The 125,438-nt window shown below is 47.0% G+C and overlaps 3 protein-coding genes across 4 annotated transcripts; 2 read left to right on the forward strand and 1 right to left on the reverse strand.

The window, feature by feature from the left end:
• Positions 1-17,734: 17,734 nt before the first annotated feature.
• LOC119386523 (mitochondrial chaperone BCS1) lies at positions 17,735-108,236 on the reverse strand. The gene is made up of 9 exons (XM_037653788.2): positions 108,099-108,236; positions 103,538-103,662; positions 96,849-97,060; positions 96,374-96,513; positions 92,315-92,509; positions 82,139-82,202; positions 72,195-72,364; positions 70,408-70,525; positions 17,735-18,020 (listed from the first exon to the last, which is right to left on the reverse strand). The coding sequence occupies exons 2-9, from the start codon at positions 103,646-103,648 to the stop codon at positions 17,759-17,761; spliced, it is 1,272 nt and encodes a 423-aa protein (XP_037509716.1). The 5' UTR covers positions 103,649-103,662; positions 108,099-108,236; the 3' UTR covers positions 17,735-17,758.
• Positions 51,493-52,959, forward strand: LOC119386524 (protein bric-a-brac 1). Its single transcript, XM_037653789.2, has one exon. The coding sequence runs from the start codon at positions 51,635-51,637 to the stop codon at positions 52,538-52,540; it is 906 nt and encodes a 301-aa protein (XP_037509717.1). The 5' UTR covers positions 51,493-51,634; the 3' UTR covers positions 52,541-52,959.
• A 392-nt stretch (positions 108,237-108,628) lies between the features above and the next one.
• On the forward strand, positions 108,629-118,585 carry LOC125757582 (uncharacterized). 2 transcript variants are annotated; one of them, XM_049413160.1, is made up of 3 exons: positions 108,629-108,694; positions 108,763-108,947; positions 117,665-118,585. In XM_049413160.1, the coding sequence occupies exons 1-3, from the start codon at positions 108,679-108,681 to the stop codon at positions 117,926-117,928; spliced, it is 465 nt and encodes a 154-aa protein (XP_049269117.1). In that variant the 5' UTR covers positions 108,629-108,678; the 3' UTR covers positions 117,929-118,585. The 2 variants fall into 2 exon arrangements, with proteins under 2 accessions (XP_049269117.1, XP_049269118.1); XM_049413161.1 differs by lacking the exon at positions 117,665-118,585 and adding an exon at positions 112,170-112,253.
• Positions 118,586-125,438: the final 6,853 nt, after the last annotated feature.

Below are 125,438 nucleotides of genomic sequence, written 5' to 3' on the forward strand. Positions count from 1 at the left end.
GAGCCGTGACCTTACTACCTTCATAACTCATGACGGACTCTTTCGCTTCAAAAGGGTTTGCTTCGGACTAGCATCGGCGCCCTCAGCATTTCAAAAGATGATGCATTTGATCCTAAAAGGGTGCAAATGCGTCTTATTTTACATTGACGACATCATCGTGTATGGACGCTCCCGCGAGGATCATCTGGGCAATTTGCGCGCTGTTTTGAAACGGCTCTCTGATGCGGGCCTCAGGTTGAACCACAAGTGTGTTTTTGACGTCGCAGAGCTGACTTTTCTTGGTCATGTTGTCAGCGCTAGAGGGTTATTCCCACTTATGTCATCCATTGAGGCGATAACCAAGGCACCCTCACCTAAAAACATCAACGAACTTCGTTCGATGCTGGGACTTGCAGGTTTCTACTCCAAGTTCATCCCCCATTTTTCTGACGTTGTGGAGCCAATGCGTGCCTTGCTTCGAGGAAATGCACCTTTCGTTTGGACTGCGGCAGCACAAGGCAGTTTGGAGCGACTGAAAGCTCTTCTAACATCTTGCGAGGTTCTTCATCTTTTCGATCCTCACTTACCGGTGTACGTCACGACTGATGCCTCAGGATATGGATTAGGTGCGGTACTTCAGCAAGATAACGGAACCTCACTGCAAACTGTCGCGTTCGCCTCGCGTACCCTGCAGCCACATGAACGGCAGTACTCAGTTGGCGAACGCGAGGCTCTTGCCTGCGTCTGGGCTTGCGAACATTGGCACGTTTACCTGTGGGGGAGACCTTTCATCTTACGGACTGACCATGCGGCATTGGTTACGCTTCTTTCAACGAAAGGTACCGGTCACCGTCCATTAAGGATTGCGCGCTGGTCCTCACGGTTGCTGTGCTACAACTACACCGTGGAATACAGAAAGGGTAGCGAAAACGTCGTGGCTGACGCTCTTTCCCGGCTGCCCGTACAGAGTTTACTCCGCGATGCACCCGAAGAAGAATTCATATGCTTCCTGTCTCCAGTCGTTACCATGCAAGAGCTTCAAGAAGTCAGTGCCAACGACCCCGCTCTCTCTCAAGCCAAGCACTTCACGATTACTTCTTGGCCTGACAAAAAATCCTTGTCGAAAGAGCTGCTGGCTTACTTTCATGTGCGAGCTGAACTCTCAGTTGTAAATGATATCTTGTGCCGGGGTGAAAGGATTGTCGTGCCAGCGTCTATGACACGCCGTTTTATGGATCTGGCCCATGAGTCACATCCAGGCATTAGTCGCACCAAAGCTCGCCTGAGAGAGTCCTATTGGTGGCCGTGCATGGACAGTCACATTGAAGAGCTTGTGCGCACATGTGTGATTTGCCAGTCCTGTGACAAGTCTGCACGTACCTCTGCAGCGCCAATGCAACCCGTTCCTCTTCCTGACAAAGCTTGGGAAAAAGTTGCAATCGACATCGTAGGACCTTTCACGCAAGCTTCAGCCGACTGCCGTTTTGCCATTACAATCATTGACTATTACAGCAAGTGGCCTGAAGTGGCTTTCGTAAGAGACGCGACCACACCTACAGTGAAGAAATTCTTACTTGAACTTTTTGCACGCGAAGGATACCCACGTGGTCTCGTATCCGATCATGGGCCACAGTTTTCATCGGAAAATTTTGAAGAATTTCTCGCAGAACGTGGAATCAAGCATTACAACTCTTCTGTGTACCACCCGCAAGCTAACGGCTTGGTGGAACGATTCAACAGGGTATTGAAGACATACATACAACTGGCTCTGTTTGAACGGCGTGATATAAAAATAGCCATGCTTGATTACCTGCAAATATATCGATGTACGCCTCACGCGACAACTGGTGTTGCGCCCGCTGTACTTCTTCATGGACGCCAACCTCGAACAAGGCTCGACATAGTGGGCATGCCCGACAAATGCTTCAGCACGGACCCGTCAAGGGCGATTGAGCAGTTGCGAGAGCGCGTGAAAAACAAGCAAACCAGGTCGAAGAGCTATACAGATGAAAAACGCGGAGCCAAGGAACTAAACTTCGCCGTTGGTGATTACGTGCGGGTTAAATTATCTGCCATTCCTGGGAAGCTATCTTCACAGTTCTCCGCGCCCAAGAAGATCGTTGAAAAGCGTGGACCAGCCTCGTACTTGTTGGAAGATGGACGAGTGTGGAACGCGTCCAAGTTAGCTGCTGTTCACCCTGCAGCTGTCAGCAAAATGAGATCAGGCACATCTGCTGTTATGAACTGGTCACCGGCATCCACTCAATCGTCTGGTACAGTTATGGGTGATCTATCGCATCCTGGCACGTCAAGAGAGGATAATCATGAAAATGCGGACTCTCCTGAACCACTCGCAGCAGACAGTGCGCAAGTTTCACCCAATATGTCGGGATCTCAAGCGCGTATTAGAAGAAGCACTCGTAAGAAAAAGACACCGCAGAAGTTCAAGGACTATATTAGGTAGCAACTTTTTTTTTTTCGCAAAAGGGGATATGTCGTATAAGGCGTCACTGCCGACTACGGCGCCAGGAGATGGCACGTGCTCGGCGGCCGCCTCAGCGAAGACGACGAAGAGGAAATAAAGAATGAGGAACGAATGTTTCCTTTGATGTGCCTTAATTGATATGCACGACACAACAGTCATTCTTGCCACTGTGTCCCGGTGAGATAGTCGTCGATGTCGCGAGGCCGTTCACCTGGCTGCGGGCGCGGCGCGTTGACGGCGAATCCGCGTAGACCAATCTGTCGGTGCTGGCAGCAGCGGTACGTGTCGCCGCTCCCCCCCCCCCCCCCCCCCCCCCCAGCGGGCGGTTGTCAGAGGCGCGCCAAATGTCGGTCTTCCTCGGCATGTATCGCTGGCCGGCTGGAGGGCGATATGACGTCGGCAGTGGCGGCGGTGGCGCCTCGCGGCGGAACTGCTGGGTCGGCGCGGCGTCTAGACGTTAACGAGGAGGGGGGGGGGCGTTGCGTCGGGCTGCAGCAGCATAGCTCATTGCTTGCAGCTGGGGCTGCGCTGACTCAGGGACGCCCAGCGACTGCTGGATTTCCTGTCGGACGATGTCTGTGATCGAGGCATCTTGAGCCTGGCACGACGGGAACATTCGACGAAGTTCTTCGCGCACTGCGGCCATTATGGTCTCGCGCAGATCTTCGCAGCCGATAGCTTGAACCGCTGCGTTGTCTTGGATCAAGCGGCGGTTGTATTGCCGGGTGCGCATTTCCAACGTACTCTCGATTGTTGTGGCCTCGGAGACAAATTCCTGGACTGTCTTGCGTGGGTTCAGCATGAGCCCAGCGAAGAGCTCTTGCCTTACTCCTCGCATGAGGAAACGGCCCTTCTTCTCCTCGGCAATGTTAGGGTCGGTGCGGCGGAAGAGTCTGGTCATTTCTTCCGCGAAGACTGTCACTTTTTGTTCGGGAGCTGGACCCGTGTCTCCAGTAATGCGGCGGCCTTTTCCTTTCGCAGGACGCTTGTGAACGCTGCGAGGAAGCTGGTCCGGAAGATGTCCCACGTTGTCAGGGTAGACTCCCTGTTCTCGAACCACGTCCTGGCGCTGTCTTCCAAAGCGAAGTACACATAGCGTAACTTGTCGCTGATGTCCCAGTTGTTTAAGGCCGCAGTCCTCTTGTACGACTCGAGCCACGTCTCTGGGTCCTCACATGATGATCCCCGAGAGATCGGCGGCTCCCATGGCTGCTGCATCACGATCGCGGGCGGTGGCGCAGTGGCTGTCATCATTGCCGCAGTCGTGGTCCTGGCCTTGGTCTTCCGAGTCTTGTCGGGTAGATGCCCGTACTCTGCTGGTAGACCTTGTTGCCTACGGCTAGCTCGCTGGTCGTGGTTGGCGTCGATCGCGCTGTGGGCGGGGTTCACGGCTTGGCGGGGGCGTCTGGAACATGAACGAACAGCACCTCCACCAGATATTACGGGGTCGTGACGTCGACGAAGACAATAGCTGGCGTGGTCAAGATGAAACTCTTTATTTGGCCGAACTTGTGGCCGGGAAATGAAAACTCATACAGCAATAGACGCTGTACACTGATGGCGGCGAACTGGGCGTCGGCCGTCGAAAAACTGACAAGCCGTGAAGCGCGTCGGTATTTATGCATGTGCCGTCGAATATTCCAGCGTTACCGCTGGTTGCCGCGCAAACTCTAGAATAAGCTCGAGTGTTCGCGCCTTGCGCGCAATCTTAACAAAACGATCTACAATATACGGGAAGCTTCTGGAACTATGAGGCACGGTTTGCGCTGAGCGTTGCTGACAGTCTTTGTGGGCGAAAACCGAATACCGCAAAAGTGATAAGAAACGCACGTGGCACTATACAAATAACGGAACACCTTCTCTGCCCATCTACTCTCTTTCATAATCCTTAGCCTCTCTTCAAACCTCATTTTGCTGTGAGCTTCCCTCACCTCAAAACTTGTCCATCTCATAGCGCCCTTTACAGCCTCATCAGTCGTCTTCCCGTCAGCTTCCAACGCCAGGCGTCCCACAGTCCTTTGGTGCACATCCATTCCTGATTGCATCTCGGACCTCGTGTACACCACTGAGTTCTCCAATATAAGCCCCGGAACCATTACGCCTTTCCACAGACCTCGAGGCACCTCGCACCTCGTACCGTATTGCAGCATTCCTCCTTCCCTTTGCTGCCGAGGCTTTATCCCTGTAGCTCCATGTATATATCACCCTCATTTAACCATACTCCGATGTACTTGTATTCGCTTACCCACGCTATTTCTTAGTCCTGCACTGTCACCGGCTGATCATTGGTGTCAATGCCATCAATCCACATTTTGTTACGCTAAATTCTAGTCCAAGAGCTTCACCTTCACTTCCGAACATATCCGCCAGCCACTGTATATCATCTCGACTGTCTGCCAATAGGACAATATCGTCCGCATAAAATAAACCTGGAAGCTTCTGCTCAATCATCACGCCGCCCTGTTTGTATGACAGATTAAAACCAATGTTGCTACCTTCTAGCGCTTTTTCCATACTCACCGTGTACAACATGAATAACAGCGGGTACAAAGGACATCCCTGTCTCAGCCCCTTGCTAATCTCAACGTTCTCTTTGCTACATATTCCTTCCCATTCTATGCAAGCTGCATTTTCTCGGCATATCTTCCTTAAAGGCTGTATACAGTCGTCGCCTATGCCCATTCCTTGCAATATATCCCACAATATTTTCTGATTGACGTTGTCATACACCCCAGTTATGTCTAGAAAAGCCACATACAAGGACGTGTTTTCTATTTTAGATATTTCTATACACTGAGTAAGAACAAACAGATTATCGTCTAACCGCCTATTGACTCGAAATCCATTCTGAAGTTCTCCCAAAATATCATGTTCTGCCCACGTTTCTATTTTTATTTTTACTGCCTGCATCGCCAACCTGTATAGTAGCGATGTAATTAGCGGTTAGTGGTCTATACGAGCGAACTTTATCCTTGTCTCCATTGTCTTTATATATTAAGTTCATTCTACTTTTTCGCCAACTGTCCGGTATTTGCCTGTCCTTTAAGCATTTTTCTACGGCTTTCAGCAGTGTTTCTTCAGTGTTATGTCCTAGTTTGTTAATGAGGCTAACAAGAACCTCATCTAAACCCGGGGCAGTGAGCATTGGAATTTTTCCTTCGGCTTTTTTCCATTTCAAATTCTCAAGTACTAGCTCTTCCTCGGTTGCTCTCTCCGCCACACTTTTACTCACCGGGGAAATCTCCTGGACGCTCTTTTTAAACGAATCGGCGGTTACCTTTCGGATGTAACCTAGCGCTTCGTACCCTTGCAATTTATTTCCTCTTTCATCTACAATATGTTGCTGCACTGTGACAGGCTTGCTACCTAGCGCCTTTATGTGGCTCCATAATATGTTAGGCGCGGCCTTTTTTTCGTGCATCTCTATCACCCAGCGTTCACTTTCACGTTTAGTTTTTGCCTCGACCAATTTCTGTATAATGGATTTTTTTTCTAAATATATTTCCTATACTTTTTTATCATTTTTTGCCTTTGTATGCTCCCGTGATGCTTCACGACGCTTCTCGATCACTTCCCGGATTTCCTCGTTCCACCAACTTTTTGGCTTCCTCTTTCCTTTCCAGCAAATGGTTTTCTTCTCTTTCCCTATCTCTTTCGTCATTAGATGTCACAGCTCACCATACTACCAGTCCATTCCTGATATTTTGCCTACTTCTTCCTCGACTCTTGTGGCTATATTTGTCATTTGTTTGTCATTTAAATACCAGCTGCCAGATTTTGATTCTATGCTCTTACTTCTAGTTTTATATCCCATTTGTAATGTTATTCGTTTATGATCACTACCCAAGCTTTTAATCCCTCCCTCGTCTATTCATATTTCTCCCAGTTTGTGACAATAATCAGTACTTTATTGCTTGTTTCCGACTTCCCACGTGATTTTCCCATCACTTAGGCCCCATGTTAACTATCTCTGGACTACGTTGCTCGCAGAAATCTAGCAATAACTTCCCATTATTGTCTAAATATCCATCAAGGTCATGTATGTGGGCATCATGTCCCCTAGAAGGGTGATTTCGGTCCCATGACCAAATTCCTTAATATCTACGCTCACGCAGTCCGCTATCTCCTGATTCTTTTCTCTGCATTTATTCCCCGTCCACAAGTAGGCTACCCCTAGCCATGTTTTCTCTCCAACTACCGGTTCTGCCGAGGTGCCATCTCGTGGCCGCTACATTCCTCTCCGCCATCTCCGTTCGTTGCGTGGAGCGGCTTTTAAATATTGCGACGGCGTTAATTTCCAGTTATTTCAATGACAGTCGCTACTGATTTCCGCACGTCTACGAGCAATATAATAAAAAAGATGGTTGATCCCTCTGTCATAGGAATTGGTATAACACGAAAGTCAAACGTGTCGTCGCAGAAGTAGTTGATTGCTTTAATACATCGGTATATCAGAGCTTGTATAATGTCTGTTTGGCAGATGTAGCACCGCCTGATGTGGACGCACTCAAGTTCACCCCTAGTGGCACATCTTCGTACCGACCACTAACGCCCATGATCATGATTTAATCCTTGCGGTAGCTGAAGTTCTTAAAGGGACACTAAAGAGAAACAATGAATTGGTTTAGATTGATTAAGTGTGCTCGGAGAACTCTTGTGTAGCTTATTTCACCACCATATGTTTATTATTTGAGGAGAAAACCAAGTTCAAAGCTTCATTTTTAATTTTCCCGCCGAACTTTGTAATTCGTGATGTAAAAGATTTCAAAGAGCATTTAACGTATTTTGGCGCCACTGGCTCGACGAAATTTCCACAAACTCGTTATGTCAAGTTTTTGACCCCCGCAGAGGACAATGTACTTCGATTTAACTGATTCGGAACTACGTAGGCTCAAGCAGGCGCCGTCAAAATTACGTGACGTCACGGCAAATGGTGCGGGAATTCCAAGGTGGCCTCGCCACCTGTATTTTCTTTTTTCGCGTTTTCTCGCTTATTAAGCGTCTTCTCGCAGCAAGCGTGGTGTTTTTGGTATCGTGGAAGACAACTTTACTTATGCGAGAAAAATCGTTTTGCTCTTTAGTGCCCCTTTAACATATACGTGAACACCGCATATGGTGAATCCCACGCAAATATGGCATCAACAAGCACATAATAAACACTGATACTCCATATGCACTCCGCAAAAGCGTCGTGAAACGCGCAGAGAATCGCTACGCACGTCGCGTCTTCCCTCTAGCCTGGCAGTTAATTCTCACAGGGTGAGCGGGGAACGCGGTGCGACAGCCAGGCGAGCGTCGGAGATCTATTTTTCGATATGTATGGATGCTATCAGCGAGGCTTGGGCTAAAGCCACCACCTCGCCGTGTGTTAAACGAAATTACACTTCTATTGGAAGCGTTTTAGATGCGAAGCAGCTTTTGCTCGGGGCTGTGTCCGTCCCTTGGCGACCATCCGCTTTCTACCATTAGCATAGCCATCTGTAACACATTGAGCACGCGCTCGCCCCATGAAGTCTTCTTACTCTTGTTCTTCGACCGCCTTGATGATGACACGTGCAGAGCACATCAGGGGCCCGGGCTGCTGCATGCTGTCCTAGCTTGGCGTAACGCAGGCAAAACCATATGTGCTGGCACACGCAAGCGCGTTCGGGCCTGTGTAAGGGGCGGGTAAGAGGCTGTGGCCTCTCCCCCTTACACTCTCTCAGCAATAACGTGGTGGCATCGGGGAACGAGATTCTGCAGACGCGCGATGAACCCGCGTGGCGTGCTCCAACAAGAGTTCGGGACGAGTAACAGCAACAGCAACTACAGTGACTTCATGGTGTGCTCCACTTGCAAGGACGCGTTAACATCGGGCAAGGTGCCCGTAATGAACGGAACTTTAAGTCGACCCATGCGCTGCTTCGCATCCCCACATGGTTCCCATTAGTGGGAGCCTGGTGGCACACATGGTTCGAGCCTGGTGGCACACGTCACCGCCCCGTTATAAAGTGGACGCTGATAGCATCCATCCATCCATCCATCCATGCAAGAGCACTGCGAGAGGAAAGTGTGAAAGATAAAAGGCGCGTTCATGTAGCCTCCGTAATGTGTTTAGCGGTAGCTTTATTTGATGAAAAAAGAAAAGCTACCGCTAAACACATAACGGATGCTACATGAACAACAAAGAAAAAAAAGTTTAGAGGTAGCTCAGTGGGCTAAACGCCCGCCAGCCATCGTCGGGGTCCGAGAGGTCATGGGTTCGACTCCTGTCAACGGAACTTTTTGTTATATTATAGTTTTTTTTTGCTTTGCCATTTGATGGCGTTCATTTTGCTGACGTATTTCCGTGACGGAAATACGTCATGAAAATCTTGGTGGACCCCGGCATAAAACACTTTCGTGTTAAAATTCCGGCAGATACCACATATTGTGCAAATCGACTTCATGCGAAGCAGTCAGCTAGTAGCAGCCTATGGCAGATCTCTCGCTTTGAGCCAAGCGTTATGAGTTGGATCGACGTCTTTGCGTAAATTTAGTGGTTGTCCGTATATCGTGGGCTTGCCAGGCACGTCGACTATACTGGCGTGTAGAGGTTAGCTCGTATTCTTACGTAACATCCGCACCCACGTTAGAGAAGAGATGTCAGCTCAATCGCAACGAAGTGTATGCTACGGTCCGATGATGTGCATATTATGCGTAGCGTTCGTCGGTCTATTCGAGAAACGCTTGGCAAGAGCTTGCGCGGCAAATGTTTATTACAGTGTTATAAAAGCCGATGGCCAACACTGCAACGACAGGTGGCGTTGCCCCAACGTGACGCTTGTGTAGGGCCCAAAACCTTCGTAGATACATGGCGGTAAATCGGGCTAGTTGGTTGCTCATGATCGTAAAATAACAGCGCAAAAGACGACGGTCAGCGCTCGTTTGTCTCTGTGTGTTCGTCCGTCGTCTTTTGCTGTGTTATCCTAAATACGTGGATGATTGCTTCAGCGTAATCAAGAAAGATGCATTGAATGCGTTTACGGAACATCTGAATGGCATGCATGCAGCATCAAGTTTACCGTAGAGGAGGAGCAGCACGGCCAGCTTCCTTTCCTCGACGTCAAGCGCGAAGGAAAAAGCATGTCGTTCAGCGTCTACATAAGAAGCACCCACACGGGTCGTTATTTGCATTTGAATTCTGTGAATCCACAAAAGGTCTGTAGTCGCCTCGCACGTGAGTCGTGCGAAGAGATTTTGCGAAAAGCCGGAAGACTTCACTGCCGGCATACAGCTGGTGCATCGTTTCAAAAGTGACTACCCTTACCCGTTTTGGCACTCTGTGGAACGTCAGCTAGCACACTCTGCACGTCCTGACAGCTCGCGCCCTAAGAAACGTGCTTCTGTGTCGTATGTTCCTGGGATCACCTTGCGCGTGTTCTGCGCCCCCACGATGTTCAGGTAGCACACGTGCCAACAAACAAGTTGAGGCATTCCCTTCTGAAGGTGAAAGACAATCTGCCAAAGGAAAAATTTCCAGGCGTTGTCTACAGCGCCCCATGCGCAGACTGTAGTGGAACTTACGTCGGCGACATAGGCAATTTTCAGCAGACTCAAGCAGCCCATGTATGACGTAAGGAAGAAGAAGGTTCCATCGAACGCGCTGGCTGAACACGCAAAAGCAACTGGCCGCGAAATAGACTGGGATAAGGCAAAGATAGCGGAAAGAAAAAAGAACTGGACTTCACGGCATTATCTTGAACCTCTGACAATACAGACAATGGAGCACACAACTAATCGTAATGACGGCAACTTCCAACACGTGTACGCACGTTCATTTTTCATTGTGAACAAGGCCCCCGTGCGGGTGCCGAAACGTCTTGTTTTTATGTGAACATTCGTGATCGGTGTTTATTTTAATTGTCCTCTGGGCCTTTTCCTTAATAAGTTTGAAGAGCTGGTGTGGCTCTGTAGTAAAACACTTGACTACCATGTAGAATGCCTGGGTTCGATTCCGGCTTAAATTGTCGTTTTCATTCTTTCCTTCGATCGAGATTTTTCGCTCATCGACAACCCCGTCAACGGCGGCACTGATTTTCTGCGACACGAGCTCTTTAACGCTCGATTCTCGCTGTTCCTGGATTCACAAATAGTGTGAATCATCTGTGGCTCATACCCGTATATAGCACGGGCCGTATTATGCGGGTGTGTGCCACACGTGACTAGTGGAAAGAATTTCACTACGTACGCAGGCAATTCACGTTACTGATGTCATGACCTGTGAATTGTGTTCGTCATACACTCATGTCCTCCTATGTCAATTTTGGTACATACAGAATTAAGGAGACGACCACAGGAGCGTCGAGGTGTAGGCGGATAGATAGATAGATAGATAGATAGATAGATAGATAGATAGATAGATAGATAGATAGATAGATAGATAGATAGATAGATAGATAGATAGACAGACAGACAGACAGACAGACAGACAGACAGACAGACAGACAGACAGACAGACAGACAGATAAATAGATAGATAGATAGATAGATAGATAGATAGATAGATAGATAGATAGATAGATAGATAGATAGATAGATAGATAGATAGATAGATAGATAGATAGATAGATAGATAGATAGATAGATAGATAGATAGATAGATAGATAGATAGATAGATAGATAGATAGATAGATAGATAGATAGATAGATAGATAGATAGATAGATAGATAGAAACCGTCAAAGTGCCTTTGGTCCACTAAGAAATGCTTCAAATTTAATGATTGTTGGTGTTTTATGTCCCAAACCTGCGATATAATTATCAGAAACGCCGTATTGAAGGGCTCCGGAAATTTCGATGCAAAATGCAAACTAGTAGACGAGAGGGGGTGCTTTCAGGAGCGACGGGAACTGTACTATTAAGGCGAGAGCCTTAGATGCCTCGTCAAGCGCGGAAATTGACCGTCGGCGTCCCGCATCGGCAGCGTCAACACGAGTGATGCAAGAAATCAGCATGTTGGACACCGACAGGTGTAGCCTAATAGCCGGGTGCGGGCGGGGGACACTCTCCCCCACGTCTGTAACGGACATCAATAAAGCTTCTCTCTCTCTCTCTCATCACATGAAACCGTAGCTTTGGTCAAACGTGGGCCGATTACGGAGGCAGCGCACGACAAGGTGAGGTGCAGAAAGAGTGCAATGCCTCCGATCATGGAGGCAGTGCAAAACCACGGTAGGTGCAGAAAGCTTTCGGAGGGGAGCGGGGCAGGATCAATGCATCGACTGCGAAGAAAAATGAGATGGTATTCGCCTTTGAGTCGTCTTAGACAATTGCATAAGGAAGAACTCTGTGAGTTTTTTTTTTTTTTTTAGCTGTCCGTTTCCAAGTCTGTTTTGAGAGAGCTGGCAAGAGCGACCTGAGAGGGTTTTAACCCTCTCATCCCCAGAGAACGTGATTTTAGGAATTCAATGTTTGAATTGTTCAATTTTGACATATTGGGCTCCATTGCGTGTAGCTAATATGGAATTCCTCAGCCCTCTGGCCCGGTTCCGAACGGGCTAGACGGCTAAGGTTTCCGAAGACGGGGACCGACTTTGGTTCTGAACGATCAGAACAGACCCACGTGAGGGCAGAAGTGTTTCGGTACCCACGTGACCCGAGAAGAGATGTCGCCCTGCTGCAGGGCTATTCGGCTATGAAGGCGGTATTTATTCACTTGTTTAGAAAGGGCTGCGCAAGGAGACAAGGATGAAGAAACAGAGTAGACGCGACGGGCGTTTCGATTTATTCACTATAATCGATTTAGTTAATATAACACGAATTTGTGCTCGTTTGCAGCGGTAGAGAGACTTCTTTCTTTCGCGAGTCTTGTCTTGAGGCCGAACCGACGCTGTCTAAAGAACAGCCCATTTGAGAAGCTCCTGTTAAATGCAATTAACGCAGCAACCTTCTCAGCAAAACAGATCTTATGCGCAAAAGAAATGTATAATTTTTCTCAACTCACTAGTCTTCTCTAGTGATTCGAGTGAGTTGCTTGAACTATGCTATTTCTACCATAGCTCATTTCTTGTTACCAAGTATGTCGATTTCGGTTTCCAATGTTACTCTTGCATTGATATACTGCACGTTTTAGTGCGATTGATACCTGTGAATATGTCAGTATTACCAATTATGTACTTTGTGACCCCGTCCCCCCCCCCCCCCCCCCACACACACATCTGTAATGTCTTAATGGCGCTGAGGGTACTACGATAAATAAATAAGCAAACTGCAAGGTTCAATGCGCTGCAAGTTTACTTATAACATTATATATGCTGCAGTTAATAAGTGTCCTTGCGGAGCAAGCACATCCGAAATAAAAAAAAAAGTATTCGAGTAACTGTATTGCTATATCTGTATCCCGTAATACTTTTTTCGTTTAGAAGAGCGATGAATTGGGCTAGTTGGTGGTCGTTCATGGTTTCCTTGTTGTGCTGCAGATGACGAGACGAGGACGGTAGGTCGATACAGGGACACAGGACAGGTGGACACTGTCCTGTGACACCTGGTAGGTCGATACAGGGACACACGACACCTGTCCTGTGTCCCTGTATGGACCTACCGTCCTCGTCTCGTCATCTACAGGACACCTGTCCTGTGTCCCTGTATGGACCTACCGTCCTCGTCTCGTCATCTGCAGCGCAACAAGGAAACCATGAACTTTTTTCGTCTTTTTGCGAAAGTATCTCTGAGATATCCCGTTACGCCAAAGGCAAATGTATCTCAGTATCTGTATTTTAGGCTTCCAGTCCATGTATTTTATCTGTATTCTGGAATACTTTTCCGAGTATCTCTGCCCAGCCCTGCTTTGCCTCAGACCGAGTTTAATAGACCTGTACTATTTCTATACACTGCAATGCCATTGCGGCAGTATCAATGAAACCTCCCAGGTTAACAATGTGCGCGCACAAAGGAGGCTGTACATGTCCATGCCATGTCACATGACCACTGGGTGCCGTGACGGAAGTACGGAAAAATATATTATTATAACTGGGGTTAAACGTCCCAAATCCACGATATGATTATGAGGGACGCCGTAGTGGAGGGCTCCGAAAATTTAATCCACCTGGGGTTCTTTAACGTGCACCTAAATCTAAGTACACGGGCCTCAAACATTTTCGTCTACATCGAAAATGCAGCCGCCACGGCCGGGATTGGATCTCGCGACCTTCGGGTCAGCAGTCGAGCGCCATAGGCACTATACTACCGTGGCGGGGCGCCACGGAAAAAGAATGTGTCCTTATAAGGATTCTATGCAACGAGACTCCACGCAGACCTTTCAAGAACCTTGCCGTTTTTCTTCTCCTCGATCCTCCTCCTCCTTGCCCTGCTTTGGAGCTCTGTGATCGCTCTTCCGATGATAAGTTATAGATGTAAATTTATTATATTACATTTATTACTGCGATACCAAATAACATTTCGCATATAAAATAATAGCGAATGCAATGAATAAACCACAGAATAGTGAAATGTTAACTATATAAGCACCTAGTCTATCAAGTAGCTCCATATGCAAGAAGCAAAAGAATTTCAGTACTTTTCTCTCATAAAACTTCTCCAAATAGCTGGCCCCACAGAAAAAAAAAAGCGTTCTTTCGATTCAAAATATGTGGAAAATACGTGCATGCACAACGTATGTGGAACAATCTTAAGAAATTCACTAACTAAATACTAACCTTTTGCTAGTCACAAAACTCTTAGTAAGCGAAGGTAGTAAAATGCAGGCTGGTGAAATCCACTACCTAGTGATTAGTACTAATTCAAACTGTTTCTGAAAATATTGTTTTGACGTCTATGTAAGTGTAATGTCTGCATTCAGCGCCAGTCCCTCCCCTGTCGCCTGTTGAGTATGGGATGAGGTGGGGCCTTGGTTCGCCTTCACAGTCTTTGTGCCCCACGTATGTCACTCGGTGCGCCGACGGGTATCGGATAGGCATCCGTTCGAGCGGTGTGGCGTGACTCATGCCTCGAGCCCATTTGTTGCCAGCCGCTCCGGTGAGTGCCGGACACCAGACAATGTAATGGTCCATTTCGAGCCTTGATCCCGGCATGCATGCGAACGATCTTGACCGTTAGAACTCCCCTAGGTCGGCACACGTCTGGCTCCGAGAAGAAAGCGAAATGTTGACTCTTTTTAAAATTTTGCCTCACATTTGGCGGCACGTGGAGGCGCCGCTTGGAAGCACTTTTCGTGCAATAATGCTCTTTTAGAGCAGGATGATGCAGGAAAAGCGAATTTGCGCAGCATGGCGCACACGGCGCACCACTTCCGCCCCCGAGAGAGAGAGAGAAAACTTTTATTTGTGCAGGCCTCAAGGATCGTCCTCGTTGGGTGGAGCCCTTAGTTCAGGGCCCCATTGGCTCGCGCCACACCACGTGCCCGCTGGATCAGCCGACGCTGCTGCTGCGGCTCTGAGCTGGTCAGCACAGTCTCCCAGGAGGATTGTGAGGGTGAAGTAATAGGATGGCAGCCCGGTGGTTGTGGACATTCCCAGGTGCAGTGATACACCGTGGGCTTCGCTCCACAATAGGGGCAGTGTGAGGGATATTGTGTGGGGTGGAAGAGATCAAGGATGTAAAGGCAGGGGAATGAATTAGGCTGAAGCTTCCGCCAGGCAACAGCGTCCTCTCGGTTGACATTTGTGTGGTGGTGGGAAGTACATACGGCTTTGTCGGTAATGTTGTAGCGTTTCAGTGTAGTTTAGTGGTTCTGTTGGTGCATCGTCTGGGTTGGACAGCTCTTCCGATGGCGCCCGGTTTGTGAGCTCTCGAGCTACCGCATTAGCGCGTTCATTGCCATGGAGAGAGGCGTGTCCAGGTGTCCAGACGATACGCACCCTGTGTAACAAGGTGGGGTGTATATATTGATGTCAGGATACTATGTGTGTAGGGTGTGACCATTCCTTTCGCTATGTTCCGACAGGCAGTTTGTGAATAAGTAACCACGGTTATTGGTTCGTCCGGTGTTGGTATTTTGAAGCGTGTATGATAGCCAGAGCGATAGCAGCCTCCTCTGCCGTGCCGCTGTCCAGGGTTTTAAGCGCAGCCGATACCGTTACAGAATCGGTATTGTCCACTACGACCAGACACATGGCCCGTTTCTGTGGATATCGGGCCACATCAGTGTAAAGTGCTGGTGTGTTAGATGTGCCGTCACATACGACTCGCATTAGAGCTTGAACTCTTGCCTGTCTCCGGCCTTTATGTAGATCAGGGTGCATATTGCAGGGTACGGGGGCTACTTGAATTTTCCTCCTGATGTCAAGTGAAAGATGTTTGGGCTCATGTTGCGGTTTGTTTGGCACGCTGTATACCAACCTAGAGAGAATGAGACAACCCTGTCTTGTCCGCTGGAGACGTTCAATTTGGCTGTTACAATGTGATTCAATCAGTTCACGTATGGTGTTGTGAACCCCAAGTCGTAGAAGGAGCTGTGTAGACGCGTGATGGGGCAGTCCCAGAGCAGCCTTTAGTGCCGTGGTTCGAATCAGGAATGGTCTACTGTGAAGCAGCAGACACGAGTTTCGGGGCTACTTCCTAATGCTTAACATGAGTGAAATGCAAAGGCTGTTATTTATTTGACTTGCAAGAATACATAAATGTCACACACCGGCAGTGTTCTAACTAAATAGAGCAAGCAAATTTTGAAAAAGTAACCGAGAACTTAATATGAATGGTGCCAATTTATTTTGATAGGATCATGAGTTTCTTGTCACTGCTGTCTTAAATAATATGCAACATGAATTAGCGAACTTTTCATAACGTGTTAAATAAATACAGCGCCAATGCAAATCATATGCACTGATTCTCAAGACAGCGAACTGTTCACTGCATTTTCACCCAGCGTACGAGACACCTGTAGAGATGCTGTCACCAAACAGTCTTTTTTTTTTGCGCACTTCAGTCATTTGGCGAATGAAGCGACCAACATTTCACCAACGAGGCGATCGATAATTTTAAACCATTGCCGACACAATCGAGCGCGAACACGCATAGTAAAACTAATGAGCTACACTAAACACGCCATACGATAGAATGGCGTTATTTGTGTGTGTGTGTGTTTTTCGTCAACTGCGCCATAAAAAGTGCCACTTCAGATCATCATTAGGTGGCCCACGTAGTATTCAACTTAGAAACGTGTTAAACCAGCAGAAATAATATTCTTGGGTATCACCTGAGGGTACCACGACTTGGGTATGAGGCACGCTGTATCACCTGGAATGTATCACCGCCGCAATAATCACCTGGAGTTACTTGGCACCCCGCCTAATTTCAAGAACAACACCTGCTCTTCTCAGCATTTCGCATTCATCGAAATGTAGCCGCGGCGCCCAGGGTCGAACCTGCTCTCATAAATACTCGTACCATCTTATTGTTCTTTCGTAACTGAGTTAGTTGCGTCACCAAACACATACGCTTCAAAACGAGACGGATCGCTTAGTCTTCAATTCTAAGGCTAAGCGCTAGGCAGCACACAGCTATGCCTCTGTGGTTGCTAATGAACGTGCAAATCCCGCCTAATTCAGAGGTTCTGTTTACGTGCACGTTGGCGCAGCGCCTCCATCACCATTGCTACTGTATTATACTGTACAAGCAAACATTGCGGCAATCAGCCAGCATAGCGAACAATTTTTAACAGCGCAGCTGTTATGGCCGGCCGTAAAATGTCCATGGTCACTAGAAAACTATCATCAACGGGTATGTGCCACGGAAACTGGGCAAATCCCACTACTCACCACTGGTCCACAAAAGATGAAGAAGGCAACAGTTAGCCCTAGAGCTGGCTGCGAAGCCATAAAAAGAGGAAAAGGCAGAAAAACAGACCGAGAGAGAGAGAGAGAGAGCAAGAAGGAGAAAGAGAAAAATAGATATAGAGGAAATAAACACATAAATACACAGAAAGAAACAGACACGAAAGAGAGTTATAAAAAAGAGAGGGCAAGACAGAAAAAAAAGAGAGAAATAAAGAGACAAAGAAAGAGAGAGAGAAGCAGACAGAGAGAGAGAAGAAAAAAGACAGACAGAAAGAGCGACAAAGAGAAATAGAGAGAGAGAGAGAAATAGAAAGAAACAGACGCATAGAAATCAATAAGGAGAATCAAGGAAGGCTGCGCCTTCAGGCTTGGCACCCCTTGTGAGAAGCTCCCATCATTTTTTTTTTTGTTCCGCCCGCCAAAATAGCACTAACACATTTGCGCTTTTCTGCCGCAGAACGCTGTATTTTTTTCTTTTACTCCGCATAGATTGTCATTCGCACGTACGCATACAGTTACTGCTACAGTGGCACGCCCGTCGTCACAACTTGGCCATCTGGGCAACGTTTCGGATGGCTGACCGGGGGTCATCCTTGTGAAAGAGGAAGTATCCTTGCACCAGCGCCATGCTCAGGGGCGTCTCGCCAAACTCTTGCCGCACGGCCTGGACGAATGCGCCGGCGTCGGCCTCGCCTTCGTGCGGGTAGAAACGCCTGAAGAGCGCCGCCAGCTGGTGGTCGCTCGCGGGGCCCACGAACTCGCGCACGTCCACCCGTCCCGGACGGATAAGGGCGGGGTCCAGCCTGCAATAGATGAGAATGAATGAAGCGAACAATCATCGACCATTGTGTGATGCTCCATTATGCGACGTATGAGCGCTGCTGTTTAAATTTCGCGATATATGCGGCAAAGAACGCCTCCGCTGCGGCAGCATGAACTACACTTGGGCGTCAGCGCCGCTGAGCCTTAGCTGCTCGGCCAGCTCGTTGCAGCGGCAGAGGAAGCACTTCCATCGGTTGCGTTGCTCGAGCGTGAAGAAAACGTTCTGTATGGCGTGGCTGGCGCTGCCAATGTCGTCGGCGAGCGCATAGAGGCTCAACTATACAGCGTTTTTGCCGAGATTTTCTGGCGTTGCGCCTCGACGTCGTCACATGAACGCCGCCACAGAGGGAAGCCAACCACATGAGAACCACTGAGGCCAGCGTTGCACTATCTGACCAGCGGGAAAGAACCTAAACCTTCCAAAACAGTGTGCAATTTCCTTCAATTGACCAACAAGAAATAATCCTGATGTTGAGGCGTTTATTGGACAGTAGTCGGCGACGATATGCAATGGCGACAGTCAAGGCAAAAACACGGACTCAGGGCGCGAGCGCGAAGAGCCAAAGGGGACGACCCACTAGAAGGCTATAGAGAGTGCAACCCATTACTCATTAAACTCATTCTTCGAACAAGCTACCCTTTGGGCTGTGTGGATTGTATCCGGTATGAGCAATGCAGCCTTCGTTCTACAAGTACTCGCTATGCACAAAGGGTACAGGAGAACACAGCGGAACTTGGGCGAGCACAATGTATACCTAACAGCATGAAGACACCATGCACATAAGATTGGTTAATTGTAGTCCAGCGCCAAGCCAAGGTGACAAAAACAAAAAACATAAAAGGCTCATGCGTCAAGCACCACAGTAACGCGAAAATAAATCAATTCACACTGTTTTAAAACCGAATTTCCTTTCTTGCTGCAAGATAAGTACAATTTTTATTTTCCTTTTCAACGTACTTTTGACTTTCATGCACAGGTGGCGTCGCGCTTGCCATGACCGAAAGACGCTTGGCTAAAACCATAGAGTTTCCTAAAATTAACTAGAGGGGACTCTGGCGCTGCGATCGTTCAGCTACCATGGGAATGATGGGTAGTACACAAATTTGCCTAGTCTTCGTGCTTGCGGCTTCAAACGTACTTGTGGCTTCGTTTATTGCTGTGTTTTGGCGTTCGTTTCGGATAAAAGAATAGACCGTTGTGAACTTCGCGACCAGCTTTGATTTGGTGAGCCTAAAAAAGTTAAAGTGGTGAAGTGGAACTGCTGACTTTTGCTGAACTTCGTTTTGCGACAAAGCGGATGCAGCCGACGCGGAGCCAAACGGAGCCGAAAGAACGAAGTTTAGACAAATTTGTGTACTACCCATCATTCCCATGCTGGCTGAAACTTCATGCGTTGCAGCTCCCATAGATACTAGCGCCAGAGTTCCCTCTAGTAAGTATTGTAGGAAACTGTTGTGTCGGCGAGCGGTGACCGACGGCGAGGGCTCGACGACTGGCACGAGACGCGCCGCGCGCTGGCACGGCCCGCGACACGAGTGGGAGAAGTGAGAGTCCGGAGCCCGCGGAAGCCCAACAACGACTGAGCCGGCCAGCGGCCGTTTATTCGAAAACATGACACAACGGACACGCGTACACCCGTGATTGGCCATATGCCATCACGTGTGCCAATACAAGACGGCCTCTGCCGACAACACAGCACAAGAAGGCGCACTTAAGTGCGCGCGCCATTCGCAGATGGCGCCACTATACTACATCATCCCGCCCGTCGATGAAGCTAGCAATAACACAGGGTAACACTAAAGCCACACCCAGGATCCACACTATGGGTAACACTGAAGCTAGTCCCAGGATCCACACTAAGGGTAACACTGAAGCAAGTCCCAGGATCCACACTAAGGGTAACACTGAAGCAAGTCCCAGGATCCACAAGGGTAACACTGAAGCAAGTCCCTGGATCCACACGGGTAACACTGAAGCAAGTCCCAGGATCCACCTAATAATGCACGCACCACACGAGCGGCGGGGATGAGGTTAGTTGCGCACACCTATAAGTGGCACTAACACAAAACACAACATGTGAAACGAAAAGACAACAGAGCAAGACCGCTGCAACACTTCCACTGGAGCTTGGAAAGAGCCAATGATCCCGATGCAATGTTTGGAGAAGTTCCGCAAGTCGACGACAGCTTTGGGCAGGCTGTGCTGTTTGCTGAAATGACGCTGGAAGTCTTCTTCAGTCATCAAGGACACAAATGCTCCGGCATCCACCAGTAGTTGCAGGGTAACACCATCGACCACAACGTGGACGACTAAGTCTTTTCTAGACGAGGTGCTAACTCAGCACGTATGACGAAGGACGATCCGAAGATAACACTGACGAGGTTGAAGCTACGTTCAACTGTGTGGAAGCCTGCTGTTCTGGTACAACGTCGACAGCTCCCCTCGAAGAGACGCGCTGTACTGGAGCAGTCTTGCGGCACATCGACGCGAAATGTCCCCAAGCGTTGCACGTATAGCAACGTCGATTTCGGCTGGACAATTTCGAAAACTTGACTGGTGCCACCTGCTCCCGCAGCGATCGCCATCTTGGCTTGCCGGAACCTTAGTGACGTTGTGGCTCCGGAAGCGTTGACGTGACGTCACGGCCTACGTCACGGCCTCCCCGTCTGCCCCGGCCATGTTCTATTCTTCACAAGCCGCCATATTGGGCGCCTTGCCCTACGGCTTGAACAAACGCTTGGTTGGCCAACGACAGCGCTTCAAGCGTCCGACCTATTTCTTCCGCTTTTTCCAAGGTCAACTCTTCGTCGTATGCCAGCAGCTTCTCCCGCACCCGCAAGTTGGACGTACCGTGGATAATCTGGCCGCGGACGCGTTCCGCGTACATCAGCCCAAACTTGCGTCGTACGGCTTTCTCTTTCAGAACGGTCACGTACTCCAGGAAACTCTCACCAGGGAGTTGACGCCGACTTGTGAACTCGTGACGTTCAACCAGCGGATTCGTGGACGCGGCGAAAAGCCGGTCAAGCTGCTTGACGAGACTGTCAAACTTGGAAGCGGCCGGAGCCGAGGAATCGGGGGCAAACGCCGGCGCGGACGCCGCGTTGCTTGGAGTCGTGCGGGCTTCTTCTAGTTCTGCTGACGCAAAATATTTCTTCTGTCCTTCCCGTCCCAGCATGCTGACGAGCACGGACGCGCGACGCGCGTCGTTCCAGTCGATACCACCGGCCGCCTCAAGGTAGGCATGAAACATTTTCTTCCAGTCAGTCCACGGAACCGGGGGTGGCCCTGACAGCTCGAGGAACACAGGGAGGTGCCCGAAGAGAGCCATGCCGACAGGAGAGGTACAGCGAGGTGCAGCTGGCTGAGCAAGGGCGAAGGCCTAGGCGAAGGCTTGACAGGAGCCGCACATAAAGAGCGCTAGGCCTCGCGACGCCAGACGCGTCAGAGAAGCCAGAAAAAGGCGGGAGTCACGGAACACTCACGGGTTCTTTCTGCCGCGGTCGAAACCGAGGCGAAAAACATCCTCGTCGCCATGGTGGTGTGTCGGCGAGCGGTGACCGACGGCGAGGGCCCGACGACTGGCACGAGACGCGCCGCGCGCCGGCACGGCCCGCGACACAAGTGGGAGAAGTGAGAGTCCGGAGCCCGCGGAAGCCCAACAACGACTGAGCCGGCCAGCCAGGGTTGCCAATGGTGGCTACTTTTCGCCAAATTGGCGAATTTGAGAGGCCCGTGGCGACCTAAAATTATGAATGGCGACATGGCGAATTTTTGGCGATTTTCAGCTTAGGTCTCCACTGAGTTATGCATCCTAAGCTCAGTGCCTTCCCAACGAATGAGCGGCACTATTCTCTGTATTTTTCTGGGTTTTGAGGTGCACATTACGCGCCGTTCTGTATGTCCGTCCTGTAACTCGTGTGTATCTCCTCAATTCATCTAGATGCTTATAACTCAATTCATCTAGATTCATCTAAATGCTTCAGAGCTTCGCTAAAGTTTCGCTTCTGAAGGGGCTAGATGACGGGTTGGTCGTGTGTTCTGGCCATTTGTTCCGCCAAAGCTCCAACTATTCTGAATAGCTTGGCGGCCTATTCACCGCTGGAGTATCCCCTAATCGAGCTCGTATAGCGAAGATGGGCGGATACGCGGGTGTTCGTGCAATAAAAAATTATTTATTCAGGCATTTTCTACTGTTCTCGGTGAGCGTGTGCAATGAAAACAATTGCTCTATAATATTTTACGATGTCTACCTGATCAATTATAACGCACTGGATTGACGCAGGTAGATATAAGTGATTATATATGAAAGGGACAGTGGCGTCAGGTATCATATTAGTTCACACTGAAAGGTATAAGACTCACTAATGAACGATACCTGTAAGAAATCTGTCTTACTACTTTCAATAAACCTGTTAATCCTTTTTTTTTTCATATAAGGGGATGTAAAGCTGTCTACAAACAACGCCTTCGCGGTTTTCGCCTAAGGTTTACCACTCTTTTACCTTTGAAACGAGCGGACAGGGATGGAAGGATATCATGAGCGTTTTATCCTTTCATACTTGCGCCTCCGCGCACATCTTGCGGCTAGTCGGAGAACCAGGTGCACCAAGCACTCCCATGGTGAAGGGGCGATGCGCCTGGTATTGAGAAATGTCAAGATACTTTAAAGGCTTTGAATGGCACTGTGAAAATTCCTATTACTAGGATATGCCGCACACATCTAGAATGGCGACTTCTTTGGCGAAATTTCTAAAAAAATGGCGACTTTTGGCGACTTTCTGCTCGTTGTTTGGCGACATTTACTCGAAAGTCAGTGGCAACCCTGCGGCCAGCGGCCGTTTATTCGAAAACATGACACAACGGACACGCGTACACCCGTGATTGACCATATGCCATCACGTGTGCCAATACAAGACGGCCTCTGCCGACAACACAGCACAAGAAGGCGCACTTAAGTGCGCGCGCCATTCGCAGATGGCGCCACTATACTACAGAAACTAACCTATAAAGGCAAGGGAGAAAAGGATAACATTCGCTCGTATAGACCGCTAACAATTACATCGGTGCTATACAGGTTGGCGATGCAGGCAGTAAAATTAAAAATAGAAGCGTGGGTAGAACAAAATGATATTTTGGGAGAACTTCAGAATGGATTTCGAATCGACAGGCGGTTAGACGATAATCTGTTTGTTCTTACCCAGTGTATAGAAATATCTAAAATAGAAAACAGGCCCTTATACGTAGCTTATCTAGATATCACCGGGGCGTATGACAACGTTAATCAGGAAATTTTGTGGGATATATTGAAGGAAGTGGGCATAGGTGACGACTGTGTACAGCTTTTGAGGGAAATATACCGAGAAAATACAGTTTGTATAGAATGGGAAGGAATAAGTAGCAAGGACAGCGTTGAAATTAGCAAGGGGCTGAGACAGGGATGCCCTTTGTCCCCGCTGCTATTCATGTTGTACATGGCGAGGATGGAAAAAGCGCTAGAAGGTAACAACATTGGATTTAATTTGTCACACAAACAGGTCGGAGCGATGGTTGAGCAGAAGCTTCCAGGTCTATTTTATGCTGATGATATTGTCTTATTTGCGGACAGTCAAGACGATATACAGCGACTGGCAGATATATGCGGAAGGGAGTGTGAGGCTCTAGGACTAGGATTTAGTGCAACAAAATGTGGATTGATGGTATTCAATGATCACGGAGACCATACGGTCTTAATACAGGGCCAAAAAATACCGAGGGTAAGCGAGTACAAGTACCTCGGAGTATGGGTAAATGAGGGGGATAGATATATGGAGGTACAAGAGAAAGCATCGGTAGCAAAGGGAAAGAGGAATGCTGCAATAATGAAGCACAGAGCTTTATGGGGATACAATAGGTACGAGGTGCTTCGAGGGCTGTGGAAGGGTGTGATGGTTCCGGGGCTTACATTTGGGAACTCAGTGGTGTGCATGAAGTCAGACGTGCAATCAGGAATGGATGTAAATCAAAGGACGGTGGGCCGCCTCGCGTTGGGCGCTCACGGGAAGACGACAAATGAGGCGGTAAAGGGTGATATGGGATGGACAGGCTTTGAAGTGAGGGAAGCGCAGAGCAAAATGAGATTCGAAGAGAGGCTGAGGAAAATGAAGGAGAGTAGATGGGCAGAGAAGGTTTTCAGGTATTTGTATAGAAAAAGCGTTGACACGCAGTGGAGAAAAAGAACTAGGAGGCTCACCAGTAAATATACGGCTAGCAGTGCGGGCGATATGGCAACAAGGAGCATTAAGCGGAAGGTCAGAGAGGCGGAGAGGACTTATTGGATGACAGCTATGGAAAAGAAGCCGGCTCTGAGTAACTACCGAAAAGGAAAAAACGAAATAAGGAGGGAAAGGTTTTATGATAATTCAAGGGGAAGCGCTTTACTGTTTGAAGCAAGGTCGGGCTGCCTTAGAACGCGTAGATATAAAGCGAGATTCAGTAACGAAGAAGAACAATGTACATGCTGCGGGGGAACTAAGGAAACGATGGAACATGTACTGATTGAATGTGGCGATATTCACCCAGGTATACGTGTGGGCACGAGTCTACATGAAGCCTTGGGTTTTAGGGACAACAATGGAAAGCTGAACACGTCCGCGACAGAAATAAGTAAGAGACGGTTAGAGTATTGGTGGCAGAAAAGTAGAGATAAAGTACAAAAATTAATAATTGGGAAAAAAAAAGGTCATTCTGCTTAAGAGGCAGAGAGATGGACCGTGAATTTATATTTTTTGGTATAATAACATAGATTTAATCAATGTAGATAAGGCGTTAGGACAACATGAAACAAGGAAGTTTTTTTTTCTTCTTTCTCTTTTTTTTTTCGCCTTCGAGCCTGGTGGCAGACATGTCACCGCCCCGTTATAAAGGGGACGCTCATAGCATCCATCCATCCATCCAACTCTATGGCTAAAACCAACAACGCGTGTTGCGCTCCGGTAACGTTGAGCGTTTTAGCGGAACGGGGAACGGACCGCAGAATCGGTCAGCTAAAAGCGCCTATTAACGAGCAAGTCGAAGACATGCTTCGCTGCGATGTTATTCGACCCTTAAACAGCCCGTGGGCGTCTCCTGTCGTTCTCGTCGGAAAGAAGGACGGCTCTGTGCGGTTCTGTGTGGACTACTAACGACTCAATAAGATCACCCGTAAGGACGTTTATGCCCTACCTCGAGTAGACGACGCCATTGACAGCATGCAACGAGCAGAATTCTTTTCGTCGCTCGATTTGCGCTCCGGGTACTGGCAAGTCCCCATGGCTGATGACGCTTGACCGAAGACAGCCTTTGTCACGCCCGACGGCTTGTACGAATTCAACATCATGCTGTTTGGGCTGTGTAATGCGCCAGAGACCTTTGAGCGCATGATGGATACCGTTCTGGGCAACTTGAAATGGCACACGTGCCTGTGCTACCTCGACGACGTCGTCGTTTACGCCTCAGACTTCTCCACGCATCTTCAACGTCTGCGGCATGTTTTGACGCGTTTGAGCGACGCCGGGCTACAACTGAATCTAAAGAAGTGCCGATTGGCAGCACGGCAGCTGACAATACCTTGTGTCCTACGTTGTGTCCGAGGACGAAATTCTCCCTGTCCAGCCAAGCTTCGGGCCGTGTCAGAGTTCCCCAAACCTACGTCCATCAAAGAACTGCACAGTTTCGTAGGACTATAGTCCTACGAAACTGTGCCGAAAGTGAGCATATATGCTCACTTTCGGCGCTTCATACAAAACTTCGCGACTATCATATCGCCGCTGACGAAGCTCCTTGGCAGCAACGGGCCCCTCAATTCGTGGTCGTCAGGGTGCGACGACGCTTTCGCAAAGCTCCGTCGTTTGTTGACGTCTCCTCCCATACTACGCCACTACCCTACGGCCCCTACAGAGGTACACACGGACGCCAGCGGTGTTGGCCTCGGCGCTGTCCTTGTGCAGCGCAAACCCGGGTCCCCGGAATATGTCGCGGTATTCGCAATGCCCACGAACTATAGGTGGCGCGCCGTGCTTTTCAAGATGGCGCCAGGAGGAGGGTCCACCCGTTTGTTAGCATATGAGCAGATAGGACGTGCGGACGTATGGCCCGTGCCACTTTCACCGGATGAAGTCATGAGCTGCGCTGAAATGGATATGAGACTAAAATACTTTCCCAAACCATGGAAAATGCAAGGACTCGCCACCTAATTATTTGCTGCGGTGTGAAAGGTTATATTTCAGCTCCGTTACCATGCATAACGATGCTTCGCGAAATCCTGTGCGTGCTACATAAAACTGAACGATCTAGAATTGACGTATGAGCTGAACGGCACTCCGAGGTATAGTACGTACCGAGGTAACCGAGCCTGCCTGACGGATTTGCGGCAGTAGTAGGCCGCCAGCGAGTAGCGCCATCGCTGCTGCACGGGACCACACGTTTAACGTGGTGATGGTTTGCAAACATAATACGCCGTCGTCATTACTTGCGCAGTCGGGAACGCGGAGTTACGTCTTCAACGGAACACAAGCATTTAACATACCATTCAGTAGCGCTTGTGTCACAGCCATGCTGAGACTGTATGTGCAATTCACTTCACTCGCATGTTGCAGGCTCGATCAGCACGATCGAAACACGAATATCGAAAAGAATGCACACGTATCCTTTTCGCAACGTCGAAGAAGTTAGCCGAGAGGCGTGGATTGTGGCCGTGAATGCACGTTCCATCGCTCAAACCATTTCGCTTCGCTGGTCGAGCTCGAGCGTGTTGGTGGCATGCGGCGCTCCATAATATCCACAATAACTGTGATACATGCAATGCACAAGAGGAACTTTGGTTTTATTTTGATCTCGCTCAAGGATATTATACATTAAATACAATCAAAGTGACTTACGAGCGTGAAAGAACATTAACGCACGAGGGGACGTGAAGTGCAACTCGCTCCTCGTGAGTTAGCAGTTGTGGTTCATCGTCGCTGTCACTCTCGGTGCTTTCGCAGTCTTCTACGTCCAGTGAAAAATCCTCGTCGTCAAGATGGTTTCCTTCAACATCACTGCTGAAAGCAATCTGAAGAATTTCCTCCGCCGAACGACTTCGACCACTCCGCGTCACCACGTTTACAATTAGAGAGACATCTGGGCGCGAACATTTTGCTCTCAAACCGGTCAACAAGCAAATCGCTTGCAGTGTGCTGCCACCTATCAACAAACGTACAAAAACAAGCGGCACAGCGGTGGCTATGAAACCCAACACCACCAACACTACCAACACACTGGCGAAGGACGGCGTGGATGGAGAGCGTTCGCTCCACGAAAGGCGTCGAGCAGACGCGTCCTCGAATGATTGAAACGTCGCTCGCACGATTCGTAACAGCGCTTTGCTGACAAAGGATAGAGGTTCTATTTTAATGTGTCGCCAACTTGAGATCGCTCAGTTATACAAGAGCACATCGCGAGCCCGCGCGACCGCCCGCGTACAGAATTATGGGACTCATGCACTACAAGAAACACTGACCAATGCTATATGCAAGTAAAACAGGGTGAGCTTCAACTAAATATGTCAGACGATAACATTTAACCAACCTACGTGGCTAAGAAAGCCTCGCGAAGCTGATAGTATGTGTACGCTCTGGGCTAGCATTGAAAGCGCGAGTTGCCACGTATTTTCACGAAAACTTCGCGTCTCGCAAGAACGAATCAGATTTCTCGTGTCACGGAGGGCCCGGTTTCTTCACTGATGCCGGGAACATGCAAAGTCGTAGGGTTCCTTTCTTTCCAACGCGTTAACACTGAGGCTAGCACAGCCGAACAAGGGAGCGATTGCGTAGTGCTGCCATTTTGTCGTCTACTAACCCTCCTCGAGAGGACGCTCCTGAATTCCGCTTGGCGGCGCGACAGTCTATGGGCATTGTCTATGGGCATCCTTTGTCAGCAAAGCGCTGTTACGAATCGTGCGAGCGACGTTTCAATCATTCGAGGACGCGTCTGCTCGAGGGGTGCTACTGGTGCTGCTAGAGGACGGACGTGTTTTTCGTGGGCTCCGGAATGACAGCGTCAGATAAGTGTTTTTTTTTTTTTTTTGCATGATTCGAGCTTGTTTTTTTAGTTAATCCACTAGATTGCAGCTTAATAGAGCTTACAACTTTGTACTGTCGGTACAAAGTGGTGTGACAGTCGCCTCGGGTGTTTTTTTTTTTTTTTTTAATATTTGTTTGTTCGGCCACCACGTGGCTGAAAGGTGCACAGGTGCTTAGACGTGTAACGTACTTGCGGAGTTTTGTGATATCATTTGGCTTTAAGTGTATCTAATCCACCGTGTGAACGATCTATAGCCATGGTCAAAAAGACCGTAAAGTGTTCAGGATGCGGAATGGGGCGGAAAATAGAGGTTTGTGAGGATGAGACGACAGAGACAGCTGACGCCAAGTGTAAGCAATGCGAGTTAGAGGCGAAAATGGAAATAATGATGGCCGCCCAGAATGAGCTCATGGTGAGAATCTCCGAGCTGGAGAAAGCGGTAGCGACAGAGCGGGAAAAAACGATGGCTATGGCGGAAAGGCTTAAGTCAGCCGAGGAGGGATTAGCAAACGTAGCCATGCCAGCAAAGGTAGCAAGCGACAGCGGCAACAATGGGGCATCGACCCCGACAGTGGTAGGCGCGAAGGGGGAAACAGGTTTGGAAAAGACAGGTGCAAGGGTCACAGGACCCACTTTCCGCGAAGTAGTCTTGGGAACGGGAGGGGACAAAACAACAGCAGTAGCACGCGCTAGTAACCGGGGCAGTGGCCAGGTGCGGGAGAGTCCAGCAGAAAAGTCGGATCACGTGATAATCGCCGGGGACTCGAATTTAGCTACATGCGCAGAAGCAATCGAGGAAAGGGTGAGAGGCGACAAACGAGTTTTAATAGGGAAGTTCCCGGGACATAGGCTGGGATCAGTGATGAGACAAGCTAGCGCAGAACTCGCAACTAAGTCTAATGGACGTAACCTCGTGATAATCGCGGGAGGTCTAAACGACGTCTTGAGTAAAGAATCAGCCGAACTAGCGACCACATTGGCGAAAGGGGTCGATGACATGCGCGCCATTTCCCCTCAGGTGCAGATAGTGGTATGCACAATACCGGAAGTACCAGTGCGAAATATCAGCTTGCAAAGAGCGGTTGTCGTCGCAAACAAAGAGATATGGCGAATTAGTCGAGAGAAAGGCATCGAGGTAGTGGAAATAAACAGAGAGGTGCACAGGTGGGGTGGTTTTCGAAGAGACGGAATACACTTCGATAGGAGGCTTGGCCATGAGGTGGGGTGGCGTCTTGCAGGACGCGCAGTAGCTTTTTTGGGGGGCACGCGGGCCCTTCGGTGCCCAAGGTAGCTTGTAATGAGGAAAACAACCAGGGGGACTCTTTGACAGGTAGTATAGCGAAAAAACAGAGAAAAGGTAAAAGAAGGGAGAAGGCGCGTGTTGCAATTAGTTACATTAACATGCAGGGTGGCAGAAAAAAGGCAAAATGGTTAGAGATTGAGGGACAGTTAAACAAGGAACAGATAGGTGTTTATGCGGTTACAGAAACACACCTTAGAGACTTGGAAGAGCCACCACATATTGAAAATTATGTTTGGGAAGGATGTAACAGGATCACATCAGAAAGGAGAGGTGGGGGGGTTGGAATGCTAATTCATAGCAGAACAAAATGGGATAGAGTGAAGCAGACGTGTTCAGAGCACATATGGGTTTCGGGCACAGTAGGTGGAAAGAAAACGTGGCTAGGTGTAGCTTACTTGTGGACGGGGAATAACTGCAGAGAAAAGAATCTGGAGATAGTGAAATGCATAAGCACCGATATTAAAGAATTTGGTCATGATGCCGAAATAATCCTTCTAGGGGACATGAACGCTCACATTCATGACCTTGACGGATATTCAGACACCAATGGCAAGTTATTGCTAGATCTCTGCGAGCAACATAGTCTTGAGATAGTTAACGTGGGGCCTAAGTGTGAGGGGCAGATCACGTGGGAAGTCGGAAACAGGCAATCGAGCATTGATTACTGTCTCATGACAGAAGGAATATATGACAAACTTAGAGACATGAGAATAGACGAAGAAGGCATTAACAGCTTGGGTAGTGATCATAAACGCATAATATTACAAATGGGATATAAAACTGAAAATAAGAACATAGAATCAAAGTTTGGCAGCTCGTATCTAAATGACAAACAAATAACAAATATAGCCGCAAGAGTCGAGGAAAAAGTAGACGAACTACCAGGCAAAGACTGGAAGTATAGTGAGCTGCTACATGTAATCACGAAAGAAATGGAAATAGAGAAGAAAACTATTTGTTGGAAAGGAAAGAAAAAGCCAAAAAGTTGGTGGAACAAAGAAATCCGGGAAGCGATCGAGATGCGACGTCAGGCATCACGGGAGCACAGACAGGCAAAAAAGGAGAAGCGGCCACAGGACGAAGTTAACCAAATATGGGAAATATATTTAGAGCAAAAATCCATTGTGCAGAAATTAGTCGAGGCAAAAATTAAAGGTGAAAGTGAACGCTGGATGACAGAGATTCGCGAAAAGAAGAAGGCCGCGCCTAGGATATTTTGGAGCCACCTAAAAGCGCTGGGTAGGAAGTCTGTCACAATGCAACAACATATGGTAGATGAAGGAGGAAATAAATTCGAAGGATATGAAGCGCTAGGTTACATTCGAAAGATAACAGCCGATTCGTTTAAAAGGTCCCCCAGGGGATTCCCCCGGTGAGTAAAAGTACGCAAAGGAGAGCAACCGACGAAGATGTAGTACTAGAGAATTTCAATTGGAAGAAGGCCGAAGGAAAAATTCCTAAGCGCACTACGCCGGGCTTAGATGGGGTTCCCGTCAGCCTCATTAACGAACTCGGACATAACACTAAAGAAGCACTGCTGAAAGCTGTAGAAAAGTGCTTACAGGAGAGGGAAATACCAGACAGTTGGCGAAAAAGTAGAATGAACTTAATCTATAAAGGCAAGGGAGAAAAAGATAACATTCGCTCGTATAGACCCCTAACAATTACATCGGTGCTATACAGGTTGGCGATGCAGGCAGTAAAATTAAAAATAGAAGCGTGGGTAGAACAAAATGATATTTTGGGAGAACTTCAGAATGGATTTCGAATCGACAGGCGGTTAGACGATAATCTGTTTGTTCTTACCCAGTGTATAGAAATATCTAAAATAGAAAACAGGCCCTTATACGTAGCTTATCTAGATATCACCGGGGCGTATGACAACGTTAATCAGGAAATTTTGTGGGATATATTGAAGGAAGTGGGCATAGGTGACGACTGTGTACAGCTTTTGAGAGAAATATACCGAGAAAATACAGTTTGTATAGAATGGGAAGGAATAAGTAGCAAGGACAGCGTTGAAATTAGCAAGGGGCTGAGACAGGGATGCCCTTTGTCCCCGCTGTTATTCATGCTGTACATGGCGAGGATGGAAAAAGCGCTAGAAGGTAGCAACATTGGATTTAATTTGTCACACAAACAGGTCGGAGCGATGGTTGAGCAGAAGCTTCCAGGTCTATTTTATGCTGATGATATTGTCTTATTTGCGGACAGTCAAGATGATATACAGCGACTGGCAGATATATGCGGAAGGGAGTGTGAGGCTCTAGGACTAGGATTTAGTGCAACAAAATGTGGATTGATGATATTCAATGATCACGGAGACCATACGGTCTTAATACAGGGCCAAAAAATACCGAGGGTAAGCGAGTACAAGTACCTCGGAGTATGGGTAAATGAGGGAGATAGATATATGGAGGTACAAGAGAAAGCATCGGTAGCAAAGGGAAAGAGGAATGCTGCAATTATGAAGCACAGAGCTTTATGGGGATACAATAGGTACGAGGTGCTTCGAGGGCTGTGGAAGGGTGTGATGGTTCCGGGGCTTACATTTGGGAACTCAGTGGTGTGCATGAAGTCAGAGGTGCAATCAGGAATGGATGTAAATCAAAGGACGGTGGGCCGCCTCGCCTTGGGCGCTCACGGGAAGACGACAAATGAGGCGGTGAAGGGTGATATGGGATGGACAGGCTTTGAAGTGAGGGAAGCGCAGAGCAAAATGAGATTCGAAGAGAGGCTGAGGAAAATGAAGAAGAGTAGATGGGCAGAGAAGGTTTTCAGGTATTTGTATAGAAAAAGCGTTGACACGCAGTGGAGAAAAAGAACTAGGAGGCTCACCAGTAAATATACGGCTGGCAGTGCGGGCGATATGGCAACAAGGAGCATTAAGCGGAAGGTCAGAGAGGCGGAGAAGACTTATTGGATGACAGCGATGGAAAAGAAGCCGGCTCTGAGTAACTACCGAAAAGGAAAAAACGAAATAAGGAGGGAAAGGTTTTATGATAATTCAAGGGGAAGCGCTTTACTGTTTGAAGCAAGGTCGGGCTGCCTGAGAACGCGTAGTTATAAAGCGAGATTCAGTAACGAAGAAGAACTATGTACATGCTGCGGGGGAACTAAGGAAACGATGGAACATGTACTGATTGAATGTGGCGATATTCACCCAGGTATACGTGTGGGCACGAGTCTACATGAAGCCTTGGGTTTTAGGGACAACAATGGAAAGCTGAACACGCCCGCGATAGAAATAAGTAAGAGACGGTTAGAGTATTGGTGGCAGAAAAGTAGAGATAAAGTACAAAAATAAATAATTGGGGGGAAAAAAGGTTATTCTGCCTTAAGAGGCAGAGAGATGGACTGTGAATTTATATTTTTTGTTATAATAACATAGATTTAATCAATGTATATAAGGCATTAGGACAACATGAAACAAGGAAGTTTTTTTTTTCTTTTTTTACCCTTCGAGCCTGGTGGCAGACATGTCACCGCCCCGTTATAAAGGGGACGCTCATAGCATCCATCCATCCATCCATTGCGAATATGCAAGTCGCACGCTTACTAAAGCCGAGACCAATTACACCGTCACGGAGAAAGAATGCCTGGCAATCATCTGGGCCCTTACGAAATTCCGACCTGATTTGTATGGTCGCCCATTTGATGTCGTCACCGATCATCATGCACTGTGCTTGTTGTCGTCATTGAAGGATCCCTCAGGCCGTCTCGCCCATTGGACACTTCGCTTGCAAGACTACGACATCCGCGTGCTGTACCGCAACGGACTCCAGCACGCTGACACCAACGCCCGGTCGCGTTCTCCCTTGTCTGACGACAATGCCCACAGCTCAGTGTCTCACCTTGCCGTTTTAGGGGCGAAGCTCCTTAAAGCGGCACCCGTTCGTCCCTCGTAGTGCGTAACCAGTCTTAACGCTAGTACCAGATCTTGACCTCCAAGGTGGTGCCGGTGGGAGATTTCTCCTGTGCGTTGTTGAACAATAAAAAATTCGCAGCGTGCGCGTTAACTAAAAGCCGAATTCTTCTGTCTCTCATTCCCCATTAGCAGCCATTGGCATGTTCCAGTAGGAAACGTTAGTAGAAGTAGAAGTGTGTTAGCTAAAAGCCGACTTCTTCTGTCTCTCATTCCCATTAGCAGCCATTGTTTACCTCCAAGGTAGTGCCTGGTGAGATTTCTCCTGTGCGTGATTAAACAATAAAAATTTTGTTCAAAACGCCGTTGATTGATGAAATAAACCAACGAAAGACGCCAGATGTTTTCTAAAAGCAAAACTAAAAGACGCCAGATGTTTCTAAAGAAAAACGAAAAGACGCCAACTGCTTAACGAAAGACGCCAGATGTTTTCTAAAGCAATGGTTTTCTAAACAATGAAAATTCACAGCGTACATGTAAAATTAAAGTGAGCTGCAAGTCGTCATAACTCTCATCGAACCTTTAGTATAAACGCGCCCGATCTCACGTCGGTGATGATGTACTGGGCAGAATTCACGGAAGATTCACGGTTTACCGATGAACCTCCGCAGCTTCGCCCCACTCATCATCATTCACTCCGTGGATATGCTGTGATTTTTTTTCCGTCACTACCGAACAGCGCAAGGATCAATGGATTGCCTCACTGATAGACTCACTGACTGATCCATTGACGGCACCATCCACTCGTGTTGCGTCGTCAAGCCACCATTTCGCCGTTCGCGACGACCTGCACCGACGCAATTACAACGGCGACAGCCACCAGTGGCTACTAGTAATACCCAGCAGTCTGCGTTGACATATGCGAGTCGTTCCACTCTGATCCGCAGTGTGCGCACTCTGGGGTATCGAAAACTTACCACCGCATTCGCCAACGGTACTTTTGGCGAGGGATGTACAGCTACGTGCAGAAGTTCGCTCCTGCATCGATTGTCAGCGCCACAAAACTTCAACGCACCAGTCAACAGCAGGCCTACAACCTTTACCTTGCCCTGACCGGCCGTTTGGGCGCGTTGGCATCGATTTGTATGGGCCACTTCCTCTGACGTCGGCTGGTAACCGCTGAGCCATCGTCGCTAGACCAACTTACGCGATACGCCGAAATTGCCGCCCTCCCAGCGGCTACAGCGCACGATGTAGCCTCCTTCCTGCACCACCGGTTCATGCTGCGCCACGGTACATCCCAGGAGCTGCTCAGTGATCGAGGCCGTGTCTTCTTGCCGGAAGTCGTCGAAGCCATTCTCAAAAGAGTGCAACGTTGTTCACTGCAAAACTACTGCTTACCACCCGCGGACGAATGGCCTCACCGAACGCTTTAACCGTACGCTCGGCGACATGCTCTCCATGTACATCGCCGCCGATCACACCAATTGGGATGCCATTCTGCCCATCGTTACCTACGCCTAAAGTACCGCCCCTCAGAGCACTACTGGTTTTCCCCAGAAGAGTTGAGATCTGGGCCAGCTGGTTCATGACACTTGACGAAAGCCAGCAAAAGAACGGGACACGAGAAAAGGCAGACACACACCGACGTACGGTGTACCGACGTACGGTGTACCGACGTACGGTGTCGACTGCGCGTATGACGTCGTGCAGGTGCTCGACGAAGGAATTCCAGGAGCCAGTGGCGTAAATCATGGGGGGTTCAGTCAGGGGGGTCCTGACCCCCCTTGTGGTCGGGCTGGGTGGGACACCTCTTGCAAGTGTCCCCCCTTGAGATTTAGCTTTCGAACATCCCGTTTTAATCACTCGACAGTTAAATACAGCACACTAGGCTATACGGCACAGTTCAATGCAGCACTAGGCTATTCCTAGAAGGTATACACGACGGTGAATGGAGCTGTAGTTAAACGAAAGCTGTACCATAATGTGCTAGCATTTGCACTTGATTGTTTAACCCGAATTACATATTTACTATAAGTATGCCAGAGCCCATTTATGAGTTAAACTTCGAAACTTCACTTCACCAACGTACGTTTCTACTAGTGGCTGCTCATTGCTGTTAGATTAAGCTCCCTGGCCCGGCGCCGAGGCCCATGCTCGCTTTCGTTATTTTATTTCAAAGCATGACTAATTTTTGGATAATTAAAAATCAGACCTAAATTTCTAAAAGCAAAATGGCCGCCATGGAGTGATGTGTGTCCCCCCTTGTGATTTTTCTGGATTTACGCCACTGCCAGGAGCTAATTTCGCCTTTTCAATCGACGTTGAAGACTTATTCTACAGCATTGCACATGACGAACTGCTTTTGGCGGTACGCGATGTAATAGAACTCTCGGGGCCGATCGCCTTCCAGAATGACTGTGGTGTGTCTGTTGATGCCTTTTTAGAATTGTTGACGATGTATCTGTCATCTACGGTTGTAGAGTTTAAGGGGTCGATGTTCGTGCAAAGAAGGGGTATTTTCATAGGGTCATGCGTTGCTCCTGTGCTGTGCAATATATTTTTAGCTCGTTTTGACAACTCGCTTCGGGGCTTGATAGATCATGAACGTGTGCGCCGTATCTTTGATACGTCGATGATTTTCTCATTGTTTTGAAAGTGTCTTCATCTGACTCCTTACCTGGGGTTGTACACCAGGTCGTGGAAGCTTTTGAGGCTTCTTCTGACGCTCTTAGCTTCACCTATGAACTTCCATGCAACCGGTCCATCAGATTTTTAGAGCTTCAATTAACTTTTCATGGTGATGACCATCTTTGTTGGTGTTTTATGCCTAGGAGTAAGAAAGCTCTTTTGCCATTTGGGTCAGCACATTCAAAGATTGTTAAAAGAAGCATTATATTTCAAGCTGTTTTTTAAATGCTCTGAAAAAAAGTTGCCCTCACGCTATGAAGACCAGCCTAGACAACCAGTTCGAGAGGCTGGAAGCTGCTGGTTACCCAAGGGATCTGCTGTACGCGGTGGCAGAATCTGTGCTACAAAAGATTAAGAGGCCGCAAGATAGCACTGGTCTGCCAGCACAACGCATTCGGGAGAAACCGTTTGAAATCCTACCTTACATACATAAGGTTTCACATAATATCAAAAAGGTTGCCGCGCGACAGGGCGTAAACATTGTTTTTTCAGCTCCCTGTAAACTTGCTAGCCTATGCTCACGTGTGGCTAGTGGAAAGACTAGCAATCCGGTGTGCACTACGAAACACGAGCGTTGTTTCACGAAATGTGCTACAAGTGTTGTGTACAACATTCCGTTGACCTGTGATAAGGTTTACATCGGCCAAACCGGCCGATGTATTAATACTAGGTTGCGTGAACATGACGCTTCTTTGAGTTCGAATGATGGGGCGAATCTTGCACGTCACTGTCGGGAATGCGGTTGCTACCCACTTTTCAGTAATGAGAACTAACAGACAATAATGCCAAGGAAAGTATAGGGGATGTTTTTAGTAATAAAGGTAGGTAATTGTGAAGAAAGAAAAGTGGACGAAAAGATAGCTTGCCGCGGGCAGGGACCGAACCTGCGACCTTCGAATAACGCGTCCGATGCTCTACCAACTGAGCTACCGCGGCGGCCATCCCCCCGTCCACTTTATAGGGTATATGTGTGCATTTAAACGTGGGAGCGTCAGTCAGCGCCGCCAGTAGCCATGACGGCGAGTGTGGAACACTCTTTTTCTGCCTGTTGGCGTCACGTAGCACGTGAACTTATTACGAGCTGGCAGCTGACCAATAATCCCTCGTATACCACCTGAAAGCATCAAGTCTGCCAGAACGAGACCCTCGCTATGAATGAAGGAAAGAAGTGTTAATTTCAAGGGCTCGTTTTCTTTGTTATACACAATATTAATGAGAACTAACAGACAATAATGCCAAGGAAAGTATAGGGGATGTTTTTAGTAATAAAGGTACGTAATTGTGAAGAAAGAAAAGTGGACGAAAAGATAGCTTGCCGCGGGCAGGGACCGAACCTGCGACCTTCGAATAACGCGTCCGATGCTCTACCAACTGAGCTACCGCGGCGGCCATCCCCCCGTCCACTTTATAGGGTATATGTGTGCATTTAAACGTGGGAGCGTCAGTCAGCGCCGCCAGTAGCCATGACGGCGAGTGTGGAACACTCTTTTTCTGCCTGTTGGCGTCACGTAGCACGTGAACTTATTACGAGCTGGCAGCTGACCAATAATCCCTCGTATACCACCTGAAAGCATCAAGTCTGCCAGAACGAGACCCTCGCTATGAATGAAGGAAAGAAGTGTTAATTTCAAGGGCTCGTTTTCTTTGTTATACACAATATTAATGAGAACTAACAGACAATAATGCCAAGGAAAGTATAGGGGATGTTTTTAGTAATAAAGGTAGGTAATTGTGAAGAAAGAAAACGAGCCCTTGAAATTAACACTTCTTTCCTTCATTCATAGCGAGGGTCTCGTTCTGGCAGACTTGATGCTTTCAGGTGGTATACGAGGGATTATTGGTCAGCTGCCAGCTCGTAATAAGTTCACGTGCTACGTGACGCCAACAGGCAGAAAAAGAGTGTTCCACACTCGCCGTCATGGCTACTGGCGGCGCTGACTGACGCTCCCACGTTTAAATGCACACATATACCCTATAAAGTGGACGGGGGGATGGCCGCCGCGGTAGCTCAGTTGGTAGAGCATCGGACGCGTTATTCGAAGGTCGCAGGTTCGGTCCCTCCCGCGGCAAGCTATCTTTTCGTCCACTTTTCTTTCTTCACAATTACCTACCTTTATTACTAAAAACATCCCCTATACTTTCCTTGGCATTATTGTCTGTTAGTTCTCATTAATATTGTGTATAACAAAGAAAACGAGCCCTTGAAATTAACACTTTTCAGTAATGTCACTTATCTGGGAAGAGGTAAGGGTAAAGAAGAAAGGGAAATTGTGGAGGCATGCTTCATTAGGAAAAGCGGAGATAGATGTATAAGCACACCGTCAATTTGCCTCATTGAAAAGGAATTTAGTGTGTTACAACGATGGCAAGAAAGATGATTGCGTAATCTTTCACCGGGTGACGTTGTCGGTGATACAGACGTGCTGCACATGCGTTGTGAGGTTTCTTCGTTGAATGTTTTTCTTCAATAAAGTCACAGTTGTTAGTTCCAGCGGTGTGTGTGTCTGCCTTTTCTCGTGTCCCGTTCTTTTGCTGGCTTTCGTCAAGTATCATGGTTTTCCTCCCTTTTTCTTGTTGTATAGCAGGCACCCGTCTCACACATTCGACACAATCCTTCTATACAAGCCGGATCTATCTGAATGTGCTCCTATTTCTGCCACAGCCACACTTGCTGAAGAAAGTCGCGAGCTTGACAAGACCTTTACTACACATGACACAGAGCGGCAGAGGTGCATTAGCGGTGACAAAACCACTTCTGAGTCAGCGTTCCTCCCTGGAGCGCTCGTATGGCTCTCGATCCCTCCCACTAGCTGCAACTGGCCTCTCTTCAAAGCTACTGCCCAAATACGAAGGCCCCTACCATGTCGTCGAACGCACATCCCATGTAAACTACCTGATCGAACCCATTGAATCATCTTCGGACATGCGCCGTAAAGGGCGCGACACTGTCAACGTGGAGCGCCTCAAGGCCATCATCCGCTCATAGTGACAAGCTATAAGGTCCCCAGGCGGCTCCGTTTTCGTACCCGGGGTAATTGTAGCGAAGCCATGGAACTCTGCAGTGGGTCGTCCTCTCCAGTACCTTCTAGTGGGTCGCCCTCTTCGTCTCCTTTCGGGGAGAACGCAGCTTGTGCTGAGAGTCGGTCCCCGCCTTGACTGTCGCTGTCGTGCATCGTCACCGAGTGCCCGCCAATAAACGTATTTACACTGTATCCACTTCCATCTTCTGTTTAAGCATCGGGACGATGCCTTTTCAGTGGGGGGCAATGCCACATGCGCTCCTGTCTTTCTATGTTTTACGTTACCGCCCCGCATGCTATGTTAAGAGGCAACACCCAGGAATTTCCCTTTCGTTTTTCGTCTGGAGTACAAGTCACGTGACTCGGTGACTTCTTCTTGTTTCCTTTCTTGTGTTTTTCGGAATAAAAATTCAGTTGCGAGTCAGCGTATGTCGTGTGCACTCCTTCTGTCCCTTGTACCTTTTTGTGAACGCTGCACAGTCCTAAGTATGAATCATTACCAGTGTTGGCGGTAACGCGTTACAAGTAACGGCGTTACCGGTAACGCGTTACTTTTTTCGGTAACTTAGTAACGTACTCGTTACTATTTAGGAACTGTAACGGGTAACGTACTTACGTTAACATTTTTCGGTAACGTGAGGTGTCACGTTACTCGTTACTTTTTTTTTTCAATTATCCCGGAAGTTTTACACAAATTTCCCTCGTCTCATAGGCGCCACTATTGCAGAGCTCGCCCCGACGTTCTATTGTCACAGCGGCGTACTCATGCCGGCCCGCCAGGCGTTAATTGAATAGACTGTTGACGAGTTGGTAATTCATGATGAATGAAAATAGCGCGAAAAAACGTAGGACGAGACGAATAAGGCTACAGCACATGCGCTTGTGCTGTAGCCCTCTTCGTCTCGTCCTACGTTTTTTCGCGCTATTTTCATTAATCAGGCGTTGAGAGTACCACCCAATGCGTCCTTCGAGTGCCTATTCAGTGTAGGTGTGGACGTATTCATTAAGAGAGAGGCAATCTGCCCGATGACAGCGTTCAAATGCAGCTGTTGCTTTATTTCTACCAGAAGCTGTAGTTATTGGAAAATTCTCCTTGCAATAATCTAGCGATGGTTATCAACTTTGTTTTCAAAATGAAAGTTGCTTCTTTCTATCGGCAACTGCGGGTACACGTTTCTATAGTTACCCAATTTTTCAGCGAACGAGGGTGACCTTGAACACCTTCACATAAACGCTCGCAATTTTTTAGTCAGGTATACAGATTATTAAAGGGGAGAAATACATATGTGAAAAAATCTTTTCCCCCCGAAACTATGCCGTTTAAGAATTTCTTTATGACTATTTGATCTTCTGTCTTGTTAGTAGAAGCGCACCATCAGAATTACTGTAAATTCGTTGACAGTTGTGGCGTTTTCTTTAAGGAGAGCGTTGATGATAAGATCTAATTTTGTGTTTAACGTCACACTGAGAAAATGGATTTACCATGTGCCACAGAGTTAGCAGCCATCACATGTAACTGTATAGGCGACTTTAGGTCAGTCCACTATTGCGAAGCACTGGCGTTGCCGGGGGAGGGGGGGGGGGGGTAGGTTGCGGGGGGAAGGTATGGCTGAACGCTCCCCGCCCCAGCCCTGAAAAAAATTGCTGGCTACGCTACTGTTGCCATGGTACGACACATTTGTGTAACGTATTCTCGTTAAATCGGTACTTCGCGCAAAAATTGTTGTTAGTGATGGAAATTTTGTGTGAATTATAAATATCACCTTTCTAAAACTGTTATTTGGGGTTCCTACAGTGTAAATGCGGTGAATAAAATTTCTGACTATAGAGTAACGGCAGAAGTAACGTCCATTACTTTTTTAGAGTAACTGTAACGGTAACGTGTTACCTTTTTTGAGAGGTGACGTAGGGCGGTAACGCATTACTTTTTCGTTAGCGTAATGAGTAACGTATTTAGTTACTTTTTTTCGGTAACGCCTACAACACTGATCATTACCAACTCGCTCATTTTTGTATTCTAAGTTGCCGCCCCCTTACACGTGTTACTACTGCCTTGCGCAAGCCACGCCAGTCAGCGAACGTTCCAGCGAGCGTTTGTCAGCGAGCGTTTGTCTGGGAACGTTCCAGATTGTAGTAGATCATTTTGTTAAAGGGACACTAAAGTAAAACAATGAATATGTTTAGATTGATAAATTGTACTCTGAAAACACTAATGTCGTTCATTTCATAATCATAGGCTTGTTAACAGAGGGTAAAATCATGGTCAAAGTATCATTTTTAAATTTCGCGCCAAAATCTCCCTGCGTGACGCCACGGATTCCAAAGTGAACTTTTCGTATTTTGGCGACATTCGCTCAACGAAATTCATTGAAACTTGGTACGTTAAGTCTCTGGCTCCTTCAGAGGACAATGTACTTCATTTTTACCAATTGGGAGCTACGTAAGCCGTAGCAGACGCCGTCAAAATCTATGACGTCCCGGCGATTGGCGCGAAAACTGCAAGCTGGCGTCGCGACCTGCAGTTTCTTTTCGGACGTTTTCTCGCTTACCAAGCGTCTTCTCGCAGTAAGGCTGGTGATTTTAACATTGTGAAAGGGTAATTTACCAATACGAGAAAAATCCTTTTTCTCTTTAGTGTCCCTTTAAGATTGCGCACATGACGCGAATAGTCAAGATTATTCCAGAGCTTGCGCGACCACCAGCAATAAGGCTCGAATGTTCGATGCCACATGTATAAATGCCGACGCGTCTTGTCGCGGTTCAGTCTATCGACGGCCGACGCTCTGTTCGCCGCTATCAGTGTACAGTGCGTTTTGCTGTAGTTTGATTTCCGTTTCCCGGCCACAAGTTCGGCCAAATAAAGGGTTTCATCTTGGACACGCCGACTGCTGCCTTCGTCGACGTCACGAACCCGTGACACTATTCTAGCCCCCGTATTCTCAAACAAACCTCGGCTCGAAGTTCGCCCTTCACTTGACCGAGTTGAGCACAGCGCCGCTGCTCGACTGAAAATGAGATTTTAAGCCCTGAGGAACGAGGTGCTTCGGGGTCTGTGGAAAGGTGTGATGGTTCGGGGGCTTACGTAAGGGAACTCAGTGGTGTACATGAGGTCAGAGATGTGCATGAAATCAAAGGACTGTGGGACGCCTCGCGTTGGGCGCTCACGGGAAGACAGCAAATGAGGCTACAAAGGGCGATATGGCATGGGCATGTTTAGAGATGAGGGAAGCTGAGAGCAAAATAAGGTTCGAAGAGAGGCTAAGGAATATGAAAGGAAGTAGATGGGCAGAGAAGGCGTTCCGTTATTTGTATAGGAAGAGCGTTCACACACAGTGGAGAAAAAGAACTAGGAGACTCACCGGCAAGTATACGGCTGGCAGTGTAGAGGATACATGGCAACAGAGTTTTAAGCGAAAAGTCAGAGAGGCAGAGAGGATTTATTGCATAGGAGCGATGGAAAAAAAAAAAAACGCCCTGAGTAACTACCGAAAGGGCAAAAGGAGGGAGACATTTTATGATAATGCAAGGGGAAGTGCTTTACTGTTTGAAGCGACGTCGGGTTGCATTAGAACGCGTAGTTATAAAGTGAGATTCAGTGAAGAAGAAAAATGTACATGCTGTGGGGAAGATATAAGGAAACGACGGAGCATGTTCTGATTGAATGCAGAGATATCCATGCACCCAGGTGTGTGATTGGGCACGAACCTACATGAAGCCTTGGGTTTTAGTGACAACAATGGAAAGCTGAACACGCCCGCGATAGAAACGAGTAAGAGACGGTTAGAGTATTGGTGGCACAAAAGTAGAGAGAGAGGGCAAAAATAAATAGTGGGAAAAAAGGTCATTCTGCCGTAAGGGGCAGAATGCTGTGGTGTGAATTTAGTTTCTTTGCCTATGGCAATATGGAATTAATCGAAGTAGACAAGGTATTAGGCGCACTTAAGAAAAAGCTTCCTGTCTTTGTTTTTTTGTTGTTGTTGTTACTTCTAGTATTAATACAACAGCTTGATTGTTTGAGGCCCAGTATTGAGATTACACTGATGCCCCCAAAGCAGCAGCCCATTGGCATCGATTGCATTTCAGTCGCTTATTTAATACAAATTGTACCGTGGTCGTTTTCTTTGATCGGCGTTACACAGCTCCGTTTTAAATCAGTTTTGATATAGCAATATATAGAACAAACGGGAGTTAAGGATATCATAGTTTAAATCATGAAGAAATGGATATGGGCCGGGCACGTAGCACGTCGGCAGGATAACCGGTGGTCATTAAGGGTAACTGACTGGATTCCAAGAGATGGCAAACGCGTGAGGGGGAGACAGAAAATTAGGCGGGTAGATGAGATTAAGAAGTTTGTAGGTTTAACGTGGCAGCAGAAAGCGCAGGACCCGGCTGATTGGCGGAACATGGGAGAGACCTTTGCCCTGCAGTGAGGGTATAGTGTTCTATAGTGAGGGTAGACAGGCTGATGATGATGATGATATAGCAATACGAGTTTGTGTGCCAAACTTTACATGACGCTGCCACAAAGCGAACATGTCTAAAGCCTGTGAATCATGTCATACTTACATGCCCAACAAGTCACCTTACTGAATCATGTCAGCTGCGGCGCTTCACCGGCTGCACCAACGTTTATAGATACTTTATAAACGTTGCGCTGTACAGCTTCGAGCACGAAAATTTAACGCCGGAAAAGTTCTCAGAGACTGCCTACAAAAATGGAATAACAATGTACCACGTGGGAGTGCGCACCGGTGAGTAAAAATGAACTGCTTTGCATTTTAAACATAGCTTTCTCTCTTTTTTCTTTTTTTGGTGTGCGCTACGGCTTTTGTCACTTCATAAGGTTTTACAACTTATCAAGCTGATCAGATGCACAGCTTGTGGATTCCAATGATATTTTAAATGCGAAGCATTTCTTAGCGAACCTCAGGCACTTTGGCCGTTTCTTTCTTTCTTTCTTTCTTTCTTTCTTTCTTTCTTTCTTTCTTTCTATCTATCTATCTATCTATCTATCTATCTATCTATCTATCTATCTATCTATCTATCTATCTATCTATCTATCTATCTATCTATCTATCTATCTATCTATCTATCTATCTATCTATCTATCTATCTATCTATCTATCTATCTATCTATCTACCTACCTATCTATCTATCTATCTATCTATCTATCTATCTATCTATCTATCTATCTATCTATCTATCTATCTATCTATCTATCTATCTATCTATCTATCTATCTATCTATCTATCTATCTAGCCGCCTACATCTGGGCGCTCTCCTGGTCGTCTCCATAACTTGTAATGTACCAAAATTTAATTGGCCCAGCAGGGGATCAGTGTATGACGAACACAATTCAATGGCCATGACATGAATAACGCAAAATACCCGTCGCGTACGTAATGAAACCCTTTCTCTCAGTGACGTGTGGCACATACCCATAAACCAGAGCTAATGTTATGCGGATATGTGCCACAGGTGATACCGAGTCTCAACCGACACAGTAACCGCGAACACACACATTGACACGCAAGGAAAGTGATAATAATAATAATTGCTGGCGTGTTACGTCCGAAAACCACGATATGATACGAGAGACGCCGTAGCGAATGGCTCCGGAAATTTGGACCATTGGGTATTTCTTAACGTGTACCGAGATCGCACAGAACACGGGCATCTAGCATTTTACCTCTATCCAAATACGACCGCAGCGGCCGGGATCGAACCCGCGACTTTCGGGTCAGCAGCCGAGCACCTTAACAGCTACACCACCGCGGCGAACGCAAGGAAAGTGAGGAAACTGAAGACAAAACACCCCTAGAAGATGCTCAAGTACCATCCACTCGTCCACATGGTCCGCCACGTGGACCCCGTGGATTACGCAAAAACTGGCGTCAATGCTTCCTACAATAAATCTGCTGAGAGAACCAGGCCTCTCATCATTACCGGTGTCTTGAACATTGATTTATCAAAACCTGAAATGTCTGGTCCTTATATTGCGTGAAAGACGGATTGGATGTGGCGAGGGCATCAAAAGACCTCGCTGCCACGTCCACGACAAGAGGCATCATAGATCATTTCATCGTAAGAGGCATCCAGGATTTCCACCAGCTCTACTATACATGGCACTTCACTACACTTAGACCCCTCGTAACCGCGATCACGAACGGATCCGGTTAACAAGTCCGGTCCAGCTGCTGGTGCTCACTGATCACGGTGATGATGACCTTCTTCGAGAACTGTCAAGAACCTCTTCTATACATACACACGGGTTCGTGAAACGTGCGTGCGTTGTCCGTCATAACGGTCAAGTGTAAGCATTACAACGGTAACTGTGACTGAATCGTACGTGCAGTGCGCCTGCGCGTGACATTCGGCTGTGTATATATCTAGGGAAACTATCTTGAACGAAGCTTAGTTGCGACTTACGCCTGTCCTGTAGGTCTGTGTTCCTTTCTTTGTCCTGTTCGGATTCGCTCTATCCAGTATTGATAAATATAAGCACTGCATATCAGCTTACCGCGTCTGGTATTGGTAGCACCCATGTGTCTCTTGCCATTGCTACACAACTGTAAACAACTGCTTATATAATAGATATGCGACTCTTCAACATTTGAGTGTGTGTATACCACTTCCATATTTCTCTAGCGTCATGTGAAAAATTACGCCACATTCACCATCTCACGCATGCTTCGCATAACATCGATTCCCACGGTACGTGGGATCTGCCAATTTTTATAAAATTATCTACTTCGTTCTCACATTTGAAGAAAATATGTTTACTGCTAAACTTTGTAACATAGATCACAGCATAGGGTTTGCCTGTTTCTGCACAAGTGAGTCTGCTGCGATGAATGCTCATAAATTCAATGCATGGTAAAGCTAAATGAACTGAAAGTATGTATAGGCATTTGTACATTTTTGTAAGTTTACAATCATACATACTACGGTTGCGTATACCATATAGTTCATGCAGTTGAGCAATTAACTAGCTTAGTATACTCTGATTGAAGCTTGGCCAGACACTACACTGAAGGACATCACTAAAACAAATTCACAGACAAAGCAATGTTATGTGCATGCTATCTTTGTCATGCAGTGTTCTCATATAGTACACCCATATCAGACACATCACAAATCCATTCACGCTTCTACCATAGTAATCATAACTGTTTTTTCCTCTTCCAACACAACCACAGCCTCCAAGAAAGTGCTCATATCAGCACACCCTTGCATGCTTTATCTCTGGACCTACCTCAGGTCAGCAAAGAATGTGTCATCACTGAAAGTAAACTCATGGTCCAAAATCCTCACAAGGTACGGTTGTGGACACTTTAATTATTGAAGCAATTTTCGTTTCACCATTTTTTCTTACTCTTTCTCATGACTCGATTCTTTTTTTCTCAGAAAACTGGAGAAAAGAGAGATCATTGGTTTTCAAGCTGCCCACATTAAATCGTAAGAAGCTCAACAGTCGCCACAGTGACAACACCATGCACCACCAGTTTACCAGGCAGACAAATGCAAGTCTTGTACTGAAAAGCAGCAATAGTTTACGACATGTTGAAGCAGTACAAGATTGGGTTCACAAATTATTGTTTCTTGCTTCATGAATTACTCAGTACAGAGGAAATGTGCTGACTTCAAATTTCTTGGATAGTGCCTGTGATGCAGTACACATACTGTACTTTAGTCTACGTGCTGAACTTTGCATAGAGTATCACATATAACTTGTTAACAAATGGGCCATTAGTAGTGCATAGTTAACAGCACTTCTTTTTCACACTGAAAACAGATTGCTGTAAATGTGAAGAGTGTTGCAAAGCAATGGCAGGGAAAGCTACAATAGTGCTGAAACAAAAGTTACATATACCGCTTGCTTGGAGGGGGTGACACTGTGAAGGTTGTAAAATAGGAAACTGTGTGTAAACACTCGTCCCTTGATTAAACGAGACATGTCATGGAGTGGTCACCTGCAGAATAGTTGCCGTGTCACTACTCTGGAATAAATAATGTTTGACAATGGGAGTAGGAGAATGAAAGCATGTGCATAAGGACATTTTGGGCAGTGTTCTATGAAACAGGCTATGGAATTTGTAAACATCTGCAAAATTTGTTTTTAGCTCTATTCAATGACCTTTGCCAATACATTAATGGGATGATATGCAAATGGACACTGTCCCGAAAAAGGGTAGCACCATTGCATATGTGCAAGCAATTTGTCTTCTATGTCAAGCTGAACCGCAGACAAATGGCAAATATTTGTTCTAGATAACAGACCTGATGCATGACATGGAGTCTTGAAAAGTAGGTTTATTTTTAACAGGCCAATAAATGAGTGCACTCAACAGATCACTAGAGGTGGCCGATGTTGGCGCATGTTAAAGATTTGAATGTGTACTGGCTGCTATTTCCTTGATAATGCTCTGGAGCTATGTAGCCAAGAAAGGCTAGTGTTGTCTGACATCCACGCTAAGGGTGAGGCAGACAGTTAGGGGGTAGTCAAGAATGAAAATGCAAATTCAGCTTATGAAGTGGTCTATCGCTTGAGCAGTGTCTATGACAACTATGCACAGTTCAGGCCAGAAAAAAATTGACTTATTTATTTTTATTTTATTTTCATTTTTAAAACAGCAAATTATACAGATTTGACAAAAATGATTACTCACTCCCTATTTTTCAAACACTGCTACCATGACGTTCAACACCTCCCAGCTGTCTGCTGGGAAGCAGCAATACTGCTGTTTCAAATGTCCCATTTTGTTTGGGCACACGTCATGTGCAGTGCATTTATTGTCAGTGCTGTCCACTGGTACATCACTTCGTTTTAAAAATGAGTGCTTTTAAGAAAATGCACAGGCATCCTCTATTGCATGTGTAAGCTGATCAACAGCAGGCAAGAAAGTGTAGCTCAATCCTCGTAACTTGTCTTCTGTGACAACATTCACAAGAATGTTCACTTGCTGAAATGTTGCCTTCAGGCTAACGCTTTCCTTATTCGCCAACTGTTACTCAATTGAAGTGTTTATGTTATGCAACCTCTTCACTTCTTTTGAAGCATAAACCAAGGTTCCTTTTCGACTTTATACCATAAATTGTGTTTTCCCCAGATACAAGAGCTTAGCACCACTGAATGTTGAGCTAGTTGGTAGGAATTAATCATAAAAAGATTGGCATGCGGACACGAAGACAAAACAGAAGGATATTAAGTACAATATAGAGAACATATTATATACAGCATCATGTACAACAATGGGGTTTCACTTTCTTTTTTTTAACGTCATGTGCCTCTCACCAATGTGTTGCCAAAATGGTACATTGTGGCTCAGGCTAAATCTTAGCGACGCTGCATCTCTTGTGAGCAGTTTTGATGCTGTTTGTTTATTAAATTGAAAGAACGGTTGCTTGGGCTAGTTGGTGATTAGGCATCGACATATTTGAACAGTGCAAAAAGAATGAGGACGGAGAGAGTACGCAATACAGGCGCTGACTTCAACTAAATTCTAAGCAATGACACTAGAAATACTATTGGTTTATTGGTCTTAAGTTCTTACGCTACCGACACCAGCACAAGCTCAGGAAACCCAGACAAGACAACAACAGCACACATCAGCGCGATCGCACAACCTATTGCATCACAGCCAGATAAGCAATTTCCTTTTTCGTGAGGGCAACATAAGGCATGCTAACACATACTTCACCAAGCTGTTGCATTTTATTGGCTTCCATAATTTCCCATGAGAGCTGCTCACGATGTTTCGCTACAATGGTCCACTTTTCAAAAGCCCGATTTACAACTGCAATCTCTGCAGTGAATGCCCAGATGGCCTTGAACAGCTGCGTTAACGTGATATATAATGCTCCTTTAAACGCCCGTTCGAGCATCTGCCCGTTTGCCCAACGTACATCTTACCGCAAGTCAACGGGATCAAATACACAACACAATAAACATTGTTTCCATTAGCGGGTTATCTTAATTCGTGTTCTGAGCAGTTGTCTGTTCCTTTAAATATTTTCCGGTTTTACATCAAAATAACACCGTTGTGAGAACTCGGTGCGACCGGATCATTATTAGGCACCCGAAAGAAAAGCACACGAGGTTTCTTTTTTTTTCCCTGCAAATAAAGAACTGCGGCCTTGCTCCGGCAGCGCAACGCCAAAGAGTCAACCTAGCATGTACCTCCCAATTATCTTTGATTGTCGGAGTAAATGTGGCTTTGTCTCATGAATCCGTTTTGTACACCTACGACTTGTCTATGAATGAAGCCTCGTGTTTTCCTAGGGAATTAAAAAGACTGGAGCAGCAACTTTGGAAACAACGTGAGTATTGAGTTTACACTAGCTTAAGATAAAGGTGTATCCCCACCGCTGCATACGAGGATAACCTTGCTGTATTCCTCTCTCTATCACCACAAACTCCGTAAGGTGCTTATACTACCCATCCTAAAATAATTAAGAATTCATAAAGCTACGAGTATGCCCACGCCAATATTGCCTGACAAACTGTCACCCATGTGAAAGAAAACAAAGAAGAAAAGGAAGTTATATAACTCAAAAGAAACCCCAAGCATAGGAGGCAGAAATCTGGCAACCACATTCTTAATAAGAACTTGTTGCTTGACGACATTTTCATTTCAGCACTAGAAGGACTCTCGTCCTTTAAAGGGCCCCTCACCAGGTTTGACAATTTTTAGGTGACAAGCGCAATGCATACACTGGGCGTTCACGATCACGTCTGCCAAAATTTGCAACGCTACGCGCCGCGGAAATGGGTCAAATTTCAAGGTGAACGCTGCTTGCCCTTCCTCTCGCGGGCGCGCGCTTTAGAGAATGAGGGGATGACGTACATGAGAAAATGGCCCTACGTAGATGGTAGTGCTGTGACGTCGCTCCTCTACGTAGACGACTGTGCTCTGACGTCGCCAACAGTAGCACGTGACACTGCGATAATTATTTGACACGACATGTGTAGTTTGTGTAGTTTGAGAGAAATAATGAGACACACAAAGAGAATATGTGCGTCTTTTTCATTTTTTTTCGTGAATTCCAGCGAGATGCGGGGCTAATGTGCCTCCCTTTCCCTTGCGTTCGTGTCCCCGCGGTTAGCACATCGAGCAGACGCCAGCCCTGGAAACGAAAGTAATGTTCTGGCGCGTTCGAGCACTCGTTATGCTCGTTATTCTACCGCGTCGAAGTAAACGTTAATGCGGCACCGGCTCATGATACGGCCACTACAAATGTCTCAACTTTCATGCCCGTCCCGCAGAAACAGGCAGTACACCACAGAGAACGCCGACAAAATGCCCACGGCCACTACATAAAAAAAAAGGTAGCGGCCGTGCAACGCCGCTCGCGTGCTCGGGCTGGCTCGGGCACGTCATGCGCATGTGACCATGCATGCGCATGGCGTGTTCATGCGTATGTGTCAAGTGAAGAGGGCAGGGAAGGGATTTGGCTTGCTAAGGCTACACGGGGCGAGTGGCAAGGGTTTGAAACTCGCCTCCTCGCATCATGGTTTCGCGCCGCTACAAATTATTGTTTTTCTCAGCTCGTAATGAACCGATTTGAAAAATTCTTGCGGCATACTACTCTTCATTCGGCACACAACTTCCAGCGTCTAACTAAAATTTGCTATGTGGCCTGGTGAGGGGCCCTTTAAGCGCTAAAATGGCAATCACAGATTAGGGGAAGCGGATTGGGAGGGTGTGAGGGGGTCATCCCGACTCCCCCCCTCAAGGAAAGAATCGGAAGGGGTGGTTGGGCCTACGAGCCCCCCGTAGTCGTAGTTCAAGAACAAAGCAGGGCAAGGTAGATTTCCATGAAATACAACTATATTTACTTTAACTAAATCGATGACCTGTGCAATGGATGTCTCATATTAATGGCACTATATGATACGCACTTTACCTAAGTGAATTCTTAGCTGCCATTCTTTATATCATTTATGCCATCGATCATTTCTCCTGAAAACTATCCTTTTCTGTGGTTCGCTGAAATTAATGGGTCACAGTAGAGCTACAACGTAGCAGAGCGAACTCCTTCTCTTCTGTGCGCCTCACCTAGGGAGCCTACGCTTGAAAGGCTTGGCCTCCGAGATATTGGCCGCAATCTCTGAGGCCGCGCAAAATTCATAGTCATGTGTACATCTATTTTCCCTCCTGCTAACAGCTTTATGGATAGTTTCCTGATTATCGTGGTACTGCGCAAGACTATCCGCGCTTTTCTTACTTCTTTTCTATTCAAGAGAATGAATTTTCCGAGCACTGGAGTCCGTGCGCCGCGTGTCCTCCTTGGGCGGCCAACTTGGTCGCGATCGCTGGAGTGTACATAGTTTCCTACAATATTTTCAAGGATGCTCGTCCTTGTTTTGTTAATGCAGGCATCAAGATGTGCGTCCATCGTTACCCACTAGTCTACACACGACGAGCCGCCACAGTGGCAGCCCCATCGTGCGCATCCGATTATCGGATCGACATCGCCACCAGTGTAAAGTGCAAGCAGTCGAGAAAAGAAGCAGGAACTCGTTAGCATCATCAATACTATAACAATACTATAACAGGCACTACGAGGGCAACAAACAGTCGTGAGTGTCGAGACATTGTCGTACAAGAAGGCAGCGAAGCACGGACAATGGGTGGGCTGACGGCGCAGCAGTTCTGCCTCAAGTGGAACCAGCACCACGGCAGCTTGGTGTCCGTGTACGAAGAGCTGCGCAGCCGCGACGCCTTCGTCGACGTGACGCTGGTGTGCGAGGAAGGCGTGAGCATCAGGGCGCACAAGTTAGTTCTCGCGGCGTGCAGCCCCTTCTTCGAGACTCTGTTCGAGCGAAACCCGTGCGCGCACCCGGTGGTCATCATGAGCCAGACGCGCGAGGCCGACCTGCGCACGCTGCTCGAGTTCATGTACCGCGGCGAGGTGAACGTCGCGCAGGACCAGCTGCCCGCGCTGCTGCGCACCGCCGAGCTGTTCCAAGTACGCGGGCTGGCCGAGGTGGCCGGCGAGAACACCCCGGACGAAGCGGCACAACACGCGTCGCACCAGCCGGCCTCCAGGGCCGGCCGGCTGCCCAAGCGCAAGCAGCGCACGCCGCCGCCGCATTCGCAGCCCGCGGCACCGCGACACGATGAACCGAGCCCGGTGAGCGTTGAGAGACCGGACAGCCCCGAGCCGGCAGCCGCGGCGCCCAAAGCGCGCTCGGCTGTCAAGCCGCCGGCACCGGCGAGCCGACGCACCTTCGACCACTCGTACTCGGACGACAAGACCAACTGGGTGCCGGCCGCCCACCACCAGCCTCAGCCGCCTCCGGACACGGCCTCCGGGGACCCGCCGCCCGTGTGCAGTGTGTGCTCGCGCGTGTTTTCCACCAAGGGCAACCTGAAGCGGCACATGCTCATGCACCGGCCCTACCGGCACAAACACCAGTGCACGCTCTGCCTCAAGACGTTCAGTTGGCCCGGTGACCTGCGCACGCATCTTCGCGTCGCCCACGGCCAGGGCCGTCTCAAGCCCCGTCGGCTGCCCTATCTGTTCACTTAGCTATGCTCGGATGACATCGTGACTCGTTCGGTTCGGACGACTGTGTTCAGTATCCTTGTGCGATGCAGTTCCCCGGTGGATCACTCGTGAGCAACCTGTCTGTGGCTCGGCCAATTGACAGGTGTTCAAAGAACAAAGTTCTACTGTGCTTGTGCAGGTTCCGAGCCAAATCAAATAGTTGTGCTCATCGAGGTACACCTCCGTGGTAAAGGAACTACATGGTGTTCTCGTGTTCTCTTCGACCCATTGTCAGCACAGTGGGCGCAACTGTTTTGGTATTTGGCAACTCAGACTTACCAGACCAAGCTGTCTGTGATGATGCAGCTGAGCAAGCTTTCTCAGTGAAACTTGTTTTTAAACAAGTACTGACAAAATGTTTGTCTGCTTTAATAAAGCAAGAAACACTTTATTATACTTCACACATATGCCATAACAACAGTTGCTCGAGCATGTAGAGTATGGTCCACTATTAGAGGGAACACACGAGCGCACGGCTGGCAATCTGTGGAGTGCTCACTGCTGGTGAGATTTGGAAACCCGGAGCATGCGCGTAGAATCACTAGGGCGGCTCCTGCAGTGCGTCGTCTGCTAGTTCTACAGCCCATTGCTCGGCACGTGCTAGCGACATTCTATCCTTCTATGTTGGATGACAAGCTTGCCATGCTTGCTGCATCAATTTCTTTGTCTGTTATCAAAAGCAACTGGCTGGTGCTAGCAGCACGTGGAGGTTTTTCTTCGTATTTCGCCCCCAGTCGAAATTCGGCCGCTGTGACCAGTAACCACATCGCATCAAAACTGGCAAGGAACCACAGCAACAAACAAACAGCGCCTTTTTTCTGCCTGCTTGATCACCCGGTGAGGCACAGGCAGAGTGGCAACTACATGAATCGCACCGCAGAAAAATGGTAGTGCTCTGCAGCGGCGGAAAGTAGGAGACAAGCAGTGGCGGCAAGCGCTGCCCTTACACCATTATGCGCGTGCACATTGTTTACCAATCTCGCTGCCAGTCTGTGCCCCACGGGCTGCTGGCCACGCATTCACATGTTCCCTCTAAGAGTGGACAGTGCTGTACCTAATTTTGAAGTATACAATCATTTCATGTGGCTAAATTAAATGCGAGCACCAGATGTAGCTCAGCTGCAGGTTCCTTCATGCCTCAGCAAATCAGCAATGATGTTGGCAATTATGGGAACCAAATGTAGAAAGGCACACAGTAAAAGATGAGGCATGGTCGACGTCATGCCTGCCATGCTTATCATCACAGTGACGTGAACAGCGCGTATAATACACAAAGACGAAGAACTGACGAGGACTAGCGCTGACTTCCAACTGAAATTTATTATCACAAACATGGAAAGACGAGAACAGTTGGAACAGTTCAGTTGGAAGTCAGCGCTAGTCCTCGTCGGTTCTTCGTCCTTGTGTATTATACGCGCTGTTCACGTCACTATGGAATACCAACTAGCCCGGTCACACACCTTGCTTATCATCACACAGTCATAATGCAGCTATGGGCACCAGGCTAACTTGCACCAGCACTTTCTGATAATCATGTTTCCACTACCTCTTGTCATGATGTACTGAGATGCCTTTGTCAATCCACCTTGCATCACTAGGCTGCACTGCTTTGCAAGAAAGATAACTGACTTATCATGAAATCCATTTCATATATACCTACCTTTGCTCAGGAGTGTGCATGCAAATGTCAAGATGGCAAGTGACAGTTGATCTCTTAATGTTTACACATAATAGGGATAATGTGCTCAGCTACATCAGCAGCATTCATTATATGCAGCTCTTCAATCGCTCCCACACAATTGAGTATGGAAATGCAACGATTTGACCCGTCATATTTGTGACCGCCCAGTACTTAGATCGCGCAATTACGATCATATTAAAGAAATTTCACATATTCATGTGATGCAAAAATGGCATAAGTTTCCAGAAAAGGCAAGCAGTCTTTATGCTGGCAGACACGTAAGAGTAAAGTTGTGGGCTGAGAGACAGTAACTAGATAGATGTACTACATGCATACATGGAGATACTGAGCTGAACCCGGAGAAAGAGCTAATGTGGGCTTACCATCCCTTGTTTTGTACCTCTTTCATTTGACTCATTGTTTTTTGTGCATGTTCTGGTTGTTCTTAGCTGTGTGCCACCTAGCAATATACGAAAGGCCTGTTGATGGCATTTTGTCTGAGTGCAAACTTTGGCTAATTAGTACTTGTTGACCTCACAAGGAAGAATAGAATATGAAAGCTGTGGCTAGTACTACAACAAGACAGTCGTATGGATTAGCAAAAAGTTAGCATTGCTTGAAAGGCAAAGCATCTAACAGTTTAAAAAAGTCACAGTTTCGCCGCAAGGGCGAAGCAATGAATGCGATAGCAAGGAACTAATGCTATACGAAGTGAGACTCGCCAATGGATACTCTCAGTTTGAACAGCGCTTCTGTTGCAAAGGCGGCCGAAGCAGCGAAGGAAACTAGCGCGCTTCAAGTGTCGAGCTGTGACACTTGATAGTTCGCGCTCATCTTCTGTTTGTTCGTTTAGCGGCGTCCCTGAGCTCGAGTGACATTCGTACGCGCCGTAACATGAGCGCGGACATCACGGTGAAAGCGTGAAACATTCCTCTACCCCGCGCCACGAGAAAACCGCGCGAGCAGACAGCGGAAGGGCAAGGTTCTCCCATGCGCAAATATAAGAAGAAGCGAGCGAGCTCGCCGACGACTTTTAAATGCGCCCGTCGGGCTCCTAGCGCCACCTCGCTGGTAATGAAGAAACGCTTATTATCGCCTTCTGTCTCTGAGTCCGTCCAGCGCTAAATGGTGTGTATATAACGCTCGCCGTTAGCTACGTGGAGCATGTGCGTTTCGTGGCGTAGTGGATAGCGCCGCTCGCTGCGGAGCAAGAAGTCCCTGGTTCGATTCCGCGCTTCGGAAGCATTTTTCTGAGTTATTTTTCTTTGGGGCCTTTATATATATATACATACTTATACATATACGGTGCATGACGGCGGCGACGGCGACGGCAAAATCCAGCCGAGACTGTCCATATAATTGCTATCGCAATAAAAGAAACTTGGATGACGCTTGAGCTTGGCCTTCAAGAGTAGAACAAGATTGCGTATCAGGCCCCGCCTTGAACCGTGCCACAAGGAAAGGAACGTTTGTGAGTAACACTGGCCTCTTCAAACTAGCCCAGAATGCCTACTGGTTGCTCAGTGCCCACTACGCCATAATTCTTCCTTTTGCAAAGTAGCCAAGTACCCGTTACGCGTCGCTAAGGTACCACGCGCAGCTGCACACTTTGTAGTGGGTGGGCAGCTTTGAACCACCCACTCGTTGCACAATTAACTTGTTTTGACGCCTGGTGCGATTCTATAATTCTGGCACACAATATTACATGCATTAGGGAGACTACACCCACTGCATGACATTCTTGTAGCGTTATTTTACGAAGAAGTTTCAAGCACTGGCGTGGCTCTGTGGTAGAACACCTGCTTGCCAGGCAAAAGGCCTGGGTTTGATTCTCGCTTGAACCAAAGATTTCTTTTGATTATTTTTTATTTGCATCCATCTCGAATTTTTGCTCACAGACAACACTGATTTTTCACTCGCACCCAACGATGCGGACACCGAAATTTGCGCGAAACGAGCTCTTTAATGCTATAGCATTAAACTCGTCTTAATGGTCCAATATACTGCAGTAAACATTCGTGGACTAATCAAGTCAATGAGCATGGTGCCTGCACGCATGTCCAAAAATACTAGTACAATGAACAAGGTAAGCAAAAGTGAGCAAGCACATCCAAGTTTTTCCTTGCTTCTTTGAAACAGCATGAGCTGCAACATTCCGTGTGTGGAAAAGCAAATGCCAGCAGACACAGTCACACGAACTTGCTCATATTTTGAAACTGCTCCTGGCAACAGTGCCAAGATGAGGAGATGCACGCGTCACCTGTCAACAGTGCAGCTGGGGTGCACTTCCCCGGCCACACCCTCTCGATTCCACAGCGTACCACTATTCGCCTCGTGCGCCACCAATGGCGGCGCTGCAAACGGTGCCGCAAATGGGGGGATTCGCCTTTTGTCGTCTGCTAGGCTCTGGCTAGAACAGCAGCATTTTCGTTATAGTTCATTCGCATCGCACGGCGCTCCTAGACTACTAGCTGTGTTTTCTTCTAGTGATAGTTCTATAGATGACTCCTATCATTACAGGAGGTTAAGAAACATTTACATTTAACATATCTTCTATATACACAGAGCCATCGTGGTCAGGATAATGCCTCCGAGTTAGTAGCGTAACTCAATGGGCTGGATGACGTTCAAATATGTTAAGTGAAAGCCTGAACGTCTCGCCAAGAGAGTTGACGAGAGTCTGCGCTGCTTTGGAAGCAAAGTGCAATCAATTTTAGGGCTTATTCGCAAAAGTTAGCAGAGTTGAGCTGAATGAAAATTCACAATTCACTCCCAGTTGTAGTCACGTGCACCTGTGTGCACCAAACGTTTTCCAACAAAATAAAATTGATATGTTCACCGACCAGCAGACAGCTAGTGTGGACTGGGGGAGTTGTAAAACTGGGGAGATGTAAAACATATTAAAACCTGTTACATGTACTGTTGGCACCGAATGAAATGCCAGCAGTGGTGTGCGTGGTACAGTTTGCATCCTTATGATTAGAGATATGCTCATGCAGTTTGCTGCTCGTGAGCCACATTCATACTTCTGATTGTGCAGTGCTGCCTAATCAGGTGTGCGCGGCTGTCAATGGTGATGACAGGACGGTGCGCACTATACAGTTCCTAATGCTTGGGCAACGCGCTCCGTTGTTCCGTGTTTCATTTGACACCGACAGTACAGCTTGTTAACAGTATGAAAAATCGGCAAATGTGTCCAGGAAGAGGAGAAAGAGCGCTGTTTCCCACCATTCTTTCGGCTCCTTTGGCCGAAACACCAAAGGAAATGTCGCGTGTATGTGCTAGGGTAATGAATGTTTTGACAAAACACCTAATTCCAGTCCTTTTGTTTGCCTCGTTGAACCTAAGTCAAGGTTTGTTCCCTGTGCCTGCGCAGTGGTTTATGAATTTCCTTTTTCTTGTGGGCGGGTGTGTGTGGGGCAAACGGGTAGGTGTGTAAATATTCGGTTAAAAGAGCATCTTAAGAATTGCTCCACAGACGGCTATTCTCACGTGTCTAAGCATTGTAGGGAGTGTAAAGTAGGTGACAATAACACGTTCCAACTGCTTGTAAATATAACCAAGATTCTGTATCGTCACAGGGACCAGTGTACCCGAGAGCTATTCGAAGCATTCAAGGTTAACATTACACGTGGGCGCATAAGCGAACCTTCGGTATCTCTTGCTGATTGTGAGCTAAAATCTTTAGATGCTACTTTGTGACGAAGGTGTATCATTGTAATATGAACTTGTTCCATCTGTTGTTCACTGTATATATGTCATCTGTCAACCATCAAACGTTCAGTTGTGAGTCTGCGCGCATCCTGTCTTCCCTGATCTTTGTCCATGTTTACTAGCACAGTTAATAGGTTTTAAAATGAATGTGAAGCAACTAGGCCAACTTGGTGCTCTACTGTCGTTATGATGTGCTCACAGCAGCTGCTGAAAACTTAGACCTCATCAAAGGTTGTTGCTTGTAACAATCAATTCATTTGAATGACATCACAGGTCATTATTCATGCACTTAAAACTCCAAACAAGGGAAATGAACCAAAGGAGCGAAGGACGTCACACGTGAGAGGGCGTCACTCAAAGATCTCGGGGCGAATAGGATCTTATCGTACTTTGACATTGTACAAACCACCACAGCTACACTGTCAACTAACTTTCCTCCCAGAGCGCCCCAATAATTTCTCTTGGAATAACACACAGATGACTGGTACTTTGAAATGAAAATGAAAAAAACAGAGGCGGCCAGGTCTGGTGTAGAACTAACCTGTGGCAGTACAGGGGTGTTACAGCATTCCTTTAGGAAAGTTTACAGGCATAGGATAAGGTCCAATGACTTACAGGGGGGTAACCAAACGTCAGTGAGGACTTTTGTGGAGACAGAAGTGAGGTGGATGATGCTGATTACAACTTTTGCATGTACCACGTGACGGGTACTTACAAGGTCGGAACTAAACATCATAGTAAGATTACACATCTCTCACAATGGCATTGTTCACACTGTACAAGCTAACACTTAAGACAAAAATGAAAAATGATTAACACTACAACCTTGGCATCATGGCCATTCTCTTGACCAAACCCTCTCGTAGTGCTTTCAATGTTGCATGATGCTTCAATAAAGTGCCAGATATTTTCTACACACACCCTGTATTAAGCAGCATGAACTCATTAACGAGAGGTCGGTTGTTCTTTTCATCGCATCTGCTGGTTTGGCCAATAATAGTGCCCTGAAAGTCATATACATCTCAAGCCAATTAACGGGGACATAGCTATTACGATTCTGGCAACATGTCCAAGGTTATTTAAACTCTACCATACCAAGGACAAGCCTCATTCATTCAGTTCTTCTTTCTTGAAGCGAACGGTAGTCATTTTGTCAATCTGGTTGAATGCTAGACTAACAAGTAACACCAGCTTCTCAGAAAACAAACTTTGCGACGGCATAGTCAATGGAAATGAAGCAGTATTGCAGATCCTTCAGCTTTTGGCTGCAGTACAACAGCCGCTTTTCAATGCCAGAATTGCAGTGTTGGATAGGCATACGGCATATATAGCTAAATATACAGATAGAGGCCGCTTTCCGCTATATACATCAACAGTGCTCTATGGTGGGGCCCATAGAGCCACAAATCATAATCCAGTGGTCTCGTCGGACAAAGGCCCACTGTTTTCAGGTAGCGCCGCCGTATGGTTCAGGCCAGGGCATGTCCACAACAGGTGCTTGATTGTAGCCGCGGCCGCTTCAGTGGTACAGAATGGGCAAGTATCTCCAAATGGGCCATGCAGATGTTGTGGCCAGGCATGTGTGACCGACAGAATAAGTGCTGCCCCCACACAAAGTCTCCGCAACACCACCTCCTTCTGGAGGGTAAGCCCACCTGGGAGGTTTGAACCACACGGTGGAATTAAATCTGGCGTGTTGCGGAGGAGAATCTCCTTGCGGTGGAGGGAAACACCTCGGGGATCACTCGGGAAAGGCGCTTCTAGAATACGTGGCAGCTCACTGTGGCTGGCGGCGTCAGCTTGTACGTGAGCAGAAACTGTGTCCCGTGGTATCCACTGTATCTCTATCTGGCCAGGCATCTGTGCAGATATGCGCTGTATGTCGCCTGCGAAAGTGTGCGCGCTATATACTTTGCGGAGCTCCTTTATGGCTGATGTAGAGTTGGTGCGTATTATAGTAAAGGATGACGACGATGCGGAAGCCGTGCTCACCAACTTTGTTGCGTCTCGTATTGCCAAAAGTTCAGCACTGACCGATGGAACCGGAGCTCTCAGGAGGTACAATCGATTGGCACACAAGTTTTGGCGCCCCGGCACCATGATTGACATAACTACCTGTGTCACTATAGGCCACCAGTGAGCCTGTCGGGAGTGCGGCATCTGCTTCTTCAAGGCGGTGCCGGAAGGTAGTCGTTGGACGAGGGACTGGATTTTGGAGGCGGCCGATAGGTTTGTTATCCATTAGTTGCTGGTGATCCCACGGTGGAAGGCTTACTATTGAAGGTGGCATTCTTTCAAACGGCACTTTAGGTAACATTTTCTTCAAATTCTGTCTGCCTAACTTATTCTCTTTTCCTAACTCAGAGGGGATTATGGTTGCACCCAGTGAGCCTTCATTGAAAAGGTCCATAGGAGGGACACGCTTAAGCGTGTCTATGTGTTTTGCAAACATCTAATTTTATAGGCGTCTATGGCAGCCAATGCCAGTGATGCTGACTGAGACTGTAAATGAGAGCTACATCGCACGCTCTAGTCAATGAAGGGTGCCTATAAAATAAGATATAATGTGATCTACACGAGCAAACAGATTATTTGCTAAATTTACCTTTTGTAGAGGTTATTAGTTCATATAGCGTAAATTTTGGCACATGTCTAACTATTCCACGCTGTCCAAGCTTTATTACTGCTACCTCTCTGGTAGATAGATTATCGTGCACTGCAACAAGCAAATGGCAGTCACATCAGTGATTTTCAAGGGTATGATGATCATTCGAAAAAAAAAAAAAATTGAAGATAGCAGATGTGTTACCATTATGTGAGTGTAATTATTACGCTAGTAAATACAATAAATCTTTCAACGACAAGACAGTCCACTGAAAATCATGTGTTTTAAAACTTCAGTAGTAGGCATCGGGACACGTGACATTTGGTTTGTTGCACGCAGCTGGGAGCGCTAAAGCTCACACAGCTATCCGCACTTTTCGCTGCAGTCGAGACTGACAACTTGCAAAATAGTTACTGCACATGCATGAGCAAGTTCATTTCGACCACAAAAGGGCAGACAAACGATTTTTCCACTCATCACTAATTCCTGTCTTTTGTTTCCCCCTTTCTCGCAGTGCAAGAGGGAACTTACAATGACGCGTGACATTCCTGCAGTATGTTTTGAAAAGCCTTGGTGCTGATCCTGCACTTTCGCTAGAATGTGCAGGGGTGAACACGGTTACAGCGACAAAAGCAGTCAGGGAACGAGAAATTTTGTAGGGAAATATTCTTGCTGGAAAGCCAATTTACAGGTGTTTGCCAGGGGGTTTGCTCATTATTTTGTAACGTGTCAACTGTTCGCTACTACTAATCCTATAGTTCAAACGGCGTCACGAGAAATAGTCATACACACAAACACTGCCAAACATTTGTCACCTCACCGCCTGGGGAAAGCAGGTTTCAAGGTATTGTTGTACGAGCCTCAAAAATAGGAGGAGGCGACGGCAAGTTCTGTGTGCCCTTCAAAAACACTTCTACAGTCACCTGTGTACAAAAGCGAGCAACCAAGCAACTTACGGAATCTTTTTTAGTCTGCAGTTTTCCTTGGCACAATAGCCTAACCTGCTGGCTAGCTCGCATGCACTCATAATGTACAGTGCAACACGCTTTCTTTCTTTCTTCCAGCAACCCCATAGGGTTACCTACATTGTACATTGAAGGCATGGTAGCTAGACTTAGCCACTTAGTCAAACACTGAAGTCTGGAGAAATAACTAGAGCTATGCGAATAGCAAAATTTTGGGTGCGAAGCGAATTCAAATATTGAAGCGTCAGTGTGAATAGAATATTTTTCTAATATTTCTCGAATATTTTAAAAATATTTTGAAGCTAAATTGCAGAAAAAAAATAGGAGAGGATTCCTAAGCATATTCTTATGAGATAGCAACATGAAAGTTTTCGTGCCTTCTTTCTTTTCAGCCGTTGTGCATCTCTTCAGTTGTTAGTCGGCGTTTGTGGTGTCCTGACTTCTTTCTTGTGTCCGTGTTTGCACGCCCTGTCTTTTTATAATGAATAGTACTTACCAACTAGCTCAGCTCTCTGTTATTCTAAACATGAAAGTGTTTCTTTTCATTAGGTTGATGAAGCACTGGCGGGGTGGTGTTTCATAGTTGTCTTATCAAGAATGAGGCAATGTAGAGGCCGAATTGTACTTATGTACATGATTTGGTGCAACCAAAGTGTTGCCGACAACACTTTACACGTGATGGGCAAAGATGCCATTTCCTCAGCCTGTCCTCCTCTTCCAACTTCTGTGGAAGCTCAACTGATGTGGCGAACAAGGGTGTGCTCCCTTCAAGTCTGGAGTTCCAAATCTGCCTCGTAGACGTCGATATATAAGAACATCTTAAATTTCGGATGCTAAAAAGCTTTAGCGTCCAATTTTTCGGACTTCCTGCCTAAAGTTTAGGTCCAAAACTGCATTAATTGAGCCCCCACCTCTGCCACATCTTTCATCTACATGTTGGAACCAGTGTTTTCTTGAGTTAATACATTTGCGACCGTAGCGGGGCTTGAAAGGCAGCTTTGCCGCAATACGAGAGTGCAATGAGGTGAAGCACATTGAAAATCTGAAGGGGTAACTTTCAATCGGACGTTGACTGTATTTGTAGTCGGGAAGTTCGAATTGTTCGAATAGTAAAATTCCAGTGCGAATCGAATCGAATAGCAAAAACTATTCGAAAAATATTCGAAATTTCGGATATTTGCACACATCCTAGAAATAACCCATCTGTGTTTTGCCGGCTTAGTAATGTTTAGTGGCGCCACAGTTGATGAATGTTGGAACAGACAGGAAACAGCTTAATTTTTTTAACAGATGGCGTCACCATCAAGAAACATTTATGAGATTTATTATTTATTGAAAATCTTTTGTTTCAAGCACTGCTTTGTAAAGTAAGTGAATACAGACACTATATGGCTCTGTTAACGTGTAATACTATTAGCATGTATATTAGCATGTAAAAGAAAAAACATGGTTGATCTCTCCGTCATAGGAATCGATATAACATGAAAGTAAAATGTGTCTTTACAGAAGTAGTTGAATGTTTACAGTACATTGATATGACAGAGCTTCACTATGTCTATTAGTGTTTGGCAGCTATAGCACCGTTTAGCGTGGATGCACCCATGTTGAAACTTGGTGGCACATCCCCATCCCGACGACTAATGTGCATTATCAACGATTAAACAAACATTTGTGGTAGCTGTAGTAGTTAATGGTGAGAGCGTAATCAGAGAAAGCGGTGTGACAGCCAGAAGAGCATCGCTGACTGGATGCAGAACTTGGGCATGTGGCATCCCGCCGCATGTTGAAGAGTTATTGAACACCACAACGTGACAGAGGGAAACGCAACGCGCGTCGTGTAGCCCGGCCGTGATTTTTCTCGGGGCGAGCGTAAGCAGGCAGCGCACTGTTACATCCAGGTGAAGTATGCGCATGTCGCAGAGCTATTTTTAATACGGATGGATGCTATGAGCGAGGCCAAGCCGTGGGCTAAGGTTGCAACCTCGCGGTGTGTCAAGGCGTTGACAAAATCGCACTTCTCCTTAGAGAAAAGCGCTGAATGGGACGGATGCGTACCAACGATGCGTTACAGGAGCTACAGTCGACGTCCGATTTCCCGGATGCCCGAAATTCCGGACATGCCCGATTTCCCGGACTCATCTGTGGCACCGTCAAGTTCCCCATAGAGTCAATGTATTAAAAAGTCCGAAATTCCGGAAGCTTATAGCCTTTGCCATCCGATTTCCCGGACTTTTTACTGTTAACCGCCAACCAAAAGTTGCCACCGACGTCGCCATTTTGGTTGTTTTCATATCCTCGAACCCACCATACTCGCATCGCAGGTGTGGCCAGCAGCACCGCCGCACCGCGCTGCGGCTGCCGTAACCTCGAAACCGCACGTGTCACTCTGTTGCCAGTCGTAGCTTAGCCAAGCCAAACCTCACTGTGTTCGTTCACGTGTTGTTTTGTCAGCTCTGCCAGCTCTGCGGTCGTGTCTGCAGTTGATCGTTTGCTGCTGTGCACTATCTTCAGTGATCACCTTTCCCGACCTTCAGCATCCACCGAGTTCCTAACTGTTTCGTGCTGCGCTTTTCGTCGAGCGGATTCGCCCTTTACAGCGATGGCACCGACTGCTCCTTCGTCTTCGTCCGCACCTTCGAAGCGCACAAAGCCCCCTCGTAGGCTCACGATGGAGAAGAAAGCCGCCATCATTAAACAAGTCCAAAGCGGTCGGTCGCAGACAGAGATGGGGAGGGAGTTCGGAATTTCAAAGCAAACTGTATCGGACTTCATCAAAAACAAGGCGAAGATCTTGGAAGTGGCTGCCAAATCAACCGGGGCTGGAAAGAAGAATGCGAGTCACGGTGTTTACCCGCAGCTCGAGGAAGCGCTCCTCGTGTGGCTCAGTGCCATGATCGCTAAGAAAATCCCGGTGTCAGGCGACATCCGTGAAGGACTTCAAGTTCAGCGATGGATGGCTTTGCAATTTCAAGAGCCGCAATGACTTGAAGTTCAAGAAGATGTGCGGAGAAAGCGGCGCCGTCGACGATTCCGTTGTCGCCGAATATCGGGATGGAAAGCTGCAGTCCTTGCTTCAGCAGTTTCCACCTAATGATATTTTCAACTGCGACGAAACTGGACTGTTTTACAAGCTGCAGCCAGAGAAAACGCTTGCATTTGCTGGTGACCCCTGCCACGGCGGCAAGCACAGCGAGGAGCGGCTCACTGTCCTCGTTGGCAGCAACATGTCAGGCAGCGAGAAGCTTCCGTTACTTGTAATAGGCAAGTCGAAGCATCCAAGATGTTTCACGGGGGCAGTAACTCTGCCTGTTCTCTATGAAGCTAACAAGAAGGCGTGGGTAACGCAGCAGCTATTCGAAGCGTACATGCGCAAGCTGGACAGAAGGTTCGAGCAGCAAAACCGAAGAGTTCTGCTGTTTGTGGATAACTGCGCTGCGCATGGCCACATCAAGGACCTAAAGGCTGTACAGATTGAATTTCTGCCGCCGAACACCACAGCAATCCTGCAGCCGATGGATCAAGGCGTGATTCGTAACTTGAAGCATCATTACAAATCACGCATGCTCAGCCGCATGGTGCTCTGCTCCGACAGCGGGAAAAGCTACGCTTTTGACCTCAGGTCTGCCGTCGGCATGCTAGTGGAATCGTGGAAGGCGGTTACACAAGAGACTCTGCGGAACTGTTTTCGCCACGCGGGCTTCACACTCGACGCCGAGACGGCCGCCTCGCCCCAAGTGGACAGCGTGTGTGACGAACTGCCATCCGCAGACGTTGCCTTCGACGATCTGCGCGCTGCCGGCGTGTCGATTCCAGACGGGATAACCTTTGAGGGCTTCGCCGATGCTGACAAAGACCTCGAACTATGTGCGGAGTTGACAGATGATGAAATCATTCGTCAAGTTCGTCGAGAACGAAGAGCCAGCTCCTACACAGCCAACGAGCTCGGAGTTGACGCGAGCACTGATGACACTGTCATCGGTGTACAGCGGCAACGTGACGTTGAATGAAATTGAGGCAGACATGATCGCAGGCAAGCGGAACGCCGTGCAAAAGAAAATAAGCGACCCAAGTGCTGACCTATGAGGCAGCGCCGGCCACGTCGTATTTTTTTTGGTTTTTTTTATATAAACGGCTCTTTTCAGAGCCACCTAAACGATGCATTGGCTGAATTGCAATGGGAATCTTGTACTCCGGCTGTGACCCTCTCCGTCAGTGAAAAATACCTACCAAAAAGGTGCGTTTTCACGTGCATTCGTTTTTCCGGACTGCCCTATTTTCCGGACGTTTTCGCGGTCCCTTGAGGGTCCGGGAAATCGGACGTCGACTGTAATCGCAGCGGCCAGGGTCATAATGCATTACTTGATGTTACCGCTCCCAGACGGCGACACCACCCCGCCGACCAAGAGCACTGTGAGAGGAAAGTGTGAAATATAAAAAGTGCATTTGTAAAGCCTCCAGAGTGTGTGACCGTGGCACAGTGGATAGCGTGCCTGGCATCTGTCGCCGCAGACCAAGAGGTCGTGAGTTCGACTCCCGTTGATGCAACCTTTTTTTCTTTGCCATCTGATCGTGTGCATTTTTTCAATGTCATTTCTGTGATGGATACGTCACTGAAGTCTTGGTGGACCCCGGCACAAAACACTTTCGTGTTAAAAAAAAATTTCAATTTGCACGAACCTAGTCAGCAGGAAAATGAGCCAAATTCACTGCTGTCCTGTAAATTTTCTGATGAACCTAAGACAATCTTGTCTTCATAGAATCCTAGAGAAGGGTTTGCTGCTTGAATACTGAAGATTTCAGAGTTTCAGCTTGGATAGTTGTGTCCCTTCTTTGGTAATGTGTCACCAAGCAGGGCCATAAATTGCCAAATTTAAGTAATAATAATTCATGAACTGTACATCAGAACAGAAAATAACCTCGTGCAGACATATAGTAGTACATTGTAGCCTAAAAACCAATGAGATTTCGTTCTACATTGAAAAGAAAAAAAGTTTACTTATAAACTTTCATTATTCGGCCCATTTTTATTGGAGCCTGCATTAACTTATAATTGCTTTACGTGCAATATCTCTTCACAGAAACCTTGCATAATACGCCATTAAAGGGCACAGTAAATTTCATTTCGTTATGTTGAACTGTTTTGCAGTACTCGTCGTACAACGGAGGCTTGTGCAGCAATAACGCTGTTTTTCGCTCACACTGTTTTCAGTGCCATGAAATAGCGCTTCAGACTAGTCGATAATACCAGTTGTCATTCCAAAGCAGAAGACGTAGGTTTTCTAATGCAATACAATTCACATCAATCCGATGGGCGCATAAGTGCAGTGGGCCAGCAAGCAATGACTAAAATGCGGAGTGGGACCGCCACCCTAATGCCTTGCAGGTGTGTAGCAGGTGCCTTGCTTTTCCGCAGACTGATGAATAATAGCATAGTGGCTACTTCCCTACTTCACAAAATTACGATGATTTACGTTGTGGTGGGTACCTTGCAGTAGTCACCCCAAGAGACTTTACCAAGGGGCACTAGAAAGGCTGTGCCTCCAGCTTTCACTGTGTCTGTGATGCGTGTTAATGTAAGACATTGAGATAAGAAATAGCTTCTGTAGTAGGGTCTACGGAGCATTTTTCAAAGAAAGAAATAACGTTTTGGAAGAGGTGAACTGGCAATCAAAATTTTATACGCTCCACTGAGGATGGGGCAAGAAGCAACCGTGCAACGGTGCTAGCAACCTTGGCATGTATGCGTGGCTGATCAAAAACTTTTGCCCCATCGGTGATAATGTTTTCTTCTTTCTGGATGTCTTCTGACTTCTCCAATCAACCACGTAGGCCCTGACATAGCCAAAGTCGACATTGCTGCATGTTTGCTTCTCGTGTAGGCTTGCGCGAATAGTAAATTTTAGGTTCGAAGCGAATTCGAAGTGAATAGTGATTTGGTCGAATCATTTCTAATAGAATTCGAATAGCGTATATCACACATTATAAAGAAAAATGAGCATATTTGTCATGACCCAACTAACCCGCACAATATTTTTTAAAATTGAAACAAAGCACGTGCAAATGTAATTCTTTTTGGTTCAAAAGGGAAGTGGTAGCAACTGTGAATAGTAGCAGGATTTGACTTTCGGTAGAATTCAAGTGATAACCTCTAAAATATGTTGCGTTTTAAAGTTTACTATACAGTATAGTGAGGCCGACGGCTAGGGCCGACGAGCAATGCCTGGCGTGATTGGCTGATACAGTCGAACCCGGGTATATCGAACTCGCCAAAAAACGTTTATTAGTTCGATATATGGCATAATTCGATATAGGCCCGCTATAGGATTTTGACACAAAGGCACATAACAATAAGAAAAGTACTTTATTAATATGGTGGCTTACTTGCGTGCCCTACTTTGGAACAAAATAGTCCTGGATTTTCTTCTGTGTCAACGACTTCGCTGCCTGCGACAGCACACACGCCTCCACGTTGTCCAACGAGTTGGAGCAGCTGAGGCTGCAACCTTCCACATTCACGCAATAGCGCCGGACCAACGCAAGTGCACTAATCACTTCGGAGAATGTAGGCAATGGGCCATTGTCAATTTCCTTATTGTTGTCGCTTTGGCTCGTGGTCGGCACGACGTCTGCAACGTAGTCCTCATCTTGTAGCTCACCCATGATGGCGACATCATCGTCCGCACTGATGAACTCGTCGAATGTCGATCCGTCGATAGCTCCCGGGAACTCTGCCAGCTCGCTCCAAACTTCGGCGGAAACACCTGCGGTGTTTTCAGTGCTGTCATCGGAATTTGGGGTGTCATCACCAGGCATGCGGAAGCCGGCACGCCTAAAGCAGTTCTGGATCGTCTCCTTCGTGACATCTGCCCACGATCTACTCAACATAGAAAGAGCTCCGAGCAAGTCGACCTTAAGCTCCCTGCCGACACAAAGGTTCACAGAGCACCAACAGGCAACACCACCAGCACGGACCATGCTGAATGAGGACTCGAGGAAAACAGGCAGCAGCAGGCACACAAGCATAAAGAAAGAAAAAATGGCGCTCACTTCTACCGCCTCTGTACCTCGGAGAAAGCACGACGGCCTCTGATTGGCTGTAAGCGCTGCGAGCGGGCCAGGATCATTTCTTGCAGGGGGGTGTTCGCCCGTGCACAACCGGGTCTAAACCACTTTTTCTAGGGTGGTGCCGGCAGTTTCCCCGCCACCGCGAGGGAAAGCCAACTTGCTGGGGCACTTTTGAGGCACATGGAGTTTGATATATCGGTTGTGGTTGCTATTTTCGTTCGATGTAACAGTAACTTTTGCTATATATTCTCAATGTAAATTTACCGTGTTTAGAAATTGTTCGATATACGGGATAATTTGATATAAACGGGTTCGATATAGTCGGGCTCGACTGTATTCTAAAATAAAGTTTTGTCTCTCTCTTAATTTCAATGCGCTAGTTGTGCAGACAGCACAAATATATGAAGCCAGGCCATTCATCAAGGACACACGCATTAAGGGATCTCTAATGAAGTGAACCTCAGGAAATTATTCAGCAAGGCATCGCAGGCCTTCTTTTTATTCTGAGAAAATCAATACAAGTGATATTGGGCAGTGGAGCATTGATTGTTGTGTTTCTTCCATTTGTGGGAAAATTACATAAGAAGTGCCATGGCTGAGTAGGACACTCCCAAATTTCATAGGAGAGCAGGTGCAGCCTCTTTAACAGCGCTAACGTTCACTGTGCTCGACAAAGACGAGAAACAAGCTTTGAGTACTCGCGACAGCAGCTCATAATAAGGCAGAGGTCGTGTTCCATAAAGGCGCACAGATTTCGCAAACCTGGATGAAGTTCTTCGTCCCACTTAAATATGGCACTATCTGGCACCCACATTGGTTTCATATGTGCAAGGCTTTCACATTCCTTTTCACATTTCGCTTTCACATTTCAAATTCTGAGCACAGCACGAAGCTGTGCTCAGAATCTGCATTAGGCAGTATCGTAATCGTCAGTGAATTTTTATCCATGAAATTGGTAAACCCTCATAACTACCTCTCAAGCACGAGCTTATGCCTCCTTTGCCTATGGAGCCAGGTTACCAGGGCACCGCTACCTATGCCCTAACAACCACCCTTCACTGTGCCACTTATGCTTTCGTTGTGGCTCGGCTAGCTCAGCAATCCTTGCCTGAAGCCCAACCTCTGATGCCAACCCATTCCTTGCGGTAGAATGTCAAGATTGTGGCTGCACCCCTTCTAGGCTGAGGCGAGGGTGATGAGAAGTTTTTCTTGCCGTCCTTCGTTGAGACCGTGCACGTGAGTTTTCACCACACACGCTCGCACACGCTCTCTGATGAGTGCAGCTGACACCTCTTGTCCGTTGACAAGAAGAAATACAACAGCAGCAGCGAGCGACTCTGCAACACATCCACTGATGCTTCATATGCACGACTTAGACATATTTTGTGGTATCTAATTTCCAAGATTTCCTCCACCCGTCCAGGACAGGGATAGATCGGACAAAAAGCTGTGTAGCAGGCAAACGAAACTAACACTTTCTTTTGCTGCCCTGCCGGCTGGCAATATCTTTCTGAGCACTCTTACGATGACACCCGCTAACTTGCACATCGCCAGCTCGAGTAATGCTGCTCCGTGACAGGAAAATTATGCAAACAATGCAAAACATATAACTTAAAGTAACCTGCGAAAGGTGTGAATGGCCAGAATCAATGCAGCAGTGCTACTTGTCTCAAGGCTATGACTGACTCATCTGTTGCTTTCGCTGTGCTCTTTGCACGGCATTCCTGCAGGTCACTGGCCAACCAGACTTGCCCTCGCCACTCATCCTTTCCTTCTTTCTGCACAGAAGGCTGTGACAACATTTATAAAAGGCACTCACCGGTCCAGATGATTGGTGGTCATAAAGACAATTCGTGCCTCAGCAGAGGCTACTCCATCCAGCATGTTGAGCAGACCACTGAACGTCACCCTGCTGAGGCCCTCATAGGCTGCCTTCACTGCGAGGCACCAGAACAGTGTGATGTTACCACATTTCAATGCAGTAAAACCCAATACAAGAGACACGGAAATGGTCTGATTGGTTTGCCTTTGTTAACCATGTTAACATAAGTTTGTCATGTTAACGACATCGTATGCAAAAGTCATGGTTACAAGAAATGGCTAATAAGGAGGACTTTTTTTGGAATTCCTCACAACTTGAAGGAGATGCAACCCAGACAAGCTCATGCAACATGGCCAGCATTGTACAGTACCAACCAGTATGCACTGCAATTTTCATTCCCGCCACTTGATTCTGTTCTGTCGCAAAGCTTAATGTCATTTCTCGCACGGTTGCAAGTACAAACTGCGCACCAACTTTCTGTCACTATGGTTTCATAATTGCTGTTGCCCTCCCACACCGGCTCTACGACAGAGCACCATTAAGTTGGATTTTTGCTGCAGCATCTGCAGGGCTGATCACTTTGTATGCAAGTAGTCGACAGACTCCAGTCATTGCCATGTTTTTAAGGGACAGCTATGTTCTATCATCTGCAGCCGAAGAGCGCTGAGTGGACAAGTTATCCTGCTATCTCTGCCACTTTGACACCGACATCTAATCTGACTCCTCAGTATTTCCTAGAATTTTCGGTAACAAAAGACATGCTTCCTAGGTCTCTTAAGTGCCGGGTGCCACCACACTACCAGCCGATCTTATTTTATTCTCCTGTACGGCGACATCCTGCAAAGGCATATGGACAAACGAACAAGTATTTGAGAATGATCACCGATCAGCCTAAACTCGGGCAAAGTGGTTGTGTCTTCAGGGATGAAGCTACAGCGCAGACACGTGGATCCTGCAGGCGTTCAGTCGGTAGCAAGAGCCCGACGCTCACTGCAGCGATGAGCTAGAGCGACTCCGCTCGCCAGTTGCCTCACAAACCTTACATGATGTCACAGCTTTACAAGTCACCAATTGCTAGATGTGTGGCACACAACACAGCTAGGGCAACTGTGTCCAAGAAAAGAAACCTTGAGAAAAACACTGTCGCTCAGCTCACGTCAACACGGAGCACGTTGTCACACAGGACGAAGCTTGCTGCCCAATAGAGTTTCAATGACGTAAACTGAACATATCCAATCAGATCGGTCGCCGGAAGCTATGAAACATGGAACAATGCTACGTGGAAAAGGCACGAGAAGTTGAAAACTCGTTTGGCTGAGCCGCTGCAATCTACAGTGATTCACATGTTTAAAGTCTTGCAATAAATTACACAGTTGATGCCGAGAGCTTAAATCAGTCTGCAAATGATTTTCAAGGCTTGCTTTACTGGCTCAATGCATTTCTACAAAATCGTCAAAACCAGTTCAGGGTCCCTTTAAGGAGCAGGAGGACCTCAAAACAAGGTGGAGAGAAAGCGGCAGCAGCTGTCATTCAATATGATCCTTAAAAACATCAGTGGAGTGCAGGCAGGCCATGAGGTATTCTGCAGAAGTAGTATATTACAGTTGCAGCATAGGTTCCACAGGAAAGGAGTTTGTGTCCACAGACAGTTAGGTGGAGTGATGAGGTTGGAAAATCAGCAAGCGCTCAATACAAAGTCACTTGATACAAAGATCACTATTTAAGGACAGCAGCGAGAGGCTGCTGTCCTGCACCAAAGAGGATGCCAGTAGGGAACCACCCACCTGTGCTGCTTTCCTCACGACTGACAAAGGCAGCATCAATGTCCTCCAGCAGGATGATGCTCTGCTGGGGCGCCACTGACATGAGGTGCTGTAGACGGTCGTCCGAGAGGCCCCGCTCACTCAAGTTGAGCACGCAGATGCTGTACTCTAGGGCACCCGCCAGGGCTGTGCTGCACGAGACACGTAAAAGGCTGAGGGTTGCTCCTTGAGCATGGATGCAATGTTGCACCACCACCAAAACCGTGTGTGCAGGACCACGCACTGGGGTAAGGGGCACCATAGCCTGACAGCCCCAACAGCCCCCACTCTGTCACCCGTCACACACACTAAAAAGCTCACTAGCACAAACTGTGCAATTTATTTCAAGTGAAACATGATTTTAAAACTTACACATTGTACAACAGTTGCAATGGCACAGAGAGAACTACAGTCAGGTGCTTTCTTATGCTGGTATCTAGAGCAGTTGCATAGGCGTGCGCAGTGTTCCCATTCCCCATTCAGGGGGGGGGGGGAAGGTTCATCGCAGCGCCCCCCCTCCCGATTATGTCAATGTGTGGCGCTGATATTGCGGCCCCCACCCCCAAGTCGCAGCGCCCCTCTCCCTATTATGTCGCCTCCCCTCCCGATTATGTCAATGTGTGGCGCTGACATTGCACCACCCCCTCCCCCCTGAGTCGCAGCGCCCCTCTCCCTATTATGTCAATGTGTGGGGATGACTTTGCCCCCCCCCCCCCTCCCTCTTAGATGAATAGGGGAGGCGGCCACCCCCCTGCCCCCCTGTGCGCACGCCTATGAGCAGTTGTACACTGTAAGCCAGGGGTCTCAAACAAGCTAGCCGCGGGCCGCATGGACCTCTTGCTAGCGGCCCAGGGCCCGCATATGTCTGTCTTCGCCCCATATTTTTTATCTTCTTAATAAGTATGTTCACAAGCTACAGAGGTGACTGGTCTCAAATATCTTTTTCGTGAAGTGCCTCACATGGCCACCATGTGTTAAAACATGACTGTGGAACAAAAACTCTATATTTCACAATTGGCTTCCAGATTTCCGTCATTCTGTATATCAGTGTCATTGTGTTTCTGCAAAGCTGACGTCAAATCCTCTGCTGAAATGACCCATTTATGGGATATGCGAAAGGCCTTCTTTTAAATGGCAACGTTAGCTAACATTTAGTTTAGCCAAGGTGAACAGCAATCTTCTGTGCCCATGCTATTGGCCGCGAGATCGAGCGGAGTCGCCGCCTGGCGGATTCTGGCTGAATCGCGCCTAGTGTGGATTGCTCCATGCGTCGTCTGCTAGCCATGTTGTGTTCACATGTGCGCGTACGTCATGCAGGTCCTCAAAAGGCGGTTTGTTTTGTTGCGTCAGTGCACTTTAACCACCCGTACGTATGCCGAACACGACGTAAAGAAGCATTTGGCCTTGATCGGCTATATATGTATTGTAATAAGATCAGTGAGTGCACTTGTTGAGAGTGCTGTGTGTGGTTGTCGTACCCTCCGTTCACGCGAGTCATATCAGTGTAGGGGCCGCTCTGTGGTTCAAGCTCATTGCAAAATGCATTTGGCGTTGTCCTAAAGATGAGAAGCATTAAATCTCATGTGAATATAGCCTTTTAGCGGCTCGGCGGTAAAGAAAGGGCTCGCATGCACTTGGGCGTTGTGGTTAGGTGTATAACTTTGGGACTTTCGTTTATAGGTTACGTGAAAAGCTTTAGTTGTGTACAGTTCTGGTCCCACTACAGAGAAATATTTCTGTCAAGTCACGTTTGACACTTCGGTACTTAAACTGTCCCTTAAAAAAGAACAGAAAATGCAATGACATGAAAATCGCAAAACTGAGTTGCCCTGCGCAATTTTTACTTGTGGCGAAATTTATGCAAAAACACCGTGTACTTAGATTAAGGTATGCGTTAAAAGCCCTGATGGTCAAAATTAATCCAAACAGCGTAGTTTAGATTTATGTTGTAGTAATTTCACGTGAAGTCACTTTTTTTTTCTTTATATTATCTTTAGCGTTTGTGTCGCGTTTTTATAGACTGACGGAAGGCAGCAGACATTATTCACATGAAAAAACGCACTTTGGTCCCGTGAAATAACCGGGCCTTTGTTCCATTACTGTCGTGCAAGTAATCAATCAAGAAAGTTCCGTGCTGTACATTACCTTTCTGTACTGTTACTGGAATAAAAGCAAGCGTGTGCGTGTTAAACGTCTCCATAGTGCTGAAGCGCTCTCAGCCACGTACATTTCCTCAGTAAACCTATCAACTGTCCTACATTTCATGGAGAACTGAATAAGAAATGCCGATGAATATTTGAGCACGCAGTGCACAAAGTGCTATTTGAACCCATTGTGCAGGAATATGGGCTTTCTTTTTGTTGGGGGTATCCAGATGAACAAGAAGTAAATATTTAATTCAGTCGCGCTACAGCAGTGCATAGTAGGCAGAACACAAGGTAAACATGTACAAATAAAACAACAAGAAAACGTCATCTATTGCGAAAACGCCGACTGTTTCCCAAGACGAGCAACCCGTTCGTTGGCAGAATGTGCTTCTCTCACAAGTAATAGTAACGTTCGGCGCGCTTCGTGCTTTAATTCGCGAATGAAGAGCGCACATACAGTGAACTCCCGTTAAGACGAACTCGGTTAAGACGAATTCTCGCTTATACCGAACAACACGGGACCATTTGTTTGGTTTCCCATAGACTCAGTGCAAAAAAAATTCGCTTAAGACGAACCACCCAACTGTACTCTTCTGTTAAGACGAACTTTCGCGATGATCAACAACGCTAGCGATTCTGCGAAACGAACACTTAGGTCTTGGTGGGGCATTCAGGCGACCGAGAAAAAGCAAAAAGATGAAAAAAAGCACTTCCTGGAGCAAAGACGCGAAGTAAATCGCAACGCGGAGGGCGCGAGATAAACGAAGAAGACCGGTCAGTGGATAAAGCCAGTATTCCCTCTCACCCCCAGCCTGTAGATGGGGGAGGTGTGGGCTTTATCAGCAATGAAAGCAACAAAAAGAGTGGGGGATTTACAACTTGGACCCCCAAGCCATTGCGTCCTTTTGTATTCACCCCCCCCCCCCCCCGTTCTTCGGCTTCCCAGCTGGAGTACAAACGAGAACAGAACAACACAAGAGCTTGGGTCCCCTCCGCCGTGGTCGGAGGGGCAAACGCAAGGGGAGTGGGAAAAAAAAAAAGAAAGCGACACCAGGAACAAAAATGGTCTGGGCATACAATCGAGTACGAAACCGAAACCACGATCGCGGCGCACTCCCGTCAGAGGGGTCAGGTGCATTGTCATCGCCATCACACAATGGCGGCCGAGCACATGTATTTTGTGGTCAATTCGCGTTGGTTCGCGTAGGACCTGTACGCGTTCTATCTGTTCCCAGTGAAGTGCAAATTGTGATGAGCCATTTTGATTATGGAAGCGCACGACAAAGGAAGGCTATTTTGCACAGTGAATATAGCTGCGTCGTGTCTTTTCCGTGGCGAGGCTTGTGACCCTGAGTAGCCCGATGGGATATCTTCAGCTGCACGTCGATCAGGAAAAGTTACTACGGGCCGAAAACGGGAAAATATCCGGACCTCGAAGAAAACCTTGCAAACTTTCTTAAGCAACTCAGCGTATAATGACTTTGTCAAGGCAACAGCACGCGACCGAGGCGTATCCAGAAGTGATCTTAGAGCCAGCAAAACAGGCTCACAGAAGAAAACTAACTGCCAGGACAATAAATTTTACATTCTTTGAAGGAAAATTGTGCTTGTCTCTTAATTTTTTTTTCTAATCGTCAACATAGGAGCGTGTTACAGTTTTATCATTAAAATGTGGTAGCAAATATCTTCACGAGCATTTTTATTTTTGAACACGTGAAAATCAGGTGCTCGTAAGATTCGTGTAAATACTCTGCTTGAAGGCATAGTCTTTATCTAGATGAGCCAAATAAATGCTTTTTCTTGTCTTTTTGCCCCACATTGTAAGTCTACTGCATTCAGCGTTTCAAGTAACATATTTGGATGCACTTGGCATATTAGCATGTCTCTTTTTGGGGGCACTTCTTATAAGCCGAACTCCTGATAAGACGAACAGATGACCGCGGTCCCTTCGAGTTCGTCTTAACGGGAGTCTACTGTATTGCCAGAAAGCTGCAGTAAACGCATTTCGTTCGCCAGAAATTGGGTTAAATCACTTACAACGAAGCACTGTTGTGTGCGTTTGTATACGCACCGACAACCGCCTATCCACACTTGCGCGGCGACGGTGCTGCCACCTATAGCCCGATCTCACGGCGAATCACATTGCCACAGCCAAGAGAGTGAGAGAGTGACAAACATTTCACATGAGAGCTATGGCTATTATTGTTGGCTTGGATTTCTGGCACTGTTGTCTCTATATACGAATATATGCGAACGTGTATGCACCTTGCAGCAATCATGGCATCTTCAGTTTCAAATGGATACAGGCGTAAGCAAAAGACAGCATTCGCCTAAGACGACTCAAAGGCAAAAGTCACGTTCTTCTTTTTCTTCCCACTCGATGTATTGATCTTCTCCCGGCCCTCTCTGAAAGCTTTCTGCACCTCACCTGGTTCTGCACTGCCTCCATGATCAGCGCACCGATCATGGAGACAGTGCAAAGCGATGATGTCATGTGATGACGTCATCACAGCACGTCAAGGTGCATGACGTCATGATCATCACAAGTTTTGGCGATTTATGACATCATGATGACGTCATCACATGATTTTATGCATCACTCGTGTTGACACTGTCGACGCCGACGGTAAATTTTAGTGTTTGATGAGGCATCTAAGGCTTTCACATTAATATTGTGTATTGAACATTAACAGCAATCATATTGACACTCTCGATGTGTTTTTGCCGCCACTGCTGCCGTCTTTTCACGCATATAGTCCAAATTGATAACATCAACCTGCGCATCGTATGTTCTAACCATGAGCGAAAATTCGTGAGTGCTGGCAACGAATGCGGCTGAAGCAGAGATGAAACAAGCCGGCTGTCTCCGTCGCACGGAGGTCACATGCGATAACATCCCCCCACGTGTGAGGCCTGCCGTCAATTGCTCATCAGAGAGGAAACACCCCGCTCGTCTTTCATAAGGAGCCTGAAGGAACACCAGGGCAGGGAAGGTGGGGGGGGAGGCTGCATTGCTCGAAGAGTGCAGTCGCTAGTGCACGCACTATCTTGAGGTATCAGGAGACGGCTTGGAAACTTGCTGTGCTCTCAATGCTTACTTTGCATTTAGAAAACTGACAGTGCAAAAACAGCTTCGGTCTCTGGAGCGGCAATACTCCCGTAAACCAGCGTTTTGGTTAGTTACGCGAGATCGAATCCCAAGGAGTTAGCTGCTAGCCTTACTTCGTACAACAATACAATTAGTTGGTATCGCACTCATTGCTTCGCCCTTGAGCGAAACAGATATCTTTTTTTAACCATCAGCTATTGACCCTCGAAAGCAAGGCGTGGACGTGTGAAAGCAAGGCGTGGAAGCTGCTACATGGCGTAGCAGCTTCACAGTAGGCCTTCCGACACCAGGGCCGTCAGCGACGGGCCCGTTACTGACAGCTGCGCATATTAAAACCGAATTACCTGGCTGCTTCGACCAGAAAGTATGCTTTTATTAATGAGATGACATTTAAAAAAAAAAACCAAAGCGAACAATTCCAATTGGGACCCTAGCACTCACAAGTTCGAAAGGGCAGGGCCTTTTATGGGGTATATTGCAAGAGCGATTAATAACCCGGATGCACTGGTTGAAGAAATTACAAAAAAGTAGGGGTGTGCGAATATTCGAAATTTCGAATATTTTTCGAATAGTGTTTGCTATTCGATTCGATTCGCACTGAAATTTTACTATTCGAACAATTCGAACTTCCCAAAGACAAATGCAGTCAACGTCCGGTTGAAAGTGACCCCTTCAGATTTTTAATATGCTTCACCTCATTACACTCTCGTATTGCGGCAAAGCTGTCTTTCAAGCTCTGTTACGGTCGAACTTAGCCAAGAGACAAAGTCCGGTTGAAAATGGTCCCTAGATTTTCAATATGCTTCACCTCATCACACCCCCCTATTGCGGCAAAGCTGCCTTTCAAGCTCCGCTACGGTCGCAAATGTATTAACTCAAGAAAACGCTGGTTCCAACATGGAGATGAAAGATGTGGCAGAGTTGGGGGCTCAATTAATGCTGTTTTGGACCTGAAATTTGGGCAGGAAGTCCGAAAAATCGGACGCCGAAGCTTTTTAGCATCCAAAATTTCAGATGTTCTTATATATCGACGTCTACTTGGCAGATTTGGAACTCCAAACTTGAAGGGAGCACACCCTTGTCCGCCACATCAGTTGGTCTTCCACAGCAGTTGAAAGAGGTGGAGAGGCTGAGGAAATGGCATCTCTGCCTATCACGTGTAAAGTGTTGTCGGCAACACTTTGGTTGCACCAAATCATGTACAGTAGAATCTCGATGATACGAATCCCGCGGGGTCACGAAAAATATTCGTATTAGCCGAAATTCGTATCACCGAAACACATGTAAAACTAGCTATATTAACAGTCAGAGGCAAACTCATTTTTAGGAACACATAAAAAAAACATTTATTTCTTGCAGAAAAAATCTCTAATGTCTTTCTGCTTCTTTTTTTTCGCGAAGTCACTCAGCAGACTTCTTTGAAATCCGTAAAAACGCGTGCACGTGTCGTCGCTGATTTCATCAGCGGCCATAGCACGCCTCAGGACGTCGAGCGCGTGCAGCGTTTCAGCCGCCGGTGGTGGTCCTTCACCATCGCCCTCGTCTATGTTGTCGCCATCATCGCTGGAATCGGCAACCTCGCATGTGGCCTCCTCAACAATATCCTCCACCGTGCGCGCACCACAAGTGGCGAGGTTGTCATCCGCCGTGCAGAAGTCTTCAGCTGTACACCCAGCATCAAGCAGTTCCCAACCCTCAATTGGCTCTTCCTGCTCTGAGGGCACCTCTTCGGAACTCCTGAAGAAGCCGCATTTCGCAAAGCAGTTTGCTATGGTAGTCGGCGTTACTCGATCCCAAGCCATAGCGATAAAATGGATGGCGTCCAGGAGGCTTATTCGCAGGTCGCCTTCGTGTTTTCTGTCAATATTGGCAAGTAGGCGGCGCACAAGAAGGCCCTTGAAATGATGCTTGAGGTTTTTTATTATTCCAGCGTCAAGCGGTTGCAGGTGCGTCGTCGTGTTCGCGGGCAAAAAGATCAGTTTGACGTTTTGGAGCGTTACTTGCCTCGGGTGGGCGGCGCACTGGTCAAGAATCAAAACAATCTTCCGATTCTTGCAGGCCATCCTTCTGTCAAGGAGCGACAGAAATTCTTCGAACAGGGCCGCCGTCATCCACGCCTTTTTGTTTGCGCGATAGACGCACGGCAAATGGCTCTCGCGCTTGAAACACCGAGGCTTTTGGGATTTGCCAATTACCGTCAGCTTAAGTTTCTCCGACCCCTCGGCGTTACAGCACAAAAGCACCGTTATTCGCTCTTTGCTTTTCTTGCCTCCTTGGCACGCTTCGCCTTTTAAGCAAAGGCTCTTCTCAGGCTGAAGGTTAAAAAACAGGCCAGCCTCGTCTGCGTTAAAAACATCACGAGGCTCATACCCAGAGATGAGTGACTGCAGCTTCGCGAGCCAGTCGCTAACAACGGTCTCGTCAGCCTTCTTCGTTTCCCCACAGACGCTTTTGTAAACGAGACCGTGTCTCGTCTTGAAACGGTGCAGCCACCCACCTGAGGCCTGAAATCCGTCGATGCGCAGAGCAAGTGCGATCTCGTCGGCTTTCTCACGCAACACTTTGCCATCGATGTTCACACCAGCTGCAGTAACCTCCTTAAACCAGGTCAGAAGAGCTTCTTCAAGCTTCACGTGTTGGGCTGTCTTCGCTTGCCTCGCGTTGACGTTAAATGAAAGCACATTCTTCATTATTGAGTCCCGCTGTCCAACAATTGTGCTTAATGTCGACGTTGCGAGGCCTAGCTCCTTAGCCAACTCCGTGCGTTTTCTTTTGGGATCCTCATCGACCTTTCGAAGAATGTCCAGTTTCTCCTTAAAGGAGAGGGCTTTCCGCTTGCGAGACATAGCTTGCTGCCACTCGGCAAAAAAGGCACTATCACAACAAAGCAAGAACGCGGGCTCGAGCACAGCAACCACAACCACTCTGTCCGACGGCACGCATAGAAGAAAGAAGCTCCCGCGGGCCGTGCCTCTCCCTCTCCGGCGTCTCCGCCTGCCGGCCTGCCTCCGCACCAAGAAAAAAAAAAAAAAACGTGGCCAGCGCCATCTGTAATCTTCAAGAGAAAGCAAAAGGCACACTCCGGCCTCCGATACACGCAGATCTTGGAGGCTGTCGCGCGCTGCTCGCCGGCGGCGCTGGCAACGTGCCAAACCGGCGGCGCCGCACGCATTCCAGCGCCGTAAGTGCACGCTGCTATCTTCCGCGGCCGTCGGTGGGGCCAACGTTGCGTTGGGTGGGGCGGCGTTTATTCGTATCAAACGACGCGGGTCAAAAATCAGTTCGTAACAACCGTACTCAAGCACGTTGTAAATTAATGGGCCTTGGCCGGGACCACAGAAAAATTCGTATCATCCCGAAATTCGTATTAGCCGTGATCGTATCATCGAGATTCTACTGTACATAAATACAATTCGGCCTCTACATTGCCTCACTCTTGATAAGAAAGACAACTATGAAATATGACCCCACCAGCGCTTCATCAATTTAGCGAAAAGAAACACTTTCATGTTGCGATCTCACAAGAACATACTTAGGGCTTCTCTGCAACTTTTTCTGTAATTACACTTCGAATTATTCGAAAAATGTTTGAGAAATATTCGAAAATTATTCGAAATTATTCGATTCGATTCGCACTCAATCTTTATTATTCGAATTCGCTTCGCACCCAAAATTTTGCTATTCGCACAGCTCTACAAAAAAGCTCTTCTGGATGAAAATCCATGGATAAAGTATACTTGAGGAAAAGTGTCAATGTGTTCCCACAATTCACGTGCTCTTTCATGGAGGCAAAGCAAGGAAAATTCGATACTTTCCCATATACCTATTGTTAGCGTCTCCAGATTTCATTCTGCGATGTCCGGAAACAGAAGCAGCAGCCATTTTAGCGGCAGGCGTGTAGTTATTACTGAACATTGCTTTAATTACGTGCCGTGCAACGCATGAAACGAGCTACCAGCAGCGTTTCTGGAACAGACGATGTCCGCCGATGCATCGCTGCCACACTATCTCGCTACCTATTGGCCTAGACATCACGAGCCTCCGCGGAGAGCGTGTTTTGCCATCGAGCCGACTTGCACAGCAGAAGCTGTGTCGGCACCGTGCATGGCATCGTGGCTTCCTCGGGACGCACGCTCGAGTGCTGTTTATTCAGCGGAATAATTCTTGGTCCTTGGCTGTGACTTTGGCGGCCCAAGGTCAAGCTGCACATGTTTTGAGGCGCCGGCGGTGCGATTGCCAGTGATAGACATACCCAAATCCTAGACTCTGGCTCAGTTTGGCCCAATTTCCATCGATATTATCAGAATGGCGCAGTAAATCCGATTTGGCGCACTTTGGCGCACTTGGCGCAGGAGTGGTAATCACTGAGTGTTATGAGGCTGAAGCCCCTCCAGCCAAGTAGCAATAATTAAATGAGTGTCATTACGTTTAGGATTGACAGCTTGCCATTTGTGACCTCCCTTATGCTAAATGAAGGTGGTAAGCAATGCTTTCAAAGCTATTCCAGGAATTAACATACTGTCATGGACACCATCACGGTAACTCTTCATAACTGTCTCTGCAAGAGAAAGCTTTCCCTGCTTCACGCACAAGGGCGGTTCGTGTAAGAGCTGTTACTGCACAAATCCTGCCATTGCAGAACTCCTGGCACTTCCAGGACAGTAACTCACATGAAACTGCTTTTGCCACAGCCTGGGGGCCCATACAGCAGGTAGCCTCTTCGGTATGGGATGCCTGCAGCAAGACATTATCAATGTTATATAAGGAGACAGCCATCAGAGCACAACAGACGATAAACAGCACAAAACACAAAACGGATATACCTGCAATGATCCTGCACTGCTACTAGGCTCGTAAAGTATGTGCTATAATTCAATCCAGCTCTAGATTCCCCAACATAAACGCCGACCAATGGCATGGCCAGGGGTGTGTAGTTTCAAGGGTTCAAGCCCCCCCCCCCCCCTTTGAAATTTTCACATTTTGTATGCGCATATATATATATATATATAATATATATATATATATATATATATTGTAGTGAAGAGTACGAGACGACGACGAAGCAGCCAAGAAAGCAAGCCACATCGTGAGTGGTAGCCACGCGACCCGAGCTTGCGCTTGCTTGGATTTTGGACCCTCGACGTTCCTCGACGTTCCTCATCGTTCCTTCACGTTTGTACGTGAATAAACCACGTGACATTTGGTGGAGGTACGTGGGTTTCCCCTACGACCCTGGATCTTCGCTCCCGTAAGCTTCCCCCCCTTCGTGATACCAACATGGCCACCGAGACTCCTTCCCAGCCTGGCCCTTCGGCTGTCCACGTCACTTGTGGCGCCGTGTATCCTCAGCGGGACCCCCCCATCTTCTCGGGCTCCGGTGAATCGGACGTGGACGAGTGGCTGTCGAGGTATGACAAAGTCGGCGCCAGCAACAGATGGGACGATCCAATGAAGCTTGGGTATGTGCAATTCTACCTTGCCGACATAGCCCAACTGTGGTATCACAACCACGAGGCCGAGCTTCCATCTTGGTCAGCTTTCAAGACTGCTATCAAGGACGTCTTTGGACGGCCTGCGGCTCGCAAGCTTCTCGCCGAGCAGCGCTTGCGTCAGCGTGCACAACAACCGGGTGAGACCTACACGGGTTACATCGAGGATGTCCTCCATCTGTGCACCCGCGTCGACCCCGCTATGCCTGAGGAGGTCAAAATCAACCACATCTTGAAGGGCATCGAGGACGGCGCCTTCCAGCTGCTGCTCGCGCGGAATCCCACCACAGTCGCTGCGCTAGTTTCCCTCTGTCAGAGTTTCGACGAATTGCGCAGGCAGCGCGCGATCGCCCGTCAGGCCCTCCCGACCCCCGACACGCTCTCCAGCTTGCAGCTAGCTGTCCCTCCGGCCACTCAGCCGACTCTCCAGCCCACGATCAAAGACTTCATCCGTGAAGAAGTCGCACGCCAGCTGTCCTTACTGCCGCTCACTCACGAGCCGGCGCATCCTCTGGCTCCGGGCATTCAGCAAGCCATTCGGACGCAAGTTGCTGAGGCTCTCCCACCCATGTTCCAACAACCGCCCGTCACTGCGCCGCTTACCTACGCCGCCGTTGCTGCGCGGCCCCCTCAGCAGCGCATGCCCTCTGCTCCACCTCGACCACTGATGCCGTCCCATGCCTTGGCGACCACCGCGTATCACCAATCTATGCCTTACGCTCCACCTCGACCACTTACGCCGCCCCATGTCTTGCCAACATCCGCGTATGCTTCGTCGCCGCCCATTCCAAACCCCTCGGCTCCGTCTTTCCGCCGCTCCGAAGCGTGGCGAACCCCGGACAATCGGCCCATCTGTTTCTCCTGTGGCCTCGCCGGCCACGTCGCTCGCCACTGTCGCCTGGTTCCTCCAACATTCGACGCCGTGGGCATGCCAGTTGCGTCGTCGTCCAGGTCGCCCCCAAACTACGCCCCTCCTCACTTCGACGCCGACGGCAGGCCGGTCGCGCCGTCGTCCCGGTCGCCACCGGAGTATGCCCGTGATCAACGACCCAACGACACCCACCGGTCACCGTCCCCTCGGCGACGCTCCCTGTCACCTATGCGTCGCCGACCTGCTGCGCAAGAGGGAAACTGATCGCTGCAGTTCCGGAGGCAAGAACTGCATGCGAAGCGAACTGCCCAAGGCCTCCGTCTTTTTCGCCGCAAAACGTTATCGACGTCAATGTTGAAGGGACCACGGCCCAAGCGCTAATTGATACCGGGGCCGCCGTTTCCGTAATCTGCGAGAGCCTCTGCCGCCAGTTAAAAAAAGTGACCACGTCGCTCTCAGGACTCATGCTACGCACTGCGAACTCGCAGTTCATAGCACCTTCAGCCGTGTGCACCGCGCGCGTTAATATTCAAGGCGAACTTTACGTCATTGAGTTTTTTCGTGCTGCCGTCCTGCTCTCACGACGTTATCCTCGGCTGGGACTTCCTTTCACGTCATCGCGCCATCATAGATTGCGCCCGAGCAGAAGTCGCCCTTGCGCCGCTGCAATCTTCTGTTTCGGGGCCTACCATATCTGACGCATGTAAACTTGTCATTGCTGCCGACGCTGACGTAGCCCCAAACACGTCCACCCTTGTCGCCTTGACTTGTCCGGCCGCTCCTGACGGCGCTGTCCTGTTCGCCCCGTCAGAGCTGTTTCTCCGCCGCCACGCCCTACGACTGCCGTTTGCCGTACTCACCGTCGAATCCGGCGCTACCATCATGCCGATTGCCAACTTGCGCACCTCGCCCGTTCGTCTACTTCGCGGGGAATGTTTGGGAAGCATACATGCCGTTGACCTGCTTCGTTTTCTGGAGTTCGCTGAAGCCCCACTTCACCACCAGCTGAATGCCATGACAGCCCCTGTTGCGGCACCTCCGAAGTCAGACATTTTTCACCCTTCTGTGTCCCCGGATCTATCATTGGACCATCGACGCGAACTGTTGGCCCTTCTAGAAGAGTTCCGCTCATCCTTCGACTGCGGTCAGCCATCTCTGGGTCGCACAACGAGCGTCACGCACCACATCGACACCGGTGGTCATGCCCCTTTACGCCAACGACCATATCGCGTTTCGGCGGAAGAGCGCCGTGTTATCAATGAACAAGTCGATGATATGCTCACGCGCGGAGTCATTCAGCCATCTGAGAGCCCCTGGTCGTCCCCTGTCGTGCTTGTGCGCAAGAAGGATGGCTCTATCAGATTCTGCGTCGACTACCGCCGCCTGAATAAGATAACTCGGAAGGATGTATACCCATTGCCACGCATCGACGATGCCCTCGATTGCTTGCAAGGAGCAGAATATTTCTCGTCCTTGGATTTACGATCGGGCTATTGGCAAGTTCCACTCGCTGACCCTGACCGCCCGAAGACTGCGTTCGTTACTCCCGATGGGCTTTATGAGTTCAAGGTGATGCCCTTCGGACTCTGCAACGCTCCAGCTACCTTCGAACGAATGATGGATAACATCCTTCGTGGCCACAAGTGGAATACCTGCCTGTGCTACCTTGACGACATTGTTGTATTTTCCCGCGATTTTCCGACTCATCTTGTTCGTCTTCGCGCTATTCTCACGTGCCTCGCCTCTGCTGGCCTTCAACTTAACATCAAGAAGTGCCATTTTGCTGCGCGCCAACTCACCATACTAGGTCACGTCGTCTGCAAGGAAGGCGTTCTTCCGGATCCCGCTAAACTTCGTGCCGTGGCCGAGTACCCCAAGCCCAATTCCATCAAGACGCTCCGAAGCTTTATTGGGCTGTGCTCATATTTTCGTCGATTTGTGCGCGACTTCGCTTCTATCATCGCACCTCTTACCAACCTACTGACAGCCTCTAACGGCCTGTCGGCTTGGTCACCAGAGTGCGATGAAGCTTTCATGACGCTACGGCGCTTATTAACGTCACCTCCGATACTCCGTCACTTTGACCCTAATGCGCCTACGGAAGTCCATACTGACGCCAGCGGTGTCGGTCTTGGTGCTGTACTGGCTCAACGGAAACCAGGATACGACGAGTACGTTGTTGCTTACGCGAGTCGAACCCTGAAGAAAGCGGAGTGCAACTACTCAGTCACTGAAAAAGAGTGCCTCGCCATAATCTGGGCTTTGACCAAGTTCCGTCCGTACCTTTATGGCCGCCCCTTCGAAGTAGTCACGGACCATCACGCGCTCTGTTGGCTCTCATCTCTGAAAGATCCTTCAGGCCGCCTCGGTCGTTGGGCGCTTCGGCTGCAGGAATACGACATTCGTGTTGTCTACAGATCCGGCCGGAAGCACTCGGACGCTGATGCGCTATCCCGCTCACCGTTACCGCCTGACACAGCTTCGCCGTCAGCCAAGTCAGCTGTCTTGACGCCCCTTGACTTCGCAGACATGCCGTCGGAGCAACGCAAGGATGCGTGGATCTCCGAACTCGTCGACTTTCTGACTGGTTCATTGGTTCATCCAGCGTCAAGAACTCTCCGTCGTCAAGCCTCGCATTTCGCACTCCGCGACGGCCTCCTCTATCGGCGTAATTACGCACCTGACGGTCGGAGGTGGTTGCTAGTGATCCCGCGCCACATGCGCACAGAAGTCTGCACTGCTTTTCACAACGACCTGCAAAGCGCTCACGCTGGCGCTCTGAAGACTTACAACCGCTTGCGTCAGCGATACTACTGGCGCGGTATGTACACGTTCGTGCGCAAGTACATACGTGCTTGTACTGCTTGTCAGCAGCGTAAAGCTCCACCTCAACGCCCAGCCGGTCCACTTCAGCCTCTACCTTGTCCGGGACGTCCATTCGACCGCGTCGGCATCGACTTATATGGCCCGCTTCCCCCGACTTCCTCTGGGAATCGGTGGATCATTGTTGGCGTGGACCACCTCACCCGTTACGCAGAGACTGCAGCACTTCCAATGGCTACCGCAAGAGAGGTTGCGTTTTTTATCTTACGCAACTTTGTCCTTCGCCACGGTGCTCCCCGTGAACTTTTGAGCGACAGAGGGCGTGTTTTCCTCTCTGACGCTATTCAGGCCTTGCTCGTCCAGTGCAACATCGTTCATCGAATGACCACCGCATATCATCCGCAGACGAATGGCCTCACGGAACGATTTAATCGCACACTCGGTGATATGTTGACAATGTACACGGCATCAGACCAGACCAACTGGGACACCGTCCTGCCGTTCGTCACGTACGCGTACAACACCGCAACGCACGCGACCACCGGTTTCTCACCTTTCTTTCTTTTATACGGACGCGACCCGTCCTGCACGCTGGACACTATGCTTCCCTATACGCCGGACTCGTCTGAATATACTGCGATTTCTGACGTTGCCAGATACGCCGAAGATTGCAGACAATTAGCCCGTTCGCTGACCACCGAGGACCAAGGCCACCAAAAGCTACGGCACGACACCGACCGACCTCTCTCTACTTTCACGACTGGTGACCTCGTTTGGCTCTGGATCCCATCGAGCACTCCTGGCCTTTCCTCGAAATTGCGTGCCCGATATCAGGGGCCCTACCGCATTCTTTCTCGCACGTCTCCTGTCAATTATGAGGTTGAGCCTCTGACAGCATCCCACGATTTACGTCGTCGTGGTCGGGAAATCGTCCATGTCAGCCGCCTGAAGCCCTATTACGACCCCGCTATACTGACAGCGCCTTAGGTCGCCAGGATGGCTCCGCTATTCACCAGGGGCCAATGTAGTGAAGAGTACGAGACGACGACGAAGCAGCCAAGAAAGCAAGCCACATCGTGAGTGGTAGCCACGCGACCCGAGCTTGCGCTTGCTTGGATTTTGGACCCTCGACGTTCCTCGACGTTCCTCATCGTTCCTTCACGTTTGTACGTGAATAAACCACGTGACAATATATATATATATATGCGTGCGCATCTACAAACACATGCACAAACATGCATAAATGACGATTAGTGGGGTTTTGTGGCGCAAGGCCCATGGGTGGCCAAAGAGCGTGCTAGCGATGACCAATCATTACGACGACAGGGTGTATTATGGCTGTATAGAGGCCTAAAATCACGCGCTATAAAGAAGCTTAAAAGGGGTGTATAGGGTATAAAATTATGGCAGTGATACGTGATGTGATCTATGGGTATGGAATGAATTACTAGTGAGCATGGTATGTACAAGTGCAAAATGGGAAAATAGCACAAATGCCTCCTCAAGACCTTTGAGGCCAAAGGCAGGTGCTTTCTTTATATTGGCTACTGCAGCAACAACAGGTTGTGCTACAGATTGCCTGGGTATATGACATGAAAGTTATGAACTTCTTTCAAAACTGCAAACAATGACTGAGGTTTAAAAACCGGTTCCCTACCGATGAACATGGATGGGTGAAATGGTATTTGTTGTCGGTAGGGTAAAGGGAAGTGTTGTTTTGTAAGCGTGTCTACTTCTTTACACTGTATTAAAATGTGAAGCACGGTTAGTGCTTCACCACATCTCGCACACAAAGGTGGATCGCCACCGGACAGTAGGTATGAGTGTGTGCTGTGTGTATGCCCTGTCCTTAGCCTGGTAGGTGTAACTTCTATGCGGCGTGACTTTGATACTGGCAGCCAATTACCAAGTTGCGGCTTGATAACGTACAGTTTATTTGGTGTGTGCCTATTCCTTGTGTTCTGCCAAGAAGCCCTGAGCTGCCGTTTAGGGAACAGTTTTAGGTAAAGCGCAGGGACAGGTAACGATGTAGTGCCAGCAGTTCACAGGACTTATGATACGCCAGAAGACAATAATAAAACAAAAGGGAAAAGCATTGACTTCAAGACAAATTAGGTCACACAGCTCATGCACAGAATGAGAAGCTGTTTATAACACTTTTATTGCGATAGCAATTATATGGACAGTCTCGGCTGGATTTTGCCGTCGCCGTCGCCGCCGTCATGCACCGTATATGTATAAGTATGTATATATATCTAAAAGACCCAAAGAAAAATAATACAGAAAAATGCTTCCGAAGCGCGGAATCGAACCAGGGACCTCTTCCTCCGCAGCGAGTGGCGCTAGCCACTACGCCACGAAACGCAGATCCTCCACGTAGGTAACGGCGAGCGTTATATACACATCCTTTACCGCTGGACGGACTCAGAGATGGCTGCGCTTATAAGCGTTTCTTCATTACCAGCGAGATGGCGTTATGAGCGCGACAGGCGCATTTAAAAGTCGTCGGCGAGCTCGCTCGCTTCTTCTTATACTTGCGCAGGGAGAACCTTGCCCTTCCACTGTCTGCTCGCGCGGTTTTCTGGTGCTGAGGGGAAGAGGGATGTTTCCGCTTTCACCGTGATGTCCGCGCTCATGTTACGGAGCGTACGAAAGCCACTCGAGCTCAAGGGACGCCGCTAAACGAACAAACAGAAGATGAGCGCGAACTATCAAGTGTCACAGCTCGACACTTGAAGCACGCTAGTTTCCTTCGCTGCTTCGGCCGCCTTTGCAACAGAAGCGCTGTTCAAACTGAGAGTATCCATTGGCGAGCCTCACTTCATATAGCATTAGTTCCTTGCTATCGCATTCATTGCTTCGGCCTTGCGGCGAAACTGTGACTTTTTTTCTTCTCACTGCCACTTCAACGAGCAAGTAGTACACCATTACCCTGGCCGACCGCACACACCCAACCTTCCAGTACTCAAGTAATGGCACTGAAAATCCCACAGTGCATTCACTACGATCTCTGGCGGCATAAATGCACACTTCTTTCCGATCATGCACCTACCTTTCCATCAAGTGCAACTTTTGGAGAAGCTCCTCTCACTACACACAGGAACCTATTGCATGCTGTGCCACGTGACATCAGTAATGTACGAGGCCGCTCCTGTCAATCCCATGCCAAATCAACCAGTGTTTTTCCAGCCCTTATAAATATGGCTGAAAAAATTTCCACGTTTGTGTCAAAACTCGTTCGCCTTGTTTACTTTTGTTGCCAAAAATTTTCCCGCCTATTTGTAAAGTTTGATGCTTCGTGCCAAGTGAGCTAGAGGGCATCAAACAACAATTTTTTTTCGAAGGACGTTTATGTGACGCACTCGATAAAATGGTGTTTTACGGCAAGCTATTAAAGCGATGTGACTGTAAAAATAATTAGGGGTGTGCGAATATTCAAAATTTCGAATAATTTTCGAATAGTGTTTGCTATTCGATTCGATTCGCACTGGAATTTTACTATTCGAACTATTCGAACTTCCCAAAAACAAATACAGTCAACGTCCGATTGAAAGTGCCCCCTTCAGATTTTCAATATGCTTCACCTCATTACAACCCGGTATTGCGGCAAAGCTGCCTTTCAAGCTCCTTTAAGGTCGAACTTTGCTAGGACACAACGTCCGATTAGAAGTGGTCCCTAGATTTTTCAATATGCTTCACCCCATTACACCCCGGAATTGCGGCAAAGCTGCCTTTCAAGCTCCGTTAAGGTCGAACTTTCCCAGGACACAACGTCCGATTGAAAGTGGTCCCTAGATTTTCAATATGCTTCACCTCATTACACCCCGGTATTGCGGCAAGGCTGCCTTTCAAGCTCCGTTACGGTCGAACTTTGCCAAGACACAGTCAACGTCCGATTGGAAGTGGCCCCTAGATTTTCAATATGCCTCACCTCATCACACCCCGGTATTGCGGCAAAGCTGCCTTTCAAGCTCCGTTAAGGTCGAACTTTGCTAGGACACAACGTCCGATTAGAAGTGGTCCCTAGATTTTTCAATATGCTTCACCTCATTACACCCCGGTTTTGCGGCAAAGCTGCCTTTCAAGCTCCGTTAAGGTCGAACTTTGCTAGGACACAACGTCCGATTAGAAGTGGTCCCTAGATTTTTCAATATGCTTCACCCCATTACACCCCGGAATTGCGGCAAAGCTGCCTTTCAAGCTCCGTTAAGGTCGAACTTTCCCAGGACACAACGTCCGATTGAAAGTGGTCCCTAGATTTTCAATATGCTTCACCTCATTACACCCCGGTATTGCGGCAAGGCTGCCTTTCAAGCTCCGTTACGGTCGAACTTTGCCAAGACACAGTCAACGTCCGATTGGAAGTGGCCCCTAGATTTTCAATATGCCTCACCTCATCACACCCCGGTATTGCGGCAAAGCTGCCTTTCAAGCTCTGCTACGGTCGCAAATGTACTAACTCAAGAAAACGCTGGTTCCAACATGGAGATGAAGGATGTGGCAGTAGTGGGGGCTCAATTAATGCTGTTTTGGACCTGAAATTTGGGCAGGAAGTCCGAAAAATGGGAAGCCAAAGCTTTTTAACATCCAAAATTTCAGATGTTCTTATATATCAACGTCCACGAGGCACATTTGGAACTCCGGACTTGAAGGGAGCACACCCTTGTTCACCACATCAGTTGGGCTTCCAAAGAAGTTGGAAGAGGAGGACAGGCTCAGGAAATGGCATCTTTGCCCATCACATGTAAAGTGTTGTCGGCAACACATTGGTTGCACCAAATCATGCACATAAATAGAATTCGGCCTCTACATTGCCTCATTCTTGATAAGACAACTATGAAACACCACCCCACCAGTGCTTCATCAACCTAGCGAAAAGAAACACTTTCATGTTGCTATCTTATAAGAATATGCATAGAAATCCTCTCTAACTTTTTTTTCTGCAATTTCACTTCGAAGTATTTGAAAAATATTCTAGAATTATTCGAGAAATATTCGAAAAATATTCTATTCGATTCGCACTCACACTTTAATATTCGAATTTGCTTCGCACCCAAAATTTTGCTATTCGCACAGCTCTAAAAATAATGACTTCCTTATGTATATCGGTCCTTTGAGTGCTTTTGGCATGAGAAAAATTGAATAAAGTTGCAAAATTTGATATTTTGTTCCAGAAACATGCTAAATTCAAAGGGCACAAATAAAATATCTAATAATGGCCTGTTCAACATGCTACAAACACACACTGCAGGAGTTGGTTCAAGCGAAGCTACAATGAACAGGCAAGGCGGTGCATCTCAAAAAGAGAGACGTAGCAGACTCGGGGGACGAACGTGACCCAAAAAACATCACTGGCAGAGAAAGAAGCTCAAGGCCACGGCAAGAGTATCTAGGCCTAAGCTGAAACACTAAAACAAATTTTGTGCAGGAGCAGATGCATCTCAAAAAGGTACTTGTTGATGAATTCACCCGGCAACTCTGTTGCGCGTGAACACGTGCCATTTGCAACAACGAAGAATGTCTGGCCATCTGATGCACACACGAGCTAGAGATGCAAAGAAAGCCATCTACATTACAAAGCGAGGCACTGCACCATTTTGTCCTCGCACTGTTTGAAGCAGTGTAGGCCTGGCTAATGCTACACGTAACAAAGCAGGGCTTACCTCGCTCGGCATACCACTGGGGATTGGCGATGAATTCCCGGATGTCGGCCAACAGACGCTCGGCTATGCCGGCGTCCAGAATGACCGAGTCCAGAGGCCTCCGCTGCCGAGGCAGACCAAAGGGCCGCCACTCTGAGCCCATGGCAGAGTAGACCACCGTGCGGCCTGCCTCCTTCTCCAGGGCAAGGGCACGTGCTGCAAGCATGTAAACTATGATCATGTGCTTCCACACCGAATAACATTGCCACTGCTAGGTGGAACCAATGTCTGTTGAAATCATGCAACAACACTTTTGCACAATGGCGTAAACTACTTAAAATATTTGCGGTGGTGTGCAGTCAAGTGTCCATTGCTTTTGCAGCACCTGGTGTTAGCACTATTAGAAGGTAATGTGGCATTTACACTGCAAGTGCGAAAGGGCGCACTTGCAAAATGCAGCCACTGCACACCATGTAGCATGTAGAACTCGAGATCAGCAAAGCAGCAGCAGTCTCTCCCTTAATGCAAAGCACTGATGCGAAAGGTGGTGAAACGCAATGCATAATCATGACACCTCTCCACTTCGCTTCTAGCTCCCTGCAATTTCGCCAAGCAGAAAATTTTGCACGAGCAGCTGAGAATCTCAGAAGCCATGTACATCAGGGCCACCATTCTCTTTAATTGACACTGCACTCCAGAGCCAATACTTCTAAATGAGTCTCGAAGCCACACATAATGGAGCCATTGCTGTCCTTATTTCTCTAACAACTGACAAAAACTGGTCATCTAGCATTCCTCTTTGAACATGGTCACTGCAAAACACTAGGAATCCACACCCGCACACCACAGCCTTTACGGCACTGAGCAAGCACATGCGCCTGGCATGCGGGGTGTCCGGGTTAAATTTTTGGTAATGATGATTTTCGTTTTTTTGTCATTTTATTGTGCAGCAGGCTTACATGGTTCAGCAGACAATGCCTTTTGTGCTCACCTGCCAGACAGACAACTAGGTAAAGTAACCAGAGAACGTTTTAAAGAACAGCCTCAATTATTTAGTCCAATATTTTTATAGGTACTATCAGTGAGATGACTTGCCTTTGTCTTGCAATACATATGTGTTTGTAAAGAAAAGACCGTCCCTGCCTTCGGTATCACTGCACTGCCCAGGGAGATCAAGGAATTATGCACACCCATTTGCACACACAGACTCACAAAGTATTAAGTGTGGTCACGTAAGTCTCACAGAATGACTAATGAATGAATGCTATGTTGTGTGATACGTGCGTAGAAATTACGAGATGTCAAAGATGCCAAATGACACTAATGTCCGCATCAAGGCAGCAGATACTTTTCTTGAAAGTGTTTACATCTGACAAAACACGACTTTATGAAGTTCCCAATATAATGACAAAATTTCCATTCCCCGGCAGGTACCCACAGGGTTCATGTTGTCATCAACTCAAACTTGCAAAACTAATTTGGCCCAAAACCGATATAACCAAGTTTTTCCTTAAAAAATGAGTAAAGAAGCAGCTCTGCACTTGGGTTTCTTCTATGTCTTTTTTGTCTCTGTTTATTTCTATTTCATTTTTCTCTATGTATTTCTTTCTATTTTTATTTTTCTTTCTATTTCTCTCTTTTTCTTTCTATGCTGTGCTTTACCCTCTCCCCTCCCCCTCACTTCCCTTTCCCACCCCCTTGCTATATACTGCCCTATACTCGCGGACAACTTTTCTTGGCAATGAAGGAAAGGCTGCGGGGGCGGAGCTACTGCACATGTACTGCTCTGCAATGTAGTCCGGTTCGGTGTGCGTTTAGAATTTAGTTTTGGTTTGTGAACCTTCCGTATCTCCTGTGACGGCCATTTGATTATTCGAGCGGCCGTCACAGGCTTAGACATCCATTTGTTAGTGAAATTCGTCACAAGCTTCCTCGGCGAGTCGTCGGAAAAGCTGGAGGGGTGACGAGCACTCACCTGAAGACGACGCCATTTTGACTGTGAGGTGCACGTAAAAGGTGCGACGTTTTCACAGGTGCAAAAATGCGAAATGACGCTAAATCAAGCGAAGCAAATATAAATATCTCCTTCGTGCACGCTGACCCTCTTTTCAAACAGCGCTACCTACCTACCTACCTACCTCTACCTGCCTACCTACCTACCAACCTACCTACCTCTACCTACCTACCTACCTACCCGCCTACCTACCTGCCTACCTACCTACCTACCTACCTCTACCTACCTACCTACCTACCTACCCACCTACCTACCTACTTACCTACCTACCTGCCTACCTACCTACCTACCTACCTACCTGCCTACCTCTACCTACCTACCAACCTACCTACCTCTACCTACCAACCTACCTACCTCTACCTACTTACCTACCTACCTACCTACCTACCCGCCTACCTACCTACCTACCTACCTACCTCTACCTACCTACCTCTACCTACCTACCTACCTACCTACCTCTACCTGCCTACCTACCTACATCTACCTACCTACCAACCTACCTACCTCTACCTACCTACCTACCTACCTACCCGCCTACTTACCTACCTACCTACATCTACCTACCTACCAACCTACCTACCTCTACCTACCTACCTACCTACCTACCTACCTACCTGCCTACCTCTACCTACCTACCTCTACCTACCTACCTCTACCTGCCTACCTACCTACCTCTACCTGCCTACCTACCTACATCTACCTAACTACCTCTACCTACCTACCTACCTACCTACCTACCTACCCGCCTACCTACCTGCCTACCTACCTACCCCTACCTGCCTACCTACCTACCTACCTACCCACCCACCCACCCACCCACCCACCTACCTACCTACCTACCTACCTACCTACCTACCTACCTACCAATCTATCTATCTGTCCATCTATCTATCTATCTATCTAGCCGCCTACGTCTGCGTGCTCTCGTGATCAGTGGCATCTGCAGAAGAAGAGATTGCTCTTAGGTCATGTTAGAGACTTCATGACGTTGTGACGGTGATACCAGGTTTTTTTTCCACGTATAAGCATCCATGTTTCTTGAAATAAAATTCAGTTGGTAGTCTGTTGTTCCTTCTGGTACTCGTGCTTTTTGAGCAGTGCATTAAAGGGACACTAAAGGCAAATAACAATTTATGTCAGTGAAAGCTCAATGTATGACAACTTCTAAAACGGCAATATTATCAACAGGAGTGCCCTACACCCCAAGAAATTAAGCTAAATGTATTACATGATGAGCGCCACGAGTTGGACATTTTTTGAAGTGATCCCGATGACGTATGAGAGTCTGCCTACAATAAATCACTAGTAATCAAACTAGCAGCAATAAAAAAAAGAACCTTCCGTGCATCAAAAGACTTAATAAAATGCTGTTTGTTCGTTCCCGTTTGATTCATGGAAAAAAGAACCTCTGTGGCGTTGCCATGAGGAACGGCGTGCGTGGTTCAAAAGTTCCGTTTTCGCCGAACTGCACTTCGCCCAGCGCCCTGCTTCGCTCACACAGTCGCGTCTCAGTGGTAGTTTCGGGATCGCGTACTGCCGCGTGTGTTTTGCGCGCTCGTGAAAGTCGCTCTGACAGAAAGTTTGACAAAATGCCGCATGCAACGACGCCGGCACTGCGAGCCCTCAGCAGCATACCGCGTTCATCGGTGCTCAAGTCGCTGAATTGGAGCCCAGCGTCGTGAGCCAATGTCTCGTTGTCAAGTTCTCCGTCCACATCCATTGCGGCGATTGTGGCAAGCTTTGATGGCTTCGATGGCCGTTGTTGCTGCTGTGGGTCCTGCTACTTTCGCTCTGCTGCTACTAGTGTCGGCGGCCGCGCAGTAAAGGTGGGCAACATTGGGCACGGCAGCAGCGACGTTCATATGAAAGTCTGATTTCAGGCGGGTGATTTCAAGTGCGCTAACGCGATGCGGACCACTAAAACATGATTTTATTTCAAAATAAGCCCTTCCTCGGCATAAAAGTAGCACTACGAGGTTTCTGGACCGCTATTTCAACAATCAACGTCTACTTAATATTTGCCTTTAGTGTCCCTTTGAGATGTCTAGCAGCATGACTGGACCCACCTTCCTCAAGCAAGCGGAAGAAGAGTTGCCGGTCTCGACCCAGTGCGGTCAGCGTGACCGTTTCCCAGGGCACACCCATGTGCAAGTCCAGGGTGTGTTGCTCCCGGCTTCGTTCCACCCGGATCCACGAGCCCCCGTACCTGATAACAACCAATCAAGAAAACAAAACCTGTTCACAGATTGGCACTATTCAGTAATGTGCACTAATCTGTATGTGCCGACTGGTAGGCAGCACCTCAAAAAGGAACATCCAGTCAAGATATTGATTGCCATTGTCCTTTCACGGAACATTCTTACCAACATATGCGGACATAAAACATTGTTTATTCTGTACCCTTACGTCCCGCGGCATGATAAGGAAGCTACGCTAATCATAAAAAAAAAGTACTGCAAAAAGAGGACTTGTACACTATGTATACTCACGCAGCAGAACCTAATGCACAGCACCAGCACAAATGCAAGGAGAGGGGCTCACGCAAAGAAGTGTGTGCCCACGCTGGGAATGAAGTCGAAGGAGGTGCGTGCACTGCCACCGGCCTCCGGCTGCAGGAAGGTGGTCTCGACGCTCAGGTGCTGCGTGTGGCGAGCGTGCCGTGTGATCCACTGCAGCAGCCACTGGTAGCTCTTGTCCCGGCAGGGCACCTCCAGGGTGATCATGTAGTGGCGCCTGAACAGCACCATGCCCCACTGAAAGACAACCACTGCTCAACCTCCTTTTCAAAAACTTGGCCTTGAGCTTTCCACATCGGCATTACTCTCCCTGGGGGCACTAGGGCAATGCAACAGGGGCATATATGATGCCATATTCATTTATATTAAAGAAACAAAGAGACTGCCATGTTAATAATATAAGCAGAAATATATCATTTCATTCCCTTACTTAAATTTCTGTAATTACTTATTTATTTATTTCTATTATTTAACACTCGTTTAATTAACATTTCATGTAAAGAAAAGGAAAAAATCAAAATTGCCCCAACACTTTTTTTACTATAAATTATCTTTTTCGCATATTCCTTTTATTTTATTTTTTCACAAAGTCTACTGCTGCACGCTTCGTGGCCGATCCCCCGTAGTGGGTTGAGCTATTCCCCTAAGGAACCAACCAACCAACCAAGCATTGCACGCTCTAGAAAGGTAAAGGCCACTCGTGATTATGATAGTTTATGCAAACGTGTAACGGCACCACGAAAAGCATAACAGCTCCGCTGTAAAACAGTGCGACAGACAGAGGGCCAGCAAAAGAAGGGCACAGCACTGCTGTCTGTGGCCTTCTACTGCTCCTCCATCTTTTGCGCTGTTTTTATTTCAAACGAGTTCCTTCCCCCAAAGTTTTGCCTAATTGATCGGTAATGTTGATTAAATGACGGATAATGTGAACAGCTGTCACCTTGTGTTGAAATGAGTGGATCGCAAATGATGCTCATGCACAGTGTGACAGTTCTCCAGCACAGACCTTGTGCCTTGATTTCTTTTTTTTTTTTTTTATAGGTCGAACCCAAGAGATAAGTGTGGTTTAGGCATACGAGCCATAGGTACTTGTGTCACGGTGGCACAAAGGTGTACACTTAAAAAGAGACTTTCTTGCAGCAACAGAAAATAAAGCAGGCAAAGTTAGGGGCTCATGCTATGCGTGATGCCACGGAGGAGCAAAGGAAAACATGCAAGGGCAATTCAAAGTGTTCTCTAGCAGTGGCGTAGCCCCCGAAATTTTTTTCTGCCATGGCATACAGAGCACAGAATGACACTCGACCACATGTGCCTGCCCGGCCTCCACTTCAGAAGATCCAGGAGGTGCCTAGGCACAAGGACACTGACGGGAAATACAGTCTTGCAGAAAGTTGTCACTTCTTCCCCTTGCACTACAATTCAAAAGAACAGCCACGTTTTCCTTTGCCCTCATTGTCCCATGGTGCACACTGTCTCTTGCAGCTATCATCATTACCATGCCACTGTTGCTCTGAAAGTCAGGTGCTCCTTGTGCCTAGTTAGTGACGTGAGAAATGTCAAAAAAATTTAAGTTAAAGAAGAAAGCTCGAATTTTTTTGGTTTCTATTCATATCATTATTGCCCAAGGGTGCCAACTTGTGATCCATATCATTCTGTAATAATCAAACTGCTCTACAGAATGACCCTTTCTGAGATGTCTGACGAACTTGGCGACTATGGCACAAAGGTCATGTGGCAGGATATTGCTAAGATATAGCTGTGAATAGAAAACCAGTGCTTGATAATGATCACAGAATTACTTTACGCACACAGTGACAAACAATGTCTCGGTAAATCACCACCTCCCACCACAAATGTAATGTCTTATTCGTGTATTTGCTTACTTACTATACCCAGCGGGCCCAAGGTCATTACAGAGGGCAGTGGGGATGCATAAAGAATACAATATAAACAGCAAAGCAAAATGAGAAAACAAAAACAAAAGTGCATAGTAATAGGTGCAAAACACACAGCAAGACAATGACCCTTAGAATTGCACCGGGAATACATGAGAAACAATTTTCAAGCAGTAAGGGAAAAAAATAGGGCTGCAACAACCACATATAAATTTAGAGAAAAACGGTGGGTTTACGGAATACATTATTATCTGTTATATATGTGATCTCACGGGGAAAGTGATTTCAGCAGACACAAGTTCTGGGTATGAATGAGTCATGAAAACTCTTCCATGACAAGATGGAATCCCAACCTTATTGTGGTGATCAATGCACACTGATGTGTACGATGATTCAATTTTTTTTCAGATAGCAGTTGCAGGACATTTTATGAGAAAGGCATAATGAAGCTACCGATCTGCAATGACAGAGAAGAGCAAGGGACAAACTTAACTCCATGGCAGTTGCACTACTTGGCGAAAACAACTGATGGACGCTGAACAAGGTGAAAAATATTTACTGACGTTTCGGCTCCCACATGGGAGCCTTTGCTCTCAATGAAAGGTGAAACACGAAGGCAATGAGGTTATACAGTAAAATACCACTTGAACGAACGTCAGTTAAACAAACTATTTAGTTGTACAAACTTTTTTTTAATCCGCTGCCGAAGTGCCATTGGACCATTTTAGTTTAATGAAATTAGTGCAGAGCGCATTTCAGTTTTACACCACCCAATGCCTCTCACATTGTATTGATAAGAAATTGCCTGAAAGACTGGGTACAGACAGCGCTTTGCGTTTTGAGGACTATGTCTCCTGTGACTCTTGCGTTGAGACATGCGTTACTCTGTTGAGAGAAGAGATTGTAGCGAGTGTCCTACTTCAGGAAAAAGAAGAGGAGGAAGAAGAAGTAACTCTTGTAGAGGAAGTACCAAGAATTTCAGCTAAAGAAGCAGTGGTGTACTTGGAAATCGGCAGAAAGATCCGAGCTTCTCTTTTACAACCCCACACTTAGGGGCAGGCCTCCCAAAGCATACGACAGAAACAGGCAAAATATCCCTGTAGACAACCAGCTCAAGGTACTGAGTCTAGTGATTGAGAACAAAGGTACAAACAGGGAAACATTAAGGAAATTAGGCACGAAGGTAACAAACACCCTGAGATTAATCAGAGTAATTGCTAACAAGCACCAGGGTATGAAGGAAGAGAGTATCATATGGCTGATACAATCCTTCATAATCAGTCAGATCACATACATAGCAGCCTTCCACAGCTAGTTTGCAGCTGAAACGACCACAATTAACAACCTGATAAAAAGAGTGAACAAACTAGCACTAGGGATCCCCGTCAGTACAAGCACGTATCTCTTCCTAAAGTTAGGACTCCACAACAAACTGAATGAACAAATATCTCAGGCAGAACGACTAACCAAAACCAAACTGGATGGAATATACTACGCAAGCTAGGAATACAGAGAAAAGAGGACGATAACGAGAGAAATTAGTGACAAAATTATAGTACCAAATATACCCAAGAACATGCATCCAGGTTACAAGGGCAGATGCACGAATAGAGCAGAGAAAATGATCTAAAGCTATGGGTGAGACGAAAGAGCCGCCCTCGTAGACGCGGCTGAATACCCAAACAGAAATAGCTACGTAGCAGTAGTCGTAGATGATACCCGAAACCTCCTTACAAGCGTGTTAGTTCATACCAAATTTTCCGAGACAGCAGAGGAGGTAGCCATTACACTAGCATTGGCCTCCATGAATGCTGAATACATCATTAGCGATTCTACGGAGGAATTCAAAATTATGCTAAGGGCAGGATGTCCCCTGAGGTGTGGCACATGGTCAGAGTTAACGAAGCAACATTCTCCAATGCAGAGAAGAACGACGGATGACTGCTCTGGTTCCCAGGGCATACAACTCCACACATTCACGCAATTCACCCCAACGAGGTAGCACACTGCGACACTCGAGGTCTTACTCGCCGAGCTGAGCAAGCAGTCACTTCCATTGGGCAGGGGAATGTGGAGGAGGAGAGCTGCAGAGAAAAAGACAGATTAACAAGATTTAGCAATATTACCAAATTCTATCAAAATCAGAGGTGCATTTTACCACTGCCTCACAGTAAACTGAACAGAGCTGAGCCCGTTGCTCAGAGGCGATTACAGACAGACACCTATCCGAATCTCGTGCAATTAAAGACCCCGAGATATACGTGAGCGACACATGCAAGCTATGCAAGTCTGCTAGGGCCACCCTTCAACACATGTTGTGGGGATGTCCAATATATCAAGACCAAATGGCAGTCTCCCCGGAAGATCTGTGGGCGCGGTGGTCGGCCGTGCTGCTCAGTTCAGAACTCTCGGACCAACTTTGAGCCAGCCGCCCAACGAGCCTTGGAGGCCGCCCGGAGCAACAGCTCCAAGTGGCCATCTAGGCAGCCCCAGGCAAGCAACATCATTATTGTCATTAATTTCACAGTAAATATCACAATTATCAGTGAAAAGATTAACTGAAGAGTAAGTGTTAGCCGGTCACTTATATAAATGAGAGAGAAGAGGGGCACAAAAATGGAACAGATAAGGTTGTTCACTGTTACAAGTTGTGAACGGTTCGCAAGAAAAGCAAATCATGCAAGTACGTTAGGGTGTATGCTAAGACTGCTTCATTTACGAAAGACAAGTTGATGTCACAGTTTGGAAGAATAAAGAAATATGCAGTATTTGAGGAAGAAAATTAGACACCTAAGCACCACCAGAAGAAAGATGAAGCACAAGAAAATAGCATCACTCACAACCTAATTTATTCACAGGAGAAGAGCCGAAAATATATAAGCCGCACCACACATGCACAAACAGCACTGCCTCACCTAATCACAGCACATCAAACATGAGGACACTGCAAAGCCGGTTCTAATACGGCAAAGAAGTATAATATTCGAGCTAAGACATGCGCAAAACCCCAGACGTGTCACTTGTGCACAATTCGGCTTTCTTTTTTACCCGAAAAGCTTCCATTATTTCTCGGGCCAGTGCATCGGAGCTTTTGGCAAGAACGGAAACGCTGGAAAACCTCACCTCACACGAGCCGGAATTACAATGTGCAGGCAAATGAGCCGACAAATCGTTTCGAATAGATAGTTTGTGCTCCATAACTCTGACGTTCAGACACCAACCAGTTTGGCCGATGTAAATCCAAGCACAACTGAGTGGGATTTCATGCACCCTTCCAACCGAGCGATCCACATACGACCAAGCGTGTTTGTTCCTTCATGGGGAGGGCCTCGGTGGTTTAGAAATGCGTGGGCACAGGCCGGGTAACTTGCATGGCGGAGAAAAAAGTACAGGCACATCGTACCTGCGAGACACGCTCCTGGAATACCTTACGACCATAAGGAATGACCCTATTTCTTTGTGCTTCGTCTTTCTTCTGATGGCATCTAAATTTTTTCCTCAAGGCCGCCTAGCCTAGCAACAAGTTCTTCCAATCATGCAATCTGCCTGAGACCAAGGATGCAATGAAGGTCACGTGTGAAATGCATGAGCCGAGTTTCTCATGAAAATGGATAAAGAAAGGATGCCGGGCTATGTTTAAAAAAGGAGTTCAATTCTTTAAAAGAGATGAGTATGGTTTTGCATGGTATACTAGTGAGAGAAATGGGATGAAAGTTCAAACTCTCCAATCATTGGGAATACAGACTGTTTACAAGGATTGGTCAAACAATTTAGTAAGGATTATAGAATGCATGACCTTGTATTCACCAAGAAGTTACAATTAATGTTGTCAGCACCACAGGAAAAGGAAATTTTAAGATTTTCTATAATGCTCTAAATGCCTGATGCCTCAAATTTGACTGGGTCCACGAGAGGAGTATCAAAAAGAGGGTACTCGCAATTGTCAAAAAAAAAAAAAACATTGTTAGCAAAAGCCTACGCAAAAACATTGGTGAGAATAGAAGCACATTTGTTTGATGGGAATGGCACCATCAGAAGGCGTCAGTAGTAATGTGGTAGGGTATTTCTTCTTGCTTATGTTGCAAAATTGTTTAGTATTGTTTGTCAGCCCCTGGCGTTCTTGAACAGAGCCTTGTACTCAGTAGCCGTGAGAAAGTAGGACTGCAATCATTGTTGAGAATACTACATCAACTTTCCAGAGCAAAGCAAATGCTTCTTCTTATTGGAGCACCTTTTTTAAAGATTAACCAAGGTTATTCCTTGTCACAGCTCAATAGCAGCACAAACTTAAGACGTTCAACAGTATCCTTAAACAATTCCCAGTTAGTGACAACAGAACGCTGTGAAAACTCCGCAGAGTATTTGTCCACAAAAAGAGCTAGTTCATAGCTAATGGCATTAAGTAATAATGTTAGCTGGGGTTTTACGTCCCAAAACTACAATATGAGGGATGCTGTAGTAGAGGGCTCCGCAAATTTCGACCATCTGGTGTTCTTCAATGTGCACTGACATCACACAGTACATGGGCCTCTAGCATTTCACCTCCATCGAAATGCGACCACCACGGCCAGGATCGAACCCACGACCTTCGAGTCGGCAGCCGAGCACCATAGCCACTGCTCCACCGGGCAGACAATGGCATTAAAGTCAGCTCGTCTATAATCTCTAATGCATTTAGTCTGATTTAGGTGGTTACAGACAGGAATTTGAACATCAAAATGTGGTATGTTAGTTTGCACAAGATGTGAAATACAGGATGTGGTCTTCAAAAACTCCCGTCATCCTTGTGCAAATAAAACACAAGGTACAAATCACAAACCTGCATTCCCTTCCGCAGTGCTGCCGCTGCTGCACCAACCCCAAAGAGGCCAAATCCAGCCCCAAAATATGGGTTGGTGCCGAGCTGTGACAGATACTCGGCCACTGTCATCCCTGCCTCGAGACCTGCAACACACATAGGTTGTATATTTTCAATTGCTCAGGAACATCTCACCCTCGGTGAGCAGCACTGTTTGGCTAAGCTGGTAGCAGCTAGACATTATGAAATAACATCATAAGCAGGGCTGCTATTTTAAAGCGGCATGTTATGCTAAATTACCATTCGCTCTTGAAAAAAGACCGGTCCCAAGACTTGGGGGATATGGTCGTGTGACTTGATCATCCCTGCAAACTGTTTCCCCGGTTTTCAGGGATGATCAGGTCACACGACCATATTCTCCAAGTCCTGGGACCGCTCTTTTTTCTAGAGTGGAGCTGACAGGTACAGTCGCTGGATTTATACGCATTCTCAGAGCATCTCTTAGAGTGAAAGTGTCATAAGCCAGAAGGAAGTCAGCCAACTCCTCACTGGCTGTCTTCGGACTGGTCTTGCAGAGCGCTAACTTCAAACTCTGAACATAACGCTCAGTCAGTCCGTTGCTGCTTGGGTGATACGGTGCGGTCCTTGCGTGCCATATGCCCCTTTGCTTGAGGTAGGCTTGGAATTCTGCAGAAATGAACTGGCTTCCATTGTCAGACACAAGTGTTTCTGGAAATTCAAATCTGCAGAACAGTTCATGAATGCAAACAATGGTTGCCTCTGAAGTAGTGGTGGTCATGGGACATACTTCTGGCCACTTGGAATGGGCGTCGACTAATACTAAGTATGATATACCTTTTATTGGACCTACAAAGTCCATGTGTAGGCATTGCCACAGACGTGTCGGCCAAGACCAAGGACGGAATGGTGCTTTTACTGGCAAACTGCATTTCTCTGCACATGCGTGACAAGACCCAACACATCTCTCTATGTCATGATCGACGTTTGGACACCACACATAGCTTCTTGCAAGCTCTTTCGTGCGCACCACTCCTGGATGTCCCTCATGTAATACATCTAGGACAAATTTACGGAATTTCTGTGGTACCACCGCATGCATTCCCAGCATGATATACCCTTGATATAAGGAAAGCTCTAGTTTCCTGCAGAAAAATGGTTTCAGGTTCACAGATACGCTAGAAGGCCAGCCTGACAAGATGTACTGCATTACTTGACAGAAAACTGGATTCCGTGCCGTTTCTTCCACGATCTGTTTACTGCAGATGGGCATGCTGTCCAAACGTAAAACCAGAAAAGATTTGTTTGCCCATTCTGTTCCCAGTTGCTAAGTTGGAAGGCACAATAAGCAATCAGTGTCCATGTTCTGCGCTGAAGGGTGAAGCTGCAATGAAAAGGACTATGCAGAAAGCGTGACTGCCCAGCGCTGCAGTCTGGCAGCTGTAATGGCAGGAATGCCTGTTTTGGGGTCAAAGATCGTCTCAAGTGGCTTGTGATCTGCGAGCAACACAAACCTCCGTGCGTAAACATAGTGATGAAACTTCTTGACTCCAAAAACAAGCGCTAGCAATTCTTTCTCCAATTGGCTGTAACCTGGTTCAGCCTTTGTTAACGTGCGTGAAGCATAAGCTATTGGGTGAACTTGGCCATGAGAAATATGCGACAAAACAGCGCCTTTCTTGCAGGAGGAAGCGTCGCATGACAACTGAAATGGCAAACTGGGGCCATAGTGAATCAGAATAGGCTTTGACGACAGCAGTTTTTTTACTTGAACAAACGCACTTTGACAAACGGCGTTCCATTGCCAGGGTTCGTCCTTACTCAAGAGCTTGTTCAAAAAAAAAAGAGTATGGACGAGAGATTCGAAACAAACTTTTTATAGTAATTAATGAGTCCCAACACTGACAGCATCTGCTGTTTGCCTTTGGAGCTGGTGCATTTGCAACTGCGACCAATTTTTCATCCATCGGTCGAACACAGTCTTTCGTGATGACGTGACTCAAGTATTGTAGTTCATTGCAAAAAAAATTACATTTCAAAGGTTTCACGCGAAATTTGCGTTCTGATAGACGCTTCAGCACTCCTTCAAGGTTGAGCAAGTGTTCTGCTTCTGTGTGGCCCGTGATAAGGATGTCATCAAGATAACAAGTTACGCCGTTTAGTCCTTTCCGTGTGTTATCCATAATACGCTGAAATACTGCGGAAGCAGATGAAATGCCAAATGATAGGTGGTTGACCAAAAAAAAAGCCCTTGCGTGTGTTCAGTGTTCAGCATAAGGTATTCTTTGGATTTGTCGTCCATTTCAACCTGCTGATACGCTCTGCTAAGGCCAATCTTCGAAAAATGCTGTCCACCTGCCAGCGCGGCAAATAGCTTGTCCGCTTTTGGTAGAGGATACCTTTCGATGTCCAGTATCGGGTTTAGCGTGACTTCGTAATCACTGCACAGTCTGACTGAAACATCGCGTTTGACAACTGGCACGACAGGCGTAGCGTACGGGTTTGTTGTAACGGGTGTAATTATCCGTAGCTCTTGCAGCTTGGACAATTTCTGCTCGACAGCAGTTTTTAGAGCGAATGACACGCTTCTGGCTTTGAACAATCTTGGCTTTGCATCACTCCTTAGAAAGAGGGTAGCCTTTTCTCCCTTTACTGTGCCGAGTTTGTCCCTGAACAGGTCCTGATAGCAGTTCAGCAAGGACTCGAGTTTAGGCGATCTGTCAGAGCCATTTGTGTTTCCCACCTGCATGTGGTAAAGACCTTGTATTTGCACCCAGTTCAGCTGGAGGTGCTGTAGCCAACTGCGCCCCAGCAGCAGCGATAACATGCGGTAGAAGCTTGCCCAGTGCTTTAACTTTGTGCACCTGAAATTCTTCCTGTGCTGTTGAGCGTGTAGCAGATGCGTTTTGAATAGCAGCTTCAATGGCTATCGCACAATCAACTGCTGTGTGAAACTTTAACCGATTTTCTTCTGCAAATAAACTTCGTTGTATGTCAGACAGCAGCAAACCGCAAACAAATCTGTCCCTTAAGGCTTGATCAAGAAAAGTACAGAACTCACAAGTTTGCGCAAGTCTACGCAGCTCTGCGGCATACTGAGTAATAGTCTCTTGCAGCAGTTGTGAGCGGCGATGAAATGTGGCTCTTTCGTCAATATAGACAGTTTGGGAACAAAGTGGTTTCGCAGTAAACCTAGAAGTTTTTCAAAAGACTCGAGCATCTCAGGAGACGTTAACAACTTCAACAATGTGTATGTCTTCGAGCCTACCAGGCTTATCAAGGTAGTAGCCTTCTGCTCCTTCGAGACTTTGTTAGCACGCGAAAATGCTTGGAGGCATTCTTCGTAACTAGCCCTATCGGCCCAAGTGTGCCGACATGGCTTCGCTGACTTGTCTTCATGTGGCAGTCCACCAGGGTCCCAAGAACCTTGCCGCCAAGAACTATGTCGTGTTCCGGGCATGAAGACGCCGACAGTACTTAAACATGCTATATTCGCATGCCAGCAATGTAAGGATAACCAAGAGTGCTGAAGGAAAAGTGCGCAGCCATGCGCCAAGTGCTTTTATTCACATTGTGGGCAAGGGTGTTGTGATATGGGCAGCGTGACAGAGTATCGCGCGAGCACACATGTACAGATATGCAGCAGAGATGCTCTGAGAATGCGTATAAATCCAGCAACTGTACCTGTCAACTCCACTCTTGAAAAAGACCATTCCCAGGCCTTGAGGGATGTGGTAGTGTGATCATCCCTGCAAACTGTTTGCAGGGGTGATCAAGTCATACGACCACATCCCCCAAGGCTGGGACCGGTCTTTTTCAAGAGTGGAGTCCCACCATGGGATTAGCCAGACAGGTGGCAACACCCTGTACAGGACGTAAATAAAGTTATTTTAATCCATCCCAAAGCCGGTCCCTGGTCGAAACAATGAATAAATGTAATTTTTATGTTTTTGTACATGCGCCTGCACTTCATAGTGTTACAAGGAATGTGAACTTACTGTGCATATTTATATACACACGTGCTGCTGACATGTATGATGCAATGATGACCGCGTATGATAAGGATATTGATCAGAGCACTTCTTTCTATATGCCCGACATGATTAGTCACTCGCTCGTTCTCACTGAAAGTGAGTTTGTACTTTTCGGTTGTTGCCGCGCCGTACTTTAATGTTTTCATATGTAAGGCAATCAGATCGAGAACGCCTCGTACTGTGAATGGCCACCGTGGGAAATTATGGACCACACCGTCTTCCGCGTTCTCTTGTATTTAAATTTCGTCCTCCCAAAGTGCCGCTCTTCCGAAGTTGTTGTACGGCTGTCCCAACGAGGTGACGAATTTAGAAAACCCTGCGGACAACAAAGCGCTTTCGAACGCTGAGAGGCGAGTTTCCCGAGAGGTAAGGTAACACTGGCACGACATAAAGTTCGCTGGTGTGAGTGAGTGTTCATACCCTCCAGCCAATTGTGAAAACCGCGCGAAGCGAAACCACACCAGCGAGAACATGATTGCGAATCACCGCATGGGCCGGAAAGCTGTTGCAGCCACAGTGTTGCAACTTACCGTACTGCAGCCCAAGCGTGAAGGCGAAAACTTGAAGACACGCCGATGTAAGTACAGACCTTTACATGACGGTAGGAAGTACTGCACCCATCGTACCGTACTATGTTTCAAACTTCGCGTGCACGATACTTCGGAGGAAAGCGTATCCCCGGAGTCGGGGCTCTCCCGGTTTGGCGCGAAACCGGATCTGACGTTACCATAGGGAGGTACTCCCTGCCCCTAGACAGGTACTGTTGTAGCTAGGGAAAGATCCGACGATTCCTCGGCCTTGTCCCCAGCCTTTACTTGCCTATGTTCTACTCGGTACCCTCACCTGTACCTCACCGCAGTCGCCGGCTTTGTTTGAGTTATGCCTTCTTTGCGCGGTGTAGCGATAGGCGACAGCCAGGTTAAATTCATGTGCAGGAGTCGCCTTCACTTGAAAACATCCGTCGAGACCTGCACATTTAGTTTTGGTGGTTTTGACGCTGTGCGAATGGCTGAGGCCGTCTCTGCGATGCACTCTCAGAGCGTAGACTGTCGTTTTGTACGTTGGTGGTGGTAACGACGTTTGCAGTGCCAACGCGGACCCTCAAGATATATGCGACAATATAGGGGTACGTATTCTGAAATTGTGAGATGCTTGGCATCAGTCACTGAAGGTTGTATTTTCTTTACATTTTAGAAGTTAGTTCTGCAACTGCAGCACGATGTGGCCCCCGTGGTGTATACGTCTTCAAAGTGCTGCCACGTTGCTCCAGCTCTGAAGACGCCGATGCAGAGCGCCAGATCAAGAAAACGCGCTTGCTGAACCGCAAGCTGACGGCTACGCTGAAACGCCTGCCGTGTGTTCGAATCTTGAACGCCGAGGTAAGTTTACGCTGACATACTGGTGCGCGCCGCTGAGGGAAATGCCGTACCGTCGTGGTCGGCACGCAGCTTTTTTTAAGAACTTTCTAGCCGCGCTAGTTGCTCATTGCTTGCGGTAAAGTGGTGCGGTAGAGGTCTTGCGGGTTAAAGTACTGACATGCCGACCACGACGGTATGGCATATCCGTATTGCTGCACGGTAAACCTGCACTGCCAACAGACCCGATTAAAGCGGTATGTAGATGCGTACCGTCCGCACCGCATTCTAACGAATTTTAAAACTTAGTTGTAAGTGCTCCTAGCAATTTGCTCCCGTGTATATGCGTTCATCTGAAATACCTGACTTGTTATTGACAAGGCGTTCACACGATGTTGAGATACAGGGAAAATACCGAAATGAAGGTGACAATGCACGTTAAGCAAATACAGTGAAAACGTGCACCCCTTTTAGTGATCTTGCATGTGGCCATTATACACAGTGGAAAACAAGGCCTTTAAATTTATTTCTTTAAGACTGTGACATACATGGACAGTGAGGATGCTTTTCAGTATTTAGATTTAGCGGAGTGAGGCAACGTGGTGCCATTTTTAGTAGAGGCATTTGAGAATACATGGCTTGCATGTGCCGTCACATGAGCTGGCTCGTATGTTAGAGACAATGTTGATAAACCATTCCAATGTCCGTGGAATGGTTCATCAACAATGGCAGTGGTAGTGACACAAGCATCCTAGCCTTTCTCACCGAAGGCCACTAATAGAGTAAGACAGTGTTTTCAAGGCATGGGAAAAGAAATGTTTGACTGAAACATCAGTATGTGGTGATACCAAATTCAGAAAACCGCCAGTGTCTGCATCTTCTCAGTGACAACCAACTCACTATGACGTTGTTAGGTAACTTTTGTTACCCTTGAATAAATGAAAGCCCACAGGTCACTGCTATCTCGATCTGTTTCAGTGGACGAATGAAAACCTGTCGACGAAATGGGTTCATGTATGTGAGGTACCTTTTGAAAAGGCAACAATTAAAATTAACGTTTCAGAACCACTATAGGCCCCTTGTTCACAATAAAGAATGCGAAGAGGGTGATTATTTATGGCCTAGGTGCCAGTGGGTGCTGGTGTATATCCTGGGTAGGTCAACACATGTACAGCTAAAGTAAGTTGCACACATACCACATTTGAGATCAGATGTATAAAGATTTTCTTCATTGCGATTAGAGCAGTGGTGTCCAAATTAATCGCTTGGTTAGTAATGAATAATTATCCACCAGTGTTTGAGCATGTCTTGCCTTTCTCAAGGCACTTTTTATGGTGTTTTGTTGTTTGTTTGAACTTTTCGTTCCACTAATGTAGGATGTGTCACAGTTCACGCATTTTGTGGGTAACCTCCTGGAAACTATTTGTCGAAGGAGCACTTTGATTCTTTGGGAGGACAAACGGGAACAGCAAAAGTATGTGGGCATCCCATGGTGCAGGGAATAAGCGAGTCACTTGCAAGATTTTTTTACACTAATTGTGTGAGAATTTCCCAGATGCCAAAAAACTAGGTAACATGACAGCTCACACATGTTAAAGACCTCTTGGAGCAATAAAAGTTACCAGTGGTAATCTACAAAATTCCACGCATGAACTTTTATACAACTTATATCAGTGAGACTAGAAACCTCAAACGAAGTTCATCGTCAACAAACAGTGCAGCAGTGTACAATAGACAAAGAAGGGAACGGTTGTCTTTGTTCCCTTCTTTGTCTGTTGTCCACTCCTACACTTTTTGTTGAAGATGGATTAGCAACTAGCCCAATCTCAAAGCTTGCCTCAGATGAAGGATTCAACACCAATATTCACACTCGTTCGGAGCTTTGGCAATTTTAGAGCCCTGTAAAAGCCGTTTATTCATCAATAGAGAGCCATTGGGTGTTTCCCAATATGCCTTACAAGTTTGCCATTGAAAGTTCTGTCTACGTTAATGCGACAGCTTAAACATAATAATTCTAAGTTAGAAACACAGACAACTGGCTAGAACGTGCTATCATATCCTAGTGGAAATGGAAGGACCGTAAATTATAGTGATAGAATCTAGCACACTTTTTGCAGTTTCAACAGGATTTGCATTTTTAAAATGTGTTTCAATGTTGCAAAAACCGGTTTGTTGTGCAGCCTGGTGGACAGACCTTCATACTGTGCAAAGGAGCCATTCGGATTGCTGTACTGTCTTCTGTTCTTTACATGCACCATAATTCTTGCTTGATATTACAATCTATATTATTAGGCATCCCCACTTTATTCTATGCTTTTTATAAGGCAAAAGGAGTGATTGCTGAGAGGCGGCTTTGCCATCACTGTGACTAAGGGAACTGGCAACCTGTGTCAAGCCGTGGTGCTTATGCGCAGTGCGTATACATGCTGAGTGCACAAACACGAACCACAGCAACAGGGGCTTTATAAGCACAATGTTGCTTTCTTATAGATAAGGCCTTGCTCGTTTGATGGCGTATTATTGCTATTGTGCTAAACTACCACTGTTTACAATGTGTTGTGTGTATGACTGAATTGGTGCGTAAAATTGTGATAAAAATTTCGAGCCATTCCATTTTGTGAAGGCAGGTTACCAGTGAAGCTGTCTAGCACATAACACAAAAATATGAACAAATGTATGAACTCGTTTCTTGTTATGATTGGTGGTAAATGTGATGAAAGGTACACACACACACACTTGTTGTCTTGATCGGTGGATCATTATTTTTTGGTCATGGTGATGACGACGGCCTTATTGTTGCTATGATGCGCAATGATCAGCTTGGTTACAACCTTGCACATGTTCTTAGCCAGAGTCTTATCTATGCCTGTCTGGTGGTGAGAGGTGCGGTTTGTACAAATTGTGTCGCACAGGAAGCCAAAGCATTCTGACACAAATTGCACAACTACGGTGGTTTGTTTTTGTGTTTTATATTTTTTCAAATTAGAGGGTAAAAATTGGGTGCTATTTTTCAAGCTGATAATTTGAGAGAAATCACATTTTTCGTGGAACCATCATTGAACTGCATGTTTTTGGGGGGTTTAGTTTAGAAATGCTACATGAAATACATTTACACAAATTGATAAGTCAAAAAGGACAGTAAAGAGCCTTGATAACATCTAGGAAAAGACACATTTAATTCACAAAAAGCTGATCACCGATTTTTTACGCGTCCTTGTTAACGTACATTGCCATTTGCATGTGCAGCATGTTGGTCTTCATTCGAGAGCTGTCTCACCTTTGGATGTTCAGAGGCATCCACTTCCACCTTGAGCACCGCACCGTGCAGCCAATGCTCCGCGGAGCGTCTCTCGCGGGCGGCTGGGGCACGCAAGCGCAGTGACAACTGTAGGTGGTGCCTTCGCCGCGTCGTCTGCTAAAAGTAATAAACCTTGGCCCGTGCATGAGTGAGATCGCCAAGCCGGGCTGGCACTCCCGCAACTAAGCTACTCAGATGCTTTGTGCCGTACAGTTAGAATATTCCCGCTACTCACACGGTTGTTTTCATCAGCTGAAAGTTTGGCGACACAAAGTCGACAGTAAAAAAAATATAAGTTTGCGCTGTGAATTGAAGGCTCACGGAAAACTTTCTGCTTCGTGCTAAAGTTTTGAGCCAAGAAATATACAAAGCGATACGCGGTGCTTTGGGTCACCTAGCAATAAAAAGGGAGTCAAGCTTTATTCAGCGCCTGCTTACAGAAGTAATCATTTGTCAGCGGCGCTTCTTTGGTGAACTGATTGCGTGATATGAGTTCAGCTGAAAACTCTATTAGAATGCTTCTTCATTTTTCTGCATGAATGGTACGAATAAGCATGGTTGCACATGAGTAGCAAATTAGGGCGGCGTATTGGTGAGTTAAATTCGCTAGCGCATGAAGGCAGCAGTGCTGATAACACCTGAATGTAATGTAACTTCTCTGAAATTGGCAAATTGCTCACATCCTTTTGTTTTCAGGCGAGTAACAATCCAAACTTTCGCACATTTAAAGCTGTTATGTCAGACCTTACCATGCATTTATCGCCAATTTTGCGGCGCCTAGCTTTGAAGCTGATCAAAAACATTTGCGTGAGCAGCGAGAACATTCTGGCTACTGGGCTCAAAGGAGCTGAGTTGCTTAGTTGTAGGAGTTCAAGCGCGGCTGTGAAAGTTTACTCATGCACGGACCGAGGTTTATTGGTTGTGAGATCGCATCCAGAAATGAAAGAAAACACTAGCAGCAAAAGCTAGACGGAACAAGGTGCAGTCGCTTCGCTTCTTCTGAACCGTGCCGGATGCTGGATTTGCATGCGCATAGCAAGAGCGAAGTTAGCTTCACCGCAAAGCAAGTACAATTCGGCAGAGCTGCCGCGCTTTAGCAGACGACGCGGCGAAGGCTCCGCCTAGAGCTGTCACTGCGCATACGCGCTAGTTACCGAAGCAACCAAGAGAGGCGCTCCGCGGAGTGCTGGTCGCACGGTGCGGTGTTCAAGGTGGAAGTGGACGACTCTGTACCTCAGCTGAAAGAACCCTCTCAACATCACAGCTTTCATTAGCTATAGTCGGGCACAACTTTAGAAGGCAGCGGCACTTTCCCCTCAAGGCGGATGCATACGAGCCTCCACCAATAGGCGCGCACTTCAGGTGACGTCATGAGCCGGACGGCCGGTGACCCCGCCGACGGAGAACATTCCTAACATGCCTAGCGGGACTATTTCTTTAGACGCGGAGGCAATTGGCTGCTGCGCTTCGGTCATCTGGGCGGGGCCTCTCCTGTCTTCTAAAGTTGTACCCCACTATAGGCACAGCAATGTCATTGCAGCATTTGCTGGCCTCGGGTAGTGAGCAGCAGAGTCATGCCAATATTCAGTGAGTTCAGTAGCTGGTTAGTGTGGATTGCTTCCAGCAAGTACTGGTTGCACTTGTGAAGTGAATTCATGTTTTTAGTCTCTAAAATGAAGGTAGGTCAGTTGCTATGAAATGACTGTCTCAGCAGACAAGAGTCTCTTGCAATGGATTCAATACTGCTTGCAATTTCCATAACGTTAGGTGGTTTTCACCTTTGTTTGAGACGTTCCGTTTAACAGTGCAGTACCATTCTGTGGAGAGTTTTGTGCAAAACTCCACGCAGCATCTTTTCACTAATGTGGTGCTGCTGTTGGGTTACGTAGACAAAGCGGGTTTTACCAGTCATTGTTGAAAGCTCGCCGACCATCTGCGGATGATGGAGGATTTTAGCAAGTTTTGAAGGCGTCCGGACGGTTGCTTGCATCTGTGTGCGAGAGCAGACAATGCAGCACTGCATGTGTCACAACTTTGTGAGAGCACTTGTTCTAGCTTCCTACACGGTGATGTCGGTGTCCAACTTGTCGCCCAGAAACCGAAACCGAAAGTCGTTCATACAAATAAGGCGATGTGAAATAGTTTCGAGAGAATACATGAATTTGGGAGTGTGTCTCATGCTTCCTAGATCAATAAGAAATGTTTGCAACAAAGAATGCACAAGCCACAAATTTGATGGCACCACCCCTTTAAGTGGTTGTGTGTGAACTTGACGTCAATTTGGACACTTTGGTGGCTTTGTAACTCCTATCTAACAAAAATAATGCAACATGTTTTTAGAGATTAAGTTAGAGCACGTGCTTGGCTTTAATTCTGGGGAGTTTAAAGAAAATTGAAGATGGCCTTTTTTTTAAACTGAATTTCGAAGTATTTTATTTTTAGAGACGTTTCTTACCATATGCATTTATGGTTTGTGTCTGACACCATCCTCTGCAATCATACTTAGCACAATGGTTAACCTAATGCGTGGCAAATCTCTGGAAAATTTGGGAAATTTCGAGTATTATAGACGCGGAGTGAAAAAATCTGAAATTAGAGCATTATTGAGCAATGGGTGCCGTATTTGCAACTTCTTTTGCATAAGTTATGGGCAACAGAACTGCAACATAACATTTTATAAATGCACGTTACTCACAGTAAGCCAAGAAAAATTGACTCGCAGCTGCAATAATTTCTTTGTAGGATCTCGTCAAAATCGTATTTTCGGGAAATTCGCGAAAAGCAGTTCTGCTGAGTGAAGACTTCCGTCCAAATCTTTTTGACTTAGGCAAATTTTTTTTTTTTTCGCAAAACTAACATTGGTTTCGTGGCCCTAGGGACTCATACAGCAAAATATTTTTTTTTTTTCAGCGAAATTAAAGGGGTCCACAGACATGCACCGATGTTATCTGAATACACTCTATCTGCTACAAAGTAGTAATCTTCATGTTTGCTCATGGAATCTTTATGAAATCGGAAAAATGTGGAACTAGCTGTACATTTGGTAATTTGCCCTACCTGCATGCTGTGGCACATAGGCTATACGTAGGCGCCCCACTGATGCTTTTTTTAGTGTGAGCAATGGGGCCATAGTGGACCCGAAGCATCAATTTTATGCACTTTTAAAAGATTTGAGGCGCGTTCTAATATGTTAATCTGGTACCTTCCCCATATGACAAGTTTTTATCAGACTTTTGACTATGTAGTGAAGTGTACATCACAGGCTTGCTGTGTCAAAATGCTTCTATTATCCGCACCAGGCTCTTCTCTAACACTGTTGTCTTTCACATATGAACATTGGATGCTTGCACGTGTTCTCCATGTATGGCAGGCTGAAATATTCATATTTTCGTTGGCTGCTGCTTCCTTGCGTTAGTGTCAAAGCAGTTGGGGCATTATACAAATGTGCAGGCAACCATTAATTGAATCTGAAATGCATGTGCCGTATTTAATCGAATCTAAGCTGATGTTTTTTTATAAAAAACAATGTGCGAAAGTGGGGGGTTGGCTTAGATTCGAGTACCATGATTAAGATTTTTTTTTTCTGGCCTTGCGAATTTCGAGTGTCGGCCTACAATCGAGAGCGGCCTAGATTCGAGTAAGTATGGTACATATTCTAGTACTGTCACTATAGCTTCAGTGGTGGTTGGTCAGCTTTCAGTAGTGATTCATCGTGATGGTGGATGCAGGGTGTCGGAACGAAATGTTTTTCGTTTCGGTTTTAGTTTCGTTCCACCGAAAAAAGTTCCGTTTCTGTTCCGGAACTAAAAAAAATAATGTTTTGTAACGGTTCTTATTTTTATGCAAAAATTTGAAGGTAAAGTAACGATAAAAACATAGGATTTGTGGTGAACTTGCGCTCCTCTTAAGAACGTGGGACGGGTAAAACACGTTCTTCCCGCATTCTTCAGAGGAGCGCAAGTAACTGTACGACGAATTGCTACAGACTAGCGCAAGCTATCTGGGGTGTCGTGGCTGTGGCTGGCCCAGAAACCTGTCAGGGAGGAGACCAAGACAAACCAGCAACCATCTTTACTCCGCCGAGTCTCGGCCACAACTGCGAGCTGCGAGCGTGCCATCGTTCGTTTTCTTCTACGGACGACGCGCTTGCAGCCGCCGCTTTTATACTTGTCTATACGCTTCTATACACTTATAGGAAGGAAGAACCAGAGGTCAGCAACAGGAAAGAGCAGGCAACCACAAACGGTGGCAGCAAGGCGGCTACCACGACGACTGCTAACCCGAAAATGGATGCGGAGCCCCCAGTTGCCACGGACAACACCGGGACCTTGGTTATGTGGTGGACGAACTGTGCCGACGTGTGGTCGTGCACGCCACGTGCTGTCCGCTGTGGCCAAGGATAGCGGCTACTGCGCCCTCCTCCCCAGTTTCACCGGAGGGGAGGGGGCAGTATAGAAGCGGTGGCTGCGAGCGTGCTGGCCGTAGAAGAAGAGAATGATGAGCGATGGTGCGCTCGCAGCTCGCACTCAGCAGCCACTGGCAGCGGGCAGTTGCGGCCGAGGCTCGGCAGAGTAAAGATGGTTGCTGGTCTGTCTTGGTCTCGTCCCTGAGGGGCTTCTGGGCCAGCCACACAAAACCCCAAAACTAGCACCCTTCCAAGTTACTGTATTTAAATTTCTCAAAAGTGAATTACGAATTTTCTGAGCAGGTTCTATGTTTTGTGTCAAGGGAGTGAGCATTTTCTCAGAAGCAGCCCGTCATCGAGGGTGCAAGACCGCTGTTCTGATAAAACAAACTTCAGCACCGAGAATGCCCTCTCCACACTAGTGTGACTGGCACACGAGAGTCCACTTGCATTAATATAAACAGCTCTGGTTGCCTCTTTACTTTGGAATTCTTGCATGAGATAAGCGCTAACACTATACCCTGACATATGTATTATTGCTCACGTTGCATGACCTCGGTTGTTCCAGGTCACCAAGTTTTCCCGGGAACTGAAAACTGATAAAAAATATTTCGGTTTCACTCTGGAACGAAATAATAGATAACGTTTGTTATTTTCGTTCTGGCCAAAAATATCTTTGTTTTTGTTTTTGGTTTTAGTTCCGTTCCGACACACGGGGTGGATGGCTATGTAATTTCAAGCTGTGATATTGGTGCAAGCCACATATACCGGGGCAATGCAAACATTCAAAGGAGCGTGTATTGATTTCAAAAGTTCCGGCTGAGCCCCTTCTAGCAGTGAAAAATTTTCACATTGCAGCATACTAGCAACACGTTATGTTGCCAAATTTTTCCATTATCTTATGAAACTGTAGGCTGTGGTCCCATGTTGTTCACTTCCCTTTCTTTTTGTTTAGTGACTTCAGTTGATCTGCAAGTTCTTTCTTGTCTCAATGCATCACATTTTTCCTAATTGCACTAATTTTTTTTGTTCCTACAGCATCGGTTTCTCAATTCCTCGAAAGAGCCACGACGTGCGTTCTTAGCAATTGATGGGTACCATGTGCACAGAGGCCAAGGGATCGATCAGCTGGCCAAAATCATCGTCAGTTCTCTTGCCCGTGACTTCGGACCTGGAGTGAAGTCACATGCACACAGCGAGCTGGGTATCTGCTACAGGCTGCTGAAGTGCAGCCACTGCAACACAAAAGGCCACGAAGTCCTGCGAGTGCAGCAAATTCCTTCGCCTACCTTCCCAACATGAACCAAGACTGCTTTAGATCTTATGTGTAAAGCAGCACACAAAAACAAGACATGAAAGGAGGAATACAATTGAACAGGCCAACCACTGCACTTGCAATTAGCTTATTTTGAAGGGAAAAAAAGGAGGGGGTAATACACAGGCACAAGTGCACAACATTCACATTTTTTTTTAAGCACCGTTATGAGCAAAAGTCATTGTTGCATGTGGTGCACTTGTGGGTATGTACTATATACATATTTTTTAAAAGAATAAACTAGTGGCAAGTGCAACAGTTGTCCTGTTGAATCATATTAATCCTCTTGTGTCTTTTTTTCTGTGCGCTGCTTTACATGTTCAGATGCTCTGTCACCAATTCACCCGACTTTCAACCTTACTGAAACTTGGCAAATGCTGCCTGCCATGAAACGGCCCTTTTCAGGGCCACCCATGTGTTGTCCGGCTGGTTGCGAATGCTCCCAACTGTTACCCAGATAGCCTCCTTGAAACTTGAGAGGAGTTGTGCGGCGCATGTTGACTCTGCTGGCTGTATATTACTTTTGTATAATTAAGATTGTGCCACAGGGTCTTTCAATTGAAAGTAATACATATAGCATGACCTTGCATTAATTATCTTTCATAAATGCTAATCACTACTCGAACAAATCGAGAACGTTTCTGTATTGCAGCAAATAAATGTAGAAATTGCATATGTCATCACACCTTTATTGCCCAAAAAATTGCATTTATTGCACATTCATCAAGCAAGTGACCTATGCAGGACACTATCTCTGCAAGCTCAGATGTGCACGCGCAGGCCTTGCATTTATGGCTTTGCTATCTCGGCAGCCCTCTGTTCTATTGCTACCTGTGAATGTGCCAAGCAGATTGGTCTGAACGGCATCACAAGCAGCTAAACACATTTTAGAGCGCAATGAACTGGGCTAGTTGGTACTACTTCATTATGTCACAGTGCGAGGAAAGAAGCCAAGGCACACAGTGCTGTGTCCCAGCTTTTTCCTCGTTCTGGGAGCACTGGAACAATGAACATTTGAGAACATTCACTTGGAGCTCCTACCATCACATTTGGCTACATGCTCCAAGCCCAGCTCGTCCAGACATGATTCAAGGCATCACAGTTGTGTTCGCATACATCATCTGTGTAGAGAACAAGTTATTTTGAATTGAAAAATGGCCATCCACCTGTTTTGTACAAGGCTACCAGGAAATACATACTGATTTCTCAGAAAGGAAGACAAAAAATTCGTACTGTTCCTGGGCTCAAGCCTGGAACCAACACCTTTCCAGGGCTGTTTCTCTACAACTGAGATAGCCAGTAGGCTAGCAATGGGCAGTGTAAGGGCCAATTAGTTGAAAAGTCAAAGCACACAGAATGTGGCAAATGGGTCCTGTGGAAACGTGCAGCAGCTTTTAGCAGAAGATTCTGCGTTAATATCTATTTATGAAAATCAAACTTGAAAGAAAAAACATTACATGCAGCTGGTTATAAGCTACTTATACCTACTGTGCTTTCCACAGAACTCATTTGTCATATTCAGTGTCCATGCGCTTCAAACTGAATTTGCCCTCGCACTTTGATTACTAGCATACTGGTTAGCTTAAATGGTAGAGCGACCACCCCGAAAAAAAGTCGTTCTCGAGTTCAAACTGTGGACCATGTCAAATTTTTCGCCAACTAAAATGCTGTTCTTTATGAGAAATCCATATGAATTTTCTCGTAGCTTTGTGCAACAAATGGGAGTGGATGGCCATTTTTACATTCATAACCCTTTCTATGTTGTGCAAAACTCCGCTGTTATAAACGAGTCATTTTCTAGCAGCCAACAGCACATCATAGTGTTTGTAGATCTGGAGTGCTTCCCAATACGGACCACTGAGAATGGCACAGTTGCATTGTGGGGCAAAAGTATATGGACAGTTTGTGCCACTGAGCAAGCTTATGTTATGAGGCCCAGCAGCACATAGTGCTGGCATTGTTGACATAGTTCCTTGAAAGGCAGTGGGGGTTAACATAGGCTGAAGTTGAGGCATCTCCGTTGTAGTGCAGACAAAACGGGTGCGGATAGTTCGTTCATGCTACTGAGAGAAAGTAACGGAAGACATGGCAGCAACACACAATGCCGTTTATGAGTTTGCAAGGCAGGCCAACTGCACCAAGGCGGATGAACTGCAAACAAGAGAGCCACATGGTGTTTCTAAGTGTCAGGCTGTACGTCACGAAAATTTAGCTCAAGAAAGCGAGCCCATAGTGTGCACTATAGGTGACCGCATCTGTTTGTATATAACATGGCAAATAAGCTGATTGGTACAAACTGAGTGAGAAGAGTTTAGCAAGAGTTTCATGCCACGTCTTGAATGTGCTTGAAAAAGTGCGTGAGCCAACATGTTAATAGGCTGCTATCGAACAATGTATCTAGTTTTTCTTTTCTAGTAAGACCTGTATATCCGAAAGTTGGCCTCCCAGACAAATATGTATTATGGGTGTCATACTGTCAATTTTGATCATGATGGGACCTGACTGGGTAGAATTTCTCTACTGTGATTATTTACTGTATGCAAGTTGCAGAAACGAGTCAATCACTGTTGAGAAATTTGACCCTGATTGGGCTTAATTGCGATCAGCAGTGCACCATGTGACAACGGTATCATCCGAGTTAGTTTCTAAGTATGGTCTACATCCAAGCCGTGGATGGATCAACCTGTAAACCTAAAGCGGCGGCACTTACGACTGCAGTTTCCCAAAGTTGTACTCTGTCTTGCTGCAGCTTTTAGCACACCATTCTTTCTATAACTGTTTGAGACGCTTTGTATACAACTGTCTACATCACATGTTTTTGCTAGTCGTGTTGACTAGTGGCTAAGAAAGAACAAGATACATTTAAGAGTGGATAAATTGAACCTCCTGTGTAATAGATCTGTTTTCAACTTCATTTTGCAGTGTACTGTTAAATATAGTCAATTAGCAGAAGGCACTACCATGTTTGATGTTCCGCTTTTTCCAAGTCACCTAAAAAGTATAATTTATCTTTGCTCGAAATGATCATAACCAAAAAAAGAAAAATTAGTACTGTATTTCTAGCCTGAGATTTCATTCTATTTTTGCAAAAAGCAGAACATGAATGACTTCAGGTTCAATGCAATTGCAGTTTAATCAAGATTAGTTACTATAAAGCACATACATGACAATATTTTTGTTGCAACGTCGAGTCCCTTGAGATAATGTGCAACTCTGACGAATTACAGGCAGTTCTTAATAGATCGCGTCTGAAAGGGTTTAATGTAGTCGAATGAAAGCTCGCACTTGAATCGAAAGTTCAACCCGACTTGCAGCTCAGTGGTAGCAAGTTCTACTGTGCGTTTAGTTCCGATTTTTTTTCTTTTCTTTTTTTTTTTTTGCACGAAGTTATACAGAACACACCCTCAATTGGTGCGCTGCTGGCAGGCACTGATTAGTTACTGCATATGCTACCTTTAGGTAGCGTAGTCAGTAACTCTAGCACTGATAAGAAGAAATCAGCGTCTTTAGGTTTGAACTCTTCCAAAAACACCCCCTTTCGTGAAAACGAGCAAGTGTAGCGCAAGAATTTTCAAAAGCTTTACGTTGCGAGGGGTGTTGGACGTGAACAATTCTGTCTCGTCAATAATGCAATGTCCTGATGCACTGACAGCGCAGAGGTCATCAAAAGCAAGCTATCGCTTCCATTATAGCACTAAAAGCGCCTTCAAAGCAAAGCTGTCAAATTGAAATCACGGTTTACATGTATGTACAAAAAAAAAAGAGGGGGGGGGGGGGGGCTGGGCAGTCATCGACGCCCATTAGCAAAGCAATATTTGTTCGCGGCAATACCTAGTACATCTGAATTTGCTGCACAGCTTTAGCTTATATTTTGTGTGGTACCCGCGCGTTCATGCACGTTCACGATCGTGTCCCGATCATCGGAAATGATTTTTTCAGAGCTCGACTGGCTTAACGATCAAAGAGCTCGATACCTATCGAAAGCGCAGAGCATGACACTCATACAAAGCACAATGTTGAATTGGAAGTTGCATCGGAACGTGTATCTTACCAATGACCTCACCTGCTATGGCGGGCGAGCGGAGTCGAGTACGAATATCCACGGGTGAAAAAGGCACCACACCTTCACGTGTGAGAAGACATACCCTAAACTCGATAGCGAGCGTTAATGTTAACATTACCGCGTACAAGAAACTAGCGAAAGAACAATTTACATCGCGCAAACGCTGCAAATTGCAAATAAACAATCCGCCATTGCAGACGATGTCGATGTTGATCGAGCTCTCCTCTGTACTGTAATAAAGGATTCGCGCCGTAGCCAGAAAACGTGTGCAAATACCGCTGCAATAATAATAATAATAATAATAATAATAATAATAATAATAATAATAATAATAATAACAACAACAACAATAATAATCTAAGCATTCATAAAGAAAGAAACAGATCTAAATCGATTCTGACTCTGTCCTCGTGGCTTGAAATGAAACTGCATTGAATGTAGTGCAGAAACCGCATGCACAAGTATGCATTATCAACACAGGAAGACACAACCAGGTTAAGCTTTGACAATAAGGCTTTATTAAAATGCTGGTTTGGTTCCTCCATAGCTTTGGGAAATCAATGTCATTTAACACCTCTACAATTATTTGATTTGTATACATACAAGCACAAGGACACAGAGAAAAGAGGGAGAGAGCAAGCTTACAATCAGTAATACAATATCTGAAATGAGAAATCATAAGTGAGAAATGGGCAGGTCAGCACATTCACCAATCGAACACTTTGCATTCCAGTCAATTATTAATTACAGCAGCAGTTGTGTCAGATAGAGCAGATGAGACATATGAGTGACTTAAATTTTATATTTAGTGGAAACCTCGGTCCAGTGCCAACATCAACACATAGTACTTTTCATATTTGTTGAGGCATGTGGTCATCATTGGCAATAATAATAATAATAATTTCTGGGGTTTTACGTGCCAAAACCACGAGGTAGGTAAAGGCACGCTGCAGTCGAGGGCTCCGGAAATTTTGACCAGCTGGTGTTCTATAGACCATCTGGTGTTCTTTAACGTGCACTGCCATCGTACGTACACGGGCTTCTACCATTTCGCCTCCACCGAAATGTGACCGCCGCGGCCGAGATCGATTCATGACTTTTGGCTCGGCACTGTTGTGGCCGCCTCCAGCTTTGCAATGCTTTGCACTATGTGCAATGCCCGACTCGTTTCAGTTACTGTTTCAGGTGGGCTCTCATAGTCGTTATTGTCAGTGCTTGACAATGTGTTAGCAATGACCACACAGTGAATGTGCTTGCACACTTTGAAGTGTATCAGGTGCGCACACACTGCACATTCATTGCATCTCAAGGGACAGCAAGCAGCATCCCCGACTTTTGTCACTGTATAAGAGTGCCCTTTAGTAGACTGAGATGGCACAGTCCACGTGCCGTCTTCGTTTAATTTGGCACAACCTGCCATTTCAGTGCCAGATCTGTGGTACCTTTCAACTGCACTCAACTTCTTGCCCTTTGATCATCTGGATTGCCCTCTTCATCAAAAAATTATATGTCAAGTCCATGAGTGCAGAAATTAGTTTATCAACACGCTTATTCTTCTTTCCCTCCAGCATGCTGTGCTTCATCGTCCTGTGCATGCTCTCAAGGTGCATGTTGGTGTTGATACCTGCCCTCGTCCTAAAGCAGTAGGCCCGCTCTTGAGGTCTAACTGCATAGTTGTCCTTGAAGTACTTCAGAAAATCCCTCAGTTTTTCTTCCTCAGTGTCAAGGAATGATTGAAGATACTTTTCAAATTCTTGCTGGTCAAGGAACTCTAAAAGGAGTCGCACGTTGTGGTACACGTCTGGCCTCAGTTGTTTTTCTACACACTCATGTATCTTCTGCCAATTCCTATCCACATACCAGGTGCAGAGAAGTTTCTGCTGAGGAACACCCATAACTGACGACCATGCCTTGTAAAATTGTGAGGCGTCATCAGACATAAATGTCTTAGCAGCCACTTTTTCGTTGATGGCACACTCAAGAGACCTGAAAAAGCTGCCAAGTTTTCCTCATTCATCCTGTTGCAGATGAAATAGGCTATAGGTATACCTTGTCCCACTTCATCTAGCACTAGAAGAGTGGTCAGCTCAAACTGTTACCCTGTAGTTCCATGTGTTGAGTCAAGACACACAGTGCCCATGCCCAATTCTTCTAACAGCTCTTCTTGTGGCTCTGTCATCAAAGCAATGGCAAAATCTGTTGCACCAAAAGTACCAGTTGGGTCCAGGAGGCCTGCGAACGGGCGGAGGGCCACGGTCTTCCAGTACCGGCGTGGGCGCGGCCAGCAACTGCGGCGGACCCCCCTTCGGGGGTTGTCTGATCGGGGTTCTCCAGGACCAAATAAAGTTCATTTCATCATCATCAGTTGGGTCCACTGCACCTTGTGCCTTATACAGACAGACAAGTGTTTCACCTTTGTCTTACATTGCTTTCACCCACATATCTACACTGACAGCATCATTGGTGTGACACTGTTCAGGAGCAGCAATGTGAAACTGCCGTTTGATGTTATGCAGAGTTATGCGTTCTGCCAAATGTGCTGGCCTCAGCTTACATGCCCCCAACAGATGTTCTTATATTATTCAATATGGTTTTCATGGGCACACCACGCTCCAGGTCCTCTGCTACGTTGGTTAACCCCGTTGGCCTTTTCTTTGTCACTCATCCTCAAGTGCTGAATTTCTGCTTTATGGCCATAATGCTTTCTTTGGTACCTTACATTTATGGTGATATCTTCAGGTGCCGGGCTCTGAGTGTTCTCCTTCTTCGTCACAGTAATAAATGAAAGACATATCTTACCGGACTTGCAGGTACCCTGACTTTTTTCTCGACGATTACCATGACCTTCCTTTGGCCTAGCCACTCCTGATCTATTAGAGTAGTAGTGGCTCCTCGTTTCCCCACTGGCCAGCTTTTTGGGAGCCGTGTGAAGAACAAACCAACAGTTCGCCTCTTCCTGAGCTTTCCATTCACTGAATTCTGTAATACAAATACAACATAGTATCAGAGAGAGACATTAAACCAACGAAAATAATTCAAAGGCCTTAGACATAGATTACAGGGGCGTAGCCAAGGGGGGGATCTCATTCAGTGCACTGATATTCTTTCTGAAAAACTTCTGAAGCATAAGTTTTTGACCGAGCTTACGAATGTGCTATCAACGGCAAAAACGACTGGGTGATAAATGTGACATGAGATGAACATGGGTTTTAACAAAAATGGGTCATACAAATGAAGAAACAAAGTGTACGGCTTAACAGCGGAGGTCATCAAAAGGTATTAAAAAAGGCCTTTAAAAGGTGAAAACTTAAAAAGTAAGAACAATAAAAGTCAACAGGTTTTGCAAAAACACAAAATCTTTCTTCGAGAGCGCACGTTTTCCAGAGTTTTGTGTGACCTTGCGGAGACCTTGTTGCACAGACTCAAGAAAACCA

Source organism: Rhipicephalus sanguineus, chromosome 3 (genome assembly GCF_013339695.2).
Source record: "Rhipicephalus sanguineus isolate Rsan-2018 chromosome 3, BIME_Rsan_1.4, whole genome shotgun sequence".
Classification (NCBI taxonomy): Eukaryota; Metazoa; Arthropoda; class Arachnida; order Ixodida; family Ixodidae; genus Rhipicephalus; species Rhipicephalus sanguineus.

Excerpts from the sequence above, each read along its gene's own strand:
- LOC119386524 (XM_037653789.2), top strand. The coding sequence starts at position 51,635 with ATGGGTGGGCTGACGGCGCAGCAGTTCTGCCTCAAGTGGAACCAGCAC.
- LOC125757582 (XM_049413160.1), top strand. Across the intron at positions 108,948-117,664 it reads TTCGAATCTTGAACGCCGAG|CATCGGTTTCTCAATTCCTC; the intron begins GTAAGTTTACGC and ends TTGTTCCTACAG.
- LOC119386523 (XM_037653788.2), bottom strand. The coding sequence starts at position 103,648 with ATGACAGTGGCCGAGTATCTGTCACAGCTCGGCACCAACCCATATTTT. Across the intron at positions 97,061-103,537 it reads CACTGCGGAAGGGAATGCAG|TGGGGCATGGTGCTGTTCAG; the intron begins GTTTGTGATTTG and ends GTTGTCTTTCAG. Across the intron at positions 96,514-96,848 it reads GTGGGCACACACTTCTTTGC|GTACGGGGGCTCGTGGATCC; the intron begins GTGAGCCCCTCT and ends GGTTGTTATCAG.